Here is a 144179-nt window from a genome sequence, read left to right on the forward strand (position 1 = left end):
TGCTTATACAAAGGCTTAATAAATATATAAAAACAAAACAAAAATTACACAAGATAACTGGAGTAGTTAGAATTTACTCTATATGATGTGTGTATATATGTAGGTTTATATGACATAAATACACACACATACACAGAACTTACGATGATTAATATTAGGTATCAACTGGATTGGATGGAAGGATGCTCAGATAGCTGGTAAAGTGTTGTTTCTGACTGTATCTGTGGTGGTGTTGGCAGAGGAGACTGACATTTGAGTCAGTGGACTGGGCGAAGACGACCCATCCTCAATGTGGGTGGGCACCATCCAATGGCTGCCAGAGTGAGTAGAACAAAGCAGCTAGAAGAAGATGGGGTAAGCTGGCTTGCTGAGTCTTCTGGCTTTCATTGTTCTCCCATGCTGGATGCGTCGCTTCTGTTCCTCCTGCCTTTGGACATCAGACTCCAGGTTCTTCAGCCTTTGGACTCTTGTACTTATCCCAGTGGTTTTAGAGGGGCTCCTGGGACTTCGGCCGCAGACTGAAGGCTGCACTTTTGGCTTCTCTGCTTTTGAGGCTTTTGACTCGGACTGAGCCACTACTGGCTTCTTTCTTCCCCAGCATGCAGATGGCCTGTTGTGGGACTTTGCCTTGTGATTGTGTGAGCCAATTCTCCATAATAAACCCCCTTTCATAGATACATGTGAAAACCAGGATACGTGTATCCTATTAGTTCTGTCCCTCCAGAGAACCCTAACACAAACCTACAAATGTATTACTGTGACTATAGCAAAAAATGACAATATGTGGTTTCATATAATTTATGGGTAAGTTGGAAGTCAACAAGAAGTGAAAATATACTTTTAATGTAACATGAAATAAAATAATTTTCAAGTAATTTTAAAAATTGGAGTGAATTAGTTATTACAAACTCTAAAGAATATAAAATTTAAATATCTTCAATAGATTAAACATAGATTCCCAATGAAAACTTGGATATTCAAAAAGAAGACTTAAAGTAAGGGAATTGTGTGGATATACTTAATTGGATATTGGATACTGAATAGTGTATTAATGATAAAGTTTCCAACATTGAGATAAATATTTGTATTAGAATTTGGGGAGCAGATACAGGCTAATTGGTAAATAAAATAGAGAGTAATCTCACTTTGTTTGTACTGGTATAATAAAATATCGCAAACCAAGCAATTTATTAACCATATAGATATATTACGCACAGTTCAGAGAGCAGGGAGGTCCAAGATCAAAGTGCCAGCAGGTTTGTTGTAAATTGTATTAAATTAACAAGTTTCTGTGTGGAAAGTAAACAATGAAAATGTCTATTATGAAAACACAAGGGAACAACAGAGTTTAAACACTTGGTAGTGTTCAATCAGAATGTAATAAAAATTAAGTTATAATTAATACCTGTGCTTATATATTTCCATACAAATAAAATACATAAGGATAATATTTTAGATATTCATCATTATATTAAGTATAAAGTATTTGAATATAAAAGCAAAGCATGTATATATTCAGTAATAGCTGTTGTCTTTATGAGACATTCCTTTCATGTAAGCATAAAGAAAAATGAATATAAAAGTAGAGCTACCATGTGATCCGGCAATCCCACTCCCAGGTATATACCCAAAAGAAAGAAAATCAGTATATCTGAGGGATAGCTGTAATCCCATGTTTGCCGCAGCACTGTTCACAATAGCGAAGATCTGGAAGCTACATGAGTGCCCATTTACAGATGAATGGAGAAAGAAAATGTGGTATATATAAACAATGGACTAATATTCAGCCATAAAAAGAATGAGACCCTGTCATTTGCTACAACATGAATGGAACCAGGGGTCATTATGTTCAGTAAAATAAGCCAGTCACAGAAAGACAATCATCACATGCTCTCACTTACTTGTGGGATTTAAACATCACAACAATTGAACTCATGGAGAGAGAGACTAGAAGGATGGTTACCAAAGATTGAGAAGGATAACAGAAGGGTAGGTAGTAGTAGGGAGGTGAAAACGCTTAATTAATGGCTATAAAAATATTTAGAAAAGATGAATAAGACCTAGTGTTTGATAGCACAACAGGGTCACTACAGTCAATAATAATTTAATTGTACATTTAAAAATAACTAAAGAGTATAATTAGATTGTAACATAAAGGATAAATCCTTAGGGAGATGGAAACACCATTTTTACATGATGTCATTATTATGCATTGCATGTCTGTCTCAAAGCAGCTCATGTGCCCAAGAAACATATACATCTACTATGTACTCACTGAAATTAAAATTGAAATATTTAAAAAAGAAAAGATGAAGATAAAATATTTACAAACATATACCATATCTCACAAACTGGTAGAACACTATTACAGTTAATGTGCTGTCTTAATATAAGGCAAGCCCTTTACTGGAATTGAAGAAGCATGCTTCATAATGTTAGATTAACTTTCTAAACCACTAGTAATATACATTTTTATCATTGCATGTACCTAATGATACAAGTTCAACATATAATTGAAGAAAGTGAATGAGTAAACAATCATAAATGGGATTTTTAAACACTTTTCTCTCAGTGCTTAACACATAAACAGACCAGGGAGCCTATAGAAAGATTAGAACTAGACAAGTAGTTATCACTCATAGGCACACACTCACACATATGTAGCATACTCACATATTTAATTTCACGTATTTTTCCCAAATACACTATAATCTCATAACTCTAAGCATATAAGTAAAAAATATAGGACTACGATTTCAACGTAGTACCACTAGCTAAGCTTGGCCAGTGGACAGTTAAAAAATAAATATTCTAGTTCAACGTTAATTAATACAAAATAAATATCATGTAAAACCAGTTTCTCAGCACACTAGCCACATCTTGGTATACAAAGATGAAGAATATTTCCAGCTTCACAGAAAATGTTCTAACTACAGTTTACCTACGATAGAAGTCAGTAAAAAATATCTGCCAACCTTACATGGTTTTAAATTCAGTAATACATGTCTAAATAACATATGGGTGGAAGAAATTCTCAAAATGAATGGTCACAATTTTTATATGAATTATAAGGAAAATAGAACAGAACTCTTTCTTGTAAAAACTGATTGTCCTCAATGTATATATATTACAAAAGATGACCTAAAAATTAAATTAACTGGAATGCACTAAAATAAAAATAGAAAAGCTAAAATTAAATACAAGTGATGTATAAGAAAAAAATGAATAAACATTAAAAAGTCACGATAAAGAATATTACAGTAGAGAGAACAGCAAGGCCAAAGGTATTTTCAATGAAAATGCTTTTAAAATTTGATGAAAGACTACCAGAAATATACACCTACTAATATATCCACAAAAATAACAAATTTAACATTTTAAAAAATTGATATGGGCCGGGCACAGTGATGCCTCCCAAAGTGCTGGGACTATAGGCTTGAGCCACCACAACGGGCCTATTTCTAGATTAAACGTGGAAATGCCATAATGTTATTTAAAGTTATTTAGAGGCAATAAAACTATATTTTCCTTACATTTTAATGCCTATATGAAATAGAAAATTCATAAATACTCTTTGCCAAATGCAGCACCTCAAATAGAATTCTGAGTATATTCCACATGTATCTAAGAAATTCAGTTTAGACATAAACTTTCCTACAAAAACAGTCTGCAAACTCAGATGACATTACTAGTGAATTATAACATTTAAAAATAAAGCAGTACTCTCACCAAATGCTTCCAGGTTACAGAAAAATGGAAATTCTTCCCGAGATAGCCTTGATACCAAAACTTTTCAAGTTTATAGCTATGAACAAAAACATGGTCAAATATCCTTGTGAACATGGATGAAGAAATAAATCTTACCCTACATAAAATAGATATCCACTTTTTTTTTTTTTTGAGACAGAGACTCCCTCTGTGGCCAGGTTGGAGTGCAGTTGTGTGCTCTCGGCTCACTGCAACCTCGGACCCCCAGTTTAAAGTGATTCTCCTGCCTCAGCCTATAGGTGCTATAGGTGTGCACCACCACGCCCAGCTAATTTTTGTATTTTTAGTACAGATGGGGTTTCAGCATGTTGGCCAGGATGGTCTCGATCGTTTGACCTCGTGATCGGCCCACCTCAGCCTCCCAAAGTGAAGGATTCCAGACGTGATCCACCGCACCCAGCCAGCACTGATATTTTATGAGGCAAATATGCAATGATCATCATAGATTTATTTCAGAAACAAAGGCTGGTTTAACATTTGAAAAAATAAAAGTAGTTTATAAAATGTTATATAAACAAAACACATATCATTCCAACTGATACAAATTAGTAAAATGGTACAATTGATAAAATCTATTAGAAAATGAGAATATTATAAAACTGCTTTGCAATGAGATAGGAAGAAGAAAACTATCAAGATTTGTAAATATGAATAACATGTTGAAGTATTTTTTGCCAAAACCAGGAAACGATACATATGATACACACAGAACTTTGATTGCACTTTCTATTCAACTATGGGTATAAAACCCTACCCAGTGAAAATAAATGAAAATAAAACTAAGTTATAGCACATGGATTTAAAAAAATAAAAGTGTGATGATTTGCAGATAAAATGTTCTTTATATAGAACACCCAGAAAAAAATCAATAGTTGACATAATAGATTCAAATATATAAAATCAGTGTAATAAGTAAATATAAAATAAAAATGCAGATATCAGTTGTATTTCTATTTGTAACAACAAAAATTACTAAAGGGAATTTTAGAATCAGGATGCCATTTACAAAAGCATGAATATAAAATACCTACATTTCTGTATGACTTCAATCGCACAAAATACAAAATACGATAGAGAGAAATTAAAGATAACACAGTACATTGAAGGAAACACTTTATGTTGATTAGAAAAGTCAATATTATAAAGAAGCTCATCTTTGAAAATTAGAGAATAAATGCAGTCACAAACGATCCCATGAGAGGCTCTTTTTTTTCCTGATAGCTTTATTGAAGTGTCATGTACAAAGCATAAATTTCATCCACTTAAAATGATTAAAAATCAATGATGTTTAGTATATTCACAGAGTTACAACCATCACCACTATTGGAATTTAGAAAGTTTTCATCACGACACAAAGAACGTTCTATCAATTAGTGGTCACCTCCTATTTCCACCTCCCTTAGGCATTGGCAACCACTATTCTACTTTCTGTCTCCATGGGTTTGACTGTTCTTGATACTTCATAGAAACTGACTCATATAACATGCAACTTTTAGAAAGGCTGAATACCACAAATATCATGTTGTGCAAAATGAGCCCGACACAAATGCTGGGATATCTGTACTTTAGTAATTGTGTGTATCCTACTTCAATAATTGACTTAGAATTTTCTTATTAGAGCAAATAACATAATTCATTTCAAGATTTATGCAATCATAATATTATTCCTATTTTGAGAAATATAAAATTTATCTGATGCACTGCAAATGCAAATGCTTTACTTCTAAAGCTTATGCTTACAATGATATATTACTGTAGATCCACACTGGTTTGATTTGAGTCCACGTGCATGTAGCATTGCACAGTTGTGTTCAGCATGATCTGACTCTTTTATCCTGCAATGGAAAGAAATCCATATTCTGTTACATTTTAGGCAAATGATTCATGAGACAAAAGCATTTTCTATGTACTGTAAGAAAAGAACTTTATGGAAAATGGTAATTAAATTTCTCATAATATTAGTAAGAGTCATTATTCTGAACACTCAATAGCATGGTTCCCCTTCATCCACGAGGGATATGTTTTCAGACCCCAGTGGATGCCTGAAACAGCAGGTAGTACAGAACCTATAGAGAGATTATGTTTTCTCTACACGTTCATAACTATGATAAAGTTTAATTTCTAAATTAGGCACAATAAGAGATTGACAACAATAACTACTAATAAAAAAATTATAGCAATATGCCAACAGCACTACTATTGTGCTTTGAGGATATTCTTAAGGAAAATAGTAAGAGTGCCTTTTTAATAAAAACAAGCTCTGCAATTCCCTGATAGTCCATCTCAAGCTTGTCCAACTGGCTGCCCACGGGCTGCATGTGACCCAGGACAGCTTTGAATGTGGCCCAACTTAAATACATAAACTTTCTTAAAACATTCTGTGATTTTTTTTTTTTTTTTTAGCTCGTCAGCTATCATTAGTGTTAGTGTATTTTATGTGTGGCCCAATACTATTCTTCTTCCCATGTGGCCCACAGAAGGCAAAGATTGGACGCCCCTGGTCCATCTCATAACCAAGAGGGTTACTAGCTGACCGACGAGCAATTGACATATAGGGACTACTATGGTCTATTGTAAAATAATTATGTCAACATTTCACTAACTTTCCACATCTTTCTTCATGTATATGATTCCACATAAATTTATTCATATTAGTCTTCTGAATTTATCCTTTATATATTTTTTATATAGCACCATACAAAACAACTTACTCATGTTTGAAAGTCAGACCGTTTATTGTCACCCATGGATGATGACTGCTGTTACGAAACACACCAATCCATGAGGAAGGTAAAATGGCAGTCAGAAATTTCTAAAAGAAAAGAATTTTCACTTAAATAATAATTATGAAAACATTATAAAGACAATATATTAAAGTTGAAAATCACTATTTGCAGTACCAAAAACTTTCATAAATGTTTATGATTTTGATATAAATGAACTCTTCAATGTTTATACTTAGTACTTTCATTCTTATTCTCATGTTAATAAAGACATCTTAATTCTTGCATTATAATAGTTACCCCAATTGACTGAAAAAACACAGGAAGGATTTAAATAAGTTTCCTGATACTGTGCATTCATTCCTCCAGATACTGTGACAAAATCAATCTATATTTGCACTATATGTCCCAGAGTTGGAGATTTAGAAGAGAAATGAGAGGTTGTCATTCAGAAATAAATGACATAGAAGCTACAGATTGTGTTTTCTGGGCACCACACCATTCTTTAACTAGATAAGCCCTCACTTTTTTATCTGATTTGGTTTTGGTGGAATAACAGTGGTCCTGACCACGTGGTGTAGACTCATCTCTCTCTGCTACTCTCTACTAAAAATAACTATTAAACTCTAGGATTAATGAAAGACAAAAGCAATGGAGAACTCTGAAAAATGGAAAGAGGAAAATGACATTGTCTGGGACCCTAGCATCAGGATTCAACAAAGTATCTGAGCGAGCATGTTAAGTTTCCCACCCGACAGAAGAAGGTGACCTAGGCCTGCTGTTTCCCCGCACCCAACCTGGCAACAGGAGGAGGCCCAGCAAAGCTCACTCCTGCTCTGTATTTAAGGGGAGTCCCATCCATACCACCAGGCGAGGCTGGTACCACTGGCGAGGATGATCTACCAGGAGACCTGCTATCAATACAGCCAGAGGAAGTGCTTCCTTCTCATTCCAAGAGACACCAGGGTGGATGTGGGTGAGGGGGATCAGCAAAGCCACCCCATGACTACCAGTGCACCACCCAGGGTCCTCTTTGTCCCTGAGGGCAGGAGACCCACTTCCCCATCCAGAGACAAGGACTCAATGGATTCTTAGTGCTCTTTGTACATAGTACAGCAGTGAACAGTAACATACTACTGATAACTGCAATAATATGGAGGAATTGCACAAATATCAGATAGGAGTGAAAAACACAGACATGAAATTCACACTGTATGATTCCCTTTATATAAATTCAAGAACAGGCAAATGTTATTTATAATATTAAAAGTCAAGACAGTGTTTTGGAGAGGAGTCAGGGTAAGTGATGAGTGTACACACAGGGGTGGAACTGCTAGAGCTGGAAACTTTTATTTCATGATCTGTCTTATATCACATGAGTTCATGCACTTTGCAATCAATCTGCATGATCAGATCATATCATTCCTGATAAAATTAGATGCAACATTTATTGTGTATTCAAAGTATTTATAGAAGCATGGTTTTCCTTGAAAACAAAAACTGAAAATAAAAGTACATTAGCAGTATATAACTTTAGAAACATTAAGTCAATCAATTGAATATTACATAAACTTGAAAATATATAAGATAATTATATGTACACACACATGGATGTTTCCTACAAATGTATTATTCACTGAAAGAAGCTTTTCATAAAATCTTTGAAACATTTATATCTTACCATTTCTTCTTCATTATCTATAGAAAGCAGACTAGAGTTCTTTGAAGCACAGGCCAGCAAACTCTCTGCCCAAGTTCTTTTTTCCTTGCCAATGTAATAACAACTGTTGGAATATGTAATCCACTCCTCAGGACAATGGCCACAATGACGTACTAAATAAAGATATGAATTACTATGCAGAACAATATGAACGTTTACAAATGAAAATTCATTTACATATTTGCAACAGTATAAACCTGTATGTGCTTAACATATTTATGCATCCTTACAGGCTTATGAATATATGTTTTAAATAACCGAGTCAGTCATACACACATGCACAGACAAGGGTTAGCCTCTCATCCCTAACTGTGTTCCCATATAAAGCAAACCACCAAAAAAAATACACTCTCCACATGTCTTGAACGTCACTGATACACAACTGCTTTTTTAGGATAGTAAAATTATTCATTTCATATCATCTCATAGCAGTAGGAAACTTCTGTTAATTGGGAGAAAGAGGGTAGAATGATTTTAAGTGAGTATTTCTACTTATCGGAGAAAAGGAAATGCTGCCTTATAATCTTTGTTTATAAATATTTATGGCTGAATTTTATGGCTTATTTTCTGCAAAAATGCCATCATTCTTTTATATGCCTTAAAACAGACACAAAATATAAATTGTACTAATATCAGAACGTTGAAAATAAAAGTGTACCTTTCTGAGTTCTTGTATTCGGGAAAGAATTGTTCTGTTCCAGGATTGTAATAGAAAAATTAAAATGAGTTTTATAAAAACTAGTATCTAGATAAACCATAATGAGTTTAGTTTCTTACTTTGAAACTTTGTGTGTTATTTAAAATGGGGACAATCTTTAATAAAATTCACTTTTTCTATAAAAATAAATGACTAGATCTTCGAAAGAAATATTTTTAAAGACTTTAGCACAAAACTTCACCATCTCTTGTAGTATTTGACGTAACCACTTTCAAAAATTAATTCGTTTTTCTAAATACTTTTCTCCTATAGCATGCATTTGAATTATGAATTCAGAAAATACATCGTATGTGTATGTGTGTGTATATATATACAGATAGGTTACACACACACAAAAATAAACACATATTCTCTACAATGATTTTGTTATTTATGTTGTGAAAAGTTCAGAATAACCATATTACTTCTGGGTCCAAATTATACTAATATCTGAACGTTGAAAATAAAAATGTACCTTTCTGGGTTCTTGTATTCAGGGAAGAATTGCTCTGCTCCGGGACTGTAATAGAAAAATTAAAATGATTTTTGTAAAAACTAATATCTAGATAAACCATAACAAGTTTAGTTTCTTACTTTGAAACTTTGTGTGTTATTTAAAATGGGGACAATCTTTAATGAAATTAACTTTTTCTGTAAAAAATAAATGAAGTAATAGATCTCTGAAATAAACATTACAATGAGAGTTCTATTCTTCAACAGTATGAAATATTTTGAGGCACTTCCAAGCATTAAAGTAAAATGTTCCCGTCTAATCTTTCAAGAATGTGCTTACAAGGAATAAGAACTATTGTTTTTAACACAGTGGCCATCAGGACAATGCAAATGATTCCCAGGACCTCAGCAGTGAGCTTCTCTGGAGGTGGCAGTAAACCTGCAGGGAGAGAAACAGAGGCACTGAGAGAGGGGAGATAGAGAGTTGATTAGGATTCCATACTAGAGAACCCACATGCACAGGGAAACATAATGATAACCTCTGGCCTCTAAATCTACATCTACTCTGGTAATCTTTCTCTCAGAATATACCAGTTCATTTTCAGGAAACATAATGTTCCATGAGTGGATCGCCGATTACGGTTGAACAATGCCCTAATAAAATTAGTCTTCTGATGTCATATTAGAATATTAGATCCCAATTATGAACTCTGATTCTCACAAGTGCAAAATATTCCCAAATCTTTCCCCACCCTTCTGCACTCAACTGCACGTCCTAGAACAATAATATCGAAGATCTATTTAATGTGTTACCTTGGCAGTCATATATTTGATCAATCCCTTGATGGTTCACAGAAGGATTTTGAAAGTTTAATTCTACTTGGAATATTTCCTGTTCGGTTCCTGAAATGGAGCTTTTATTGCCTTTAGGTTTCCTTTGCTGCCTCTTTGGCTCCTGGGCCAGACTCACTTCTGAGAAGGTTCCTCTTTGTTTATTCATCTCTGCAGCTGTGTGATGTTAGGGACTGTGCTCTATGATAACTGTACTTAAGAAGCTATAAACGGTGTATATTTTGATAGGATCCCTGGTATAGGCAATTTGCATATGTTGGGACTGAGCAGTAATGTTTACTTTGCTGTTAACAAATGTAAAATGCTGGTACTAATTCCCTAAAGCTTTAAGCAAAAATCACATGATACAATTGGTATTTTTTTAGAGATATTCTGTATTTGACATAATATATCTAGTGGAAACAATAAAAACATTAAACCTGTGAGAAATAGGAAGTTCATGAAAAAAATTTGTATTAAATTAAGTTTAAATTCTTCAAAAATATTTAGCACCAATAGAATGCATATGTTAACAATTAAAATACTGTATTTAGAAATACAAATACACTATTTCTTATGATAGGTTTAAGATTCCCTGATGGTTAAGCATATTGTGCCATAAGATAAAATAGTTCTGTTAGCATATAGAGTAACTTCTTATACTAAAAATTCATTTTTTAAAAGGACATGAGGTATTGTCAAATGATTTTTTTTCTAAATTAGGAAATTGGAAAATTCATTAAGATTTTAAAAATATATCTTATATCTTGTAAAACAGTACATTACTCTATGCATAAAGTAAATACTATTGAAAACAAAATGCATTTTTAAATTGCTTCTTTTACACAAGAAATTGGTAATTGATTTAAGGACTTAAATTGGAAAACTTAAAATGATGAATAAACGTGTGGGCCATCTGTGGAAGAACAGTGTCCAATCAAACTTTCAGAAAGCTCCTATGGTTGTATAAGTCAGTGAGGGTCGCTTTGGTTGTATAAGTAATTGTAATAGTTCAGATAATGTAATTTAATAATCTAGTCAATGAGCTCTGTAGTCAGTGAGACTACAATTAATTCTAGCTTTGCAAGTTATAATGGGTGACCTTTACTAAATTACTGCGTGTCTACTAACCTAGTTTACTAATCTACATTGGGAAAAATAATTTATAAAGTATACTACATGCAAAACTAAACACACAACCTGGGACATGTTAGCACTGAATATATAATATATATTTTGCCTATTTTTAACACAATTGCCATTTTATTATTTCTGATTGGCATTAGAGTGTGTAAAATAACTCATTAATTAGGCATCTCATGTCAGTGTGGTACATCTGTTTTGCAATGTTCGGTTCAATTGTTTCAGGTCTTCCAATTGTTTATAATTCAGGTCAGATGCATTTTATGGAAATGACTTCATCCTTGCTTTTATTAAAAATTAAAACTACTTTCATTAAATCCAGGTATGAGATTGAGAATTAATGTTTGACATTCACAATTTGAGGTATCCATTTTAAAAAAAATTTTTAGAGGTTGCTCTAAATGTAATATACAATTAAGCCAGTAAGGATTACAAAATCCAAAATGAATTGTTCATTGTCATGATGGTTATGGGTTTCACTCTGAATTACATTGATTGGCAAACCTATTATTATGTGTGCATCTACTTGAGTGATTCTCCACAGGCAATAACTCTAAGAAATTCTCAAACGTATTTTATATTTTGGCTCGTTTTTCACCTTGAATTATTCACATGAAGAGAGTTCTACCTTGATTTTACTCTATATAAACTTTATCTCAGGTGCATCACAGCCAGTATTTACAAACTTCTACTAAATGAGATGAGCAAGTAGAGAAACAGGGAGAGTAGCAACACATACCTTCTGTCACCAGAAAGCCACACGCCCTTCAGTGGAGAGGTCAGGTTACCTCCTAAAGACACAAACCTTATCTGTGATCTTCACAGACTGCCCTTTGAAGGGTCAGAGTGAGGCAAGAGTGGAAAAAGTAGATTCCTCGCCAATGTGTCACTTCAGATTTGAACAGGAAATTCTCACCCTAGGGCTATTTTGAATCAGTTTATCTCATCACACACTCTATAATATAGGAGACTTTGGGTGGCTAGGGTGGCATTTAGTTCGTCCATTTTCAGTGCCTCTTAGAAATTATTTTAATAGTCGACAGGGTCGGGGGAGAGCAGAGATTTGACCCATGGAGTTGATTGTTTCCTTCTCAGTCACAAACACCAAAATCTTGTAACTTTTTAAAAGTATCTTATATGTTTACTTTCCACCTTTAGACAAGCTGCCTAAAAGTTGGCATTATATACTTCTTTATCATACACCTCTATCTCTGTTATCATACTAAAATATTTGAATAATCTTATCAATCGGAATTTAATGTACTTGTCACTGTTTTCAGAAAATGCTACGTTTTCAACTTTACTGTAACTGACATGAATTTTCAAACTTATCTTCTTGATTTCTTTGCCGTAGTTCTTAAAATTCCCTCATTCATTTTTCTTCTTTATGTAAGTTAACCAGATTCCTCTGATTAAAATAAATGTCTCTTGAAAGAATAAAATATTAAACAATACTGAACTATATCTTTATGCCAGAGACTGATCTAATAAAAAACTACCTACAATATTGTTCACCGATTCCTTCTCTAATCATGACTTATTGTCTCAATTTTAATAGAAATATTTGTTTTAATGATTAAAGCTTAAGTTAAACTAAGTAGGGAGGTAAAAGCAATTTTTAAGATATCACCTACTTAAAAATGGGGAGGACAGAAAACAGATATTTTTTAAAACATAAGTAAAATGATACATGAGTGCCGGGGTGTGGTAGCTCATGTCAGTGATCCCAGCATCCAGAATCACTTGAGCTCAGGAGTTTGAGGTCAGCATGATACACAGGATGAAACCCCATCTCTTCAAAACAAACAAACAAAAAAAATTAGCCGAGGATGCTGGTGTTTGCTTGTAGTCCCAGCTGCACTGGAGGCTGAGACTGGAGATCGCTTGAGCCCTGGAGGTCAAGGCTGTAGTGAACTGAGTTAGTGTCACTGCACTGCAGCCTGGCTGACAGAGCCAGACCTTGTCTCAAAAATAAGTAAACAAAAATTTTAAAAAAATGGTATACGAATATCAGGAAAAAAACTATAAATTATCTAGTCATATTAAATAAAATCTTTTCATCATTTATTTTCTATCAAGAAAAGGGTGAATGTTTATGCATAATTCTATTGCCCAGGCTGGAGTACAGTGGTGCCATCTCAGCTCACTGCAACCTCCACCTCCTGGGCTCAAGTGATTCTCCTGCCTCAGCCTCCCGAGTAGCTGGGATTACAGGCGTGCACTAGCATGCCTAGCTAATTTTTTGTATTTTTAGTAGACGAGGTTTCACCGTGTTAGCCAGGATGGTCTCAATCTCCTGACCTCGTTATCCATCTGCCTCAGCCTTCCAAAGTGCTGGGATTACAGGCATGAGCCACTGTGCCTGGCCATTCTCTGAAATCTAAAAAGTTGAAATTTAAATCTATATTTATTTCTTTGCACTGAGAATTATTATTTGCCCTTCCATCAGAATGGCTAATGTTGGTAGGTGTATATGTTTTTCTGTAAAATATATTGTAATATATTTTCACAAAATAAATTAATAATGTTATATGCATATATGCTTGTGTTTATATTGTATCTATTTCTACTACAAGTACATTTTTTATATGTACATTTTATTACATTTTCATTAACTAGGTTTTTTCTGTTAGTCATATTATGGAATTAAAACAGTGAAATCATTCACTAAGGATGCCACATAACATAACATATCATTCACTAATGTTTTTTGTTTCAGTTTGAAATACTGATGTCTACTACTGCTACAAACATCCACTTGGAGTTTGCCATTAAATAGTGTTATACTGTAATTGTTTGCTTAATGACAGGGATACTTCTGAGGGATGTGTCTTTAGGCAATTTCATCCCTGAGTCAACACCATAGAGTGTATTTACATAAACCTAGATGGTACAGCTACTACACACCTATGTTATATGGGATAGACTATTGCTCCAAGGATACAAACCTGTACAACATGTTACTGTAGTGAATAATGTAAGCAATAAACAGAATGATAATTTTTGTTTATCTAATCATATATAAACATAAAAAAACAGTAAAATATCGTTTTAAAAAAAGGGGGAAAAAATGGCATGCTTTTATAGGGCACTGACTATGAATGAAGCCTGTGGAAATGGCATTTTCCCTGGGTAAGTCAGTGAGTAAGTAGCAAGTGAAAGTCACGGTCTAGGATATTACAGCACACTACTGCAGGATTCATAAACTCTACACTAGGGTACACTATAGTTATGCAGCACGTTTTTTCTTTAGCTAATAATAAATTAGCTTACTGCAATTTTGCTGGTTTCTAAATTTTTCAATTTTTGAAAACTTTCTGCCTCTTTTTAAATATCCTTTATTTAAAAACAGAAATTGCACGGCCTTAAAAACTATTTTCTTTATATTCTTATTCTACAAGCTTTTTTCTATTTTTCATTTTAATTTTTCTTTTTAACCTTCTAAAAAAACTAACACAAACACACGCATTAGCCTAAGCCTACACAGTGTCATCCAGATCAATATCACTGTCATCCCCTCCACATCTTGTCCCACTGGGAGGTTCAGGGGCAATAACACATGTGCAGCCGTCCTCTCCTATGGTAACAAGGCCTTCTTCTGGAATTCCTCCTGCAGGACCTGCCCAAAGTTGATTTTCAGGTAACTGATTTTGCAGAAGTAAAAGGAGTACACTCTAAAATAATAATTAAAAGTACACTACGTTAAATACATAAACCAGTAACACTGTTTATGTATTATCATTATCAAATGTTATGTAGTATATGTAATTGTGTGTGCTATACTCTATTCCACTGGCAGCATGGTAATTTGTTTACATCAGCATCACCACAGACATGTGAATAATACACTGTACTGCAACTATTGCTATGACATCACTAAGTCACAGGAATTTTTCAGCTCCGTAATAATCTAATGGGACCACTATCTATGTGCAGTCTGTCATTGACCAAAACATTTTGTGCCATGTGACAGTATATCATGTTCTTTGTTAATCGAAATACAGGTTCCTACTGTTTGAGCATTTAATGTGAATGAAATTTATGCTTATACAAAGGCACAATAAATATACAAAAAGAAAACAAAAATTACACAAGATAACTGGAGTAATTAGAATTTACTGTATATGATGTGTACATATATATATGTTTATATGACCTAAATACACACACACACACAGAACTTACAATGATTAATATTAGGTGTCAACTGGATTGGATGGAAGGATGCCTAGATAGCTGCTAAAGTGTTGTTTCTGGCTGTATCTGTGACGGTGTTGGCAGAGGAGATTGATATTTGAGTCAGCGGACTGGGCGTAGACGACCCATCCTCAATGTGGGTGGGCACCATCCAATGGCTGCCAGAGCGAGTAGAACAAAGCAGCTAGAAGAAGGTGGGGTAAGCTGCCTTGCTGAGTGCTCGACTTTAATTTTTCTCCCGTGCTGGATGCTTCCTTCCAACCCTCCTGCCCTTGGACATCAGACTCCAAGTTCTTCAGCCTTTGGACTCTTGTAATTACACCAGTGGTTTTACAGGGGCTCCTGGGACTTCGGCCACAGACTGAAGGCTGCACTTTAGGCTTCTCTGACTTTAAGGCTTCTAACTCAGACTGAGCCACTACTGGCTTCGTTCTTCCCCAGCTTGCAGATGGCCTATTGTGGGACTTTGCCTTGTGATTGTGTGAGCCAATTCTCCCTAATAAACCCCCTTTCATATATACACGTATCCTCTTAGTTCCGTCAGTCAGGAGAACCCTAATGCCGAACGTACATATGTATTACTGTGACTATTGCAAATAATGGCAATATCTGGTTTCCTATGGGTTATGGGTAAGTTGGAATTCAATAAGAACTGAAAATGTACTTTAAATGTAACATGAAATAATTTTCAATGAATTTAAGAAATTAGAGTGAATTAGTTATTAATGAAAATAAAATTTAAATATCTTCACTAGATTAAACACAGATTCCCAATGAAAACTTGGATATTCAAAAAGAAGACTTAAAGGAATTATGTGGATATACCGAATTGGATATTGAATAGTGTATTAATGACAAAGTTTCCAACACTGAAATAAATATTTATATTAGAATTTGGGGAGCAGATACAGGCTAATTGGTAAACAAAATAGAGAGTAATCTTACTTTGTTTGTACTGGTATAATAAAATATCACAAACCAAGCAATGTATTAACCATACAGATATATTACTCACAGTTCAGAGAGCAGGGAGGCCCAAGATCAAAGTGCCAGCAGGTTTGGTGTAAATTGTATTAAATTAACAAGTTTGCATGTGGAAAGTAAACAATGAAAATATTTATTATGAAAACATAAGTGAAAAACAGAGTTTAAACACTTGGTAGTGTTCAATCAGAATGTAATAAAATTAAGTTATAATTAACACCTGTGGTTCTATATTTCAATACAAATAAAATACATAAGGATTATCTTTTAGAGATTGATAATTATATTAAGTATAGAGTAATTTGAAGGTAAAAGCAAAGAATGTATATATTCAGTAATAACTGTTGTCTTTATGAGACATTCCTTTCATGTAAGCATAAAGAAAAATGAATATGAAAGTAGAGCTACCATATGATCTGGCAATCCCACTCCCAAGTATATACGCAAAAGAAAGAAAATCAGTATATCTGAGGGATAGCTGTAATCCCATGTTTGTTGCAGCACTGTTCACGATAGGCAAGATGTGGAAGCTACCTGAGTGCCCATCCACAGAGGAATGGACAAAGAAAATGCAGTATATATAAACAATGGAGTAATATTCAGTCATAAAAAGAATGAGACCCTGTCATCTGCTACAACATGAATGGAACCAGGGGTCATTATGTTCAGTAAAATAAGCCAGTCACAGAAAGACAATCATCACAGGCTCTCACTTACTTGTGGGATTTAAACATCACAACAATTGAACTCATGGAGAGACAGAGTAGAAGGATGGTTACCAGAGATTGAGAAGCATAGTGGAAGGGTAGTAGTATGGAGGTGAAAATGTTTAATTAATTTCTATAAAAATATTTAGAAAGGATGAATGAGACCTAGTGTTTGATAGCACAACAGAATCACTACAGTCGATAATAATTTAATTGTACATTTTAAAATAATTAAAGAGTATAATTAGATTGTAACACAAAGGATAAATCCTTAGGGAGATGGAAACACCATTTGTACATGATGACATTATTATGCATTGCACGTCTGTCTCAAAACAACTCATGTACCCAATAAACATATACACCTACTATGTACCCACTGAAATTAAAATTGAAATATTTAAAAAAGAAAAGATGAAGATAAAATATTTAAAAACATACCTTGCCCCACGAACTGGTAGAACACTATTACAGTTAATGTGCTGTCTTAATATAAGGCAAGCCCTTTACTGGAATTGAAGAAGCATGCTTCATAATGTTAGATTAACTTTCCAAACCACTAGTAATATACATTTTTATCGTTGCATGTACCTAATGATACAAGTTCAACATATAATTGAAGAAAGTGAATGAGTAAACAATCATAAATGGGATTTTTAAACACTTTTCTCTCAGTGCTTAACACATAAACAGGCCAGGGAGCCTATAGAAAGATTAGAACTAGACAAGTAGTTATCACTCATATGCACACACTCACACATATGTAGAATACTCACATATTTAATTTCACATATTTTTCTCAAATACACTATAAGCTCATAATTCTAAGCATATTAGTAAAAAATATAGGACTACGATTTCAATGTAGTGCCACTAGCCAAGCTTGGCCAGTGGACAGTTAAAAAATAGCTATTCTAACACAGCATTAATTAATACAAAATAAAGAACATGTAAAACCAGTTTCTCAGCACACTAGCCACATCTTTGTGTACAAAGATGAAGAATATTTCCAGCTTCATAGAAAATGTTCTAACTACAGTTTACCTACCACAGAAGTCAATAAAAAAATCTGCCAACCTTACATGGTTTTAAATTCAATAACACATGTCTAAATAACATATGGGTGAACGAAATTATCAAAGTGAATGGTCACAAATTTTATATGAATTATACGGAAAAAAGAAAGTCTTTCTTGTAAAAACTGATTGCCCTCAATGTACATATATTACAAAAGATGGCCTAAAAATTAAATTACCTGTGAATGCACTGAAATAAATTAAAAATAGAAAAGCTAAAATTAAATACAAGTAATGTATAAGAAAAAAATGAATAAACAGTAAACAATCACAATAAAGAATAATGTTACAATAGAGAGAAGAGAAAGGCCAAAGGTATTTTCATTGAAAATGTCTTTAAAGTTTGATGAAAGACTACTAAGAATATACACCTATTAACACATCCACAAAAATAATAAATTTAACATTTTAAAAAATTGATAACGGCTGGGCACAGTGATGCCTCCCAAAGTACTGGGATTATAGACTTGAGCCACCAGAACTGGCGTATTTCTAGATTAAACATGGAAATACCATTATGGTCTGTACAGTTATTTAGAGGCAACAAAAGTATATTTTTATTACATTTTAATGTCTATATGAAATAGAAAATTCATGAATACTCATTACCAAATGCAGTACCTCAAATAGAAATCTGAGTATATCCTACATGTATTAAAGAAACTCAGTTTAGACATAAACTTTCCTACAAAAATAGTCTACAAACAGATGGCATAACAGGGAATGATAACATTTAAAAATAAAGCAGTACTCTCAACAAATGCTTCCAGGTTATAGAAAAACAGAAATTCTTCCCGAGATAGCCTGGATACCGAACCTTTCAAGAATATAGTTATGAATAAAAACATGGTCAAATATCCTTGCGAACACGGATGAAGAAACAAATCTTACCCTACATAAAATACATATGCACTGATTTTTTTTTTTTTAAGACAGAGTCTCCTGTTGCCAGGTTGGAGTGCAGTTGTGCGCTCTCGGCTCACTGCAACCTCCCACCCCTGGTTTAAAGTGATTCTCCTGCCTCAGCCTCTCCAGCAGCTGGGACTATAGGTGTGAACCACCATGTCCAGCTAATTTTTGTATTTTTAGTACAGATGGGGTTTCAGCACGTTGGCCAGGATGGACTCGATTTCTTGACCTTGTGATCCCCTTGCCTCAGCCTCCCAAATGGGTTGGATTACAGGCCTGAGCCACCACACCCAGCCAGCACTGATACTTTGATATTTTATGAGGGAAATATACAATGATCATCATGGATTTATTTCAGAAACAAAGGCGGGTTTAACATTTGAAAAAATAAAAGTAGTTTATAAAAAGTTATATAAACAAAACATATATCACTCCAACTGACACAAATTAATAAAAAATGTTACAATTGATAAAAATCTATTAGAAAATAGGAATATTACAAAACTGCTTCAATACGAGAAAAATAGAATGAAAAAGACACCAAGCTTTGTAAATATGAATAACATGTTGAAGTATTTTTTGCCAAAACCAGAAAACGATACATATGATACACACAGAACTTTGATTGTACCTTCTGTTCAACTATGGGTATAAAACCCTAGCCAGTGAAAATAAATGAAAATAAAACTAAGTTATAGCACAGGGATTAAAAAAATAAAAGTGTGATGATTTGCAGATAAATGCTCTTTATATAGAACATCCAGAAAAAATCAATAGTTGACATAATAGATTCAAATATATAAAATCAGTGGAATAAGTAGATATAAAATAAAAATGCAGACATCAATTGTATTTCTGACAACAAACATTACTAAAGAGAATTTTAGAATCAGGATGCCACTTACAAAAGCATGAATATAAAATACCTACATTTCTGTATGACTTCAATCCCCCAAAATACAAAATACAATAGAAGTTAAAGATAACACAGTATATTGAAGGAAACACTATGTCGATTAGAAAAGTGAATATTATAAACAAGCTAATCTTTGAAAATTAGAGAATAAATGCAGTCACAAACAATCCCATGAGAGGCTCTTTTTTTGCTGGTGGCTTTATTGAAGGGTCATGTACAAAGTATAAATTTCATCCACTTAAAATGATTAAAAATCAATGATGTTTAGTATATTCACAGAGTTACAACCATCACCACTACTGAAATTTAGAAAGTTTTCATCATGACACAAAGAAACTTTCTATCAATTAGTGGTCATCTCCTATTTCCACCTCCCTTAGGCATTGGCAACCACTATTCTACTTTGTGTCTCCATGGGTTTGACTGTTCTTGATACTTCACAGAAACTGACTCATAAAACATGCAACTTTTAGAAAGGCTGAATACCACAAATATCATGTTGCGCAAAACGAGCCCGACACGAATGCTGGGATATCTGTACTTTAGTAATTGTGTGTATCCTACTTCAATAATTGATTTAGAATTTTCTTATTAGAGCAAATAACATAATTCATTTCAAGATTTATGCAATCATAATATTATTTCTATTTTGAGAAATATAAAATTTATCTGACGCACTGCAAATGCAAACGCTTTACTTCTAAAGCTTATGCTTACAATGATATATTTTTGAAGATCCACACTCGTCTGAAAAAAGTCCACGTACATGTAGCATTGCACAGTTACGTTCAGCATGATCTGACTCTTTTATCCTGTAATGGAAAGAAATCCATATTCTGTTACATTTTAGGCAAATGATTCATGAGACAAAAACATTTTCCATGTACTGTAAGAAAAGAACTTTATGGAAAAGGGCAATTAAATTTCTCATAATATTAGTAAGAGTCATTATTCTGAACACTCAATATCGTGGTTCCCCTTCATCCACGGGTGATATGTTTCAAGACCCCAGTGGATGCCTGAAACGGCAGATAGTACAGAACCTATAGAGAGATTATGTTTTCTCTACACATTCGTAACTATGATAAAGTATAATTTCTAAATTAGGCACAGTAAAAGATTGACAACAATAACTACCAATAAAAATTATAGCGATATGCCAACAGCACTACTACTGTGCTTTGAGGATATTCTTAAGAAAAAAGTAAGCATGGCTTTTTAATAAAAACAAGCACTGCCACTGCAATTCCCTGAGAGTCCATCTCAAGCTTGTCCAACTCGCTGCCCATGGGCCGCACGTGACCCAGGACAGCTTTGAATGCGGCCCAACACAAATACATAAACTTTCTGAAAACATTCTGAGATCTATATATATACATTTTTAGCTCGTCAGCTATCATTAGTGTTAGTGTATTTTATGTGTGGGCCAAGACTATTCTTCTTCTTCCAATGTGGCCCACAGAAGCCAAAGATTGGACACCCCTGGTCCATCTCATAACCAAGAGGGTTACTAGGTGACTAATCAGTGGGTAGACATTATGGACTACTATGATCTTTTGTAAAATATTTATGTCAACATTTCACTAACTTTCCACATCTTTCTTCATGTCAATGAGTCCACATATATTTATTCATATTATTCTTCTGAATTTACCATTTATATATATTTTTATATAGCACCATACAAAACAACTTACTCATGTTTGAAAGTCAAACCGTTGATTGTCACCCATGGATGATGACTGCTGTCACGAAACACATCAATCCACGAGGAAGATAAAATGGAGGTCAGAAATTTCTAAAAGAAAAGGAAGAATTTTCACATAAATAATAATTATGAAAACATTATAAAAGCAATATATTAAAGTTGAAAACCACTATTTGCAGTACCAAAATTTTTCATAAATGTTTATAATTTTGATATAAATGAACTCTTCAACATTTATACTTAGTACTTTCATTCTTATTGTCATGTTAATAAGGACCTTTTAATTCTTGCATTATAATAGTGACCACAATTGACCAAATAAACCCAGGAAGGATTTAAATAAGTTTAGTGATACTGCGCATTCATTCCTCCAGATACTGTGACTAAATCAATCTATTTTTGTACTATATTTCCCAGAGTTGGAGATTTAGAAGCGGAATGAGAGGTTGTCATTTGGAAATAAATGACATAGAAGCTACAGATTGGGTTTTCTGGGCACCACACCATTCTTTAACTAGATAAGCCCTCACTTTTAACTGATTTGGTTTTGGTGGAAAAACAGTGGTCCTGACCGGGTGGTGTAGACTCATCTCTCTCTGGTACTCCCAGCTAAAAACAATTATAACCCTGTGATTAATGAAAGATAAAAACAATGGAGAACTCTGAAAGGCGGAAAGAGATAGATGACATTGTCTGGGACCCTAGCATCAGGGATCAACAAAGTGTCCAAGCGAGCATGTGAAGTCCCCCACACGACAGAAGAAGGTGACCTAGGCCTGCTGTTTCCCCGCACCCAACCTGGCAACAGGAGGAGGCCCAGCAAAGCTCACTCCTGCTCTGTATTGAAGGGGAGTCCCCTCCACACCACCAGGCGAGGCTGGTACCACTGGCGAGGATGAGCTACCAGGAGACCTGCTATCAGTACAGCCAGAGGAAGTGCTTCCTTCTCATTCCAAGAGACACCAGGGTGGATGTGGGTGAGGGGGATCAGCAAAGCGACCCCATGACTACCAGTGCACCACCCAGGGTCCTCTTTGTCCCTGAGGGCAGGAGACCCACTTCCCCATCCAGAGACAAGGACTCAATGGATTCTTAGTGTTGTTTGTACATAGTACAGCAGTGAACAGTAACATACTACTGATAACTGCAATAATATGGAAGAATTGCACAAATATCAGATAGGAGTGAAAAACACAGACATGAAATTCACATTGTATGATTCCCTTTATATAAATTCAAGAAGAGGCAAATGCTATTTATAATATTAAAAGTCAAGACAGTGTTTTGGAGAGGAGTCAGGGTAAGTGATGAGTGTATACACAGGGGTGGAACTGCTAGAGCTGGAAACTTTTATTTCATGATCTGTCTTATATCACATGAGTTCATGCACTTTGCAATCGATCTGCATGACCAGATCATATCATACCCGATAAAATTAGATGCAACATTTATTGTGTATTCAAAGTATTTATAGAAGTATGGTTTTCCTTGAAAACAAAAACTGATAATGAAAGTACATTAGCAGTATATAACTTTAAACACATTATTAAGTCAATCAATTGAATAATACATAAACTTGAAATTATATAAGATAAATACATGTACACACATATAGATGTTTACTACAAATGTATTATTCACTGAAAGAAGCTTTTCATAAAATCTTTGAAACATTTATATCTTACCATTTCTTCTTCATTATCTATAGAAAGCAGACTAGAGTTCTTTGAAGTACAGGCCAGCAAACTCTCTGCCCAAGTTCTTTTTTCCTTGCCAATGTAATAACAACTGTTGGAATATGTAATCCACTCCTCAGGACAATGGCCACAGTGACGTACTAAATAAAGATATGAATTACTATGCAGAACAATATGAATGTTTACAAATGAAAATTCATTTACATATTTGCAACAGTATAAACCTATATGTGCTTAACATATTTATGCATCCTTACCGGCTTATAAATATATATTTTTAAATAACCGAGTCCGTCATACACACATGCACAGACAAGGGTTAGCCTGTCATCCCTAATCGTGTTCCCATATAAAGCAAACCACCAAAAAAAATACACTCTACACATGTCTTGAACGTCACTGATACACAACTGCTTTTTTAGGATAGTAAAATTATTCATTTCATATCATCTCATAGCAGTAGGAAACTTCTGTTAATTGGGAGAAAGAGGATAGAATGATTTTAAGTGAATATTTCTACTTATTGGAGAAAAGGAAATGCTGCCTTATAATCTTTGTTTATAAATATTTATGGCTGAATTTTATGGCTTATTTTCTGCAAAAATGCCATCATTCTTTTATATGCCTTAAAACAGACACAAAATATAAATTGTACTAATATCAGAACATTTAAAATAAATATGTACCTTTCTGGGTTCTTGTATTCGGGAAAGAATTGTTCTGCTCCAGGACTGTAATAGAAAAATTAAAATGAGTTTTATAAAAACTAGTATCTAGATAAACCATAATGAGTTTAGTTTCTTACTTTGAAACTTTGTGTGTTATTTAAATTGGGGACAGTCTTTAATAAAATTCACTTTTTCTATAAAAATAAATGAATAGATCTTCGAAAGAAATATTTTTAAAGACTTTAGCACAAAACATCACCATCTCTTGTAGTATTTGACGTAACCACTTTCAAAAATTAATTTGTTTTTCTAAATACTTTTCTCCTATAGCATGCATTTGAATTATGAATTCAGAAAATACATTGTATGTGTATGTGTGTGTATATATAGACACACAAAAAAACAAACACATATTCTCTACAATGATTTTGTTATTTATGTTGTGAAAAATTCAGAATAACCATATTACTTTTGGGTCCAAATTATACTAATATCTGAACGTTGAAAATAAAAATGTACCTTTCTGGGTTCTTGTATTCAGGGAAGAATTGCTCTGCTCCGGTTTATCTACCGGAGAATTGCTTTGCTATGGTTTATCTACTAATACCTAGATAAACCATAACAAGTTTAGTTTCTTACTTTGAAACTTTGTGTGTTATTTAAAATGGGGACAATCTTTAATAAAATTAACTTTTTCTATAAAAATAAATGAAGTAATAGATCTCTGAAATTAACGTTACAATGAGAGTTCTATTCTTCAACAGTATGAAATATTTTGAGGCACTTCCAAGCATTAAAGTAAAACTTTCCCATCTAATCTTTCAAAAATACGCTTACGAGGAATAAGAACTATTGTTTTTAACACAGCGGCCATCAGGACAATGCAAATGATTCCCAGGACCTCAGCAGTGAGCTTCTCTGGAGGTGGCAGTAAACCTGCAGGGAGAGAAATAGAGGCAATGAGAGAGGGGAGATAGAGAGTTGATTAGGATTCCATACTAGAGAACCCACATGCACAGGGAAACATAATGATAATCTCTGGCCTCTAAATCTACATCTACTATGGTAATCTTTCTCTCAGAATATACCAGTTCATTTTCAGGAAACATAATGTTCCATGAGCGGATCGCCGATTACGGTTGAACAATGCCCTAATAAAATTAGTCTTCTGATGTCATATTAGAATATTAGATCCCAATTATGAACTCTGATTCTCACAAGTGCAAAATATTCCCTAATCTTTCCCCACCCTTCTGCATTCAACTGCACGTCCTAGAACAATAATATCGAAGATCTATTTAATGTGTTACCTTGGCAGTCATATATTTGATCAATCCCTTGATGATTCAGAGAAGGATTTTGAAGGTTTAATTCTACTTGGAATATTTCCTGTTCGGTTCCTGAAATGGAGCTTTTATTGCCTTTAGGTTTCCTTTGCTGCCTCTTTGGATCCTGGGCCAGACTCACTTCTGAGAAGGTTCCTCTTTGTTTATTCATCTCTGCAGCTGTGTGATGTCAGGGACTGTGCTCTATGATAACTGCATTTAAGAAGCTATGAGTGGTGTATATTTTGACAGGATCCCTGGTATAGGCAAACTGCATGTGTTGGGGCTGAGCAGTAATGTTTACTTTGCTGTTGACCAGTGTAAAATGCTGGTACTAATTTCCTAAAGCTTTAAACAAAAATCACATGATATAATTGGTAATTTTTTAGATGTATTCTGTATTTGACATAATATTACTAGTGGGAACAATAAAAACATTAAACTTGTGAGATAGGAAGTTCATAAAAAAAATATTTGTGTTAAATTAAGGTTAGATTCTTCAAAAACACACCACCAACAGACTGCACGTGTTAACAATTAAAATACTGTATTTAATAATACACAAATTTTATTATAGTTTTAGGATTCATTGATGGTTAAGGATTGTGTGCCATAAGATAAAATAATTCTGCTAGCATATAGAGTAACTTCTTATACTAAATTTCTAAATTAGGAAATCAGAAAAACCATTAAAATTGTAAAAATACATCTCATATCTTGTAAAACATTACATTACCCTATGCATAAACTAAATACTATTGAAAACAAAATATATTTTGAATTGCTTCTTTTACACAAGAAATTGATAATTGATTTAATGATTGAAATAGGAAAACCTAAATGATAAATAAACGTGTGGGCCATCTATGGAAGAACAGTGTCCAATCAAACTTTCAGAAAGCTCCTATGGTTGTAGAAGTCAGTGAGGGTCGCTTTGGATGTATAAGTAATTGTAATAGTTCAGATAATGTAATTTAATAATCTAGTCAATGATCTCTAGTCAGTGAGACTACAGTTAATTCTAGCTTTGCAAGTTTTAATGTGTGACATTTAGTAAATTACTTAGTGTCTATTAACGTACTTTACAGTGGGAAAAATACTTTATAAAGTGTAATGTATGTAAAAAACAAAACACACAATCTGGCACATATTAGCACTGAATACCTAATAGACATTTTAACTATTTGTAACACAACTGCCATTTTATTATTTCTGATTAGAATTAGAGTGTGTAAAATCACTCATTAATTAGGCATCTCATGTCAGTGTGGTACATCTTTTTTGCCATGTTTGGTTCAATTGTTTTAAGTCTTTCAATTGTTTATAATTCAGGTCAGATTTGCATTTTATGGAAATGATTTCAACCTTGCTTTTATTAAAAATTAAAATTGCTTTCATTAATTCTAGGTATGTGATTGAAAATTAGTGTTTGACATTCACAATTTGAGGTATCCATTTCAAAAATTTATTTTTAAAGGCTGGTCTAAATGTAATATACAGTTAAATCAGTAATGATTATAAAATCCAAAATGAATTGTTCATTGTCATGATGGTTATGGGTTTCACTCTGAATTACATGGATTGACAAACGTATTATTATGTATGCATCTACTTGAGTGATTCTCCACAGGCTATAATGTGGATACTCTAAGAAATCCTCAAACATATTTTATATTTTGGCTCGTTTTTCACCTTGAATCATTCACATGAAAAGAGTTCTACCTTGATTTTACTCTATATAAACTTTACCTCAGGTGCATCACAGCCAGTATTTACAAACTTCTACTAAATCAGAGGAGCAAGGAGAGAAACTGGGAGAGTAGCAACACATACCTTCTGTCACCAGAAAGCCACACGCCCTTCAGTGGAGAGGTCAGGTTACCTCCTAAAGACACAAACCTTATCTGTGATCTTCACAGACTGCCCTTTGAAGGGTCAGAGTGAGGCAAGAGTGGAAAAAGTAGATTCCTCGCCAATGTGTCACTTCAGATTTGAACAGGAAATTCTCACCCTAGGGCTATTTTGAATGAGTTTATCTCATCACACACTTTATAATACATGAGGCTTTGGGTGGCTAGTGTGGCATTTAGTCTGTCCATTTTCAAGTGCCTCTTAGAGAAATTATTTTAATGATCGACAGGGTGGGGGGAGAGCAGAGATTTAACCCATGGAGTTGATTGTTTCCATCTCAGTCACATTCACCAAAATCTTGTAACTTTTTAAAAGTATCTTAGATGGTTACTTTCTACATTTAGACAAGGTGGCTAAAACTTGGCATTGTATACTTCTTTATCATATACCCCTATAATATCACTGCTATCATAATAACAAAATTTAAATAATAATCTTATCAATCGGAATTTAATGTACTTGTCACTGTTTTGAGAAAATGTTACATTTTCAACTTAATTGTAACTGACATGAATTCTCAAACTTATCTTCTTGATTTCTTTGCCGTAGTTGTTAAAATTCCCTCATTCATTTTTCTTCTTTATGTAAGTTAACCAGATTCCTCTGACTAAAATAAATGTCTCTTGAAGGAATAAAAATTAAACAATACTGAGCTATATCTCTATGCCAGAGACTGCAATAATAAAAAACTACTCACTGTATTGTTCACTGATTCCCTCTCTAATAATGACTTATTGTCTGCATTTTAATAGAAATATGTGTTGTAAATGATTAAAACTTAAGTTAAACTAAGTAGGGAGGTAAAAGCAATTTTAAAGACATCAACTACATAAAAATGGGGAGGCCAGAAAACGGAGATTTTTAAAGCATAAGTAAAATTGTACGAGTGCCAGGGCGCGGTAGCTCATGTCAGTGATCGCAGCATCCAGAATCACTTGAACACAGGAGTTCGAGGCCAGCATGATACACAGGATGAAACCCCTTCTCTCAAAACAAATACAAAAATTAGCCGAGGATGCCGGTGCTTGCTTGTAGTCCCAGCTGCTCTGGAGGCTGAGGCAGGAGGATCGCTTGAGCCCTGGAGGTCGAGGCTACAGTGAACTGAGTTAGTGTTGCTGCACTGCTGCCTGGGCGACAGAGCCAGATCTTGTCTCAAAAATAAACAAACAAAATTGAAAAAATAAATGATACATGAACATCAGGAAAAATACTATAAATTATCTCATCATATTAAATAAAAATCTTTCATCATTTATTTTCTGTCAAGAAAATGGGGAATGTTTATGCATGATTCTATTGCCCAGGCTGGAGTGCAGTGGTGCCATCTCGGCTCACTGCAACCTCTGCCTCCTGGGCTCAAGCGATTCTCCTGCCTCAGCCTCCTGAGTAGCTGGGATTACAGACATGTGCCAAAACGCCCAGCTAATTTTTTTTGTATTTTTAGTAGAGATGAGGTTTCACCCTGTTGGTGAGGATGGTCTCGATCTCCTGACTTCGTTATCCATATGCCTTGGCCTCCCAAAGTACTGGTATTACAGGCATGAGCCACTGTGCTCTGCCATTCTCTAAAATCTAAAAAGTTGGAATTTAAATCCATATTTATTTCTTTGCAATCAGAAGTATTATTTGCCCTTCCATCAGAATGGCTAATGTTGGCTAGGTATAGATGTTTCTCTGTGAAATATATTGGAATATATTTTCATAAAATAAATCAATGTTATATGCATATATGCTTGTGTTTATATTGTATCTATTTCTCCTACAAGTAAATTTATTTATATTTACATTTTATTATATTTCATAAACTAGGTTAATTTTTTCTATTAGTCACATTATGGAATTAAAACAATAAAATCATTCACTAAGGATGCCACATAACGTATCATTCACTAATGTTTTCTGTTTCAGTTTGAAATACTGATGTCTACCATTGCTACAAACATCCACTTGGAGTTTTCCATTAAATAGTGTTATACTGTAATTGTTTGCTTAATGACAGGGATACTTCTGAGGGATGTGTCTTTAGGCAATTTTATCCTTGTGTCAACATCATAGAGTGTATTTACATAAACTTAGATGGTACAGCTACTACACAGCTATGTTATACGGAATAGCCTATTGCTCCAAGGATACAAACCCATCCAACATGTTATTGTAGTGAATAATGTAAGCAATGAAGGGAATGGTAATTTTTGTTTATCTAATCATATGTAAACACAAAAAACAGTAAAATATGGTTTAAAAAAGGTTAAAATGGCATCCTTTTATAGGGCACTGACTATGAATGAAGCCTGTGGAAATGGCATTTTCCCTGGGTGAGTCAGTGAGTAAGTAGCAGTGAAAGTCACGGTCTAGGATATGACAGCATGCTACTGCAGGATTCATAAACTCTACACTAGGGTACACTATATTTATGCAGCACTTTTTTCTTTTGCTAATAATAAATTTACTTTAGCTTACTGCAACTTTGTTGGTTTCTAAATTTTCCATTTTTTAAAAAACCTTCTGCCTCTTTTTAAATACCCTATATTTAAAAACACAAATTGCACAGTCTTAAAATCTATTTTCTTTATATTCTTATTCTACAAGCTTTTTTTCTATTGCTCATTTTAATTTTTTCTTTTTAACCTTTTAAAAACACTAACACACAAACACACGCATTAGCCTAAGCCTACACAATGTCAGCAAGATCAGTATCACTGTCATCCCCTCCACATCTTGCCCCACTGGGAGGTTCAGGGGCAATAACACATGTGCAGCCGTCCTCTCCTATGGTAACAAGGCCTTCTTCTGGAATTCCTCCGCAGGACCTGCCCAAGGTGATTTTCAGGTAACCGTTTTTGTAGAAGTAGAAGGAGTACACTCTAAAGCAATAATTAAAAGTACACTACAGCAAATACATAAACCAATAACATTGTCATGTATTATCACTATCAAATATTATGTAGTGCATGTAATTGTGGGTCCTATACTTTTATTTCACTGGCAGCATAGTAATTTGTTTACACCAGCATCACCACAGACATGTGAATAATACACCGTACTGCAACGATTGCTATGACCTCACTAAGTCATAGGAAATTTTCAGCTCCGTGATAATCTAGTGGGACCACTAACTATGTGCAGTCTGTCATGGACCAAAACATCATTTTATGGCACATGACTGTGTATCATGTCCTTTGTTAATCGAAATAAGACAAGTTTCTACTGTTTGAACATTTAATGTGAATGAAGTTTATGCTTATACAAAGGCATAATAAATATATAAAAACAAAACAAAAATTACACAAGATAACTGGAGTAGTTAGAATTTATATGATGTGTGTATACATGTAGGTTTATATGACGTAAATACACACACATACACAGAACTTACGATGATTAATATTAGGTATCAACTGGATTGGATGGAAGGATGCTCAGATAGCTGGTAAAGTGTTGTTTCTGACTGTATCTGTGGTGGTGTTGGCAGAGGAGACTGACATTTGAGTCAGTGGACTGGGCGAAGACGACCCATCCTCAATGTGGGTGGGCACCATCCAATGGCTGCCAGAGTGAGTAGAACAAAGCAGCTAGAAGAAGGTGGGGTAAGCTGGCTTGCTGAGTCTTCTGGCTTTCATTGTTCTCCCATGCTGGATGCGTCGCTTCTGTTCCTCCTGCCTTTGGACATCAGACTCCAGGTTCTTCAGCCTTTGGACTCTTGTACTTATCCCAGTGGTTTTAGAGGGGCTCCTGGGACTTCGGCCGCAGACTGAAGGCTGCACTTTTGGCTTCTCTGCTTTTGAGGCTTTTGACTCGGACTGAGCCACTACTGGCTTCTTTCTTCCCCAGCATGCAGATGGCCTGTTGTGGGACTTTGCCTTGTGATTGTGTGAGCCAATTCTCCATAATAAACCCCCTTTCATAGATACATGTGAAAACCAGGATACGTGTATCCTATTAGTTCTGTACCTCCAGAGAACCCTAACACAAACCTACAAATGTATTACTGTGACTATAGCAAAAAATGACAATATGTGGTTTCATATAATTTATGGGTAAGTTGGAAGTCAACAAGAAGTGAAAATATACTTTTAATGTAATATGAAATAAAATAATTTTCAAGTAATTATAAAAATTGGAGTGAATTAGTTATTACAAACTCTAAAGAATATAAAATTTAAATATCTTCAATAGATTAAACATAGATTCCCAATGAAAACTTGGATATTCAAAAAGAAGACTTAAAGTAAGGGAATTGTGTGGATATACTTAATTGGATATTGGATACTGAATAGTGTATTAATGATAAAGTTTCCAACATTGAGATAAATATTTGTATTAGAATTTGGGGAGCAGATACAGGCTAATTGGTAAATAAAATAGAGAGTAATCTCACTTTGTTTGTACTGGTATAATAAAATATCGCAAACCAAGCAATTTATTAACCATGTAGATATATTACGCACAGTTCAGAGAGCAGGGAGGTCCAAGATCAAAGTGCCAGCAGGTTTGTTGTAAATTATATTAAATTAACAAGTTTCTGTGTGGAAAGTAAACAATGAAAATGTCTATTATGAAAACACAAGGGAACAACAGAGTTTAAACACTTGGTAGTGTTCAATCAGAATGTAATAAAAATTAAGTTATAATTAATACCTGTGCTTATATATTTCCATACAAATAAAATACATAAGGATAATATTTTAGATATTCATCATTATATTAAGTATAAAGTATTTGAATATAAAAGCAAAGCATGTATATATTCAGTAATAGCTGTTGTCTTTATGAGACATTCCTTTCATGTAAGCATAAAGAAAAATGAATATAAAAGTAGAGCTACCATGTGATCCGGCAATCCCACTCCCAGGTATATACCCAAAAGAAAGAAAATCAGTATATCTGAGGGATAGCTGTAATCCCATGTTTGCCGCAGCACTGTTCACAATAGCGAAGATCTGGAAGCTACATGAGTGCCCATTAACAGATGAATGGAGAAAGAAAATGTGGTATATATAAACAATGGACTAATATTCAGCCATAAAAAGAATGAGACCCTGTCATTTGCTACAACATGAATGGAACCAGGGGTCATTATGTTCAGTAAAATAAGCCAGTCACAGAAAGACAATCATCACATGCTCTCACTTACTTGTGGGATTTAAACATCACAACAATTGAACTCATGGAGAGAGAGACTAGAAGGATGGTTACCAAAGATTGAGAAGGATAACAGAAGGGTAGGTAGTAGTAGGGAGGTGAAAACGCTTAATTAATGGCTATAAAAATATTTAGAAAAGATGAATAAGACCTAGTGTTTGATAGCACAACAGGGTCACTACAGTCAATAATAATTTAATTGTACATTTAAAAATAACTAAAGAGTATAATTAGATTGTAACATAAAGGATAAATCCTTAGGGAGATGGAAACACCATTTTTACATGATGTCATTATTATGCATTGCATGTCTGTCTCAAAGCAGCTCATGTGCCCAAGAAACATATACACCTACTATGTACTCACTGAAATTAAAACTGAAATATTTAAAAAAGAAAAGATGAAGATAAAATATTTACAAACATATACCATATCTCACAAACTGGTAGAACACTATTACAGTTAATGTGCTGTCTTAATATAAGGCAAGCCCTTTACTGGAATTGAAGAAGCATGCTTCATAATGTTAGATTAACTTTCTAAACCACTAGTAATATACATTTTTATCATTGCATGTACCTAATGATACAAGTTCAACATATAATTGAAGAAAGTGAATGAGTAAACAATCATAAATGGGATTTTTAAACACTTTTCTCTCAGTGCTTAACACATAAACAGACCAGGGAGCCTATAGAAAGATTAGAACTAGACAAGTAGTTATCACTCATAGGCACACACTCACACATATGTAGCATACTCACATATTTAATTTCACGTATTTTTCCCAAATACACTATAATCTCATAACTCTAAGCATATAAGTAAAAAATATAGGACTACGATTTCAACGTAGTACCACTAGCTAAGCTTGGCCAGTGGACAGTTAAAAAATAAATATTCTAGTTCAACGTTAATTAATACAAAATAAATATCATGTAAAACCAGTTTCTCAGCACACTAGCCACATCTTGGTATACAAAGATGAAGAATATTTCCAGCTTCATAGAAAATGTTCTAACTACAGTTTACCTACGATAGAAGTCAGTAAAAAATATCTGCCAACCTTACATGGTTTTAAATTCAGTAATACATGTCTAAATAACATATGGGTGGAAGAAATTCTCAAAATGAATGGTCACAATTTTTATATGAATTATAAGGAAAATAGAAGAGAACTCTTTCTTGTAAAAACTGATTGTCCTCAATGTATATATATTACAAAAGATGACCTAAAAATTAAATTAACTGGAATGCACTAAAATAAAAATAGAAAAGCTAAAATTAAATACAAGTGATGTATAAGAAAAAAATGAATAAACAGTAAAAAGTCATGATAAAGAATATTACAGTAGAGAGAACAGCAAGGCCAAAGGTATTTTCAATGAAAATGCTTTTAAAATTTGATGAAAGACTACCAGAAATATACACCTACTAATATATCCACAAAAATAACAAATTTAACATTTTAAAAAATTGATATGGGCCGGGCACAGTGATGCCTCCCAAAGTGCTGGGACTATAGGCTTGAGCCACCACAACTGGCCTATTTCTAGATTAAACGTGGAAATGCCATAATGTTATTTAAAGTTATTTAGAGGCAATAAAACTATATTTTCCTTACATTTTAATGTCTATATGAAATAGAAAATTCATAAATACTCTTTGCCAAATGCAGCACCTCAAATAGAATTCTGAGTATATCCCACATGTATCTAAGAAATTCAGTTTAGACATAAACTTTCCTACAAAAACAGTCTGCAAACTCAGATGACATTACTAGTGAATTATAACATTTAAAAATAAAGCAGTACTCTCACCAAATGCTTCCAGGTTACAGAAAAATGGAAATTCTTCCCGAGATAGCCTTGATACCAAAACTTTTCAAGTTTATAGCTATGAACAAAAACATGGTCAAATATCCTTGTGAACATGGATGAAGAAATAAATCTTACCCTACATAAAATAGATATCCACTTTTTTTTTTTTTTTTGAGACAGAGACTCCCTCTGTGGCCAGGTTGGAGTGCAGTTGTGTGCTCTCGGCTCACTGCAACCTCGGACCCCCAGTTTAAAGTGATTCTCCTGCCTCAGCCTATAGGTGCTATAGGTGTGCACCACCACGCCCAGCTAATTTTTGTATTTTTAGTACAGATGGGGTTTCAGCATGTTGGCCAGGATGGTCTCGATCGTTTGACCTCGTGATCGGCCCACCTCAGCCTCCCAAAGTGAAGGATTCCAGACGTGATCCACCGCACCCAGCCAGCACTGATATTTTATGAGGCAAATATGCAATGATCATCATAGATTTATTTCAGAAACAAAGGCTGGTTTAACATTTGAAAAAATAAAAGTAGTTTATAAAATGTTATATAAACAAAACATATATCATTCCAACTGATACAAATTAGTAAAATGGTACAATTGATAAAATCTATTAGAAAATGAGAATATTATAAAACTGCTTTGCAATGAGATAGGATGAAGAAAACTATCAAGATTTGTAAATATGAATAACATGTTGAGGTATTTTTTGCCAAAACCAGAAAACGATACATATGATACACACAGAACTTTGATTGCACTTTCTATTCAACTATGGGTATAAAACCCTAGCCAGTGAAAATAAATGAAAATAAAACTAAGTTATAGCACATGGATTTAAAAAAATAAAAGTGTGATGATTTGCAGATAAAATGTTCTTTATATAGAACACCCAGAAAAAAATCAATAGTTGACATAATAGATTTAAATATATAAAATCAGTGTAATAAGTAAATATAAAATAAAAATGCAGATATCAGTTGTATTTCTATTTGTAACAACAAAAATTACTAAAGGGAATTTTAGAATCAGGATGCCATTTACAAAAGCATGAATATAAAATACCTACATTTCTGTATGACTTCAATCGCACAAAATACAAAATACGATAGAGAGAAATTAAAGATAACACAGTACATTGAAGGAAACACTTTATATTGATTAGAAAAGTCAATATTATAAAGAAGCTCATCTTTGAAAATTAGAGAATAAATGCAGTCACAAACGATCCCATGAGAGGCTCTTTTTTTTCCTGATAGCTTTATTGAAGTGTCATGTACAAAGCATAAATTTCATCCACTTAAAATGATTAAAAATCAATGATGTTTAGTATATTCACAGAGTTACAACCATCACCACTATTGGAATTTAGAAAGTTTTCATCACGACACAAAGAACGTTCTATCAATTAGTGGTCACCTCCTATTTCCACCTCCCTTAGGCATTGGCAACCACTATTCTACTTTGTGTCTCCATGGGTTTGACTGTTCTTGATACTTCATAGAAACTGACTCATATAACATGCAACTTTTAGAAAGGCTGAATACCACAAATATCATGTTGTGCAAAATGAGCCCGACACAAATGCTGGGATATCTGTACTTTAGTAATTGTGTGTATCCTACTTCAATAATTGACTTAGAATTTTCTTATTAGAGCAAATAATATAATTCATTTCAAGATTTATGCAATCATAATATTATTCCTATTTTGAGAAATATAAAATTTATCTGATGCACTGCAAATGCAAATGCTTTACTTCTAAAGCTTATGCTTACAATGATATATTACTGTAGATCCACACTGGTTTGATTTGAGTCCATGTGCATGTAGCATTGCACAGTTGTGTTCAGCATGATCTGACTCTTTTATCCTGTAATGGAAAGAAATCCATATTCTGTTACATTTTAGGCAAATGATTCATGAGACAAAAGCATTTTCTATGTACTGTAAGAAAAGAACTTTATGGAAAATGGTAATTAAATTTCTCATAATATTAGTAAGAGTCATTATTCTGAACACTCAATAGCATGGTTCCCCTTCATCCACGGGGGATATGTTTTCAGACCCCAGTGGATGCCTGAAACAGCAGGTAGTACAGAACCTATAGAGAGATTATGTTTTCTCTACACGTTCATAACTACGATAAAGTTTAATTTCTAAATTAGGCACAATAAGAGATTGACAACAATAACTACTAATAAAAAAATTATAGCAATATGCCAACAGCACTACTATTGTGCTTTGAGGATATTCTTAAGGAAAATAGTAAGAGTGGCTTTTTAATAAAAACAAGCTCTGCAATTCCCTGATAGTCCATCTCAAGCTTGTCCAACTGGCTGCCCACGGGCTGCATGTGACCCAGGACAGCTTTGAATGTGGCCCAACTTAAATACATAAACTTTCTTAAAACATTCTGTGATTTTTTTTTTTTTTTTTTAGCTCGTCAGCTATCATTAGTGTTAGTGTATTTTATGTGTGGCCCAATACTATTCTTCTTCCCATGTGGCCCACAGAAGCCAAAGATTGGACGCCCCTGGTCCATCTCATAACCAAGAGGGTTACTAGCTGACCGACGAGCAATTGACATATAGGGACTACTATGGTCTATTGTAAAATAATTATGTCAACATTTCACTAACTTTCCACATCTTTCTTCATGTATATGATTCCACATAAATTTATTCATATTAGTCTTCTGAATTTATCCTTTATATATTTTTTATATAGCACCATACAAAACAACTTACTCATGTTTGAAAGTCAGACCGTTTATTGTCACCCATGGATGATGACTGCTGTCACGAAACACACCAATCCATGAGGAAGGTAAAATGGCAGTCAGAAATTTCTAAAAAAAAAGAAAGAATTTTCACTTAAATAATAATTATGAAAACATTATAAAGACAATATATTAAAGTTGAAAATCACTATTTGCAGTACCAAAAACTTTCATAAATGTTTATGATTTTGATATAAATGAACTCTTCAATGTTTATACTTAGTACTTTCATTCTTATTCTCATGTTAATAAAGACATCTTAATTCTTGCATTATAATAGTTACCCCAATTGACTGAAAAAACACAGGAAGGATTTAAATAAGTTTCCTGATACTGTGCATTCATTCCTCCAGATACTGTGACAAAATCAATCTATATTTGCACTATATGTCCCAGAGTTGGAGATTTAGAAGAGAAATGAGAGGTTGTCATTCAGAAATAAATGACATAGAAGCTACAGATTGTGTTTTCTGGGCACCACACCATTCTTTAACTAGATAAGCCCTCACTTTTTTATCTGATTTGGTTTTGGTGGAGTAACAATGGTCCTGACCAGGTGGTGTAGACTCATCTCTCTCTGCTACTCCCTACTAAAAATAACTATTAAACTCTAGGATTAATGAAAGACAAAAGCAATGGAGAACTCTGAAAGGTGGAAAGAGGAAAATGACATTGTCTGGGACCCTAGCATCAGGATTCAACAAAGTATCTGAGCGAGCATGTTAAGTTTCCCACCCGAGAGAAGAAGGTGACCTAGGCCTGCTGTTTCCCCGCACCCAACCTGGCAACAGGAGGAGGCCCAGCAAAGCTCACTCCTGCTCTGTATTGAAGGGGAGTCCCCTCCACACCACCAGGCGAGGCTGGTACCACTGGCGAGGATGATCTACCAGGAGACCTGCTATCAATACAGCCAGAGGAAGTGCTTCCTTCTCATTCCAAGAGACACCAGGGTGGATGTGGGTGAGGGGGATTGGCAAAGCCACCCCATGACTACCAGTGCACCACCCAGGGTCCTCTTTGTCCCTGAGGGCAGGAGACCCACTTCCCCATCCAGAGACAAGGACTCAATGGATTCTTAGTGTTGTTTGTACATAGTACAGCAGTGAACAGTAACATACTACTGATAACTGCAATAATATGGAAGAATTGCACAAATATCAGATAGGAGTGAAAAACACAGACATGAAATTCACACTGTATGATTCCCTTTATATAAATTCAAGAACAGGCAAATGTTATTTATAATATTAAAAGTCAAGACAGTGTTTTGGAGAGGAGTCAGGGTAAGTGATAAGTGTACACACAGGGGTGGAACTGCTAGAGCTGGAAACTTTTATTTCATGATCTGTCTTATATCACATGAGTTCATGCACTTTGCAATCAATCTGCATGATCAGATCATATCATTCCTGATAAAATTAGATGCAACATTTATTGTGTATTCAAAGTATTTATAGAAGCATGGTTTTCCTTGAAAACAAAAACTGAAAATAAAAGTACATTAGCAGTATATAACTTTAGAAACATTAAGTCAATCAATTGAATATTACATAAACTTGAAAATATATAAGATAATTATATGTACACACACATGGATGTTTCCTACAAATGTATTATTCACTGAAAGAAGCTTTTCATAAAATCTTTGAAACATTTATATCTTACCATTTCTTCTTCATTATCTATAGAAAGCAGACTAGAGTTCTTTGAAGCACAGGCCAGCAAACTCTCTGCCCAAGTTCTTTTTTCCTTGCCAATGTAATAACAACTGTTGGAATATGTAATCCACTCCTCAGGACAATGGCCACAATGACGTACTAAATAAAGATATGAATTACTATGCAGAACAATATGAACGTTTACAAATGAAAATTCATTTACATATTTGCAACAGTATAAACCTGTATGTGCTTAACATATTTATGCATCCTTACCGGCTTATAAATATATGTTTTTAAATAACCGAGTCCGTCATACACACATGCACAGACAAGGGTTAGCCTGTCATCCCTAATCGTGTTCCCATATAAAGCAAACCACCAAAAAAAATACACTCTCCACATGTCTTGAACGTCACTGATACACAACTGCTTTTTTAGGATAGTAAAATTATTCATTCCATATCATCTCATAGCAGTAGGAAACTTCTGTTAATTGGGAGAAAGAGGGTAGAATGATTTTAAGTGAGTATTTCTACTTATCGGAGAAAAGGAAATGCTGCCTTATAATCTTTGTTTATAAATATTTATGGCTGAATTTTAAGGCTTATTTTCTGCAAAAATGCCATCATTCTTTTATATGCCTTAAAACAGACACAAAATATAAATTGTACTAATATCAGAACGTTGAAAATAAAAGTGTACCTTTCTGAGTTCTTGTATTCGGGAAAGAATTGTTCTGTTCCAGGATTGTAATAGAAAAATTAAAATGAGTTTTATAAAAACTAGTATCTAGATAAACCATAATGAGTTTAGTTTCTTACTTTGAAACTTTGTGTGTTATTTAAAATGGGGACAATCTTTAATAAAATTCACTTTTTCTATAAAAATAAATGACTAGATCTTCGAAAGAAATATTTTTAAAGACTTTAGCACAAAACTTCACCATCTCTTGTAGTATTTGACGTAACCACTTTCAAAAATTAATTCGTTTTTCTAAATACTTTTCTCCTATAGCATGCATTTGAATTATGAATTCAGAAAATACATCGTATGTGTATGTGTGTGTATATATATACAGATAGGTTACACACACACAAAAATAAACACATATTCTCTACAATGATTTTGTTATTTATGTTGTGAAAAGTTCAGAATAACCATATTACTTCTGGGTCCAAATTATACTAATATCTGAACGTTGAAAATAAAAATGTACCTTTCTGGGTTCTTGTATTCAGGGAAGAATTGCTCTGCCCCGGGACTGTAATAGAAAAATTAAAATGATTTTTGTAAAAACTAATATCTAGATAAACCATAACAAGTTTAGTTTCTTACTTTGAAACTTTGTGTGTTATTTAAAATGGGGACAATCTTTAATGAAATTAACTTTTTCTGTAAAAAATAAATGAAGTAATAGATCTCTGAAATAAACATTACAATGAGAGTTCTATTCTTCAACAGTATGAAATATTTTGAGGCACTTCCAAGCATTAAAGTAAAATGTTCCCGTCTAATCTTTCAAGAATGTGCTTACAAGGAATAAGAACTATTGTTTTTAACACAGTGGCCATCAGGACAATGCAAATGATTCCCAGGACCTCAGCAGTGAGCTTCTCTGGAGGTGGCAGTAAACCTGCAGGGAGAGAAATAGAGGCACTGAGAGAGGGGAGATAGAGAGTTGATTAGGATTCCATACCAGAGAACCCACATGCACAGGGAAACATAATGATAACCTCTGGCCTCTAAATCTACATCTACTCTGGTAATCTTTCTCTCAGAATATACCAGTTCATTTTCAGGAAACATAATGTTCCATGAGTGGATCGCCGAGTATGGTTGAACAATGCCCTAATAAAATTAGTCTTCTGATGTCATATTAGAATATTAGATCCCAATTATGAACTCTGATTCTCACAAGTGCAAAATATTCGCTAATCTTTCCCCACCCTTCTGCACTCAACTGTACGTCCTAGAACAATAATATCGAAGATCTATTTAATGTGTTACCTTGGCAGTCATATATTTGATCAATCCCTTGATGATTCACAGAAGGATTTTGAAGGTTTAATTCTACTTGGAATATTTCCTGTTCGGTTCCTGAAATGGAGCTTTTATTGCCTTTAGGTTTCCTTTGCTGCCTCTTTGGATCCTGGGCCAGACTCATTTCTGAGAAGGTTCCTCTTTGTTTATTCATCTCTGCAGCTGTGTGATGTCAGGGACTGTGCTCTACGATAACTGTACTTAAGAAGCTATAAACGGTGTATATTTTGATAGGATCCCTGGTATAGGCAATTTGCATATGTTGGGACTGAGCAGTAATGTTTACTTTGCTGTTAACCAATGTAAAATGCTGGTACTAATTCCCTAAAGCTTTAAGCAAAAATCACATGATACAATTGGTATTTTTTTAGAGATATTCTGTATTTGACATAATATATCTAATGGAAACAATAAAAACATTAAACCTGTGAGAAATAGGAAGTTCATGAAAAAAATTTGTATTAAATTAAGTTTAAATTCTTCAAAAATATATAGCACCAATAGAATGCATATGTTAACAATTAAAATACTGTATTTAGAAATACAAATACACTATTTCTTATGATAGGTTTAAGATTCCCTGATGGTTAAGCATATTGTGCCATAAGATAAAATAGTTCTGTTAGCATATAGAGTAACTTCTTTTTTTTTTTTTTTTTTTTTTTTTTTTGAGACGGAGTCTTGCTCTGTCACCCAGGCTGGAGTGCAATGGCCGGATCTCAGCTCACTGCAAGCTCCGCCTCCCGGGTTCACGCCATTCTCCTGCCTCAGCCTCCCGAGTAGCTGGGACTACAGGCGCCCGCCACCTCGCCCGGCTAGTTTTCTTGTATTTTTTTTTTAGTAGAGACGGGGTTTCACCGTGTTAGCCGGGATGGTCTCTCGATCTCCTGACCTCGTGATCCGCCCGTCTCAGCCTCCCAAAGTGCTGGGATTACAGGCTTGAGCCACCGCGCCCGGCCATAGAGTAACTTCTTATACTAAAAATTCATTTTTTAAAAGGACATGAGGTATTGTCAAATGATTTTTTTTCTAAATTAGGAAATTGGAAAATTCATTAAGATTTTAAAAATATATCTTATATCTTGTAAAACAGTACATTACTCTATGCATAAAGTAAATACTATTGAAAACAAAATGCATTTTTAAATTGCTTCTTTTACACAAGAAATTGGTAATTGATTTAAGGACTTAAATTGGAAAACTTAAAATGATGAATAAACGTGTGGGCCATCTGTGGAAGAACAGTGTCCAATCAAACTTTCAGAAAGCTCCTATGGTTGTAGAAGTCAGTGAGGGTCGCTTTGGTTGTATAAGTAATTGTAATAGTTCAGATAATGTAATTTAATAATCTAGTCAATGAGCTCTGTAGTCAGTGAGACTACAATTAATTCTAGCTTTGCAAGTTATAATGGGTGACCTTTACTAAATTACTGCGTGTCTACTAACCTAGTTTACTAATCTACATTGGGAAAAATAATTTATAAAGTATACTACATGCAAAACTAAACACACAACCTGGGACATGTTAACACTGAATATATAATATATATTTTGCCTATTTTTAACGCAATTACCATTTTATTATTTCTGATTGGCATTAGAGTGTGTAAAATAACTCATTAATTAGGCATCTCATGTCAGTGTGGTACATCTGTTTTGCAATGTTCGGTTCAATTGTTTCAGGTCTTCCAATTGTTTATAATTCAGGTCAGATGCATTTTATGGAAATGACTTCATCCTTGCTTTTATTAAAAATTAAAACTACTTTCATTAAATCCAGGTATGAGATTGAGAATTAATGTTTGACATTCACAATTTGAGGTATCCATTTTAAAAAAAATTTTTAGAGGTTGCTCTAAATGTAATATACAATTAAGCCAGTAAGGATTACAAAATCCAAAATGAATTGTTCATTGTCATGATGGTTATGGGTTTCACTCTGAATTACATTGATTGGCAAACCTATTATTATGTGTGCATCTACTTGAGTGATTCTCCACAGGCAATAACTCTAAGAAATTCTCAAACGTATTTTATATTTTGGCTCGTTTTTCACCTTGAATTATTCACATGAAGAGAGTTCTACCTTGATTTTACTCTATATAAACTTTATCTCAGGTGCATCACAGTCAGTATTTACAATCTTCTACTAAATGAGATGAGCAAGTAGAGAAACAGGGAGAGTAGCAACACATACCTTCTGTCACCAGAAAGCCACACGCCCTTCAGTGGAGAGGTCAGGTTACCTCCTAAAGACACAAACCTTATCTGTGATCTTCACAGACTGCCCTTTGAAGGGTCAGAGTGAGGCAAGAGTGGAAAAAGTAGATTCCTCGCCAATGTGTCACTTCAGATTTGAACAGGAAATTCTCACCCTAGGGCTATTTTGAATCAGTTTATCTCATCACACACTCTATAATATAGGAGACTTTGGGTGGCTAGGGTGGCATTTAGTTCGTCCATTTTCAGTGCCTCTTAGAAATTATTTTAATAGTCGACAGGGTGGGGGGAGAGCAGAGATTTGACCCATGGAGTTGATTGTTTCCTTCTCAGTCACAAACACCAAAATCTTGTAACTTTTTAAAAGTATCTTAGATGTTTACTTTCCACCTTTAGACAAGCTGCCTAAAAGTTGGCATTATATACTTCTTTATCATACACCTCTATCACTGTTATCATACTAAAAAATTTAAATAATCTTATCAATCAGAATTTAATGTACTTGTCACTGTTTTCAGAAAATGCTACGTTTTCAACTTTACTGTAACTGACATGAATTTTCAAACTTATCTTCTTGATTTCTTTGCCGTAGTTCTTAAAATTCCCTCATTCATTTTTCTTCTTTATGTAAGTTAACCAGATTCCTCTGATTAAAATAAATGTCTCTTGAAAGAATAAAATATTAAACAATACTGAACTATATCTTTATGCCAGAGACTGATCTAATAAAAAACTACCTACAATATTGTTCACCGATTCCTTCTCTAATCATGACTTATTGTCTCAATTTTAATAGAAATATTTGTTTTAATGATTAAAGCTTAAGTTAAACTAAGTAGGGAGGTAAAAGCAATTTTTAAGATATCACCTACTTAAAAATGGGGAGGACAGAAAACAGATATTTTTTAAAACATAAGTAAAATGATACATGAGTGCCGGGGTGTGGTAGCTCATGTCAGTGATCCCAGCATCCAGAATCACTTGAGCTCAGGAGTTTGAGGTCAGCATGATACACAGGATGAAACCCCATCTCTTCAAAACAAACAAACAAAAAAAATTAGCCGAGGATGCTGGTGTTTGCTTGTAGTCCCAGCTGCACTGGAGGCTGAGACTGGAGATCGCTTGAGCCCTGGAGGTCAAGGCTGTAGTGAACTGAGTTAGTGTCACTGCACTGCAGCCTGGCTGACAGAGCCAGACCTTGTCTCAAAAATAAGTAAACAAAAATTTTTAAAAAATGGTATACGAATATCAGGAAAAAAACTATAAATTATCTAGTCATATTAAATAAAATCTTTTCATCATTTATTTTCTATCAAGAAAAGGGTGAATGTTTATGCATAATTCTATTGCCCAGGCTGGAGTACAGTGGTGCCATCTCAGCTCACTGCAACCTCCACCTCCTGGGCTCAAGTGATTCTCCTGCCTCAGCCTCCCGAGTAGCTGGGATTACAGGCGTGCACTAGCATGCCTAGCTAATTTTTTGTATTTTTAGTAGACGAGGTTTCACCGTATTAGCCAGGATGGTCTCAATCTCCTGACCTCGTTATCCATCTGCCTCAGCCTTCCAAAGTGCTGGGATTACAGGCATGAGCCACTGTGCCTGGCCATTCTCTGAAATCTAAAAAGTTGAAATTTAAATCTATATTTATTTCTTTGCACTGAGAATTATTATTTGCCCTTCCATCAGAATGGCTAATGTTGGTAGGTGTATATGTTTTTCTGTAAAATATATTGTAATATATTTTCACAAAATAAATTAATAATGTTATATGCATATATGCTTGTGTTTATATTGTATCTATTTCTATTACAAGTACATTTTTTTATATGTACATTTTATTACATTTTCATTAACTAGGTTTTTTCTCTTAGTCATATTATGGAATTAAAACAGTAAAATCATTCACTAAAGATGCCACATAACATAACATATCATTCACTAATGTTTTCTGTTTAAGTTTGAAATACTGATGTCTACTACTGCTACAAACATCCACTTGGAGTTTTCCATTAAATAGTGTTATACTGTTATTGTTTGCTTAATGACAGGGATACTTCTGAGGAATGTGCCTTTAGGCAATTTCATCCCTGAGTCAACATTATAGAGTGTAAATACACAAACCTAGATGGTACAGCTACTACACACCTATGTTATATGGGATAGCCTATTGCTCCAAGGATACAAACCTGTACAACATGTTACTGTAGTGAATAACGTAAGCAATAAACAGAATGATAATTTTTGTTTATCTAATCATATATAAACATAAAAAAACAGTATAATATGGTTTTAAAAAAAGGGGAAAAAATGGCATGCTTTTATAGGGCACTGACTATGAATGAAGCCTGCGGAAATGGCATTTTCCCTGGGTAAGTCAGTGAGTAAGGAGCAAGTGAAAGTCACGGCCTAGGATATTACAGCACACTACTGCAGGATTCATAAACTCTACACTAGGGTACACTATAGTTATGCAGCACGTTTTTTCTTTAGCTAATAATAAATTAACTTTAGCTTACTGCAACTTTGCTGTTTTTTAAATTTTTAAATTTTTAAAAACTTTCTGCCTCTTTTTAAATATCCTTTATTTAAAAACAGAAATTGCACAGCCTTAAAAACTATTTTCTTTATATTCTTATTCTACAAGCTTTTTTCTATTTTTCATTTTAATTTTTCTTTTTAACCTTTTAAAAAAACTAACACAAACACACGCATTAGCCTAAGCCTACACAGTGTCATCCAGATCAATATCACTGTCAACCCCTCCACATCTTGTCCCACTGGGAGGTTCAGGGACAATAACACATGTGCAGCCGTCCTCTCCTATGGTAACAAGGCCTTCTTCTGGAATTCCTCCTGCAGGACCTGTCCAAGGTTGTTTCTCAGGTAACTGATTTTGCAGAAGTAAAAGGAGTACACTCTAAAATAATAATTAAAAGTACACTACGTTAAATACATAAACCAGTAACACTGTTTATGTATTATCATTATCAAATGTTATGTAGTATATGTAATTGTGTATGCTATACTCTATTCCACTGGCAGCATGGTAATTTGTTTACATCAGCATCACCACAGACATGTGAATAATACACTGTACTGCAACTATTGCTATGACATCACTAAGTCATAGGAATTTTTCAGCTCCGTAATAATCTAATGGGACCACTATCTATGTGCAGTCTGTCATTGACTAAAACATTTTGTGCCATGTGACAGTATATCATGTTCTTTGTTAATCGAAATACAGGTTTCTACTGTTTGAGCATTTAATGTGAATGAAATTTATGCTTATACAAAGGCACAATAAATATATAAAAAGAAAACAAAAATTACACAAGATAACTGGAGTAATTAGAATTTACTGTATATGATGTGTACATATATATATGTTTATATGACCTAAATACACACACACACACAGAACTTACAATGATTAATATTAGGTGTCAACTGGATTGGATGGAAGGATGCCTAGATAGCTGCTAAAGTGTTGTTTCTGGCTGTATCTGTGACGGTGTTGGCAGAGGAGATTGATATTTGAGTCAGCGGACTGGGCGTAGACGACCCATCCTCAATGTGGGTGGGCACCATCCAATGGCTGCCAGAGCGAGTAGAACAAAGCAGCTAGAAGAAGGTGGGGTAAGCTGCCTTGCTGAGTGCTCGACTTTAATTTTTCTCCCGTGCTGGATGCTTCCTTCCAACCCTCCTGCCCTTGGACATCAGACTCCAAGTTCTCCAGCCTTTGGACTCTTGCAATTACACCAGTGGTTTTACAGGGGCTCCTGGGACTTCGGCCGCAGACTGAAGGCTGCACTTTTGGCTTCTCTGACTTTAAGGCTTCTAACTCAGACTGAGCCACTACTGGCTTCGTTCTTCCCCAGCTTGCAGATGGCCTATTGTGGGACTTTGCCTTGTGATTGTGTGAGCCAATTCTCCCTAATAAACCCCCTTTCATATATACACATATCCTCTTAGTTCTGTCAGTCAGGAGAACCCTAATGCCGAACGTACATATGTATTACTGTGACTATTGCAAATAATGGCAATATCTGGTTTCCTATGGGTTATGGGTAAGTTGGAATTCAATAAGAACTGAAAATGTACTTTTAATGTAACATGAAATAATTTTCAATGAATTTAAGATATTAGAGTGAATTAGTTATTAATGAAAATAAAATTTAAATATCTTCAATAGATTAAACACAGATTCCCAATGAAAACTTGGATATTCAAAAAGAAGACTTAAAGGATTTACGTGGATATACCGAATTGGATATTGAATAGTGTATTAATGACAAAGTTTCCAACACTGAAATAAATATTTACATTAGAATTTGGGGAGCAGATACAGGCTAATTGGTAAACAAAATAGAGAGTAATCTTACTTTGTTTGTACTGGTATAATAAAATATCACAAACCAAGCAATGTATTAACCATACAGATATATTACTCACAGTTCAGAGAGCAGGGAGGCCCAAGATCAAAGTGTCAGCAGGTTTGGTGTAAATTGTATTAAATTAACAAGTTTGCATGTGGAAAGTAAACAATGAAAATATTTATTATGAAAACATAAGTGAACAACAGAGTTTAAACACTTGGTAATGTTCAATCAGAATGTAATAAAATTAAGTTATAATTAACACCTGTGGTTCTATATTTCAATACAAATAAAATACATAAGGATTATCTTTTAGAGATTGATAATTATATTAAGTATAGAGTAATTTGAAGGTAAAAGCAAAGAATGTATATATTCAGTAATAACTGTTGTCTTTATGAGACATTCCTTTCATGTAAGCATAAAGAAAAATGAATATGAAAGTAGAGCTACCATATGATCTGGCAATCCCACTCCCAAGTATATACGCAAAAGAAAGAAAATCAGTATATCTGAGGGATAGCTGTAATCCCATGTTTGTTGCAGCACTGTTCACGATAGGCAAGATGTGGAAGCTACCTGAGTGCCCATCCACAGAGGAATGGACAAAGAAAATGCAGTATATATAAACAATGGAGTAATATTCAGTCATAAAAAGAATGAGACCCTGTCATCTGCTACAACATGAATGGAACCAGGGGTCATTATGTTCAGTAAAATAAGCCAGTCACAGAAAGACAATCATCACAGGCTCTCACTTACTTGTGGGATTTAAACATCACAACAATTGAACTCATGGAGAGACAGAGTAGAAGGATGGTTACCAGAGATTGAGATGGATAGTGGAAGGGTAGTAGTATGGAGGTGAAAATGTTTAATTAATTTCTATAAAAATATTTAGAAAGGATGAATGAGACCTAGTGTTTGATAGCACAACAGGGTCACTACAGTCGATAATAATTTAATTGTACATTTTAAAATAATTAAAGAGTATAATTAGATTGTAACACAAAGGATAAATCCTTAGGGAGATGGAAACACCATTTTTACATGATGACATTATTATGCATTGCACGTCTGTCTCAAAACAACTCATGTACCCAATAAACATATACACCTACTATGTACCCACTGAAATTAAAATTGAAATATTTAAAAAAGAAAAGATGAAGATAAAATATTTAAAAACATACCTTGCCCCACGAACTGGTAGAACACTATTACAGTTAATGTGCTGTCTTAATATAAGGCAAGCCCTTTACTGGAATTGAAGAAGCATGCTTCATAATGTTAGATTAACTTTCCAAACCACTAATAATATACATTTTTATCGTTGCATGTACCTAATGATACAAGTTCAACATATAATTGAAGAAAGTGAATGAGTAAACAATCATAAATGGGATTTTTAAACACTTTTCTCTCAGTGCTTAACACATAAACAGGCCAGGGAGCCTATAGAAAGATTAGAACTAGACAAGTAGTTATCACTCATATGCACACACTCACACATATGTAGAATACTCACATATTTAATTTCACATATTTTTCTCAAATACACTATAAGCTCATAATTCTAAGCATATTAGTAAAAAATATAGGACTACGATTTCAATGTAGTGCCACTAGCCAAGCTTGGCCAGTGGACAGTTAAAAAATAGCTATTCTAACACAGCATTAATTAATACAAAATAAAGAACATGTAAAACCAGTTTCTCAGCACACTAGCCACATCTTTGTGTACAAAGATGAAGAATATTTCCAGCTTCATAGAAAATGTTCTAACTACAGTTTACCTACCACAGAAGTCAATAAAAAAATCTGCCAACCTTACATGGTTTTAAATTCAATAACACATGTCTAAATAACATATGGGTGAACGAAATTATCAAAGTGAATGGTCACAAATTTTATATGAATTATACGGAAAAAAGAAAGTCTTTCTTGTAAAAACTGATTGCCCTCAATGTACATATATTACAAAAGATGGCCTAAAAATTAAATTACCTGTGAATGCACTGAAATAAATTAAAAATAGAAAAGCTAAAATTAAATACAAGTAATGTATAAGAAAAAAATGAATAAACAGTAAACAATCACAATAAAGAATAATGTTACAATAGAGAGAAGAGAAAGGCCAAAGGTATTTTCATTGAAAATGTCTTTAAAGTTTGATGAAAGACTACTAAGAATATACACCTATTAACACATCCACAAAAATAATAAATTTAACATTTTAAAAAATTGATAAGGGCTGGGCACAGTGATGCCTCCCAAAGTACTGGGATTATAGACTTGAGCCACCAGAACTGGCGTATTTCTAGATTAAACATGGAAATACCATTATGGTCTGTACAGTTATTTAGAGGCAATAAAAGTATATTTTTATTACATTTTAATGTCTATATGAAATAGAAAATTCATGAATACTCATTACCAAATGCAGTACCTCAAATAGAAATCTGAGTATATCCTACATGTATTAAAGAAATTCAGTTTAGACATAAACTTTCCTAAAAAATAGTCTACAAACAGATGGCATAACAGGGAATGATAACATTTAAAAATAAAGCAGTACTCTCAACAAATGCTTCCAGGTTATAGAAAAACAGAAATTCTTCCCAAGATAGCCTGGATACCGAACCTTTCAAGAATATAGTTATGAATAAAAACATGGTCAAATATCCTTGCGAACACGGATGAAAAAACAAATCTTACCCTACATAAAATACATATGCATCGATTTTTTTTTTTGAGACAGAGTCTCCTGTTGCCAGGTTGGAGTGCAGTTGTGCGCTCTCGGCTCACTGCAACCTCCCACCCCTGGTTTAAAGTGATTCTCCTGCCTCAGCCTCTCCAGCAGCTGGGACTATAGGTGTGAACCACCATGTCCAGCTAATTTTTGTATTTTTAGTACAGATGGGGTTTCAGCACGTTGGCCAGGATGGTCTCAATTTCTTGACCTTGTGATCCCCTTGCCTCAGCCTCCCAAATGGGTTGGATTACAGGCCTGAGCCACCACACCCAGCCAGCACTGATACTTTGATATTTTATGAGGGAAATATACAATGATCATCATGGATTTATTTCAGAAACAAAGGCGGGTTTAACATTTGAAAAAATAAAAGAAGTTTATAAAAAGTTATATAAACAAAACATATATCACTCCAACTGACACAAATTAATAAAAAATGTTACAATTGATAAAAATCTATTAGAAAATAGTAATATTACAAAACTGCTTCAATACGAGAAAAATAGAATGAAAAAGACAAAAGCTTTGTAAATATGAATAACATGTTGAAGTATTTTTTGCCAAAACCAGAAAACGATACATATGATACACACAGAACTTTGATTGTACCTTCTGTTCAACTATGGGTATAAAACCCTAGCCAGTGAAAATAAACGAAAATAAAACTAAGTTATAGCACATGGATTAAAAAAAATAAAAGTGTGATGATTTGCAGATAAAATGCTCTTTATATAGAACACCCAGAAAAAAATCAATAGTTGATATAATAGATTTAAATATATTAAATCAGTGGAATAAGTAGATATAAAATAAAAATGCAGACATCAATTGTATTTCTAACAACAAAAATTACTAAAGAGAATTTTAGAATCAGGATGCCACTTACAAAAGCATGAATATAAAATACCTACATTTCTGTATGACTTCAATCCCCCAAATACAAAATACAATAGAAGTTAAAGATAACACAGTATATTGAAGGAAACACTATGTTGATTAGAAAAGTGAATATTATAAACAAGCTAATCTTTGAAAATTAGAGAATAAATGCAGTCACAAACAATCCCAGGAGACGCTTTTTTTTTTTCTGGATAGCTTTATTGAAGTGTCATGTACAAAGCATAAATTTCATCCACTTAAAATGATTAAAAATCAATGATGTTTAGTATATTCACAGAGTTACAACCATCACCACTACTGAAATTTAGGAAGTTTTCATCACCACACAAATAAACGTTCTATCAATTAGTGGTCATCTCCTATTTCAACTTCCCTTAGGCATTGACAACCACTATTCAACTTTGTGTCTCCATGGGTTTGACTGTTCTTGATACTTCATAGAAACTGACTCATATAACATGCAACTTTTAGAAAGGCTGAATACCACAAATATCATGTTGCGAAAAACGAGCCCGACACGAATGCTGGGATATCTGTACTTTAGTAATTGTATGTATCCTACTTCAATAATTGACTTAGAATTTTCTTATTAGAGCAAATAACGTAATTCATTTTAAGATTTATGCAATCATAATATTATTTCTATTTTAAGAAATATAAAATTTATCTGATGCACTGCAAACGCAAACGCTTTACTTCTAAAGCTTATGCTTACAATGATATATTTTTGAAGATCCACACTCGTCTGAAGAAAGTCCATGTGCATGTAGCATTGCACAGTTATGTTCAGCATGATCTGACTCTTTTATCCTGTAATGGAAAGAAATCCATATTCTGTTACATTTTAGGCAAATGATTCATGAGACAAAAACATTTTCCATGTACTGTAAGAAAAGAACTTTATGGAAAAGGGCAATTAAATTTCTCATAATATTAGTAAGAGTCATTATTCTGAACACTCAATATCGTGGTTCCCCTTCATCCACGGGTGATATGTTTCAAGACCCCAGTGGATGCCTGAAACGGCAGATAGTACAGAACCTATAGAGAGATTATGTTTTCTCTACACATTCATAACTATGATAAAGTATAATTTCTAAATTAGGCACAGTAAAAGATTGACAACAATAACTACCAATAAAAATTATAGCGATATGCCAACAGCACTACTACTGTGCTTTGAGGATATTCTTAAGAAAAAAGTAAGCATGGCTTTTTAATAAAAACAAGCTCTGCAATTCCCTGAGAGTCCATCTCAAGCTTGTCCAACTCGCTGCCCATGGGCCGCACGTGACCCAGGACAGCTTTGAATGCGGCCCAACACAAATACATAAACTTTCTGAAAACATTCTGAGATCTATATATATACATTTTTAGCTCGTCAGCTATCATTAGTGTTAGTGTATTTTATGTGTGGGCCAAGACTATTCTTCTTCTTCCAATGTGGCCCACAGAAGCCAAAGATTGGACACCCCTGGTCCATCTGATAACCAAGAGGGTTACTAGGTGACTAATCAGTGGGTAGACATTATGGACTACTATGATCTTTTGTAAAATATTTATGTCAACATTTCACTAACTTTCCACATCTTTCTTCATGTCAATGAGTCCACATATATTTATTCATATTATTCTTCTGAATTTACCATTTATATATATTTTTATATAGCACCATAAAAAACAACTTACTCATGTTTGAAAGTCAAACCGTTGATTGTCACCCATGGATGATGACTGCTGTCACGAAACACATCAATCCACGAGGAAGATAAAATGGAGGTCAGAAATTTCTAAAAGAAAAGGAAGAATTTTCACTTAAATAATAATTATGAAAACATTATAAAAGCAATATATTAAAGTTGAAAACCACTATTTGCAGTACCAAAATTTTTCATAAATGTTTATAATTTTGATATAAATGAACTCTTCAACATTTATACTTAGTACTTTCATTCTTATTGTCATGTTAATAAGGACCTTTTAATTCTTGCATTATAATAGTGACCACAATTGACGGAATAAACCCAGGAAGGATTTAAATAAGTTTAGTGATACTGTGCATTCATTCCTCCAGATACTGTGACGAAATCAATCTATTTTTGTACTATATTTCCCAGAGTTGGAGATTTAGAAGCGGAATGAGAGGTTGTCATTTGGAAATAAATGACATAGAAGCTACAGATTGGGTTTTCTGGGCACCACACCATTCTTTAACTAGATAAGCCCTCACTTTTAACTGATTTGGTTTTGGTGGAATAACAGTGGTCCTGACCGGGTGGTGTAGACTCATCTCTCTCTGGTACTCCCGGCTAAACACAATTATAACCCTGTGATTAATGAAAGATAAAAACAATGGAGAACTCTGAAAGGCGAAAAGAGATAGATGACATTGTCTGGGACCCTAGCATCAGGGATCAACAAAGTGTCCAAGCGAGCATGTGAAGTCCCCCACACGACAGAAGAAGGTGACCTAGGCCTGCTGTTTCCCCGCACCCAACCTGGCAACAGGAGGAGGCCCAGCAAAGCTCACTCCTGCTCTGTATTGAAGGGGAGTCACCTCCACACCACCAGGCGAGGCTGGTACCACTGGCGAGGATGAGCTACCAGGAGACCTGCTATCAATACAGCCAGAGGAAGTGCTTCCTTCTCATTCCAAGAGAAAGCAGGGTGGATGTGGGTGAGGGGGATCAGCAAAGCGACCCCATGACTACCAGTGCACAACCCAGGGTCCTCTTTGTCCCTGAGGGCAGGAGACCCACTTCCCCATCCAGAGACAAGGACTCAATGGATTCTTAGTGTTGTTTGTACATAGTACAGCAGTGAACAGTAACATACTACTGATAACTGCAATAATATGGAAGAATTGCACAAATATCAGATAGGAGTGAAAAACACAGACATGAAATTCACACTGTATGATTCCCTTTATATAAATTCAAGAACAGGCAAATGCTATTTATAATTTTAAAAGTCAAGACAGTGTTTTGGAGAGGAGTCAGGGTAAGTGATAAGTGTACACACAGGGGTGGAACTGCTAGAGCTGGAAACTTTTATTTCATGATCTGTCTTATATCACATGAGTTCATGCACTTTGCAATCAATCTGCATGATCAGATCATATCATTCCTGATAAAATTAGATGCAACATTTATTGTGTATTCAAAGTATTTATAGAAGCATGGTTTTCCTTGAAAACAAAAACTGAAAATAAAAGTACATTAGCAGTATATAACTTTAGAAACATTAAGTCAATCAATTGAATATTACATAAACTTGAAAATATATAAGATAATTATATGTACACACACATGGATGTTTCCTACAAATGTATTATTCACTGAAAGAAGCTTTTCATAAAATCTTTGAAACATTTATATCTTACCATTTCTTCTTCATTATCTATAGAAAGCAGACTAGAGTTCTTTGAAGCACAGGCCAGCAAACTCTCTGCCCAAGTTCTTTTTTCCTTGCCAATGTAATAACAACTGTTGGAATATGTAATCCACTCCTCAGGACAATGGCCACAATGACGTACTAAATAAAGATATGAATTACTATGCAGAACAATATGAACGTTTACAAATGAAAATTCATTTACATATTTGCAACAGTATAAACCTGTATGTGCTTAACATATTTATGCATCCTTACAGGCTTATAAATATATGTTTTTAAATAACCGAGTCAGTCATACACACATGCACAGACAAGGGTTAGCCTGTCATCCCTAATCGTGTTCCCATATAAAGCAAACCACCAAAAAAAATACACTCTACACATGTCTTGAACGTCACTGATACACAACTGCTTTTTTAGGATAGTAAAATTATTCATTTCATATCATCTCATAGCAGTAGGAAACTTCTGTTAATTGAGAGAAAGAGGGTAGAATGATTTTAAGTGAGTATTTCTACTTATCGGAGAAAAGGAAATGCTGCCTTATAATCTTTGTTTATAAATATTTATGGCTGAATTTTATGGCTTATTTTCTGCAAAAATGCCATCATTCTTTTATATGCCTTAAAACAGACACAAAATATAAATTGTACTAATATCAGAACGTTGAAAATAAAAGTGTACCTTTCTGAGTTCTTGTATTCGGGAAAGAATTGTTCTGTTCCAGGATTGTAATAGAAAAATTAAAATGAGTTTTATAAAAACTAGTATCTAGATAAACCATAATGAGTTTAGTTTCTTACTTTGAAACTTTGTGTGTTATTTAAAATGGGGACAATCTTTAATAAAATTCACTTTTTCTATAAAAATAAATGACTAGATCTTCGAAAGAAATATTTTTAAAGACTTTAGCACAAAACTTCACCATCTCTTGTAGTATTTGACGTAACCACTTTCAAAAATTAATTCGTTTTTCTAAATACTTTTCTCCTATAGCATGCATTTGAATTATGAATTCAGAAAATACATCGTATGTGTATGTGTGTGTATATATATACAGATAGGTTACACACACACAAAAATAAACACATATTCTCTACAATGATTTTGTTATTTATGTTGTGAAAAGTTCAGAATAACCATATTACTTCTGGGTCCAAATTATACTAATATCTGAACGTTGAAAATAAAAATGTACCTTTCTGGGTTCTTGTATTCAGGGAAGAATTGCTCTGCTCCGGGACTGTAATAGAAAAATTAAAATGATTTTTGTAAAAACTAATATCTAGATAAACCATAACAAGTTTAGTTTCTTACTTTGAAACTTTGTGTGTTATTTAAAATGGGGACAATCTTTAATGAAATTAACTTTTTCTGTAAAAAATAAATGAAGTAATAGATCTCTGAAATAAACATTACAATGAGAGTTCTATTCTTCAACAGTATGAAATATTTTGAGGCACTTCCAAGCATTAAAGTAAAATGTTCCCGTCTAATCTTTCAAGAATGTGCTTACAAGGAATAAGAACTATTGTTTTTAACACAGTGGCCATCAGGACAATGCAAATGATTCCCAGGACCTCAGCAGTGAGCTTCTCTGGAGGTGGCAGTAAACCTGCAGGGAGAGAAATAGAGGCACTGAGAGAGGGGAGATAGAGAGTTGATTAGGATTCCATACTAGAGAACCCACATGCACAGGGAAACATAATGATAACCTCTGGCCTCTAAATCTACATCTACTCTGGTAATCTTTCTCTCAGAATATACCAGTTCATTTTCAGGAAACATAATGTTCCATGAGTGGATCGCCGAGTACGGTTGAACAATGCCCTAATAAAATTAGTCTTCTGATGTCATATTAGAATATTAGATCCCAATTATGAACTCTGATTCTCACAAGTGCAAAATATTCGCTAATCTTTCCCCACCCTTCTGCACTCAACTGTACGTCCTAGAACAATAATATCGAAGATCTATTTAATGTGTTACCTTGGCAGTCATGTATTTCATCAATCCCTTGATGATTCACAGAAGGATTTTGAAGGTTTAATTCTACTTGGAATATTTCCTGTTCGGTTCCTGAAATGGAGCTTTTATTGCCTTTAGGTTTCCTTTGCTGCCTCTTTGGATCCTGGGCCAGACTCACTTCTGAGAAGGTTCCTCTTTGTTTATTCATCTCTGCAGCTGTGTGATGTCAGGGACTGTGCTCTACGATAACTGTACTTAAGAAGCTATAAACGGTGTATATTTTGATAGGATCCCTGGTATAGGCAATTTGCATATGTTGGGACTGAGCAGTAATGTTTACTTTGCTGTTAACCAATGTAAAATGCTGGTACTAATTCCCTAAAGCTTTAAGCAAAAATCACATGATACAATTGGTATTTTTTTAGACATATTCTGTATTTGACATAATATATCTAGTGGAAACAATAAAAACATTAAACCTGTGAGAAATAGGAAGTTCATGAAAAAAATTTGTATTAAATTAAGTTTAAATTCTTCAAAAATATTTAGCACCAATAGAATGCATATGTTAACAATGAAAATACTGTATTTAGAAATACAAATACACTATTTCTTATGATAGGTTTAAGATTCCCTGATGGTTAAGCATATTGTGCCATAAGATAAAATAGTTCTGTTAGCATATAGAGTAACTTCTTATACTAAAAATTCATTTTTTAAAAGGACATGAGGTATTGTCAAATGATTTTTTTTCTAAATTAGGAAATTGGAAAATTCATTAAGATTTTAAAAATATATCTTATATCTTGTAAAACAGTACATTACTCTATGCATAAAGTAAATACTATTGAAAACAAAATGCATTTTTAAATTGCTTCTTTTACACAAGAAATTGGTAATTGATTTAAGGACTTAAATTGGAAAACTTAAAATGATGAATAAACGTGTGGGCCATCTGTGGAAGAACAGTGTCCAATCAAACTTTCAGAAAGCTCCTATGGTTGTAGAAGTCAGTGAAGGTCGCTTTGGTTGTATAAGTAATTGTAATAGTTCAGATAATGTAATTTAATAATCTAGTCAATGAGCTCTGTAGTCAGTGAGACTACAATTAATTCTAGCTTTGCAAGTTATAATGGGTGACCTTTACTAAATTACTGCGTGTCTACTAACCTAGTTTACTAATCTACATTGGGAAAAATAATTTATAAAGTATACTACATGCAAAACTAAACACACAACCTGGGACATGTTAACACTGAATATATAATATATATTTTGCCTATTTTTAACGCAATTACCATTTTATTATTTCTGATTGGCATTAGAGTGTGTAAAATAACTCATTAATTAGGCATCTCATGTCAGTGTGGTACATCTGTTTTGCAATGTTCGGTTCAATTGTTTCAGGTCTTCCAATTGTTTATAATTCAGGTCAGATGCATTTTATGGAAATGACTTCATCCTTGCTTTTATTAAAAATTAAAACTACTTTCATTAAATCCAGGTATGAGATTGAGAATTAATGTTTGACATTCACAATTTGAGGTATCCATTTTAAAAAAAATTTTTAGAGGTTGCTCTAAATGTAATATACAATTAAGCCAGTAAGGATTACAAAATCCAAAATGAATTGTTCATTGTCATGATGGTTATGGGTTTCACTCTGAATTACATTGATTGGCAAACCTATTATTATGTGTGCATCTACTTGAGTGATTCTCCACAGGCAATAACTCTAAGAAATTCTCAAACGTATTTTATATTTTGGCTCGTTTTTCACCTTGAATTATTCACATGAAGAGAGTTCTACCTTGATTTTACTCTATATAAACTTTATCTCAGGTGCATCACAGTCAGTATTTACAATCTTCTACTAAATGAGATGAGCAAGTAGAGAAACAGGGAGAGTAGCAACACATACCTTCTGTCACCAGAAAGCCACACGCCCTTCAGTGGAGAGGTCAGGTTACCTCCTAAAGACACAAACCTTATCTGTGATCTTCACAGACTGCCCTTTGAAGGGTCAGAGTGAGGCAAGAGTGGAAAAAGTAGATTCCTCGCCAATGTGTCACTTCAGATTTGAACAGGAAATTCTCACCCTAGGGCTATTTTGAATCAGTTTATCTCATCACACACTCTATAATATAGGAGACTTTGGGTGGCTAGGGTGGCATTTAGTTCGTCCATTTTCAGTGCCTCTTAGAAATTATTTTAATAGTCGACAGGGTGGGGGGAGAGCAGAGATTTGACCCATGGAGTTGATTGTTTCCTTCTCAGTCACAAACACCAAAATCTTGTAACTTTTTAAAAGTATCTTATATGTTTACTTTCCACCTTTAGACAAGCTGCCTAAAAGTTGGCATTATATACTTCTTTATCATACACCTCTATCTCTGTTATCATACTAAAATATTTGAATAATCTTATCAATCGGAATTTAATGTACTTGTCACTGTTTTCAGAAAATGCTACGTTTTCAACTTTACTGTAACTGACATGAATTTTCAAACTTATCTTCTTGATTTCTTTGCCGTAGTTCTTAAAATTCCCTCATTCATTTTTCTTCTTTATGTAAGTTAACCAGATTCCTCTGATTAAAATAAATGTCTCTTGAAAGAATAAAATATTAAACAATACTGAACTATATCTCTATGCCAGAGACTGATCTAATAAAAAACTACCTACAATATTGTTCACCGATTCCTTCTCTAATCATGACTTATTGTCTCAATTTTAATAGAAATATTTGTTTTAATGATTAAAGCTTAAGTTAAACTAAGTAGGGAGGTAAAAGCAATTTTTAAGATATCACCTACTTAAAAATGGGGAGGACAGAAAACAGATATTTTTTAAAACATAAGTAAAATGATACATGAGTGCCGGGGTGTGGTAGCTCATGTCAGTGATCCCAGCATCCAGAATCACTTGAGCTCAGGAGTTTGAGGTCAGCATGATACACAGGATGAAACCCCATCTCTTCAAAACAAACAAACAAAAAAAATTAGCCGAGGATGCTGGTGTTTGCTTGTAGTCCCAGCTGCACTGGAGGCTGAGACTGGAGATCGCTTGAGCCCTGGAGGTCAAGGCTGTAGTGAACTGAGTTAGTGTCACTGCACTGCAGCCTGGCTGACAGAGCCAGACCTTGTCTCAAAAATAAGTAAACAAAAATTTTAAAAAAATGGTATACGAATATCAGGAAAAAAACTATAAATTATCTAGTCATATTAAATAAAATCTTTTCATCATTTATTTTCTATCAAGAAAAGGGTGAATGTTTATGCATAATTCTATTGCCCAGGCTGGAGTACAGTGGTGCCATCTCAGCTCACTGCAACCTCCACCTCCTGGGCTCAAGTGATTCTCCTGCCTCAGCCTCCCGAGTAGCTGGGATTACAGGCGTGCACTAGCATGCCTAGCTAATTTTTTGTATTTTTAGTAGACGAGGTTTCACCGTGTTAGCCAGGATGGTCTCAATCTCCTGACCTCGTTATCCATCTGCCTCAGCCTTCCAAAGTGCTGGGATTACAGGCATGAGCCACTGTGCCTGGCCATTCTCTGAAATCTAAAAAGTTGAAATTTAAATCTATATTTATTTCTTTGCACTGAGAATTATTATTTGCCCTTCCATCAGAATGGCTAATGTTGGTAGGTGTATATGTTTTTCTGTAAAATATATTGTAATATATTTTCACAAAATAAATTAATAATGTTATATGCATATATGCTTGTGTTTATATTGTATCTATTTCTACTACAAGTACATTTTTTATATGTACATTTTATTACATTTTCATTAACTAGGTTTTTTCTGTTAGTCATATTATGGAATTAAAACAGTGAAATCATTCACTAAGGATGCCACATAACATAACATATCATTCACTAATGTTTTTTGTTTCAGTTTGAAATACTGATGTCTACTACTGCTACAAACATCCACTTGGAGTTTGCCATTAAATAGTGTTATACTGTAATTGTTTGCTTAATGACAGGGATACTTCTGAGGGATGTGTCTTTAGGCAATTTCATCCCTGAGTCAACACCATAGAGTGTATTTACATAAACCTAGATGGTACAGCTACTACACACCTATGTTATATGGGATAGACTATTGCTCCAAGGATACAAACCTGTACAACATGTTACTGTAGTGAATAATGTAAGCAATAAACAGAATGATAATTTTTGTTTATCTAATCATATATAAACATAAAAAACAGTAAAATATCATTTTAAAAAAAGGGGGAAAAAATGGCATGCTTTTATAGGGCACTGACTATGAATGAAGCCTGTGGAAATGGCATTTTCCCTGGGTAAGTCAGTGAGTAAGTAGCAAGTGAAAGTCACGGTCTAGGATATTACAGCACACTACTGCAGGATTCATAAACTCTATACTAGGGTACACTATAGTTATGCAGCACGTTTTTTCTTTAGCTAATAATAAATTAGCTTACTGCAATTTTGCTGGTTTCTAAATTTTTCAATTTTTGAAAACTTTCTGCCTCTTTTTAAATATCCTTTATTTAAAAACAGAAATTGCACGGCCTTAAAAACTATTTTCTTTATATTCTTATTCTACAAGCTTTTTTCTATTTTTCATTTTAATTTTTCTTTTTAACCTTCTAAAAAAACTAACACAAACACACGCATTAGCCTAAGCCTACACAGTGTCATCCAGATCAATATCACTGTCATCCCCTCCACATCTTGTCCCACTGGGAGGTTCAGGGGCAATAACACATGTGCAGCCGTCCTCTCCTATGGTAACAAGGCCTTCTTCTGGAATTCCTCCTGCAGGACCTGTCCAAGGTTGTTTCTCAGGTAACTGATTTTGCAGAAGTAAAAGGAGTACACTCTAAAATAATAATTAAAAGTACACTACGTTAAATACATAAACCAGTAACACTGTTTATGTATTATCATTATCAAATGTTATGTAGTATATGTAATTGTGTGTGCTATACTCTATTCCACTGGCAGCATGGTAATTTGTTTACATCAGCATCACCACAGACATGTGAATAATACACTGTACTGCAACTATTGCTATGACATCACTAAGTCACAGGAATTTTTCAGCTCCGTAATAATCTAATGGGACCACTATCTATGTGCAGTCTGTCATTGACCAAAACATTTTGTGCCATGTGACAGTATATCATGTTCTTTGTTAATCGAAATACAGGTTCCTACTGTTTGAGCATTTAATGTGAATGAAATTTATGCTTATACAAAGGCACAATAAATATACAAAAAGAAAACAAAAATTACACAAGATAACTGGAGTAATTAGAATTTACTGTATATGATGTGTACATATATATATGTTTATATGACCTAAATACACACACACACACAGAACTTACAATGATTAATATTAGGTGTCAACTGGATTGGATGGAAGGATGCCTAGATAGCTGCTAAAGTGTTGTTTCTGGCTGTATCTGTGACGGTGTTGGCAGAGGAGATTGATATTTGAGTCAGCGGACTGGGCGTAGACGACCCATCCTCAATGTGGGTGGGCACCATCCAATGGCTGCCAGAGCGAGTAGAACAAAGCAGCTAGAAGAAGGTGGGGTAAGCTGCCTTGCTGAGTGCTCGACTTTAATTTTTCTCCCGTGCTGGATGCTTCCTTCCAACCCTCCTGCCCTTGGACATCAGACTCCAAGTTCTTCAGCCTTTGGACTCTTGTAATTACACCAGTGGTTTTACAGGGGCTCCTGGGACTTCGGCCACAGACTGAAGGCTGCACTTTAGGCTTCTCTGACTTTAAGGCTTCTAACTCAGACTGAGCCACTACTGGCTTCGTTCTTCCCCAGCTTGCAGATGGCCTATTGTGGGACTTTGCCTTGTGATTGTGTGAGCCAATTCTCCCTAATAAACCCCCTTTCATATATACACGTATCCTCTTAGTTCCGTCAGTCAGGAGAACCCTAATGCCGAACGTACATATGTATTACTGTGACTATTGCAAATAATGGCAATATCTGGTTTCCTATGGGTTATGGGTAAGTTGGAATTCAATAAGAACTGAAAATGTACTTTAAATGTAACATGAAATAATTTTCAATGAATTTAAGAAATTAGAGTGAATTAGTTATTAATGAAAATAAAATTTAAATATCTTCAATAGATTAAACACAGATTCCCAATGAAAACTTGGATATTCAAAAAGAAGACTTAAAGGAATTATGTGGATATACCGAATTGGATATTGAATAGTGTATTAATGACAAAGTTTCCAACACTGAAATAAATATTTATATTAGAATTTGGGGAGCAGATACAAGCTAATTGGTAAACAAAATAGAGAGTAATCTTACTTTGTTTGTACTGGTATAATAAAATATCACAAACCAAGCAATGTATTAACCATACAGATATATTACTCACAGTTCAGAGAGCAGGGAGGCCCAAGATCAAAGTGCCAGCAGGTTTGGTGTAAATTGTATTAAATTAACAAGTTTGCATGTGGAAAGTAAACAATGAAAATATTTATTATGAAAACATAAGTGAAAAACAGAGTTTAAACACTTGGTAGTGTTCAATCAGAATGTAATAAAATTAAGTTATAATTAACACCTGTGGTTCTATATTTCAATACAAACAAAATACATAAGGTTTATCTTTTAGAGATTGATAATTATATTAAGTATAGAGTAATTTGAAGGTAAAAGCAAAGAATGTATATATTCAGTAATAACTGTTGTCTTTATGAGACATTCCTTTCATGTAAGCATAAAGAAAAATGAATATGAAAGTAGAGCTACCATATGATCTGGCAATCCCACTCCCAAGTATATACGCAAAAGAAAGAAAATCAGTATATCTGAGGGATAGCTGTAATCCCATGTTTGTTGCAGCACTGTTCACGATAGCCAAGATGTGGAAGCTACCTGAGTGCCCATCCACAGAGGAATGGACAAAGAAAATGCAGTATATATAAACAATGGAGTAATATTCAGTCATAAAAAGAATGAGACCCTGTCATCTGCTACAACATGAATGGAACCAGGGGTCATTATGTTCAGTAAAATAAGCCAGTCACAGAAAGGCAATCATCACAGGCTCTCACTTACTTGTGGGATTTAAACATCACAACAATTGAACTCATGGAGAGACAGAGTAGAAGGATGGTTACCAGAGATTGAGATGGATAGTGGAAGGGTAGTAGTATGGAGGTGAAAATGTTTAATTAATTTCTATAAAAATATTTAGAAAGGATGAATGAGACCTAGTGTTTGATAGCACAACAGGGTCACTACAGTTGATAATAATTTAATTGTACATTTTAAAATAATTAAACAGTATAATTAGATTGTAACACAAAGGATAAATCCTTAGGGAGATGGATACAACATTTTTACATGGTGTCATTATTATGCATTGCACGTCTGTCTCAAAACAACTCATGTACCCAATAAACATATACACCTGCTATGTACCCACTGAAATTAAAATTGAAATATTTAAAAAAGAAAAGATGAAGATAAAATATTTAAAAACATACCTTGCCCCACGAACTGGTAGAACACTATTACAGTTAATGTGCTGTCTTAATATAAGGCAAGCCCTTTACTGGAATTGAAAAAGCATGCTTCATAATGTTAGATTAACTTTCGAAACCACTAGTAATATACATTTTTATCATTGCATGTACCTAATGATACAAGTTCAACATATAATTGAAGAACGTGAATGAGTAAACAATCATAAATGGGAGTTTTAAACACTTTTCTCTCAGTGCTTAACACATAAACAGGCCAGGGAGCCTATAGAAAGATTAGAACTAGACAAGTAGTTATCACTCATATGCACACACTCACGTATGTAGAATACTCACATATTTAATTTCACATATTTTTCTCAAATACACTATAAGCTCATAATTCTAAGCATATTAGTAAAAAATATAGGACTACAATTTCAATGTAGTGCCACTAGCCAAGCTTGGCCAGTGGACAGTTAAAAAATAGCTATTCTAACACAGCATTAATTAATACAAAATAAAGAACATGTAAAACCAGTTTCTCAGCACACTAGCCACATCTTTGTGTACAAAGATGAAGAATATTTCCAGCTTCATAGAAAATGTTCTAACTACAGTTTACCTACCACAGAAGTCAATAAAAAAATCTGCCAACCTTACATGGTTTTAAATTCAATAACACATGTCTAAATAACATATGGGTGAACGAAATTATCAAAGTGAATGGTCACAAATTTTATATGAATTATACGGAAAAAAGAAAGTCTTTCTTGTAAAAACTGATTGCCCTCAATGTACATATATTACAAAAGATGGCCTAAAAATTAAATTACCTGTGAATGCACTGAAATAAATTAAAAATAGAAAAGCTAAAATTAAATACAAGTAATGTATAAGAAAAAAATGAATAAACAGTAAACAATCACAATAAAGAATAATGTTACAATAGAGAGAAGAGAAAGGCCAAAGGTATTTTCATTGAAAATGTCTTTAAAGTTTGATGAAAGACTACTAAGAATATACACCTATTAACACATCCACAAAAATAATAAATTTAACATTTTAAAAAATTGATAAGGGCTGGGCACAGTGATGCCTCCCAAAGTACTGGGATTATAGACTTGAGCCACCAGAACTGGCGTATTTCTAGATTAAACATGGAAATACCATTATGGTCTGTACAGTTATTTAGAGGCAATAAAAGTATATTTTTATTACATTTTAATGTCTATATGAAATAGAAAATTCATGAATACTCATTACCAAATGCAGTACCTCAAATAGAAATCTGAGTATATCCTACATGTATTAAATAAATTCAGTTTAGACATAAACTTTCCTACAAAAATAGTCTACAAACAGATGGCATAACAGGGAATGATAACATTTAAAAATAAAGCAGTACTCTCAACAAATGCTTCCAGGTTATAGAAAAACAGAAATTCTTCCCGAGATAGCCTGGATACCGAACCTTTCAAGAATATAGTTATGAATAAAAACATGGTCAAATATCCTTGCGAACACAGATGAAGAAACAAATCTTACCCTACATAAAATACATATGCACCGATTTTTTTTTTTGAGACAGAGTCTCCTGTTGCCAGGTTGGAGTGCAGTTGTGCGCTCTCGGCTCACTGCAACCTCCCACCCCTGGTTTAAAGTGATTCTCCTGCCTCAGCCTCTCCAGCAGCTGGGACTATAGGTGTGAACCACCATGTCCAGCTAATTTTTGTATTTTTAGTACAGATGGGGTTTCAGCACGTTGGCCAGGATGGTCTCAATTTCTTGACCTTGTGATCCCCTTGCCTCAGCCTCCCAAATGGGTTGGATTACAGGCCTGAGCCACCACACCCAGCCAGCACTGATACTTTGATATTTTATGAGGGAAATATACAATGATCATCATGGATTTATTTCAGAAACAAAGGCGGGTTTAACATTTGAAAAAATAAAAGAAGTTTATAAAAAGTTATATAAACAAAACATATATCACTCCAACTGACACAAATTAATAAAAAATGTTACAATTGATAAAAATCTATTAGAAAATAGGAATATTACAAAACTGCTTCAATACGAGAAAAATAGAATGAAAAAGACAAAAGCTTTGTAAATATGAATAACATGTTGAAGTATTTTTTGCCAAAACCAGAAAACGATACATATGATACACACAGAACTTTGATTGTACCTTCTGTTCAACTATGGGTATAAAACCCTAGCCAGTGAAAATAAACGAAAATAAAACTAAGTTATAGCACATGGATTAAAAAAAATAAAAGTGTGATGATTTGCAGATAAAATGCTCTTTATATAGAACACCCAGAAAAAAATCAATAGTTGATATAATAGATTTAAATATATTAAATCAGTGGAATAAGTAGATATAAAATAAAAATGCAGACATCAATTGTATTTCTAACAACAAACATTACTAAAGAGAATTTTAGAATCAGGATGCCACTTACAAAAGCATGAATATAAAATACCTACATTTCTGTATGACTTCAATCCCCCAAATACAAAATACAATAGAAGTTAAAGATAACACAGTATATTGAAGGAAACACTATGTTGATTAGAAAAGTGAATATTATAAACAAGCTAATCTTTGAAAATTAGAGAATAAATGCAGTCACAAACAATCCCAGGAGAGGCTTTTTTTTTTTTTTTCTGGATAGCTTTATTGAAGTGTCATGCACAAAGCATAAATTTCACCCACTTAAAATGATTAAAAATCAATGATGTTTAGTATGTTCACAGAGTTACAACCATCACCACTACTGAAATTTAGAAAGTTTTCATCATGACACAAAGAAACTTTCTAGCAATTAGTGGTCATCTCCTATTTCCACCTCCCTTAGGCATTGGCAACCACTATTCTACTTTCTGTCTCCATGGGTTTGACTGTTCTTGATACTTCATAGAAACTGACTCATATAACATACAACTTTTAGAAAGGCTGAATACCACAAATATCATGTTGCGAAAAACGAGCCCGACACGAATGCTGGGATATCTGTACTTTAGTAATTGTGTGTATCCTACTTCAATAATTGATTTAGAATTTTCTTATTAGAGCAAATAACATAATTCATTTCAAGATTTATGCAATCATAATATTATTTCTATTTTAAGAAATATAAAATTTATCTGATGCACTGCAAACGCAAACGCTTTACTTCTAAAGCTTATGCTTACAATGATATATTTTTGAAGATCCACACTCGTCTGATTTGAGTCCACGTACATGTAGCATTGCACAGTTATGTTCAGCATGATCTGACTCTTTTATCCTGTAATGGAAAGAAATCCATATTCTGTTACATTTTAGGCAAATGATTCATGAGACAAAAACATTTTCCATGTACTGTAAGAAAAGAACTTTATGGAAAAGGGTAATTAAATTTTTCATAATATTAGTAAGAGTCATTATTCTGAACACTCAATAGCGTGGTTCCCCTTCATCCATGGGTGATATGTTTCAAGACCCCAGTGGATGCCTGAAACGGCAGATAGTACAGAACCTATAGAGAGATTATGTTTTCTCTACACATTCGTAACTATGCTAAAGTTTAATTTCTAAATTAGGCACAATAAGAGATTGACAACAATAACTACTAATAAAAATTATAGCAATATGCCAACAGCACTACTACTGTGCTTTGAGGATATTCTTAAGGAAAAATGTAAGCGTGGCTTTTTAATAAAAACAAGCACTGCAATTCCCTGATAGTCCGTCTCAAGCTTGTCCAACTCGGTGCCCATGGGCCGCATGTGACCCAGGACAGCTTTGAATGCGGCCCAACACAAATACGTGAACTTTCTGAAAACATTCTGAGATATATATATATATACATTTTAGTGTTAGTGTATTTTATGTGTGGGTCAAGACTATTCTTCTTCTTCCAATGTGGCCCACAGAAGCCAAAGACTGGACACCCCTGGTCCATCTGATAACCAAGAGGGTTACTAGGTGACTAATGAGTGGGTAGACATTATGGACTACTATGATCTTTTGTAAAATATTTATGTCAACATTTCACTAACTTTCCACATCTTTCTTCATGTCAAGGAGTCCACATACATTTATTCATATTATTCTTCTGAATTTATCATTTATATATATTTTTATATAGCACCATACAAAACAACTTACTCATGTTTGAAAGTCAAACCGTTGATTGTCACCCATGGATGATGACTGCTGTCACGAAACACATCAATCCACGAGGAAGATAAAATGGAGGTCAGAAATTTCTAAAAGAAAAGGAAGAATTTTCACTTAAGTAATAATTATGAAAACATTATAAAAGCAATATATTAAAGTTGAAAACCACTATTTGCAGTACCAAAAACTTTCATAAATGTTTATAATTTTGATATAAATAAACTCTTCAACATTTATACTTAGTACTTTCATTCTTATTCTCATGTTAATAAGTACCTGTTAATTCTTGCATTATAATAGTGACCACAATTGACGGAATAAACCCAGGAAGGATTTAAATAAGTTTAGTGATACTGTGCATTCATTCCTCCAGATACTGTGACTAAATCAATCTATTTTTGTACTATATTTCCCAGAGTTGGAGATTTAGAAGCGGAATGAGAAGTTGTCATTCGGAAATAAATGACATAGAAGCTACAGATTGGGTTTTCTGGGCACCACACCATTCTTTAACTAGATAAACCCTCACTTTTAACTGATTTGGTTTTGGTGGAATAACAGTGGTCCTGACCGGGTGGTGTAGACTCGTCTCTCTCTGGTACTCCCGGCTAAACACAATTATAACCCTGTGATTAATGAAAGACGAAAACAACGGAGAACTCTGAAAGGCGGAAAGAGATAGACGAAATTGTCTGGGACACTAGCATCAGGGATCAACAAAGTGTCCAAGCGAGCATGTGAAGTCCCCCACCCGACAGAAGAAGGTGACCTAGGCCTGCTGTTTCCCCGCACCCAACCTGGCAACAGGAGGAGGCCCAGCAAAGCTCACTCCTGCTCTGTATTGAAGGGGAGTCACCTCCACACCACCAGGCGAGGCTGGTACCACTGGCGAGGATGATCTACCAGGAGACCTGCTATCAATACAGCCAGAGGAAGTGCTTCCTTCTCATTCCAAGAGACACCAGGGTGGATGTGGGTGAGGAGGATCAGCAAAGCGACCCCATGACTACCAGTGCACCACCCAGGGTCCTCTTTGTCCCTGAGGGCAGGAGACCCACTTCCCCATCCAGAGACAAGGACTCAATGGATTCTTAGTGTTGTTTGCACATAGTACAGCAGTGAACAGTAACATACTACTGATAACTGCAATAATATGGAAGAATTGCACAAATATCAGATAGGAGTGAAAAATACAGACATGAAATTTACACTGTATGATTCCCTTTATATAAATTCAAGAACAGGCAAATGCTATTTATAATTTTAAAAGTCAAGGCAGTGTTTTGGAGAGGAGTCAGGGTAAGTGATGAGTGTATACACAGGGGTGGAACTGCTAGAGCTGGAAACTTTTATTTCATCATCTGACTTATATCACAAGAGTTCATGCACTTTGTGATCAATCTGCATGACCAGATCATATCATGCCCGATAAAATTAGATGCAACATTTATTGTGTATTGAAAGTATTTATAGAAGCATGGTTTTCTTTGAAAAGCAAAAACTGAAAATAAAAGTACATTAGCAGTATATAACTTTAAATACATTATTGAGTCAATTAAGTCAATCAATTGAATAATACATAAACTTGAAAATATATAAGATAAATACATGTACACACATATAGATGCTTACTACAAATGTATTATTCACTGAAAGAAGCTTTTCATAAAATCTTTGAAACATTTATATCTTACCGTTTCTTCTTCATTATCTATAGAAAGCAGACTGGAGTTCTTTGAAGCACAGGCCAGCAAACTCTCTGCCCAAGTTCTTTTTTCCTTGCCAATGTAATAACAACTGTTGGAATATGTAATCCACTCCTCAGGACAATGGCCACAATGACGTACTAAATAAAGATATGAATTACTATGCAGAACAATATGAATGTTTACAGATGAAAATTAGTTTACATATTTGCAACAGTATAAACCTGTATGTGCTTAACATATTTATGCATCCTTACAGGCTTATAAATATATATTTTTTAATAACCGAGTCCGTCATACACACATGCACAGACAAGGGTTAGCCTGTCATCTCTAATCGTGTTCCCATATAAAGCAAACCACCAAAAAAAATACACTCTACACATGTCTTGAACGTCACTGATACACAACTGCTTTTTTAGGATAGTAAAATTATTCATTTCATATCATCTCATAGCAGTAGGAAACTTCTGTTAATTGGGAGAAAGAGGGTAGAATGATTTTAAGTGAGTATTTCTACTTATCGGAGAAAAGGAAATGCTGCCTTATAATCTTTGTTTATAAATATTTATGGCTGAATTTTATGGCTTATTTTCTGCAAAAATGCCATCATTCTTTTACATGCCTTAAAACAGACACAAAATATAAATTGTACTAATATCAGAACGTTGAAAATAAAAGTGTACCTTTCTGAGTTCTTGTATTCGGGAAAGAATTGTTCTGTTCCAGGATTGTAATAGAAAAATTAAAATGAGTTTTATAAAACTAATATCTAGATAAACCATAACAAGTTTACTTTCTTACTTTGAAACTTTGTGTGTTATTTAAAATGGGAACAATCTTTAATAAAATTAATTTTTCCTATAAAACTAAATGAATAGATCTTTGAAAGAAGTATTTTTAAAGACTTTAGCACAAAACTTCACCATCACTTATAGTATTTGATGTAACCACTTTCAAAAATTAATTTGTTTTTCTAAATACTTTTCTCCAAAGCATGCCTTTGAATTATGAAATCAGAAAATACATTGTGTGTGTATGTGTGTATATCTATATAGATAGATAGATAGATAGATAGATAGATAGATAGATAGATAGATAGATTACAAACACACAAAAAAAATACATGTTCTCTACAATGATTTTGTTATTTGTGTTCTGAAAAGTTCAGAATAACCATATCACTTTTGGGTCCAAATTATACTAATATCTGAACGTTGAAAATAAAAATGTACCTTTCTGAGTTCTTGTATTCAGGGAAGAATTGCTCTGCTGCAGGACTGTAATAGAAAAATTAAAATGATTTTTGTAAAAACTAATATCTAGATAAACCATAACGGGTTTAGTTTCTTACTTTGAAACTTTGTGTGTTATTTAAAATGGGGACAATCTTTAATGAAATTAACTTTTTCTATAAAAATAAATGAAGTAATAGATCTCTGAAATAAACATTACAATGAGAGTTCTATTCTTCAACAGTATGAAATATTTTGAGGCACTTCCAAGCATTAAAGTAAAACTTTCCCATCTAATCTTTCAAGAATGTGCTTACAAGGAATAACAACCACTGTTTTTAACACAGTGGCCATCAGGACAATGCAAATGATTCCCAGGACCTCAGCAGTGAGCTTCTCTGGAGGTGGCAGTAAACCTGCAGGGAGAAAAATAGAGGCACTGAGAGAGGGGAGATAGAGAGTTGATTAGGATTCCATACTAGAGAACCCACATGCACAGGGAAATATAATGATAACCTCTGGCCTCTAAATCTACATCTACTCTGGTAATCTTTCTCTCAGAATATACCAGTTCATTTTCAGGAAACATAATGTTCCATGAGTGGATCGCCGATTACGGTTGAACAATGCCCTAATAAAATTAGTCTTCTGATGTCATATTAGAATATTAGATCCCAATTATGAACTCTGATTCTCACAAGTGCAAAATATTCGCTAATCTTTCCCCACCCTTCTGCACTCAACTGCACGTCCTGTAACGATAATATTGAAGATCTATTTAATGTGTTACCTTGGCAGTCATATATTTGATCAATCCCTTGATGATTCAGAGAAGGATTTTGAAGGTTTAATTCTACTTGGAATATTTCCTGTTCGGTTCCTGAAATGGAGCTTTTATTGCCTTTAGGTTTCCTTTGCTGCCTCTTTGGATCCTGGGCCAGACTCACTTCTGAGAAGGTTCCTCTTTGTTTATTCATCTCTGCAGCTGTGTGATGTCAGGGACTGTGCTCTATGATAACTGCATTTAAGAAGCTATGAGTGGTGTATATTTTGACAGGATCCCTGGTATAGGCAAACTGCATGTGTTGGGGCTGAGCAGTAATGTTTACTTTGCTGTTGACCAATGTAAAATGCTGGTACTAATTTCCTAAAGCTTTAAACAAAAATCTCATGATATAATTGGTAATTTTTTAGATGTATTCTGTATTTGACATAATATTACTAGTGGGAACTATAAAAACATTAAACTTGTGAGAACTAAGAAATTCATGAAAAAAATACTTGTATTAAATTAGGGTTAGATTCTTCAAAAACAACACCAATAGACTGCACGTGTTAACAATTAAAATACTGTATTTAGTAATACACGAATTTTATTATAGTTTTAGGATTCATTGATGGTTAAGGATTGTGTGCCTTAAGATAAAGTAATTTGCTAGCATATAGAGTAACTTCTTATACTAAATTTCTAAATTAGGAAATCAGAAAAACCATTAAAATTTTAAAAATACATCTCATATCTTGTAAAACATTACATTACTGTATGCATAAACTAAATACTACTGAAAACAAAACATATTTTGAATTGCTTCTTTTACACAAGAAATTGGTAATTGATTTAATAATTAAAATAAGAAAACCTAAAATGATAAATAAACGTGTGGGCCATTTTTGGAAGAACAGTGTCCAATCAAACTTTCAGAAAGCTCCTATGGTTGTAGAAGTCAGTGAGGGTCGCTTTGGTTGTATAAGTAATTGTAATAGTTCAGATAATGTAATTTAATAATCTAGTCAATGAGCTCTGTAGTCAGTGAGACTACAATTAATTCTAGCTTTGCAAGTTATAATGGGTGACCTTTACTAAATTACTGCGTGTCTACTAACCTAGTTTACTAATCTACATTGGGAAAAATAATTTATAAAGTATACTACATGCAAAACTAAACACACAACCTGGGACATGTTAACACTGAATATATAATATATATTTTGCCTATTTTTAACGCAATTACCATTTTATTATTTCTGATTGGCATTAGAGTGTGTAAAATAACTCATTAATTAGGCATCTCATGTCAGTGTGGTACATCTTTTTTGCAATATTTAATTGTTTTAACTCTTCCAATTGTTTATAATGCAGGTCAGATTTGCATTTTATGGAAATGATTTCATCCTTGCTTTTATTAAAAATTAAAACTGCTTTCATTAAATCTATGTATGAGATTGAGAATTAATGTTTGACATTCATAATTTGATGTATCCATTTCAAAAATTTATTTTTAAAGCTTGGTCTAAATGTAAAAAACAGTTAAACCAGTAATGATGACAGAATCCAAAATGAATTGTTCATTGTCATGATGGTTGTGGGTTTCACTCTGGATTACACTGATTGGCAAACCTATTATTATGTGTGCATCTACTTGAGTGATTCTCCACAGGCTATAATGTGGATACTCTAAGAAATCCTCAAACATGTTTTATATTTTGGCTCGTTTTTCACCTTGAATTATTCACATGAAAAGAGTTCTACCTTGATTTTACTCTATATAAACTTTACCTCAGGTGCATCACAGCCAGTATTTACAAACTTCCACTAAATCAGAGGAGCAAGTAGAGAAACAGGGAGAGTAGCACCACATACCTTCTGTCACCAGAAAGCCACACGCCCTTCAGTGGAGAGGTCAGGTTACCTCCTAAAGACACAAACCTTATCTGTGATCTTCACAGACTGCCCTTTGAAGGGTCAGAGTGAGGCAAGAGTGGAAAAAGTAGATTCCTCGCCAATGTGTCACTTCAGATTTGAACAGGAAATTCTCACCCTAGGGCTATTTTGAATCAGTTTATCTCATCACACACTCTATAATATAGGAGACTTTGGGTGGCTAGGGTGGCATTTGTTTGTCCATTTTCAGTGCCTCTTAGAAATTATTTTAATAGTCGACAGGGTGGGGGGAGAGCAGAGATTTGACCCATGGAGTTGATTGTTTCCTTCTCAGTCACAAACACCAAAACCTTGTAACTTTTTAAAAGTATCTTAGATGTTTACTTTCTACATTTAGACAAGGTACCTAAAACTTGACATTATATACTTCTTTATCATATACCCCTATAATATCACTGCTATCATAATAAAAACATTTAATAATATTACCAATAAGAATTTAATGTACTTGTCACTGTTTTGAGAAAATGCTACATTGTCAACTTAATCGTAACTGACATCAATTCTCCAACTTATCTTCTTGATTTCTTTGCCGTAGTTCTTAAAATTCCCTCATTTGTTTTTCTTATGTAAGCTAACCAGATTCCTCTGATTAAAATAAATGTCTCTTGAAAGAATAAAATATTAAACAATACTGAGCTATATCTCTATGCCAGAGACTGAAATAATAAAAAACTACTCACTATATTTTTCACTGATTCCCTCTCTAATAATGACTTATTGTCTGCATTTTAATAGAAATATTTGTTGTAAGTGATTAAAGCTTAAGTTAAACTATGTAGGGAGGTAAAAGCAATTTTTAAGACCTCAACTACTTAAAAATGGGGAGGCCAGAAAATGGAAATTTTTAAAACATAAGTAAAATGGAACATGAGTGTCTGGGTGTGGTAGCTCATGTCAGTGATCCCAGCATCCAGAATCACTTGAACTCGGGAGTTTGCGGCCAGCATGATACACAGGATGAAACCCCATCTCCTCAAAACAAATACAAAAATTAGCCGAGGATGCTGGTGTTTGCTTGTAGTCCCAGCTGCTCTGGAGGCTGAGGTGGGAGGATCGCTTGCACCCTGGAGGTCGAGGTTGCAGTGAACTGAGTTAGTGTCTCTGCACTGCAGCCTAGGCGACAGAGCCAGACCTTGTCTCAAAAATAAATAAACAAAAATTTAAAGAAACAAATGGTATACAAACATCAGGAAAAATACTAAAAATTATCTCGTCGTATTAAATAAAAATCTTTCATCATTTTCTGTCAAGAAAAGGGGGAATGTTTATGCATGATTCTATTGCCCAGGCTGGAGTGCAGTGCTGCATCTCGGCTCACTGCGACCTCTGCCTCCTGGGCTCAAGTGATTCTCCTGCCTCAGCCTCCTGAGTGGCTGGGATTACAGACACACGCCACCATGCCCAGCTAATTTTTTTTGTATTTTTGTAGAGACGAGGTTTCATCCTGTTAGCGAGGATGGTCTCCATCTCCTGACCTTGTTATCCATCTGCTTCGGCCTCCCAAAGTGCTGGGATTACAGGCATGAGCCACCGTGTCCAGTCATTATCTAAAATCTAAAATGTTGGATTTAAATCCATATTTATTTCTTTGCAATCAGAATTACTATTTGCCCTTCCATCAGAATGGCTAATGTTGGCTATGCATAGATGTTTTTCTGTAAAATATATTGTAATATATTTTCATAAAATAAATTAATGCTATATGCATATATGCTTGTGTTTATATTGTATCTATTTCTATTATAAGTAAATTTATTTATATTTACATTTTATTATATTTCATAAACTAGGTTAATTTTTTCTGTTAGTCACATTATGGAATTAAAACAATAAAATCATTCACTAAGGATGCCACATAACGTATCATTCACTAATGTTTTCTGTTTCAGTTTGAAATACTGATGTCTACCATTGCTACAAACATCCACTTGGAGTTTTCCATTAAATAGTGTTATACTGTAATTGTTTGCTTAATGACAGGGATAGTTCCCAGGAATGTGCCTTTAGGCAATTTCATCCCTGAGTCAACACTATAGAGTGTATTTACATAAACCTAGATGGTACAGCTACTACACACCTATGTTATATGGGATAGACTATTGCTCCAAGGATATGAACCCATACAACATGTTATTGTAGTGAATAATGTAAGCAGTGACCAGAATGGTAATTTTTATCTAATCATATATAAACATAAAAAAAACAGTAAAATATGGTTTAAAAAAGGTTAAAATGGCATCCTTTTATAGGTATATTTTACTATGAATGAAGCCTGCGGAAATGGCATTTTCCCTGGGTGAGTCAGTGAGTAAGTAGCAGTGAAAGTCAAGGCCTAGGATATTACAGCATGCTACTGCAGGATTCATAAACTCTACACTAGGGTACACTATATTTATGCAGCAGTTTTATCTTTTGCTAATAATAAATTAACTTTAGTTTACTGCAACTTTGTTGGTTTCTAAATTTTTTATTTTATAGAAACCTTCTGCCTCTTTTTAAATACCCTATATTTAAAAACACAAATTGCACAGTCTTAAAATCTATTTTCTTTATATTCTTATTCTACAAGCTTTTTTCTGTTTTACATTTTAATTTTTTTCTTTTTAACCTTTCTTTTAAAAAAACTAAGACACAAACACACGCATTAGCCTAAGCCTACACAGTGTCAGCAAGATCAGTATCACTGTCATCCCCTCCACATCTTGCCCCACTGGAAGGTTCAGGGGCAATAACACATGTGCAGCCATCCTCTCCTATGGTAACAAGGCCTTCTTCTGGAATTCCTCCTGCAGGACCTGCCCAAGGTTGTTTTTCAGGTAATTGTTTTTGTAGAAGTAGAAGGAGTACACTCTAAAATAATAATTAAAAGTATACTACAGCAAATACATAAACCAATAATATTGTCATGTATTATCATTATCAAATATTATGTAGTGCATGTATTTGTGTGTGATACACATTATTCCACTGGCAGCACAGTAATTTGTTTACAACAGCATCACCACAGACACGTGAATAATACACTGTACTGCAACTATTGCTATGACATCACTAAGTCATAGGAATTTTTCAGCTCTGTAATAATCTAGTGGGACCACTATCTATCTACTATAGTAGTAGCGATATATAATATATAATTTATTATTTGGTCTGTCATTGACCAAAACATCATTTTGTGGCACGTGACTATATATCATGTCCTTTGTTAATCGAAATAATACAGGTTTCTAGCCGGGCGCGGTGGCTCAAGCCTGTAATCCCAGCACTTTGGGAGGCTGAGACGGGCGGATCACAAGGTCAGGAGATCGAGACCATCCTGGCAAACACGGTGAAACCCCGTCTCTACTGAAAAATACAAAAAACTAGCCGGGCGAGGTGGCGGGCGCCTGTGGTCCCAGCTACTCCGGAGGCTGAGGCAGGAGAATGGCGTAAACCCGGGAGGCGGAGCTTGCAGTGAGCTGAGATCCGGCCACTGCACTCCAGCCTGGGCGGCAGAGCCAGACTCCGTCTCTAAAAAAAAAAAAAAAAAAAAAAAGAAAAGAAAAAGAAATAATACAGGTTTCTACTGTTTGAGCATTTAACGTGAATGAAGTTTATGCTTATACAAAGGCACAATAAATATATAAAAACAAAAAAATAGAGAAGTAGAGTAGAATTTACTCTATTTGATGTGTATATATATGTGTATATATATGTTTATATGATGCAAATACACACACACACACAGAGCTTACGGTAATTAATATTAGGTGTCAACTGGACTGGATGGAAGGAAGCCTAGATAGCTGGTAAGTGTTGTTTCTGACTGTATCTGTGACGGTGTTGACAGAGGAGATTGACATGTGAGTCACTGGACTGTGCAAAGATGACTCATCCTCAGTGTGGGTGGGCACCATCCAATGGCTGCCAGGCGAGTAGAACAAAGCAGCTAGAAGAAGATGGGGTAAGCTGGCTTGCTGAGTCTTCTGGCTTTCATTGTTCTCCCATGCTGGATGCTTCGCTTCTGTTCCTCCTGCCTTTGGACATCAGACTCCAGGCTCTTCAGCCTTTGGACTCTTGTACTTACACCAGTGGTTTTACAGGGGCTCCTGGGACTTTGACCACAGACTGAAGGCTGAACTTTTGGCTTCTCTGCTTTTGAGGCTTTTGACTCGGACTGAGCCACTACTGGCTTCTTTCTTCCCCAACTTGCAGATGGCCTATTGTGGGACTTTGTCTTGTGATTATGTGAGCCAATTCTCCCTAATAAACCTCCTTTCATATATACGTGTATCCTATTAGTTCTGTCCCTCTGGAGAACCCTAACACCGAACGTACATATGTATTACTATGACTATTGCAAATAATGACAATATCTGGTTTCCTATGAGTTATGGGTAAGTTGGAAGTCAATAACAAGTGAAAATATACTTTTAATGTAACATGAAATAAAATAATTTTCAATGAATTTAAAAAATTAAGTGAATTAGTTATTACAAACTCTAAATAAAATAAAATTTAAATATCTTCAATAGATTAAACACAGATTCCCAATGAAAACTTGGATATTCAAAAAGAAGACTTAAAGTAAAGGAATTACATGGATATACTTAATTGGATATTGAACAGTGTATTAACAATAAAGTTTCCAACACTGAAATAAGTATTTATATTAGAATTTGGGGAGCAGATACAGGCTAATTGGTAAACAAAATAGAGAGTAATCTTACTTTGTTTGTACTGGTATAATAAAATGTCACAAACCAAGCAATGTATTAACCATACAGATATATTACTCACAGTTCAGAGAGCAGGGAGGCCCAAGATCAAAGTGCCAGCAGGTTTACTGTAAGTTGTATTAAATTAACAAGTTTCTATGTGGAAAGTAAAAATGAAAATGTCTATTATGAAAACATAAGGGAACAAAGAATTTAAATACTTGGTAGTGTTCAATCAGAATGTAATAAAAATTAAGTTATAATTAATAACTGTGCTTACGTATTTCCATACAATTAAAATACATAAGAATAATATTTTAGATATTCATCATTATATTAAGTGTAAAGTATTTGAATGTAAAATCAAAGAATGCATATATTCAGTAATAACTGTTTGTTGTCTTTATGAGGCATTCCTTTCATGTAAGCATAAAGAAAAATGAATATAAAAGTAGAGCTACCATGTGATCCGGCAATCCCACTCCCAGGTATATACCCAAAAGAAAGAAAATCAGTATATCTCAGGGATAGCTGTAATCCCATGTTTGCCGCAGCACTGTTCACGATAGCCAAGATCTGGAAGCTACATGAGTGCCCATTAACACATGAATGGAGAAAGAAAATGTGGCATATATAAACAATGGAGTAATATTCAGTCATAAAAAGAATGAGACCCTGTCATCTGCTACAACATGAATGGAACCAGGGGTCATTATGTTCAGTAAAATAAGCCAGTCACAGAAACACAATCATCACATGCTCTCACTTACTTGTGGGATTTAAACATCACAACAATTGAACTCATGGAGAGAGAGAGTAGAAGGATGGTTATCAAAGATTGAGAAGGATAGTGGAAGGACAGTAGTAGGGAGGTAAAAATGCTTAATTAATGGTTATAAAAATATTTAGAAAAGATGAATAAGACCTAGTGTTTGATAGCACAACAGGGTCACTACAGTCAATAATAATTTAATTGTACATTTAAAAATCACTAAAGAGTATAATTAGATTGTAACATAAAGGATAAATCCTTAGGGAGATGGAAACACCATTTTTACATGATGTCATTATTATGCATTGCATGTTTGTCTCAAAGCAGCTCATGTGCCCAAGAAACATATACACCTACTATGTACTCACTGAAATTAAAATTGAAATATTTAAAAAAGAAAAGATGAAGATAAAATATTCAAAAACATATACCATATCTCACAAACTGGTAGAACACTATTACAGTTAATGTGCTGTCTTAATATAAGGCAAGCCCTTTACTGGAATTGAAGAAGCATGCTTCATAATGTTAGATTAACTTTCGAAACCACTAGTAATATACATTTTTATCATTGCATGTACCTAATGATACAAGTTCAACATATGATTGAAGAAAGTGAATAAGTAAACAATCATAAATGGGATTTTAAACACTTTTCTCTCAGTGCTTAACACATAAACAGACCAGGGAGCCTATAGAAAGATTAGAACTAGACAAGTAGTTATCACTCATAGGCACACACTCACACATATGTAGCATACTCACATATTTAATTTTACATATTTTTCCCAAATACACTATAATCTCATAACTCTAAGCATATTATTAAAAAATATAGGACTACGATTTCAATGCAGTACCACTAGCCAAGCTTGGCCAGTGGACAGTTAAAAAATAGATATTCTAGTTCAACTTTAATTAATATAAAATAAATACCATGTAAAACAAGTTTCTCAGCACACTAGCCACATCTTTGTACACAAAGATGAAGAATATTTCCAGCTTCACAGAAAATGTTCTAACTACAGTTTACCTACGATAGAAGTCAATAAAAAAAATCTGCCAACCTTACATGGTTTTAGATTCAGTAATACATGTCTAAATACCATATGGGTGAAAGAAATTCTCAAAATGAATGGTCACAATTTTTATATGAATTATAAGGAAAATAGAACAGAACTCTTTCTTGTAAAAACCGATTGTCCTCAATGTATATATATTACAAAAGATGACCTAAAAATTAAATTAACTGGAATGCACTAAAATACAAATAGAAAAGCTGAAATTAAATACAAGTGATATATAAGAAAAAAATGAATAAACAGTAAAAAGCCATGATAAAGAATGTTACAATAGAGAGAACAGCAAGGCCAAAGGTATTTTCAATGAAAATGCTTTTACAATTTGATGAGACTACTAAAAATATATGCCTACTAATGTATCCACAAAAATAACAAATTTAACATTTTTAAAAATTGATAAGGGCCGGGCACTGTGATGCCTCCCAAAGTGCTGGGACTATAGGCTTCAGCCACCACAACTGGCTTATTTAACATGGAAATACCATAGTGGTATTTAAAGTTATTTAGAGGCAATAAAACTATATTTTCATTACATTTTAATGTCTGTATGAAATAGAAAATTCATACTCTTTACCAAATGCAGCACCTCAAATAGAATTCTGAGTACATCCCATATGTATCAAAGAAATTCAGTTTAGACATAAACTTTCCTACAAAAATAGTCTACAAACTCAGATGACATTACTAGTGAATTATAACATTTAAAAATAAAGCAGTACTCTCACCAAATGCTTTCAGGTTACAGAAAAACAGAAATTCTTCCCAAGATAGCCTTGATACCAAAACTTTTCAAGTTTATAGCTATGAACAAAAACATGGTCAAATATCCTTGTGAACATGGATGAAGAAATAAATCTTACCCTACATAAAATATATATCCACTCTTTTTTTTTTTTTTTTTTTTTTTTTTTTTTTGAGACAGAGACTCCCTCTGTCGCCAGGTTGGAGTGCAGTTGTGCGCGCTCGGCTCACTGCAACCTCGGACCCCCGGTTTAAAGTGATTCTCCTGCCTCAGCCTATAGGTGCCTATAGGTGTGCACCACCATGTCCAGCTAATTTTTGTATTTTTAGTACAGATGGGGTTTCAGCATGTTGACCAGGATGGTCTCGATCTCCTGAGCCCGTGATCCGCCCGCCTGAGCCTCCCAAAGTGCTGGGATTCCAGACGTGAGCCACCGCACCCAGCCAGCAATGATATTTTATGAGGGAAATATACAACGATTGTCCTGGATTTATTTCAGAAACAAAAGCTGGTTTAACATTTGAAACAATAAAAGTAGTCTATAAAAACGTTATATAAAGAAAACATATATGATTCCAACTGATACAAATAAAAATGTTACAACAATTGATAAAATCTATTAGAAAATAGGAATATTATAAAACTGCTTCAATATGAGAAATATAGGATGAAAAAAACCAGCAAGCTTTGCAAATATGAATAACATGTTGAAGTATTTTTTGCCAAAACCAGGAAACGATACACATGATACACACAGAACTTTGATTGCACTTTCTATTCAACTATGGGTATAAAACCCTAGCCAGTGAAAATAAATGAAAATAAAACTAAGTTATAGCACATGGATTTAAAAAAATAAAAGTGTGATGATTTGCAGATAAAATGTTCTTTATATAGAACACCCAGAAAAAAATCAATAGTTGACATAATAGATTTAAATATATAAAATCAATGGAATAAGTAGATATAAAATCAAAATGCAGACATCAATTGTATTTCTATTTATAACAACAAAAACTATTAAAGGGAATTTTAGAATCAGGATGCCATTAACAAAAGCATAAATGTAAAATACTACAATTCTGTATGACTTCAATCCCCCAAAACACAAAATACAATAGATATTAAAGATAGCACAGTACATTGAAAGAAACACTTTATGTTGATTAGAAAAGTCAATATTATAAAGAAGCTCATCTTTAAAAATTACTTTAGAGAATAAATGCAGTCACAAACAATCCCAGGAGACGCTTTTTTTTTTTTCTGGATAGCTTTATTGAAGTGTCATGTACAAAGCATAAATTTCATCCACTTAAAATGATTAAAAATCAATGATGTTTAGTATATTCACAGAGTTACAACCATCACCACTACTGAAATTTAGGAAGTTTTCATCACCACACAAATAAACGTTCTATCAATTAGTGGTCATCTCCTATTTCAACTTCCCTTAGGCATTGACAACCACTATTCAACTTTGTGTCTCCATGGGTTTGACTGTTCTTGATACTTCATAGAAACTGACTCATATAACATGCAACTTTTACAAAGGCTGAATACCACAAATATCATGTTGCGCAAAACGAGCCCGACACGAATGCTGGGATATCTGTACTTTAGTAATTGTGTGTATCCTACTTCAATAATTGACTTAGAATTTTCTTATTAGAGCAAATAACGTAATTCATTTTAAGATTTATGCAATCATAATATTATTTCTATTTTAAGAAATATAAAATTTATCTGATGCACTGCAAACGCAAACGCTTTACTTCTAAAGCTTATGCTTACAATGATATATTTTTGAAGATCCACACTCGTCTGAAAAAAGTCCACGTACATGTAGCATTGCACAGTTACGTTCAGCATGACCTGACTCTTTTATCCTGTAATGGAAAGAAATCCATATTCTGTTACATTTTAGGCAAATGATTCATGAGACAAAAACATTTTCCATGTACTGTAAGAAAAGAACTTTATGGAAAAGGGTAATTAAATTTTTCATAATATTAGTAAGAGTCATTATTCTGAACACTCAATAGCGTGGTCCCCCTTCATCCACGGGGGATATGTTTCAACCCCAGTGGATGCCTGAAACGGCAGATAGTACAGAACCTATAGAGAGATTATGTTTTCTCTACACATTCATAACTATGATAAAGTTTAATTTCTAAATTAGGCACAATAAGAGATTGACAACAATAACTACTACTAATAAAAATTATAGCAATATGCCAACAGCACTACCATTGTGCTCTGAGGATATTCTTAAGGAAAAATGTAAGCGTGGCTTTTTAATAAAAACAAGCACTGCAATTCCCTGATAGTCCGTCTCAAGCTCGTCCAACTCGCTGCCCATGGGCCGCATGTGACCCAGGACAGCTTTGAATGCGTTCCAACACAAATACGTAAACTTTCTGAAAACATTCTGAGATCTATATATATTTTAGCTCGTCAGCTATCATTAGTGTTAACGGATTTTATGTGTGGGCCAAGACTATTCTTCTTCTTCCAATATGGACCACAGAAGCCAAAGATTGGACACCCCTGGTCCATCTGATAACCAAGAAGGTTACTAGCTGCCTAATGAGTGGGTAGACATTATGGACTACTATAGTCTATTGTAAAATATTTATGTCAACATTTCACTAACTTTCCACATCTTTCTTCATGTCAAGGAGTCCACATACATTTATTCATATTGTTATTCTGAATTTCTCACTTATATAGATATTTTTATATAGCACTGTACAAAACAACTTACTCATGTTTGAAAGTCAAACCGTTGATTGTCACCCATGGATGATGACTGCTGTCACGAAACACATCAATCCATGAGGAAGATAAAATGGCGGTCAGAAATTTCTAAAAGAAAAGAAAGAATTTTCACATAAATAATAATTATGACAACATTTAAAAACAATATATTAAAGTTGAAAACTACTATTTGCAGTACCAAAAACTTTCATATATGTTTATAATTTTGATATAAAGGAACTCTTCAACATTTATACTTAGTACTTTCATTCTTATTCTCATGTTAATAAGGACATTTTAATTCTTGCATTATTATAGTTACCCCAATTGACTGAATAAACACAAGAAAGATTTAAATAAGTTTCCTGATACTGTGCATTCATTCCTCCAGATACTGTGATGAAATCAATCAATTTTTGTACTATATTTCCCAGAGTAGGAGATTTAGAAGAGAAATGAGAGGTTGTTATTTGGAAATAAATGACATAGAAGCTACAGATTGAGTTTTCTGGGCACCACACCATTCTTTAACTAGATAAGCCCTCACTTTTAACTGATTTAGTTTTGGTGGAATAACAGTGGTCCTGACCAGGTGGTGTAGACTTGTCTCTCTCTGGTACTCCCGGCTAAAAGCAACTGTGATTAATGAAAGACAAAAGCAATGGAGAACTCTGAAAGGTGGAAAGAGATAGATGACATCGTCTGGGACCCTAGCATCAGGGATCAACAAAGTGTCCAAGCGAGCATGTGAAGTCCCCCACCCGACAGAAGACGGTGACCTAGGCCTGCTGTTTCCCTGCACCCAACCTGGCAACAGGAGGAGGGTAATGATGGGAAGTCCCCTCCACACCACCAGGCGAGGCTGGTACCACTGGCGAGGATGATCTACCAGGAGACCTGCTATCAATACAGCCAGAGGAAGTGCTTCCTTCTCATTCCAAGAGACACCAGGGTGGATGTGGGTGAGGAGGATCAGCAAAGCGACCCCATGACTACCAGTGCACCACCCAGGGTCCTCTTTGTCCCTGAGGGCAGGAGACCCACTTCCCCACCCAGAAACAAGGACTCAATGGATTCTTAGTGTTCTTTGTATATAGTACAGCAGTGAACAGTAACAAATGACAGATAACTGCAATAATATGGAGGAATTGCACAAATATCAAATAGGAGTGAAAAACACAGACATGAAATTTACACTGTATGATTCCCTTTATATAAATTCAAAAACAGGCAAATGTTATTTATAACATTAAAAGTCAAGACAATGTTTTGGAGAGGAGTCAGGATAAGTGATGAGGGCACACAGGGGTGGAACTGCTAGAGTTGGAAACTGTTATTTCATGATCCGACTTGTATCACAGGAGTTCATTCACTTTGTGACCAATCTGCACGACCAGATCATATAATGCCCGATAAAATTAGATAGCAACATTTATTGTGGATTCAAAGCATTTATAGAAGCATGGTTTTCCATGTAAAGCAAAAACTGAAAATAATCAAAAGCACGTTAGTAGTATATGAATTTTTAAACATTATTAAGTCAATCAATTAACTATTACATAAACTTGAAAACATATAAGCTACTCCCTACTAAAAACATAAGCTAAATATATATATCCACACATATGGATGATTTCTACAAATATATTATTGACCGAAATAAGTTTTTCATAAAGTGCTTATAACATTTACATCTTACCATTTCTTCTTCATTATCTATAGAAAGCAGACTGGAGTTCTTCGAAGTACAGGCCAGCAAACTCTCTGCCCAAGTTCTTTTCTCCTTACCAATATAATAACAACTGTTGGAATATGTAATCCACTCCTTAGGACAATGGCCACAGTGACGTGCTAAATAAAGATATGAATTACTGTCTAGACCAATATGAATTTTTTAAAATGAAAATTTTTTTACATATTTGCAAAGGTATAAACCTTTATGTATGCAACATATCTATGCATCTTCAGAGGCTGGTAAATATGTAGTTTTAAAATACCCAGTCACTTATATACATATGCGCAATAAAAGGTCAACCTCTCATCTCCTAATTGTGTTCCCATATAAAGCAAACCAGCAAACAAAAATCTACTCTATACATGTCTTGAAAATCAATGAACTAATCTGATTTTTAAGGAGCAATAAATAACTTGTATCTCATAGCAATAAGAATTTGAACACAACAGATAAAAACAAAGCATAGTGATTTTACTTACAGTTGATGACAAGGGAATGCCTTACTCTAATCCTTATTTATGAACATTTATTGCCAAATTTTATAATTTTTCACCCCCAATTTTTTTTGTACAGCCTAAGATCAAGAAAAAATAAACTGTACAATATTAAAACTTTAAAAATTATTATATACCTTTCTGAGATCTTGTATTCAGGGAAGAATTGTTGTGCTTCTGTGTTAATGTAGCTAGAAAAATTAAAGTAATCTTTGTAAAAAATTAGCACCTAAATCAATCATAATAATTTTAAGTTTTTGTTTGAATTTTTTTGTGTTAGAGTTAGAATAATATCGAATAAAAATGATTTTAAGAAAAATTTGATAAAGTAATAATAGTTTTTTGGAAAAGTATTTCATAGATCTAAAGAACCAAATTTCACCATCTCATATAGTTTTTATAATTCTTGATTTAACTACTTTCAAAAATTAATTTCTATTTCTCAGTAAGGTTTTTCAGACTCCTAGAACATATTTTTGAGTTATGAAATCAAAATATATACATGCAATTGCATCAGAAGCGAATACTTTCAACAATTATTCTTTCATTTATTCTTTGACAAATTCTGAATGACCATTCCACATTCAGTCCAAAGATATACATTACAATGAGAATTCTATTCCCTGAAAATATGAAATGTATAGAGGCACATTCAATCATTAACATGAAAATTCCCCTTGTAATCTTCTAAAATAGACTTACAGGGAATAACAACTATTGTTACCACAGAGGCCATTAAGACAAGAAAGATGATTCCCAGTATCCCAGCAATGAGCTTCTCTGGAGCTGAGGGTAAATCTGCAGGGAGTGAAATGGGAACAGTGCGAAAGGAGAGGTGGACATAGTTGTTTAGAAGATTCAAAAACAAAAGAACCTGAATGCACAGGAATCATATGGAGAAACTTGGACCCCAAACCCTCATCTCCCATTGTAATCTTTTTCTCAGAATAATATACCATTGCATTTTCAGTAAAAATAATGCTCCATGAATTCTTTGACGAAGACTACACATTTCAACAATGAGTTAAATCAGTCTTCATATTTTATATTGAAATAGCATATCTCAACTTGAAATTCTGATCTTTGCAAATAGAAAATATGTGAGCACTCCCTGCTCTTTCCCCACATCCCTGTACCCCAAGCTGCACATCCTAGACTGTTATAGTGAGGATCTTTTAAACGCTTTACCTTTGCAGTGATTGGTTTTGTCATTCCCTTGAAAATCCTGAGAAGTTTTTTGAAGGTTTAATTCCGCATAGGTTATTTCCTGTTCAGTTACTAAAGTGGATCTTGAATTGCCCTTAGGTTTTTGCTGCTGCCTCTTTTGGTTTGGGGGCAGATTCAAGTCTGAGTAGATTACTCCTTGGTTATCCATCTCTGCAGTGTGTGATGTCAGGGACTGTACTCTACAATAACCATAGTTAAGAAGTTAATAAATGGTTTATATACAATATTCCCTAGTGCAGTTAAAAGGGTGAGGTGGAGAATGAGTATTGGAGCTCATTTTGCATTAAAGAATCTAAAGTTGTTTCTTTAATTTTCTTCAAGCCTAAACAAGTTTCTTATGGTAAAATATTTGTTTTAAAAAAAATATTTTTGGGTCCGGCGCGGTGGCTCATGCCTGTAATCCCAGCACTTTGGGAAGCCGAGGCGTGCCGATTACAAGGTCAGGTGATCCATACCATCCTGGCTAACACGGTGAAACCCCGTCTCTACTAAAAATACAAAAATTAGCCAGACACGATGTCAGGCGCCTGTAGTCCCAACTCTCAGGAGGCTGAGGCAGGAGAATCGCTTGAACACGGGTGGCAGAGGTTGCAGTGAGCCGAGATCGTGCCACCGCACTCCAGCCTGGGCGACAGAGTGAGACTCTGACTCAAAAAAAAAAAAGAGAGAAATTTCTACGTTTGACAAAATATTATTGCTGGGGCAATAAGAAGCAATAAATTACTAAGGAATAAAGAAGTTCAGGAATAAAAATACATTTCTTAAAGTCTGATGCTTTACCTGTATTAAAAATTAAAATGTATTAGAAAAAGTTCTGCACTCATTTTTTATGTTAATTTTGAAATCCAGTAATGGTTAAGACGATGTGGTCTGCACATGAGTAATAGTAAAGTTGAGATATATACACACACACACATATATATAAATTTCTTGCACTAAATTACTTTTATTTAGTAATTTATATACATTAATGAAAATCAATAGGGGTAATTAAATGGTCTTTTCTTAATGGTTGAAATGTTCTAAGAAATTATTAAAAATTATTTAAATTACTAAAAATGATTACAAATGTGAATATTTGTACATGTCAGGAAATGCTATATGACACTGTTTGAATAACCTAAATAGTATTAGGAACACCACATAAATTGTTAATACTTATAGAAGTATTGGTAATTTAATAAGTAATTGGTAATTTATTTCCTGGCTAAATTATGAACCAAAAAATGATAAATAAAAGTATAGGTAATTCATGTTAAAGCACATTTCATTTAAACTTATAGAAAGATTTTACAGTTGTCAAGGTGAGTAAAGGCCACTTTTGTTGTGTAAGTACTTGTAAAATTTCAGATAATGTAATTAAATCATTTAGTCAATGGGCTCTGGAGTGAGTGAGATCTAGAATGAATTCTAGCTTTGACACTTACAATGTGTGACCTTTAAAAAGTTATTCTATGTTTAATAACCCAGTTTGTTAATCTAAGACGGGAATAAGAACATATAAAACGTTGCATGTAAAACATTTGCCACTCAACCTGGTACTTAAAGTTCTCAATAAGCATTAGCTATTTTAATTATTATTTTAGTCACAATTGTTATGTTACTGTTTCTGATTCGTGTCAGTTAAAGAATGGAAAATGAATCTTCAGATAAGTCTCCTATATCCGTGTGCTACATCTTTTTTTGCAATATTTTGATAAACTTTAAAAAAGTATTTTGATTGTTTTGTATTACCTTTAGCATTTTATGTACTCTACCTGATTGTGATTTTTATTAAAAATAAAAACGCTTTTATTTAATCTACATGTCTGAGGAACTGTATTTGGCTTTCATCAATTGATTCATTTATTTTAATAATTTTTAATGGCTAAGCTAAATATAAATTATTATTCAAAGATACATGATGTACTGATTACAAAATACAAAATTAATTGTTCATTATTGTGATGTTAATAGGTTTCACTTAAATTATATTGATCAACAAACCCACTAGGTTTCCACAAACAAGAATTTGAAAACTTTAAGAAATCCTTCAACATATTTCATATGGTTTTTACCCTGAGTTATTCAAATGAAGACAGCAATATTCTACTTTGATTTTACTGTATATTAATTATACCTCGTTTGTACCATATTGAGCACTTGTAATCACCCACTAAATGAGGTAGGCTAGTAGAGAGTTGGAGAGTAGCAACACATACCTTCTGTCCCCAGAAAGTCACACATCCTTTAGTGGAGAGGCCAGGTTAGTCTCAAAAAAAGGCCTGCTATAGCTGGGTAATAAAAGGTGAAATTTAAAGGCATAAATCCAGGACAAGAACAAACAATGCCTACAATCTTCGCAGACTGCCCTGTGAAGGCTCAGAGTGAGTCAAGAGTGGAAAAAGTAGATTTCTCATCAACGTGTTACTAAGGTTTGAACAGGAAATTCTACACATGGGCTATTGTGAAATCAGTTTAATCTCATCACACACCTCCAAAATATAGGATACTCTGGTCTGTTAAAAGTACAAGGTTGACTTTGAAAGTGGGTCATTTAGTTGGTCCATTTTTCAAGCGCCTATGAGAATTTTTTTTTCTGTTTTGATCACAAACATTGCCAACCCCCACCTTGTTAAGAGTGCCTTTTAGACTAGATTGCTAAATCTTAACATTGCATACTTCTTTTCTTTATATTATTTTATTATGTCACTTCCATTATAATAGAAAACATTCTAAAACTCATAGTAACATTATCAACTGATAGCTACTGATTTTTTCCTTAATTATTCTGAAAAATTACTGCAGTAATTACTCAGTTGACTGTAGCTGACACAAAAACCATCATTGCCAAAGTTATGTTATTAACTTAGTTCTTAAATTTTTGCATTTAATTTTTAAAAAATAGATTATTTAATCTTCAGATTACCATTGATGAAAATAAATGTATCTTGGAAAGGTAAAATATTAATCAATTTTGAAATATATTAGCATACCAGAGATTGAAATATTAAATAGCTATTCATCATATTCTTCATTTATCCATTCTCCACCATAACAAATTATCTCAACTTCGATAGAAATATTTAGTTGTAAATGACAAAAACTGAAGGCAAGCTCTGTATTGGGAAAAAGTAATTTTAAAATCTCACTAGGAGAAAAGTCAGCAAATTGGCAGAATAGGTGGTCCCCCCCACATATGCCCCAACAGCAACAATAATGTTTCAGCCATCCACAGACAAAAGTGGAGGAAACTCCCTTTGAGGGAGTTTTGGAATTCAAGTAGGAGTTTGTAAAATGCCAGTGGAACCCAAGACCTAGGTTGCTTTAGAGAATAGATTTGCATTCAAGTGGCAGACTTACCAACAGTGATTCCATCTCCAGACCTGAAAAGAGACCCATCCTCCTGTGGACTTGCCTTCAGCCGCATTAGGACTTCGTCATGCTGCCAAAACCATCTGTCCAGGGGCCCAGGAGGAGACTCAAACACTAGTGTCTCAGGAGGTAGGCATATCAACTGTAGTCTCAATGTAGACCCTGAAACAGCCCTCTAACTTGGCTTTAGCTACTCTCAGCCACAACTTTTGAGATCAGTCTTTCACCCACAGAGACTTCCTGGGAGACATATACATCTGTTCCCCTGGGGCATGCTTGCTGACCTCTGTCCTCTAGAAGATACTAAAACGGCCCTGAATCTCCACTCAAACTCCTCTCAACTGTGGCCTGAGTTAATCACAGGAAATTGCTGTGAGACTCACTTATCTTTGTCAGCAGTACAGGCTTGCTGACTTCAGTTCCATGGTAGTTTCTGAAACAGCCTTGAATCATGACCCTCATCCTTCTCAGCTGTGGGCTGTGAGCAGTCTTGCCAGCTCAGGGATACAGAGGGAGGGCATGTGCATCCATGTCCCGACTGGGAGACCGTTGACCTAGGTTTCACAGCACATCCTGAAATGGGCCAGAAAAGGGGGTTCAACCCTTCTCAGCTATGCTAGAGAGCAGTTTGCCCACACAGGGACCTGGAGAGAGACATCATAAGTGCCCCTAAAGGTACAGACCTTAGTTTTATTTCAGATCTTCAAACAATCCTGTGATCCAGCTCCAGCCCATCTTAACTACAGTCTGAAGCAAGTTTGCCTGCCCAGATACCTGCCAGAAAACACACTCATCCATGACCCCAGAGACAGACATGAAGACACTGGTTTCAGCTATAGACTCCGAGGAAACCTTGTGACTTAGCACTAACTCCTCTCAGCCACAGGTTGAGGAACCCACTCAGAGACCCATGAGCAGCCTTCCCAGAAAAACAGATAAACTCTCCCCCAACTACACACCTAATAATAGACCCACCATCTACAGACCCTGAAGTGGACCCTCATTCCCTCCCCAGCCCTATAGAGTATGATGCTAGAGCCAGTTTGGTCCTCTGAGGGACTAAGGAGGATACAAGCCTGCTAGAAGCCCTAGTAACAGGATCATGAACCAAAGATCCCACTCTGGACCCATAAGCAACCATGTGATCCGGCTGTAACCCCATTCAACCATGACACTGAAGGCAATCTCATCAGCCCAGGACCCTAATAGGAGAAGGTCTTAACCTACCGAAACCAGTCTGTAAAGACTGAAAGAGATGTCTGCTCTTTCAAGTGCACAGACACCAGTACAAGGATAAACAAATAACAAAGCATCAGACATATATGACACCACCAAAGGAAATGAATAAAGCTTTAGCAACTGATTCAAATAAATGGAGATCTATAAGTTTTCTTTAAGATAATTCAAAACAATCATCTTTAAAAATCTCAGTGAGATGCAAAAGAAGAGAGTACTAAAAACTCTAAAACAAAAGTACATGAACAAAATAAGAATTTAATAAAGAAATATAAACCACTAAAAACAACCAAACAAAAATTCTGGAGCTGAAGAACACAATGAAAGAAAGAAATAAGTCAATAAAGAGTTTCAATACCTGACTCAAACACACAAAAGAATTAGTGAACTCAAAAAAGAGTCATTTAAAATTAACAAATTAGAGTAAAAAAAGAAAAAAGAATAAAAAGTGGCAAATAAAGCATAAGAGACCTTTGAGACACCACCAAGAATATGGTATAGAAAGTATAGAAACTTCAGAAGGAGAAGAGAGAGATAAAAGGTCAAAAATATTTTTTCTTTAAAGACATACTGTCTGGAAACCTTCCTCACTTGGGAAGGATATGGAAATCCAGATTCATGAAGCTCAATGAATCATAAGCAAGATCAGCCCAAAAAACACTATTATGAAGCACAATATAATCACATTGTCAAAAGTCTAAGATAAGAGAATCTTGTGGGGGGTTTTGTTTATTTTTTAGCTTAACGTGATCCCATTTGTCCATCTTTGCTTTGGTTTCCTCTGCTTGTGGCGTATTACTCAAAAAATCTTTGGCCAGTCAATTGTCCTTGATAATTTTTCCAATTTTTTTTTCTTTCAACTTTTATTTTTAGATACAGGGAGTACATGTGCTGGTTTGTTACATGAATTTTTCCAATTTTTTTTCTTTCAACTTTTATTTTCAGATACAAGGAGAACATGTGCTGGTTTGTTACATGGGTATATTACACCAGGATAGTGAGTATAATCCAAAGTAGGTAGTTTTCTGAACCATTCTTCCCTACTGTCCTCTCCCCTCTAGTAGTCTGCGGTACCTGTTGTTCCCATATTTTTGTCTAAGTGTGCTCAGTGCTTGATTTCCACTCATAAGTAAGAACCTTCAGTAGTTGGTTTTCTGTTCCTGCATTGATTTGCTTAGGATTATGGCCTCCAGCTCTGTCCATGTTGCTGTAAAGAACATGGTTTTATTCTTTTTTATGGCTGTGTACTAGTCCATGGAGTATATATGCCACATTTTCTTTATGCAATTTATCACTGATGAGCACGTAAGTTGATTCCATATCTTTGCTGTTGTGAATAGTGCTGTGATAAAATGTGTGTGTGCATCTTTTTGATATAATGATCTATTTTCATTTGGATATATTCCCAGTAGTGCAATTGAGGGTCAAATCATAGCTCTGTTTGAAGTATTATGAGAAACCTCCAAACTGCTTTCCACAGTGGTTAGTCTAGTTTACATTCCCACCAATAGTGTATTAGCATTTTCTTTTTTCTACAGCCTCACCAGCATCTGTTGTTTTTGGACTTTTAAATAGTGGTCATTCTGACTAGTGTGAGACGGTATCTTATTGTGGTTTTGATTTGCATTTCTCTGATGATTAGTGATGATAAGTGTTTTTTAATACGCTTGTTGGATACTTGTATGTCTTCTTTTAAGGAGTGTCTGTTCATGTCCTGTGCCCATTTTTAAATGAGGTTATTGTTTTTCCTTGTTGTTCTGTTTAAATTCCTTACAGATTCCGGATATTAGACCTTTGTCAGATGCATAGTTTGCAAATAAATTTTCCCATTCTGCAGGCTGTCTGTATATTTCATTAACAGTTTATTTTGCTGTGCAGAAGCTTCTTAGTTTAATTAGGTCTCATTTGTCAATTTTTGTTTTTATTGCCATTGATTTTAAGGACATAACCAAAAAATTGTTTGCCAAGGATGATGTTGAGAAGGGTATTTCCTAGGTTTTCTTCTAAAATTTTTAGATTGAGGTATCACATTTAAAATTTTAATTATCTTGAGTTAATTATTCTATATGGTGAAAGGTAAGGGTCCATTTTAACTCTTCTGCACATGGCTAGCCAGTTATACCAGTGATACAGAAACTAGAAAGAAATTATTTAGGCAGATAGTGAGGGTAAAGGAATCCTCAGCAAGGCTTCCCTTTTAACAAAAAGCAGCCCCAAATAACTTCTTTTCTAACAAAGAGTAGCCTGAAAAATCGAGCAGCAGACATAGATAAGCAGCCTGGAAGGTTGCATGCATGAATGATGGCAGCTGTGCCAATAGAAAAGGGACTGACTGGAAGTCAGGTATTTTCAACATGGAGGCTCCATCTTCCCTTTTCTTTGTCACTAGTAAAGAACCAGGGAACATGGCACAGGCCAGGTAGACAACCATCTGCATAATAAAAGATTAGGGTTGAGTGGCCAGCTTCTTTAAGCGCTATGCAAATGGCATGCCTGGTCTGACCAATCTTTCATGCCCTATGTAAATCAGACCCTGCCCCCTCAAGCTCATCTATAAAACCCACATTTCACTGCAGAAGCAGCAACCCATTTTCTCCAGTATACCTCCCTGTGCAGAGATCTCTTCTCTTTCTTTTGTCCATTAAACCTCCTCTCTTAACCTCACTCTGGTGGGTTCACGTCCTGGTTTTCTGTGGTCATGGGACAACAAACCTCAGAAATTACCCCAGACAACAAGGCGATTTCATCAGCATCATTTATTGAATAGGGCGTCCATTTATATCCCTTTTTTTTTTTTTTGTCTTTTTCAAAATCAGATGGCTGTTAAGTGTGCAGCTTTATTTCTGAGTTTTCTATTCTGCTCCATTAGGATAGATGTCTACTATGTACCATACCATGCTGTTCTGATTACTGTAGTCTTATTGTAAAATTTGAAATTGGACAATGTAATGCCTCCAGCTTTCTTCTTTTTGCTTAAAATTGCTTTAGCTATTCAGGCTCTTTTTTGGTTCCATATGAATTTTAGAACAGTTTTTTCTAATTCTCTGAAGAATGGCATTGGTAGTTTGACAGGAATTGCACTGAATCTGTAAATTGCCTTAAGCAGTATGGCCATTTTAACAATATTGATCCTTTAAATACATAAGCTTGGAAAGTTTTTCCATTAATTTGTGTTATCTTTGATTTCTTTCAGTAGAATTGTGTAGTTCTCCTTGTAGAGATCTTTCACCTCCTTGGTAGGCTGTATTCCTATGTATTTAATTTTCTTTGTGGCTTACATAAATGGGATTGTGTTTTATATTTTACTCTCAGCCTAGACATTATTAGTGTATGGGAATGCTATGCTTTTGGTACATTGATTTTATTGATAACAAAAGTCTCTATCCTGAGACCTTAGACTAAGATCATTTACCAGTTCTAGTAGCCTTTTGGCAGTCTTTTTTCATCTTTTAATTTTAGGTTTAGAATACATGTGAGGGTTTATTACATAAGTAAACTCATGTCGTAAGGGTTTATTTACAAATTATTTCATCGCCCAAGTATTAAGCCCAGTACCCAATAGTTATCTTTTCTGCTCCTCTCCCTCCTCCTACCACTCTCCACTCTCAAGTAGACCCCAGTGTCTGTTGTTTCTTTCCTTGTGTTCATAAGTTCTCATCATTTAACTTGTACTTATAAGTGAGACCATGCAGTATTTGGTTTTCTGTTCCTGTTAGTTTTCTGAGGATAATAGCGTTTATCTCCATCCACATTCCCACTGAATATATAATCTTGTTCTTTTTTATGGCTGCATAGTATTCCATGATGTATATGTAGCACATTTTCTTCATCCAGTCTGTCACTGATGGGCATTTAGATTGATTCCTTGTCTTTGCTATCATAAATAGTGCTGCAGTGAACATTGACATACATGTGTCATTAAGGTGAAATGATTTATATTCCTCTGGATATATACCCAGTAATGGGATGGCTGGGTCAAATGGTAGTTCCTCTTTTAGCTTTCTGAGGAATCACCATACTGCTTTCCATAAAGGTTGAACTAATTTACACTCTCATCAATGGTGTATAAGTGTTCCCTCTTCTCCACAACCTTGCCAGCCTTTTTTTTTTTTTTTAACTTTTATATAGTCATTTTTACTAGTATAAAGTGATATCTCATTGTGCCTTTGATTGCATTTCTGTAATGATTTGTGACATTGAGCTTTTCTTCATATGCATGTTGGCTGCATGTATGTCTTCTTTTGGAAAGCGTCTGTTCATGTTCTTCGCCCACTTTTTAATGGAGTTTGTTTTTCTCTTGTAAATTTATTTATGTTCCTTATATATTCTGGTTATCAAACCCTTATCAGATACATAGTTTGCAAATATTTTCTCCCATTCTGTAGGTCGACTGTTGACTCTGTTGATAGTTTAAGAAACTCTTAAGTTTAATTAGATCGCACTTGTCAATTTTTGCTTTTGTTGCAATTGTTTTTAGTGTCTTTGTCGTGAAATCTTTGCTCATTCCTATGTCCAGGATGGTATTGCCTAGGTTGCCTTTCAGGGCTTTTATGGTTTTGAATTTTACGTTTAAGTCTTTAATCCATTTGGAGTTAACTTTTGTATATAGTGTAGGGAAGGGGTTCAGCTTCATTCTTCTGCATATAGCTAGACAGTTATCCAAGCACTATTTATTGAATAAGGAGTCTTTTCCCCATTTCTTGTTTTTGCCAGCTTTCTTGAAGATCAGATGATCATAAGTGTGCAATCTTATTTCTGGGCTCTCTATTCTGTTCCATTGGTCTATGTGCCTGTTTTTGTGCCAGTGCCATGTTGTTTTGGTTACTATAGCTCTCTATTATAGTTTTAAGTCAGATAATGTGATGCTTCTAGCTTTGTTCCTTTTGCTTAGGATTGCCTTAGCCACTGAGACTCTTTTTTGGTTCCATATGAATTTTAAAATAGTTTTATTTATCTAGTTCTGTGAAGAATATCTTGGTAGTCTGATTAGATATGGCACTGAATTTGCAAATTGCTTTGGGTAGTATGGCCATTTTAACAATAATGATTCTTCCTATCCATGACCATGGGATGCTTTCCCATTTGTTTGTGTCTTCTCCGATTACTTTGAGCAGTGTTTTGTAATTCTCACTGTAGACATCCTTTAACTCCCTGGTTAGCTTTATTCCTAGGTATTTTATTCATTCTGTGGCAATTGTGAACAGGATTGCTTTCTGATTTGGCTCTCAGATTGACTGTTTTTCATGTACAGGAATGTTAGTAATTTTTGTATGTCAATTTTGTATCCTGAAACTTTACTGAAGTTGTTTATCAGCTGAAGAAGATTTTGGGGTGAGACTATGGGGTTTTCTAGATATAAAATTACGTTGCCTGCAAAGACAGAGAGTTTGACTTCCTCTCTTCCTATTTGGATGTCCTTTATTTCTTTCTCTTGCCTGATTGCTCTGGCTAGGACTTGTAATACCATGTTGAATAGGAGGGGTGAGAGAGGTCATTCTTGCCTTGAACTGATTTTCAAGGGAAATGCTTTCAGCTTTTGCTCATTCAGTATGATGTTGACTGTGTGTCTGTCATAGACAGCTCTCATTATTTTGAGGTGTGTTACTTCAATACCTAGTTTGTTAAGAGTTTTAAAATGAAGGGGTTTTGAATTTATTGAAAGCCTTTTCTGTATCTATTAAAATAATAATTTAGCTTTTGTCTTTAGTTCTGTTTATGTGATGAATCACATTTATTGATTTGCATATGTTGAACCAGCCTTGCATCCTGGGGATGAAGCCTGCTCAATCATGGTGAATTAGCTTTTTGATGTGCTGCTGAATTTTTTTGCAAGTGTTTCATTGAAGATTTTTGCATTGATGTTCATCAAGGATATTGGCTTGAAGTTTTTTTGCTTTTTGTTTTGTTTGTTTTTTTGATGGAGTCTTGCTCTGTCGCCAGGTTGGAGTACAGTGGCGCCATTTTGGCTCACTGCAACTTCTGCCTCCTAGGTTCAAGTGATTCCCCTGCCTCAGCCTCCCGAGTAACTAGGGCTACAGGTGCACACCATCATGCCCAGTTAATATTTTGTATTTTAGTAGATATGGGGTTTCACCGTGTTGACCAGGATGGTGTCAATCTCCTAACCTCGTGATCCACCTGCCTCGGCCTCCCAAAGTGCTGGGATTACAGGCATGAGCCACCATGGCCAGTCTGAAGTTTTCTTTTTTTGTTGTGTCTCTGCCAGGTTTGGTATCAAGATGATGCTAGCCTCACAGAATAACTTAGGGAGGAGTCCCCCCTCTTCTATTTTTGGAATACTTTGTATAGGAATGGTAACAGCTCTTCTTTGTAGAACTGGTAGAATTTGGCTGTGAATCTATCAGGTCCTGGGCTTTTATTAATTGGTAGGCTATTTATTACAGATTCAATTTCAGAGCTTGCTATTGGTCTCTTCCTGGTAGTCTTGGAAGGGTGTATCTGTCCAGGTGTTTATCCATCTCTTCTAGGTTTTCCAGTTTGTGTGCATAGAGGTGTTTGTGGTAGTTTTGGTGGTTGTTTTTATTTCTGGGGGATCAGTGGTAACATTCTATTCATCATTTATAATTGTGTTTATTTGGGTCTTCTCTATTATTCTAGCAAGTGGTCTATCTATTGTATTAATTTTTTCAAAAAACAACTCTTGGACACATTGGTCTTTTCAGTGGCTTTTGGTGTCTTGATTTCCTTCAGTTCAGCTCCAATTTTGGTCATTTGTTGTCTTCTGCTAGCTTTGGGGCTGGTTTTTTCTCGCTTCTCTAATTCTTTCAGTTGTGATGGTAGGGTGGTTAATTTGAGACCTAACTTTTGATGTGGGTATTTAGTGTTATGAATTTCTCTCTTAATGCTGCCTTAGCTGTGTCCCAGAAATTCTGCTATGTTGTAACTTCTTTCTCATTATATTCAAAGAACTTTTTTACTTTTGCCTTAATTTTGTTATTTACCCAAAAGTCATTCAAGAGCATGTTGTTTAGTCTCCATGTAATTGCATGGTTTTGAGCAATTTTTATAGATTTGACTTCTATTTTTTATTGTGCTATTGTCTGACAGTGTGCTTGGTATGGTTTTCATTCTTTTGCTGAGGATGGTTTTATGTTTAATTATGTGGTTGACTCTAGAGTATGTGCCATGTGATGATGAGAAGAATGTATATTCTGTTGTTTTGGGGTGGAGAGTTCTGTTAAGGTCTATCAGATCCACTTGGTCCATTGTTCAGTTCAGGTCCTGAATCTCTTTGTTAATTTTCTGCCTCAATGATCTGTCTAATAGTGAAGTGTTGGAGTCTCCCACTATTATTGTGTGAGAGTCTATGTCTCTTTGTAGGTCTCTAAACTTGTTTTATAAATCTGGATGCTCCTTTTTTGGGTGCGTATATACTCAGGATAGTTAGGACTTCTTGCCTAATTGAACCTTTACCATTATGTAATGTCCTTTGTCTTTTTTTGATCTTTGTTGGTTTAAAGTCTGTTTTCTCTGAAATTAGGATTGAAACCCCTGCTTTTTTCTGTTTTTCATTTGCTTGGTAGACTTCCCTCTATCCCTTCATTTTGAGCCTGTGAGTGTCATTACATGTGAGATGGGTCTTTTAAAGACAGCATGCCATTGAGTCTTGCTTTTTTATCCATCTTGCCACTCCTCTGCCTTTTAAGTGGGGATACTTAGCCCATTTACATTCAAGGTTAGTATTGATATGTGTGTTAGCTGGTTATGTTTGCTTGTTTTATAGTGACACTGGTCTGTGTGTTTATGTGTGTTTTTGTTTTAGCGGGTAGTGGTCTTTCCTTTCTATATGTAATGCTCCTTTCAAATTTTCTTGTAAGGAAATCTAGTGACAACAAACTCCCTCAAGATTTGTATCAGAAAAGAATCTTATTTCCCCTTCACTCAGGAAGCTTAGTTTGGTCAGATGAGAAATTCTTGGCTGAAGATTTTTTTCTTTAAGAATGTTGAATATAGGCCCCCAGTCTCTTCTGGCCATTGAGTTTCAGCTGAGAAGTTTGCTGTTAGCCTGATGGGGTTTCCTTGAAGGTGACCTGCCCTTTCTCTTGAACTGACTTTAACATTATTTCTTTCATTTCTACCTTGGAAAATCTGACGATTATATGTCTTGGGGGATAATCTTTTTGTGCAGAATCTTGCAGGAGTTCCCTGTATTTCCTGAATTTAACTGTCGACCTCTCTAGCAAGGTTGGGGAAGTTTTCATAGATGATATCCTGGAATATGTTTTCCAAGTTATTTGCTTTCTCCCCCTCCCTTTCAAGGATGCTAATAATTCATAGATTTGGCCTCTTTATATGGAATCCCATACTCCTCAGAGGTTTTGTTCATTTCTTTTTATTTTTGTCTGACTGTCTTATTTCAGAGAACCAGTCTTCAACCTCTGAGATTATTTACTCAGCTTGGTTTACTCTGTTGTTAATTCTTGTGATTGCACTGCGAACTTCTTGTATTGCGTTATTCAGCTCTGTCAGAGCTGTTAAATTCTTTTTTACACTGGCTATTTCATCCTTCAGCTCCTATAGCACTTTACTGTGATTTTTAGTTTCCTCAAATTGGGTTTTATTATCCTCTTGAATCTCAATGATCTTCATTCGTATCCATATTCTGAATTCCATTTCTGTCATTTCAGCCAGCTCAGCCTGGTTAAGAACTCTTGTTGGATAACTGGGGCAGTTGTCTGGAGACATTCTGGCCTTTTGAGTTATTGGAGTTCTTGCTTTGGTTCTTTCTCATCTCTGAGTGTGGATGGTCCCACAATGAGATACCATCTCATTGCATTTTGATTTGCATTTCTCTAATGACCAGTGATGAGCTTTTTTTCACATTTGTTGGTCGCATCAATGTCTTCTTTTGAGAAATGTCTCTCCATATCCTTTCCCACTTTTCAATGGGGTTGTTTGCTTTTTTCTTAAGTTCTTTGTAGATTCTGGATATTAGACCTTTGTCAGATGGATGGATTCCAAAAATTTTCTCCCATTCTGTAGCTTGCCTGTTTACTCTGATGATAGTTTCTTCTGCTGTGCAGGAGATCTTCAGCTTAATCAGATCCCATTAGTCAATTTTGGCTTTTCCTGCAATTGTTTTTGGTGTTTTAGTCATGAAGTCTTTGCCCATGCCTATGTCCTGGATGGTATTGCCTAGGTTTTCTTCTAGGGTTTTTATGGTTTTAGGTCTTACATTTAGGTGTCGAATCCATCTTGAGTTAATTTTTGTATAAGGTGTATGGAAGGGGTCCAGATTCTGTTTTCTGCATATGGCAAGCTAGTTTTCCCAGCACCATTTATTAAATAGGGAATCCTTTCCCCATTGCTTGTTTTTGTCAGGTTTGTCAAAGATCAGATGGTTGTAGATGTATGGGGTTCTTTCTGAGGCCTCTGTTCTGTTCCATTAGTATATATAACTGTTTACCCACTGAGCAATACCACTGGGCTCCCTGGTTTCAGTCCCCTTTCCAGCGAAGTGAACAGTTCTGTCTTGCTGAGGTTCCAGGTGCCACTGGGGTATGAAAAAAAACTCCTACAGCTAGCTCAGTGTCTGCACAAACAGCCACCCAGTTTTGTGCTTAAAACTCTGGGCCCAGGTGGCGTAAGCACACAAGGGAATCTCCTGATCTGCAGATTGCAAAAGCTGTGGCAAAAGCATAGGAAAATGTGTAGTATATGGGCCAGGTAGCACAGTCCCTCATGGCTTCCTTTGGCTGGGGGAGGGAGGTCCCCCCAGCTCCTTGCATTTCCAAGGTGAAGTGACACCCCACCCTGCTTCTGCTTACCCTCCATGGGTTTCACCCAGTGCCTAGCCAGTACCAATGAGATAAACTGGGTATCTCAGTTGGAAATGCAGAAATCACCTGCCTTCTGCATTGGTGTCAATAGGAACTGCAGACTGGAGCTGGCCCAAAATCCTGTAATGTCATTCTTTGTCCTTTTTTGTTGGTTTAAATATTTTTTTCTGATGTGATAATATGACTCCTGTTCTTTTTTTTTCTTTCCCAGTTGCATGGCAGTCCTTATTCTACCCCTTCAAGACTGTGTGTGTTGCTACTGGTGAGATGAGTCTCTTGAAGACAGCAGATGGTTATTTTGTTTTTATCCAGCTTGCCACTCTACGTCTTTTAAGTTGGGTGTTTAGCCTGTTTTCATTCATGGTTGGTATTGATATGTGTGATTTTGAAACTGTCATCATGTGGTCAGCAGGTTGTTATGTAGATTTGATTGTGAACTTGCTTTATGGTACCTGTGGGCCATCCGTTTAAGTGTGTTTTTGTGTTAGCAGGTGTCAATCTTTTAGTTCCATGTTTAGCTCTCCCTTAATAACCTCTTGTAAGGCTGATTTATTGACACAAATTCCCTCAAAATTTGCTTGTTTGAAAAGGATTCCTTTTCTCCACTTACGAAGCTTAGTTTGGTGGAATAGGAAATTCTTGGTAGGATTTTTTTTCCTTATGGATGCTGAAAATAGGCCCCCAATATCTTCTGACTTCTAAGGTTTTTGCTGAGATGTCTGCCGGTAGCCTAATGGCATTCCCTCTGTCTGTGACTTCACCCTTCAATCTAGCTGCCTTTAAGATATTTTTCTTTTGTATTGACATTGTTAATTTGATGACTATGTGCCCTCAGTCTGGTCATCTTGTATAGTATCTCATTGGGATTCCCTATATTTATTAGATTTGTGTGTCAACCTCTTTAGTGAGATTAGGGAAATTTTCTTGGACTATGTCCTCAAATATATTTTCGAAGTTGTTTATTCTCTCTCCTCCTCTCAAAGATGCCAAGGAGTTGCAGATTTTGTCTCTTTACATAATCCCACATTTCTTGAAGGATTTGTTCATTTTTTAAAATTCTTTTTTCTGTATTTTTGTCTGACTGAGTTGATCTGATGATCTGGTCTTCGAGCTCAGAGATTATTTCTTCAGTTTGGTCCATTCTGCTGTTAGTACTTCTGATTGTATTATAAAATACTGTAGTAAAATTTTTAGCTCCAGAAGTTCAGTTTAGTTATTTCTTAAAATGACTATTTCATCTTTCAGGTCATTTATTGTCTTACTCTATTTGTTGGATTCCTTGGATTAGGTTTCAACTTTCTTGTGAATCTTGATGAGTTTTCTTGCCACCCAGATTCTGAATTCTATGTTTGTCCAGTCATTTCTGACAGGTGAAGAACTATTGCTGGGGAGCTAGTGGACTAGTCTGGAGGAAAGAGAGAACTCTGGCTGCTTGAATTGCCAGAGTTCGTGCATTAGTGTTTTTCTTATCTAGGAGGACTGATGTTCTTTTAACTGTGGGGTAAGTTTAGTTAGTTGGCTTCATTTCTGGAAACCTTCAATGGGACTCATGGGGAAGACAGTTTGGCTGTCTCTCCACAGGGTGTCTGTGATGTATTGGAGGCATGAACAAAGAAGCAAAGCAATCAAGTCTTTGTTCCCTCCCCAGCCCAGGAACAGCAAGGGTGGGTACCATAGTAGGCAGTCATAGAGGGGCTGTCAGTTGCCTCTGGGAGAATCACAGATCCACTGCCAATCAGAGTAATCATCCAGGGGTAGGGTGGTTGCACTACAGGCCCAAGCCAGAGGGCTATGCCTGGCAAAACCAGAAGGGTCAGAGACTATGGGGGAAGACAAGCTGTCCTCTTTGTAGGATGGCCACTGGCACTTTAATTGCCGGAAATTAGTCACACTCTTTGTATCCTCCATATCCTAGGGGGAGAAGGGACTGGAATCATTGTGGAGGCAATGACAGTCTCATGGTTGCCTCTGGAAGCTCCACTTTAGAGAAATAGAGGACTGCCATTGCCATTGAATAAAGTGATCAGGCAAGGGAAGGGCAGCTGCACTGGGCCCCAGGCCAGGAGATCCTGCCCAGTGAGATGTAGCAGGGGCAAGAAGCCATGTGGCCTGGCCACTTTTCCATATGGCAGTGCAGCACACTAGAGTCCAATGACAATTCTTGGGCTATTCACTCCCTCCCCAGTCTGAGGGCAGCAGTGGCAGGAAGCATGACAGCAGCATTCACAGCAAGCCTGTCAGTTACATGTGGGAGCTCCATTACAGAGAAATAAAGAGCTACAACCAGCTGTAGTGCTCAGGCAGGAATGGAGTGGCTGCATCATGGTAACAGGCCAGTTGGCTTTGCTTGGAGAGATACAGCAGAGGCAAGGCCTGAAGTCCATCTGTTCCTCAGCACTGTGGATGTGGCCAATATCATGAGGGTGTTTAAGATACCTGACAACCCTTGTTGGGAGGCCTATGGGATCTGTTGCTGAGGCAAGACCTGTGTGACTACACATGGGCCTGAGCAGTCTCTCTACCCAGATAGCCGGCAGCTCTTCATGTTGGTCTGAAGTCTAGGGGAGAGAAAGAAGTTAGGAGAGATCTCCCATGCCCAGGATTGTGAAGTTCTGTCACAGAAGTGTTGGTATCCTGGGATTCTTGCTCACTCACCCTTTCTCCATGGTAGAAAGGTCCCCTTGGCTCTGTGCCTATCCCAGGCCAGGAGAGAGAGAGTTGAAATCAGTAAGAAATGACATAATCAAATACAGGGTACACTACAGGGGAAACTACATAAGACTATCAGCAAACATTTTAACAGAAATTTTAACAGAAGAGAGTGGGCTGATATATTCAAAGTGCAGAAAAAGAAAAAAATCTTCCAACCAAAATACTAAATCTGGAAAAACTATTCTTCAGGGACGAAAGGAAAATAAAGACATTTCCAGATAAACAAAAGCTGAGGGAGTTCACCACCACTAGACTTGTCTTACAAGAAATGCTCAAGAGAATTTCCACAGTTGCAATGAAATAACGCTAATTAATAACATTAAAAACAAAAATAAAAAATACTCACTTGTAAAGGTAAATACGTAGTCAAATTCAGGATACTCTAATACCATAATGGTCATGTGTAAATCATTTATATTACTAGTATAAACTTAAAAGACAAAACTATCAAAAAGACTTATACCTACAATAATTTGTTAAAGGACAGATAATATTTAAAAATGTAAATTGTGTATCGAAAACATTGAATGAGGGAAAGAGTAAAAGTGCAGAGCTGTGATATGCAATCAAACCTGAGTTGTTATTAGTTTAAAATAAATTGGCATGACTGCAAGATGTTCTATGTTAGCTTCATTGTAATCACAAATCAAAAATCTATAGTAGACACACAAAAGAAAAAGAGAAAGAAATCAAAACATACTGATATGGTTTGGCTCTGTGTCCCCACCCAAATCTCATCTCAAATTGTAATCCCCATAATCCCTACATGTGGAGGGCAGGATCTGGTGGGAGGTGATTGGATCATGAGGTCAGTTGCCCCCATGCTGTTCTCGTGATAGTGAGTGAGTTTTCACTTGAGATCTGATGGTTTTATAAGGGGCTCTTCCCCCTTCAGTTCCTTCACATGTTCTCTCACTTGTCACCATGTAAGACATGCCTGCTTACCCTTCTGCTGTAATTGTAAGTTTCCTGAAGTCTCCCCAGCCATGCAGAATGGTGAGTCAATTAAACCTCTTTCTTTTATAAATCACCCAGTCTCAGGTAGTATTTTCATAGCAGTGTAAGAATGAACTAATATATATACCATTACAGAAAATAATAAAATCACAAAAGTATAAAACAAGAGAAAAAGAAAGGAGCAAAAGATCTCCAAAAACCCAGAAACAATAAAATGGTAGTAGCAAATTTTTTATCTATCAATGATTACCTTGAATTGAAAAAGATTGAACTATTCAATCAAAAGACACAGATTGGCTGAATGGGAAAAGAAAACACCCAGCTATATAGTGCCTACAAGAGACCCACTTCAGCTTTAAGTACACATGTAGACTGAAAGGGAAGGAATAAAGAAAGATAATTCATGCAAATAGAAACCAAGAGACTGCAGGAATAGCTATATTTCTATCAGACAAAATAAACTATAACTTAAAAACTGTAATATATACACTTAGCAAGAGATCGCCTAAATATATAGGGCAAATATTAATAGATCTAATGAGGAAGATAGCAATATTTTTTATTATTAATATATATTTTTAATTTTGTACTAAGGTGAAATTCATATAACATTAAATTAATGCCTTTAAGGTGTACAATTCAGTAGCATTTAATACATTCACAATTTTGTATAACCATTCATGTCTAATTAGTTCCAAAATATATGAATTTATTTTAGTCCTTGTGCAGGGGGTTGAATTTTAGTGACACACCTTAGTTCAAGGCATATCAATATCTTCATCAGGGCAGGGCCCTTGCTTCAAGTCACTTATTTATGCCTCCCCTTCATCTTTCATCTCAGGAGTTATGGCCCCAACCACACTAACATGTCTAATGCCTACCTTCTTGTTTACCTGTGCTTTGTTTTATAAAACCCTCATGACTTTCCAACTTTGATCTTTCATTTTCTCTTAAAATTAAGAAAATAACACGACTTTACAATTTATCTGTGTTAAGGAGGCAGCTTAGATAGCAATACATTAATAGTAGAGGATTCCAATATATCAATTTAATAACAAATTATTCAGACAGAAGTTCAATAATACACAGGACTTGAAATAAACTTTAAACTAGATAAGTCTATCAGACATATATAGAACATTTCATCCCAAAGCAGAAGAATAAACATTCTTCTGAAGTGCACGTAAATCATTCTCCAGGATAGATCATATTTCAGGCCACAAACAAGTCTTCAAAAAATTTAAAAAGATAGAAATCATATTAAGCACTTTTTCTGACCACAAAGGTATGAGATTAAAAACTATTAACAGGGTGAAATTTTAAAAATACCCAAATATGCAGAAAGTAAACAACATGCTCCTGAATAACAATGGATCAGAGAAGAAATCAAGAAGGAAATGAAAAAAATCTTGAGACAGACAAATGAAAATGGAAATAGTGAAACTTATGGTATGCAGAAAAAACAGTTCTAAGAGAAAGTTTATAGCAATAAACACCTACATAAAAAAGAAGAAAGATCTGAAATAAAGAATTCAATTTTACAACTCAAGGAACTAGATAAAGAAGAACAAAGCACAAATTTTGTAGAAGAAAGAAAATAATAAAGAACAAATTAGAAATAAATGAAATAACCTATAAAACAATAGAAAAGTTAATGAGCTTAAGAGTTAGTTTTTTGAGAAGATAAACAAAATTGACAAACATTTAGCTAGACTAAGAAAAAAAGGAAGAATAATCAAGTAAATAAAATCAGACATGAAAGAAGCAGCATTATTACACTATATAAATGTACAGTGTCATAAAAGACTATTATGAACAATTATACATCAAATAGTTGGATTAACTTGGAAGAAACTGATATAGTCCTTGAAACATACAATCTATCAAGAATAAATCATTAAGAAATAGAAAATATCAACTGATCAATAATTAGTAAGGGCATTGAAAAAGTAATCAGAATTTGTCAAGGACTGCAGGGCTTCACAACTTTGTAACAAACATTTAAATAAAAGCTAATACCATTGGCCTACATGCCTACTTTTTTTTCCAGTACCATGTTGTTTGGGTAACTATAACCTGGTAGTATAGTTTGAAGTAAGGTAATGTGATGCTCTAGATGCAGTTTTTATTTTTATTTATTTATTTATTTTTGCTTAGTCTTGCTTGGGCTTTGTGGGCTCTCTTTTGGATTCAAGAATTTGGTGTCAATGTGATGAAAAGGGAACACTTTTACACTTCTGATGGGAATATAAACTTATACAACCACTATGGAAAACTGTATGGAGATTCCTTAAAGAACTAAAAGTAGAAGTGCCACATGATCCAGCAATCCCACTACTGGGTATCTACCCAGAGGAAAAGAAGTCATTACATGAAAAAGATAGTTCTACATGCATAGAACTAGCCTAAATGCCCATCAACCAAGGAGATGATAAAGAAAATGTGATATATATATGTGTGTATATATATCTATGTATATACACACATCTATATATATACACACATATATATGTATATACATATATGTGTATATATATGACTCAGTAGTATTCCAGAGTGTGTGTATATATACATACACATTCTGTATATATATGTATATATACACACACACATTCTGTATATATATATGTGTATATATATATACACACACATTCTGTAATATATGTGTGTGTATATATATATACACACACACACACTCTGGACTACTACTCAAGTCATAACAACAACAAAAAATAGCATCCGCAGCAACCTGGATGGAGCTGGAGACCATTATTCTAAGTGAAGTAACTCAGAAATGGAAAATCAAATATTTTACGTTCTCATTTATAATTGGGAGCTAAGCTACGAGGACACAAAGGCATATGAATGATATAATGGACTTTGGGGATTCAGGGAAAGGGTGGGAGGGGGATGAGGAATAAAACACTATATACTGTGTACAGTGTACACTGCTTGAGTGATGGGTGCACCAAAATCTCCAAAATCACCACTAAAGAACTTATCCATATAATCAAAAACCACCTGTTCCCCCAAAACTATTGAAATTTAATTTAATTTAAAAAGAAAAATGAATACTAGTCCTTCACAAACTCTTGTAAAAATTCAAAGAGGAGGGAATACTTTCAAACTCATTTTATGAGTTCAGCATTACCCTGATACTAAAGCAAGACAAGCATACTACAAAAAGAAAACAACAAGACAATATCCCCAATGAACATAGGTTAAAGGGTATATATGACAAGCCCACAGCTAACATCATACTCCATGGTGAAAAACTAACAGATATTTCTAATTTCAGGATTAAAACAAGGATATTCACTCTCACCATTTTTATTCAACATAGTACTGAAAGTTCTAGCCATAGCAATTAGGCTAAAAAAAATTAAAGGTACCCAAATTTGAAAGAAAAAGGATAAACTGTCTCTGCAGACAACTTGATTTTATATACAGAAAACCATAAAGTTTTAACCAAAAAAACTGTTATAAATAATAAATTAATTCAGTAAAGTTACAGGATACCAAAACAACATACAAAAATTAACAATGTTTCAATGCACTAATGGTAAGCCATTTGAAAACAAATTGAGAAAACAATCTCACTTTACAAAAGCATGAAAAAATGCTTAGGAATATAGTTGATCAAAAAAATAAAAGATCTGTACACTGAAAACTACATAACAATGATGAAAAAACTGAAGAAGACAAAAATAAATGGAAAGATATCTTGTTTTCATGAACTGGAATAATCAATGTTATTAAAATGTTCGTAACACCCAACACAACCTACAAATTCAATGCAATCTTCATCAGTATCCCAGGGGCATTTTTACTGAAATAGGAAAAAAATAGTCTTAAAATTCATATAAAATCACAGAAGACCTCAAATAGCCGACAAATTCAGCAGAAAGGGCAAAGCTGAAAACATCACTATTTTAGTTCAAATGTACTACAAAGGTGAATAATCCAAACAGCTTGGCATTGGCACAATAGAGATATGTGGACCAACTAAACATTCGGAGAGCCTAGAAGTAAATCCACATATTTATGGTCAACTGGCTTTCAACAAGTGCCAAGTAAACACAATAGACAAAAGACAATCTTTTCAATAAATAGTGTAAGGGAAACTGGATATTCACAAGCATAAAAAAGAAGTGGGACCCTTTTCTTACCATATATATATATATATATATATATATATATATATATATATATATATATATATATATATATATGTATATATAACACAAAGTAAAGAACTAACTGTAAGACATGAAACTGTAAAACTACTAAAGGAAAACACAATGAAAAGTCTTCTTGACATTGATCTGGGCAAAGACATTTTGACATTACCTCAAAACAAAAGCAAGAGGGTAGCTGGCAAGATGGCCAAATAGGAACAGCTCCTGTCTGCAGCTCCCAGCAAGATCAACGCAGAAGGTGGGTGATTTCTGCATTTCCAGCTGAGGTACCTGGCTCATCTCACTGGGACTGGTTAGACAGTGAGTGAATCCCACAAAGAGTGAGCTGAAGCAGGGTGGGGTGTTGCCTCACCTGGGAAGTGCAAGGGGTTGAAAAACTCCCTCCCCTAGCCAAGGGAAGCCACGAGGGACTGTGCCATGAGGAATGATGCATTCCGCCCTATATACTACGATTTTCCCATGGTCTTCACAACCCGCAGACCAGGAGATTCTCTCAGGTGCCTACACCACCAGAGCCCTGGGTTTCAAGCGCACAAAACTGGGTGGCCATTTGGGCAGACACCAAGCTAGCTGCAGGAGTTTTTTTCACACCCCAGTGGTTCCTTGAACACCAGCAAGACAAAACCATTCACTCCCCTGGAAAGGGGGCTGAAGTCAGGAAGCCAAGTAGTCTAGCTCAGCAGATCCTACTCCCACGGAGCCCAGCAAGCCAAGATCCACTGGCTTGAAATTCTCACTGCCAGCACAGCAGTGTGAAGTTGACCTGTGATGCTGGAGTGGGCTGGGGCGTCCACCATTACTGAGGCTTGAGTAGGTGGTTTTCCCCTTACAGTGTAAAAAAAGCCACCAGGAAGTTTGAGCGGAGCCCACTACAGCTCAGCAAAACTGCTGTGGCCAGACTGCCTCTCTCGATACCTCCTCTCTGGGCAGGGCATCTCTGAAAGGCAGCAGCCCCTGTCAGGAACTTACAGATAAAACTCCTATCTCCCTGGGACAGAGCACCTGGGGAAAGGGTGGCTGTGGGTGCAGCTTCAGCAGACTTAAACATTCCTGCCTGGCGGCACTAAAGAGAATGGCAGGTTTCCCAGCACAGCACTCAAGCTCTGATAAGGGACAGACTGCCTCCTCAAGTGGGTCCCTGACCCCCAAGCCTCCTGACTGGGAGACACCTCCCAGTAGGAGTGACAAACACTTCATATAGGAGAGCTTCTAGTGGGTGCTCTTCTGGGGCGAAGCTTCCATAGGAAGGAACAGGCAACAATCTTTGCTGTTCTGCAACCTCCACTGGTGATACCCAGGCAAACTGGGTCTAGAGTGGACCTTCAGCAAACTGCAGCAGACCTGCAGCAGAGGGGCCAGACTGTTAGAAGAAAACTAACAAACAGAAAGGAATAGCATCAACATCAACAAAAAAGAAGTCCACACCAAAACCCCATCCAAAGGTCACCAACATCAAAGACCAAAGGTAGATAAATCCACGAAGATGAGGAAAAACCAGTGCAAAAAGGCTGAAAATTCCAAAAATTCCAAAAACCAGAAGGTCTCTTCACCTCCAAAGGATCACAACTCCTCACCAGCAAGGGAACAAAATGATGGAGAATGAGTTTGACAAATTGACAGAAGTAGGCTTCAGAGGGTGGGTAATAACAAATTTTGAGCTAAGGGAGCATGTTCTAACCCAATGCAAGGAAGCTAAAAACCTTGAAAAAAAGCTAGAGGAATTGCTAACTAGTATAACTAGTTTAGAGAGGAACATAAATGACCTCATGGAGGTGAAAAACACAGCAAGAGAATTTCGTGAAGCATTTACAAGTATCAATAGCTGAATCAATCAAGTGGAAGAAAGGATATCAGAGATTGAAGACAAACTTAATGAAATAAAGTATGAAGACAAAATTAGAGAAAAAAGAATGAAAAGGAACAAACAAATCCTCCAAGAAATACGGGACTATGTGAAAAGACCAAACTTCTGTTTCTTTGGTGTACCTGAACGTGATGGAGAGAATGGAACCAAGTTGTAAAACACTCTTCAGGATATTATCCAGGAGAATTTCCTGAACCTAGCAAGACAGGCCAACATTCAAATTCAGGAAATATAGAGAATACCACAAAGATACTCCTCAAGAAGAGCAACCCCAAGACACATAATCATCAGATTCACCAAGGTTGAAATGAAGGAAAAAATGTTAAGGGCAGCCAGAGAGAAAGGTCAGGTTATCCACAAAGGGAATCCATCAGACTAATAGCAGATCTCTCTGCAGAGACCCTACAAGCCAGAAGAGAGTGGGGGCCAATACTCAACATTCATAAAGAAAAGAATTTTCAACCCAGAATTTCACATCCAGCCAAACTAAGTTTCATAAGTGAAGGAGAAAAAAATCCTTTACATACAAGCAAATGCTGAGAAATTTTGTCACCACTAGGCCTGTCTTACAAGAGCTTCTGAAGGAAGCACTAAACATGGAAAGGAAAAACCAGTACCAGTCACTGCAAAAACATACCAAATTGTAAAGACCATTGACACTATGAAGAAACTGTATCAACTAATGTGCAAAATAATCAGCTAGCATCATAATGACAGGATTAAATTCACACATAACAACATTAACCTTAAATGTAAATGGGCTAAATGCCCCAATTAAAAGTCACAGACTGTCAAATGGATAAAGAGGCAAGACACATTGGTGTGTTGTATTCAGGAGACCCATCTCACATGCAAAGACACACATAGGTTCAAAATAAAGGGATGGAGGAAGGTTCATCAAGCAAACAGAAAGAAAAAAAAAAAAAAGAAAAAAAGCAGGAGTTGCAATCCTAGTCTCTGGTAAAACAGACTTTAAACCAATAAAGATCAAAAGAGACAAAGAAGGGCATTACATAATGGTAAAGGGATCAATTCAACAAGAAGAGCTAACTATCCTAAATATATATTTACCCACACAGGAGCATCCAGATTCATAAAGCAATTTCTCAGAGACCTACAAAGAGGATCAGACTCCCACACAATAATAGTGGGAGACTTTAACACCCCAATGTCAAAATTAGATAGGTCAATGAGACAGAAAAATTAACAAGGATATTCAGGACTTGAACTCAGCTGTGGAACAAGTGAACCTAATAGACATCTACAGAACTCTCCACCCCAAATCAACAGAATATACATTCTACTCAGCACCACATCACACTTATTCTAAAATTGACTACATAATTGGAAGTAAAACACTCCTCAGCACATTCAAAAGAACAGAAAAAATAACAAACAGTCTCTCAGATCACAGTACAATCAAATTAGAACTCAGGATTTAAAAACTCACTCAAAACTGCACAGCTACATGGAAAGCGAACAACCTTCTCCTGAATGACTACTGGGTAAATAACAATATTAAGGCAGAAATAAATAAGTTCTTTGAATCCAATGAGAACAAAGACACAACATAACAGAATCTCTCGGATACAGCTAAAGCAGTGTTTAGAGGGAAATTTATAGCACCAAATGCCCACAGGAGAAAGCGGGAAAGATCTAAAATTGACACCCTAATATCACAATGAAAAGAACTAGAGAAAAGCAAGAGCACACAAATTCAAAAGCTAGCAGATGACATGAAATAATATCAGAGCAGAACCAAACGAGATAGAGAGAAAAAATACTTCAAAAAATCAATGAATCCAGGAGGTGGTTTTTTGAAAAGATGAACAAAATAGAACAGACCACTACCCAGATAAATAAAGAAGAAAAGAGAGAAGAGTCAAATAGACACAATAAAAATGATAATGGGAATATCACCACTGATCCCACAGAAATATAAATTACCATCAGAGAATACTATAAACACGTCTATACAAATAAACTAGAAAACCTAGAAGAAATGGATAAATTCCTGGACATATACACCCTCCCAAGACTAAATCAGGAAGAAGTAAAATCCCTGAATAGACCAATAACAAGTTGTGAAATTGAGGCAGTAATTAATAGCATACCAACCAACAAAAGCCCAGGACCAAACAGGTTCACAGCCAAATTCTACCAGAGGTACAAAGTGGAGATGTACCATTCTTTCTGAAACTATTCCAAACAATAAAAAAAGAGGAACTTCTCCCTAACTAATTTTATGAGGCCAGCATCATCCTAACACTCAAATTTGGCAAAGACACAACAGAAAAAGAAAGTTTCATGAAAATATCCCTGATGAACATCAATGTGAAAGTTCTCAATAAAATACTGGCAAACCAAATCCAGCAGCACGTCAAAAAGTTAATCAACCACGATCAAGTTGGCTTCATCCCTGAGATGCCAGGCTAGAGTAACATATGCAAATCAATAAATGTAATCCATTACATAAACAGAACCAATGACAAAAAACACGATTATCTCAATAGATGCAAAAAAAAGGCCTTCAATAAAATTTAACACACCTTGATATTCAATAAACTGGGTATTGATGGAATGTATCTCAAAATAATAGGAGCCCTTATGACAAACCCACAGCCAGTATCATACTGAATGGGCAAAAACTGGAAGCACTCCCTTTGAAAACTGACACAAGACAAGGATGACCTCTCTCACCACTCCTATTCAACATAGTATTGGAAGTTCTGGCCAGGGAAATCAGGCAAGAGAAAGAAATAAAAAGTATTCAAACAGGAAGAGAGAAAGTCAAATTGTCTCTGTTTGCAGATGACATGATTGTATATTTAGAAAACCCCATCGTCTCAGCCCAAAATCTTAAGCTAATAAACAACTTCAGCAAAGTCTCAGGATACAAAATCAATGTGCAAAAATCACAAGCAATCTCGTACACCAATAATAGACAAACAGAGAGCCAAATCATGAGTAAACTCCCATTCACAATTGCTACAAAAGAATAAAATACCTAGGAATCCAACTTACAAAGGATGTGAAGGACCTCTTCAAGGAGAACTACAAACCACTGCTCAAGGAAACAAGAGAGGACACAAACAAATGGAAAAATATTCCATGCTCGTGGATAGGAAGAATGAATATCACAAAAATGGCCATACTGCCCAAAGTAATTTATAGATTCAATGCTATTCCCATCAAGTTACCATTGACTTTTTTAGAAAAAACTACTTTAAAAAAGCACAGCAACATGGCACAAGTATACATATGTAACAAACCTGCATGTTATGCACATGTACCCTAGAACTTAAAGTATAATAATAATAAAAAATAAATAAATAAATAAATAAATAAATAAAAAACTACTTTAAATTTCACATGGAACCAAAGAAGAGCCTGTATAGCCAAGACAATCCTAAGCAAAAAGAACAAAGTTGGAGGCATCATGCTACCTGACTTCAAACTATACCACAGGCTACAGGAATCAAAACAGCATGGAACTGGTATCAAAACAGAAATATAGACCAATGGAATAGAACAGAGGCCTCAGAAATAACGCCACACATCTACAACCATCTGATATTTGACAAACCCAACAAAAACAAGCAATAGGGAAAGGATTCCCTATTTAATAAATGGTGCTGGGATAACTGGCTAACCATATGCAGAACACTGAAACTAGACCCCTGTCTTACACTTTATTCAAAAATTAACTCAAGATGGATTAAAGACTTAAATGTAAGACCTAAAACCATAAAAACCCTAGAAGAAAACCTAGGCAATACCATTCAGGACACAGTCATGGGCAAAGACTTCACGACTAAAACACCAAAAGCAGTGGTAACAAAAGCCAAAATTGGCAAATGGAATCTAATTAAATTAAAGACTTTCTGCATAGTCAAAGAAACTATCATCAGAGTGAACAGGCAACCTACAGAATGGGAGAAAATTTTTGCAATCTATCCATCTGACAAAGGGTTAATATCCAGAATCTATAAGGAACTTAAACAAACTTACAAGAAAAAAAAAACCAATCCCATCAAAAAGTGGGCAAAGGATATGAAAAGACACTTCTCAAAAGAAGACATTTATGCAGCCAACAAACATATGGAAAAAAGCTCATCATCACTGGTTATCAGAGAAATACAAATCAAAACCACAATGAGATACCGTCTCACGCCAGTTAGAATGGCGATCATTAAAAAGTCAGGAAACAACAGATGATGGAGAGGATGTGGAGAAGTAGGAATGCTTTGACACTGTTGGTGGGAGTGTAAATTAGTTCAACCATTGTGGAAGACAGTGTGGCGATTCCTCAAGGATGTAGAACCAGAAATGTCATTTGACCCAGCAATCGCCTTACTGGGTACATACCCAATGGATTATGAATCATTCTACTATAAAGAACATGCACATGTATGTTTATGGCAGCACTGTTCACAATAGCAAAGACTTGGAACCAACCCAAATGCTCACCAATGATAGACTGGATAAAGAAAATGTGGCACATATACACCATGGAATACTCTGCTGCCATAAAAAAGGATGAGTTCATGTCCTTTGTAGGGACATGGATGAAGCTGGAAACCATCATTCTCAGCAAACTACCAAGGAACAGAAAACCAAACACTGCATGTTCTCACTCATAAGTGGAAATTGAACAATGGGAACACATGGACACAGGGAGGCAAATATCACACACCAGGGCCGGTTGGGGAGTGGGGGGCTAGGGAAAGGATAGCATTTGGAGAAATACCTAATGTAGATGACGGGTTGATTGGTACAGCAAACCACCATGGCACGTGTATACCTATGTAACAAATCTGCACGTCTTGCACATGTATCCCCAGAACTTAAAAGTATAACTAAAAAAAAAAAAAAAAGCCAGGGACAAACAGAATTACATGAAACTTAAAAAGCTACTGCACTGAAAAAGAAAAAAAAAAAAAAAAAAAACAGAGTAAAGAGGCAATCTAAAAAATCAGGAAAAATATTTTCAAAACATATGTCTGACAAAAGGTTAATATTCAAAGTATATAAGGAACTAAACTCAATAGAAAAAAATATTTAAAATGGACAAAGAACCTGAAAATATATTTCTTAAAAGAATATATACAAATGGCTAACAGATATATAAAAACATGCTCAATATCACTAATCATCAGGAAAATGCAAATTAAAAACATGATGACTAAACATTTGACATCTGTTAGGAAGGCTGTTGTAAAAAAAAAAATATGTCAAATGTTCATCAGGATATGAAAAAAGGGAACCCATGCACATTCTTAGTGGGAATGTAAATTAGTACAGTAGTCATGAATAACAGTGTGGAGATTCCTCACAAAGTTAAAAAATAAAACTACCATATGATCCAACAATTCAACTATTGATTATATTTCCAAAGGGAAGCACATTAATATATCAACAATCTATCTCCATGTCCATGTATATTGCAGCATTATTTAAGATAGCCATGAAATGTAATCAAGCTACACGTTTATCAGTGGATCAATGGATAAAGAAAACGTAGTATGTACACACAAAAGAAATATGACTCAGCCTTAAGAGAGAAGGAAACTGTCATTTGTGACAACATAGATGAATCTAGAGGACATCAAGCTAAGTGAAAAATGCCAGTCACATAAAGACATATACCATGTGATCTAACATAGATGTATATTCCAAAAACAGTTGACCTCATAGAAATAGCGGCAGGAATAGTGTTAAATCTATAGATTACTTTGGGTCATATGACCATTTTAACATTACTGATTCTTCCTATCCATGAACATGGAATTTCTTTTTATTAGTTTGTGTCATCTTTGACTTCTTTAGCAGTGTTTTCTATTTCTCTTTGTATTTTTCACCACCTTGGTTAGATGTATTCCTAGGTATTGTGTGTGTGTGTGGGTGTGCATGTGTGTGTGTGTCTATTATAAATGGGATTATGTTCTTGCTTTGACTCTCAGCTTGAATATTATTGGTATATAGAAATGCTGATTTTTGTATATTTACTTTGTTTCCTGAAAATTTATTTAAAACCACTTATCAGTACAAGGATTCTTTTGGAGCAGTCTTTAGGGATTTCTGGGTATCAAATCACATAATCTGCAAAGAGAGGTGGCTTGACTTATTTTATTTGGATGTGTTTTATTTCTTTCTCTTCCCTGATTGCTCTGGCTAGGACTTCCAGTCCTGTGTTGAATAGGAGTGATGAGAATGGGCATCTTTGTCTTTTTCTAGTTTTCAAGGGAAATGCTTCTATTGCTTATTCAGTATGATATTGCCTGTGTTTTGTCATAGATAGCTCTTTTCATTTTGAGATACGTTCCTTCAATGCCTAATTTGTTGTAAGGTTTTTATCAAGAAGGCATGTTAGATTTCATCAAAAAATTTTTCTGCATCTGTTGAGATATGATTTTGTTTTGGATGGTTTATGTGGTAAATCACATGTACAGATTTGCAAATGTTGAGTCAAACTTGCATTCCAAGAATAAAGCCCACGTGATTGTGGTGAATTTTTTTTTTTTTTTTTTTGAGGTACTGCTGAATTCAGTTTGCTAGTATTTTCTTGAGGATTTCAGTATCTATGTTCATGAGGGATATTGGCCTGTAGATTTCTTTTTCTGATGTGTCTTTGTCTGGTTTGGTGCCAGGGTAATATTGGCCCATAGAATGAGTTGGAGCTTATTCCTTCCTCCTCTGTTTTTTCAGAATAGTGTGAGTAGGATTGGTATTAGTTCTTTAAATGTTTGGTACAATTTATCAGTGAAACCATAGGGTCTCAGGCTATTCTTTGCTGGAAGACTTTATTTCAGCTTTGATTTCATTATTTGTTATTGGTCTATTCAGGTTTTGAATTTCTTTATGGTTCAATCTTGGTAGGTTATATGTGTTTATGAGTTTATCTAATTTTAGGTTTTCAAATTCATTGGCATATAGCTGCTCATAGCAGTCTCTAATGTTTCTTTAAATTTCTGCAGTATCAGTTGTATTGTCTTCTTGTCCATCTCTGATTTCTTTATGTGGGTCTTATTTTTTTCTTAGCCTGGCTAAAAGTTTGTCAGTTTTGTTTATCTTTTTGAAAAATAAATTTTTTGCTTAATCTTTTGTATTTTTAAAAATTTCAATTTCACTTTTTACATGTCTGATTTTTATTATTTTTTTCTTCTACTAATTTTGGATTTGGTTTGCTTTCACTTTTCTACTTCAAGATCCATTGTTAGGTTATTTATTTGAAATTTTTCTACATTTTTCATGAAGTTGTTTATTACTCTAAATGTTCCTCTTAGTACTACTTTTGTTGTATCCCATAGTTTTGTTATTGTATATTTACACTTTCATTTGTTTCAAAATATTTTGTGTTTCCTTCTTAATTTCTTCATTGACTTAGTGGTCATTCAGGAGCATATTGCTTAATTTTTATGTATTTGTATAATTTCCAAAGTTCCTCTTGTTATCAATTTCTAGTTTATTCCAATGTAGTCAGAAAACTTACTTGGTATGAGTTCAATGTTTTTGAATGTTTTAAAGTCTTGTTTTGTGGTCTAACATTTGAAAGAAACAGAAATATAACCTTTTCCAATTCTACTTTTTTAAATTTCATATAGAACTTCTAGAAATTAAAACTCAATACTGGGCGGCCAGGCACGGTGGCTCACGCATGTAATTCCAGCACTGTGGGAGGCCAAGACAGGCAGATCACCTGAGGTCAGAAGTTCAAGACCAGCCTGACCAGCATGGAGAAACCCCATCTCTACTAAAAATACTAAATTAGCCTGGTGTGGTGGTGCATGCCTGTAATCCCAGCTACTCAGGAGGCTGAGGCAGGAGAATCGCTTGAACCCAGGAGGAAGGGGTTGAGGTGATCTGAGATCATGCCATTGCACTCCAGCCTGGGCAACAAGAGTGAAACTCCATCTCAAAAAAAAAAAAAAAAAGCAATACTGGAAATAAAAACATAATAAACAAGATAAATACTATATTCAATTACACAATGCAAAAGAATAAATCAGGGATAAGAACTATCCAAAATGAAAACAGAAGAAAGTTTCAAAAATATGAAAAAGGACCAAAGAGTAAAGAATTAGTGGTTAGACAATACAAGAAAATACACCACATATATAATTGGTGTCACAAAAGAACATGAGAGACAATATGGAACACAAAAAATATATAAGGATACATATTAAAAGTATTTCTCACTCAAAAAGAATCAGGAACATTCAGCATACTATTATAAAGTTTTATACTACACAGGAAGTGATATAATACTATTTAAAGATAGACTGTGTAGGGAAGTTTGAATAACTTTTAATATAGAACAACCAATAAAATCAAAGGAAAGGCTATTGTCAATAAGCCAGCATTGGAAAAAAAAGTGAAGTAATTTTAAAAGCTCAATTAATTCAATTGAAGGTAGTAATTATGGGACAAAGCAGAAATAAAGAGAAAGATTATAGATGTAAATTCAACCATTTGAACAATTACATTAAATATAAATGGTCTGACTACACTTAATAGACATATAACATCAAATTGGATAAAGCAACATTATTCAATTATGTGCTGTATTTGTAAAACCATTTATGTTAATATGAATAAATAATACACTAACAGTTAAAATATGGAAATTATGTACCATTCAAACATTAATCTAAAGAAACCAGGAGTGGTTATATTTATGCCAGACAAAATGTAATTCAGAAGAAGAAATATTACCATGAATACAAAGCAGTATCACATAATGATAAATTAATCAAACATTCAAGAAGACATAAAAACACTAAATGTGTGTGCATCTATGAAGTGGGATTCAAAATGCTTAATGATTAAAAACAAAATGGAATTAGAAAAAATACAAAATTATATTTGGTTATTTTAACTCTCTTTTCTTTTTAAAAACATTTTTTGATGTATATTTGTACATATTTATGGGGTTCATGTGATATTTTGTGTCATGCATAGAATGTGCAATGATTAAATTAGGGTATTTACGATATCCATAACTCAAGCACTTGTCATTTCTTGCGTTGGAAACATTTCAAGTTCTTTATTCTAGTTGTTTTGAAATATGCAATACATTGTCGTTAACTGTAGTCACTACTGTGCTAGCTAACATTAGAAGTCGTTTATTTTATCTATGTTTGTACTCAATCTCTCTTCATCCCCTCCCCTCCATAAATGCTTCCCAGCCTTTGGTAACTATTATTCTACTCTCTACCTCTATGAGATTGACTTTTCAAGCCCCCACCTTTAATTGATAAAACAAAAAGAGGGAAAATTAGTAAGGTTACAGAATAATTTATTACCAATATCAACCAGCTTAACTTTGTTTGCATGTTTAGAGCAAACACTACCACTAACAGCGGCAGAATGAAGATTCTTCACAAGTGCATAGGAAACATTCACCAAGTTCGTTCATACACTGGACATAAAACCCGCCTCAATAAGTCTTGGAGGACAGAAATTATGCATAGTATGTTCCCTCATACAATAAAAATAAATTAGAAATTGTTAGCAAAATGACACTAGAAAATCCACTAATATTTAGAAAATTAAAAGCACGCCTCTACATAAATCCATGAGACATAAAATTACAAAATATTTTAATAAATAAAAATTAAACACCTATCAAAATTTGGGAGATGTGTTAGTAATGAGTAGAAAGAAAATTATTTCATTAAGTGAAAAATAAAGGATCTCATATAATTGACTTAAGCTTTACCCTAACATACTAGCAAGTGAAAAACAAGTTAACCCCAAATAAGCAAAAGGAAGGAAATAATAATATAGCAGAAAAGTATGAAATAAGAACTTAGTAGATAAAATTGATTACTGTGAAAGCCAGTCTTTGAATAGGTCAGTACGTTTGAAATAACTAGAGTTAACAGAAAAAAAAGAGACAAGACAAAAATTATCATTATCTGAATGAAAAGGTGTGGGGAACATTTGCAAAATCTTACAGATATTAAATGGAGAATGAGTGACTTATGAACAAATGCCAATAAATGTATTGACTTAGATTAAAATACAATTAAAGATGCCTATACAGAAATTAGAAGCCCTACGTTGAACTGCATCAATTAAAGTTGTTAAATTTTTGTTAATTATTTTGCAACAAAGAAAGCTGTAGGTTCAAATGATTTTACTGGTTAACTCTTCCAAATCTTTCAAGAACACAGTTCTTTAAAACACAGTTTGATTTTTTAAAACAAACTCTTCCAGAGAGGTTATTCAAAGAATAATATGATAAAACTTTCAAAATCTGAGTAATTGGACATTAAACTCTAGAAACACAAAGGGCTCCAGCTAGGATGAACAATAAAGGTTGACAGTGAGATTCATTTTACCCAAACTGTCAAAAGTCAAAGACAAAGAATCTTGAAAACAGCAAGGGAAAAGCAACTAATCATGTATAAGAAAGTTTCCATAAGATTATCAGCAGATTTATTAGCAGGAACATAACACACCAGATTTAAGTGGAATAAGATATTCAAAGTGCTGGGGGAAAAAATGCTAACCAGGAATACTGTACCTGCCTTTCCTACTGGTAGTTCTGAGGAAATGAGGCAGCCCAGCTGAACTCTCTCATCTGGACTGCGGGGTTTCCCCTCAGCGAAGCACACCCCTCCACTAAGGGACAAAGTGCGTCGTTAAACGGGTCCTGTTCCCTGTGCCATGCAACTGGGTGAGACTCTCCAGCAGGGGTTGTCAGACAGATGATACAGGAGCAATCCTACTGGCTTCAGGTTGGTGCCCCTTGAGGTCAGAGATCCCAGAGGAAGGTGCAGGCACTCATCTTTGCTGTTCTCCAGCCACCTTGAGTGACATCTCCAGGCAAGGGAGTGAACTAGATGAATAGGCCCTGAAGTGAACCCCCAGCAAACTGCAGCAGCCCTACAGAAAAGGGACCTGACCATTGAAAGAAAAACAGAAAGCAACAATAGCATCAACAACAACAACAAAATCTCCACAAAAACCCCAACCAAGGGTCAGCAGCTTCAAAGATCAAAACTAGACAAACTCGTGAAAATGAGAAAGAAATCAAGAACAAAAACAAAAAACGCTGGAAATCAAAAATGCCAGAGTTCCTCTTCTCCAGATGATTGCAATCCTTCTCCAGCAAGGACGCAGAACTGGATAGAGGATGAGATGGACAAACTGACAGAAGTAGGCTTCAGAAGATGGGTAATAAAAAACTCTGCTGAGCTAAAGGAGCATGTTCTAACCAAATGCAAAAAAGCTAAGAACATTGATAAAAGGTTAGAGGAGCTGCTAACTAGAATAACCAGTTTAGAGAGGAACATGAATGACCTGATGGAGCTGAAAAACACAGCACGAGAACTTCGTGAAGCATACAAAAGTATCCATAGCCAAATTGACCAAGCAGAAGAAAGGATATCAGAGTTTAAAGACCACCTTGCTGAAATAAGGCATACAGACAAGATTAAAGAAAAAAGAATGAAAAGAAATAAAGCCTCCAAGAAAAATGGGACTATGTAAAAAGACCAAACCTACGATTGACTGGAGTACCTGAAGGAGACGGGGAGAATGGAAACAAGCAGGAGAACACGCTTCAGGATATTATCCAGGAGAACTTCCCCAACCTAGCAGGACAGGCCAGTATTTAAATGCAGGAAATACAGAGAATGTCTCAAAGATATTCCATAAGAAGGTCAACCCAAGACACATAAACATCAGATTCTCCAAGGTCGAAATGCAGGAAAAAATGTTAACGGCAGCCAAAGAGAAAGGCCAGGTCATCTACAAAGGGAAGCCCATCAGATTGACAGCAGATCTCTCTGCAGAAACTCCATAAGCCAGAAGAGACTGGGGGGTCAATATTCAGCATTCTTAAAAAAAAGAATTTTCAACCCAGAATTGCCCTAGAGCCTGGGTGACAGAGTGAGACCCTGTCCCCAGCACTCCCACAAAAAAAGGGAAACAAAGAGGAAAAAGGAAACAAAATGATTACAAGAAATACAAAAAGTGGTGAAGTAGATGGCAATAGTAAATCCTTTCATATAATTAAGTATAAGTGGATTAAATTATTCAGTAAAAAGACCCAGCATGGCTGAATGAGTAAAAAGGCAGATCTAACTGTATTCTGTCTACAACAGAAACACTTTGATGTAAGGGCACACAGTCTGAAAATGAAAGGATTGAAAAAGAAATTCCACGCAAATGGGAACCAAAAGAAAAAGGGATGGCCATATTTACATCAGATAAAATAAATGTTAAGTTATAATGATAAAGGATTAGATGACCAGGAGGACATAACAATTATAAGCATACATTACAGCACCCAAATATATGAAGGGATTATTAAAATAACTGAAGGGAGAAATATACAGTATCACAATAATAGGAAATTTTAATATATCACTTTCAATAATTGGTAGAAAAACCACATGGGAGATCAATAAGAAAACAGAAGACTCCAACAACACTATAGTCCAACTGAACCTAACGGATATATACAGAACACAATCAACAAGAGCAAAATACTCATTCCTCTCAATTGCACACAGAACATTCTCCAGGATATATCACATATTAGGTGACAAAAGTGTTAACACATTTTAAAAGTTGTAATTCATATCAAGTATGTTTTCTAACCACAGTGGAACAAAACTAGAAATTAATAGCAAAATAAATTGGAAAATTCACAATATGTGGAATTCAAACAACAGTCTTGAACCACTAGTGAGTCAAAGAGAATCACAAGAGAAATTAGAAAATACCTTGAGATAAGTGCAAATGAGTTAAATCATATCAACAAGTATGGGATGCAGCAAAACCAGTAACTAGGAGGGAAGTTTAAAATGATAAATTCCTAAATTAAAAAAAGAAAAAGTATCTCAAATCAACACCCTAACTTTATACCTTAAGGAATGAGAAAAGAAAGAACAAATAAACTCAAATTAGAAGGAAGAAAATGACAAAGATTATAGCAGAAATAAATAAAATGATTAACATAAGAAAATTAGAAAAAAGTCAACGAAATTCAGATTTAAAAGAACAATAGAACTAATAAACTCTCATTTAAAGTAACTAGGAAACAAAAGAGAAGACTCAAGCAATAATCAGAAGTAAAAAAGGAGTTATTACAATTGATGCCACAAAAATAAAAAAGGTTTTAAGATGGTAAAATGAACAATTATACGCCAACAAATCCGATAATCTCAAAGAAGTTGAAAAATTCATAGAAACATGTGACTAGCCAAGTCTGAGTCATGAATAAATTAAACTAAACAGACCTATAACTAGTAAGGTGACTAATTGTGTAGTTAAAAGCCTCCGAACAAAGAAAAGTCCAGCACCAGATGGTTTCATTGAAGAACTCTCTGAAAGGCTTAAGAAGAATTATTATTATTAAATTTTTTTTTTTTTTTTTTTTTTTTTTTTTTTTTTTTGAGACGGAGTCTCGCTCTGTCGCCCAGGCTGGAGTACAGTGGCCGGATCTCAGCTCACTGCAAGCTCCGCCTCCCGGGTTTACACCATTCTCCTGCCTCAGCCTCCCGAGTAGCTGGGACTACAGGCGCCCGACACCTCGCCCGGCTAGTTTTTTGTATTTTTAGTAGAGACGGGGTTTCACCGTGTTAGCCCGGATGGTCTTGATCTCCTGACCTCGTGATCCGCCCGTCTCGGCCTCCCAAAGTGCTGGGATTACAGGCTTGAGCCACCGCGCCTGGCCAGAAGAATTATTTTTATTTGTATCAAATTATGTGGTACAAGTGAATTTTGTTACATGCATAGATTATGCAGTAGTAAAATCAGGGCTTTTATGCTACTTACCACCCAAATAATATACATTGTTCCCATTAAGTAATTTTGCATCATTCGCTCCCTCCCACCCCTTCACCTTTCCAAGTTTCCACTGTCTATCATCAATCCTTCACAAACCTCCAAATAATTGATGAGTGGGAAACATTTGCCAACTCATTTTAAGAGGCTGGCTTTACCCGGATCCCCAAATCCAACAACAATACAGGAAAGAAAACTACCCATGATGAATATTAATGTAAACATCTGCGACACAATATTATAAAACAGCATTCAATAGCATATTTAAAGAATTGGACACTGTTACCAGGAGGTATTAATTTCTGGAATACAATAATGGTACAACATACGAAAATCAATTCATGTAATCAACCAGATTAACAGAATGAAAGAAACAAATCACATGATTTTCTCAGTACAGATACAGAAAAGCACTGATAAAAATTTAACACCCTTTCATGATAAAAGAGCTCAGTAAACTAGGAAATTACCTCAACATGTTAAAAGTCATGTATGATAAGCCCACAACTAACATCATATTCAATGGTAACATATTGAAGGCCTTTCCTCTAAAATTAAGGAACAAGGCAAAGATGTAAGTCACATAATGATCTTAAAATGGGTTCTTTCATTTTATGGGTTCTAATCTTACTCTGGATTATCCAAACAGGAGGCATAGGGAAGTTTTACACTGATACACAGAGCAGAAAATGCAAAGATGGAATAGAGAGTGATTTGAAGATGTTGGCCTTGAAAATTAAAGCAATGTATCCACAAGTCGGAGAATACCAACAGCCACCATAAGCTGAAATAAGCAAGAAGTGTGAGTTAATCCTTTAGTGTTGCTATAAAGGAATACCTGAGACTGGATAATTTACAAAGAAAAGAGGTTTACTTTGGCTCATGGTTCGTTCTGCAGCTGGACAGGAAGCAAGACATCAGTATCTGCTTCTGTTGTGGGCCTCAGGGAGCTTTCGCTTATGGGCGGAAGTGAAGGAGGAGCAGGCACATCACATGGCAATAGAGAGAGAAGAGGGAGGTGCCACATTCTGAAACAAGCATTATCTGGCATAAACTCAGAGTGACAACCAAGTCATTACCGAGAGGAGGGCACCAAGAAGTTCACGAGGGATCTGCCACCATGACCCAACAAACACCTCCCATTAGGCTGTCACCGGCAGCCTTGGGGATCACATTTCAACATGAGATTTGGAGGGGACACACATCCAAACCATATCCAAATGAATTCTCCCCTAGAGCTTCTGGAAGGATCATGGACCTGAAGACACCTTTATTTCAGTCCAGTGATACTTGCTTTGTACATGTGGCCTCCAAAATTGTGAAACAATCAATTTATATTACTTAAAGCTACCAAGTTTGTTGCAGCAGCCATGGGAAATTAATGTAGTCCCATTTTCTCGTTTATCAACAAGCCTTTCTAGTAATTTCTATTCAAATTTTAGACCTTGTGAATGATACATTATGGATACATTTGATTCTTTTATATTCCCAATGTGTCATGGACCACGGGATAACCCTTCAAAGAAAGAGACTGTCCACTGCCTACAGTATCCCATTATGGATAATTCTCAACATCCAATATTCAACACTTAATGCTGGGGTACGGACAGTAACATCTCACCATTGAATTTTGATAGCAGAAGGAATTGAATAATAGCTTTCTTATTTTATACCTTCTAGAAAGGAAAAAGATTTGACAATTTCAACTGCCTGAAAGATAGTCATGGGCCCACTCTGCCATTAATATAAAACACGTTAGTAGGCTGAGTCTGACAAAAACAGAGTTAATCTTCAAGTCTCTGGGTACACATTTGAAAATTGTATTGAATTTAGTCTGGGATCTATTCTTTTCAGAAGCTGTGCTTTTAAAGAAGACAGACTTGTTTCCTAGATCTGTCTCAGAATAAAAAAAAAATCTGAGTGAGAATCTTTACTAAATACATAATTATAAAATTAAATATGTATATCAATGTTCACATTATTTTCACAGATATAGTAATTTAAACCTGGCTAGGATTCCTGAAATAGTTCCTGAAGGAAAATAGCAAACAGAAAATTCCCCACAAACTCTTTGGAATACCAGCATGCAGATTAATATAATTTGTATTATGTCTATACACTGTAAGTCCTATAATAAAATGTATTTCCATAAATAGAATTTTCCCCATTCAAATAAGCATCATCAAGTAAATATCCTAACAACGAGACTAAATCTAATTGAAATATTAATAGAGCTCAAATTGAATGGTGTTTCCAGAACTAAATTTTTCACTTTACTAGGTTCTGACAATATAATTCAAAGCTAAGCAAAAATTTACCTTTTATCTAGGGGAGAAAAGTATGCTTTGTGTTGGGCATGGTGGCTCACGCCTGTAATCCCAGCACATTGGGAGGCCAAGGCAGGCACATAACGAGGTCAAGAGATTGAGACCATCCTGGCTGACACAGTGAAACCCCATCTCTACTTAAAAAAAATACAAAAAAATTAGCCGGGAGTGCTGGCACACACTTGTAGTACCAGCTATCAGGGAGGCTAAGGCAGGAGAATCGCTTGAACCTGGGAGGTGGAGGTTGCAGTGATCCGAGATCACATCGTTGCACTCCAGCCTGGGCAACAGAGACTCTGTCTCAAAAAAAAAAAAAAAAGAAAAGAAAAAAGGATGCTTTGCAATTTTATTCTGAATTTATAAAACATACCCACGCTTTTATGATGTTTTTACATCTTCGCAAAATTCACTGTATCACTGACACAATCAAAGATTTAAAATTATTAAATTATTATTCTTTTAAAATTATTATTCTTTTAAAATTCCAAGGGTTTTCTTCAAACTTATCAAGTTTGTGCACACCTCAGGATCGAAATGTCAATTTCTGCAATCCTGACTCAGGGTTTTCTAGAATTTTAAGCCACATATTTAAGAACACCTTACCAGCCATGGCTTTTCTAAATTTAACCTGGTATCTCTCCTTTTCTTTCTCAATGAGTGGGTAGTTGATTTTGTGACTGATACACCAAAGATACTCACTTCTCTCAGGCTGGAGGAATTTTCACAAATCCACTTATCGAAAATGGAACGCAAAGACACCCAACTAAACACTAAACATGTTATTTCATACAATGTCTAATCAGTTGCCCAGAAATCTTACCACTGTGTAGAGGAAATTTTAAGTTTGTAAAGCATAATTCTTTGGTTCTATAACTGAAATATTAAGATAAATTACTTTTAAAACAGATCACTTTCAAGGAGAAAAAAAAGATGAAAAACAAATTATTCTTTCAATTAAAAAAATATATAATATTATTTCCTAAACCAGTGTGGAAACATAAAATTTTGTACACATGAAACTCCACAATGTATATATAATCAGATCTCATATATTTAATGAAATACTTTTCTAGGAAACATATTTCTTCAGTATAATAAAATATTTAATATTTGTAATAGATTTGTAAAGTTATTTCCAGTCATTGACTCACAATTATAGATTTAAATTTTTTGCTAGCAAATTTATTTTATATCAACAAATTCTATGTTTGTATTATTGTTCTTATAAATGTAATCAATAGTGAGCTATGAACTTATGTGTGTTAATATCATTTCTAATAAAAAGCTGATTGTAATTTTAGTAAGCTGTATCAATACAATTCCTAAACCTTCAGATTTCCCTTCACATAATATGTGAATGATCAAATTTTGTATGCTGGCAAGTATGAGAACTTAATCTTCTCCCTTCCTCATTTCTAATGTATTTGTCAATATCTTTAGGTCAGTCTCATTTTCTCTACCAGTGTTTTATTCACCTCACTGCCCAGAAAAGTTCCACACTTTATCCTTTTCGTATTATTTATCTTGTCAAGAAATACATTTACAGGTATTGCTTGATTTTAAAACTTTCCACTAAGCAGTTCACATAAAATTCAGGAGATTGTTCCAGCCAAATAGTCAGTAAATAGCACCCTGAACCATATTGATGTCATGGGCTGAGCTACACACCACCCCTAGAAGCCACAGAGTTTCCACCACAGCCTTGGCAGCACTGGGGCTTGCTGTTTCTCTACAGGGGTGAGCAGAAACATCCATCGCACACACTCAACCACTCATACACACTCATTTTTCTACTTACTATTGTTATACTAAGTTTTTATATACCTTCTACTTTATCACTCATATTTAATTTGTAAGTGCTTTCTAAGCAGAGAGTTACACCACCTCCTTTTGAAATTCTTCACAGCCCCTGGGAGCCGAGAAATATTTGTTGTTGTAGCTTGCTGGAGCAAAAGAAAAATATTGACTAGAAAATAGTATATCTTTGAACGTGCTGTCTTGTACAAAATCTTCTTTTCATTTTTTATTTGATTCAATATTAAATATCCCAGAAAATGATTTTCAAATGTGCAAACACTGGGCAGCCTAAAATTTTGAATAAGGTCCATCTTACATACTCCTATCACATAGTCCAGGCTTACCTAGCTTTGTGTTGGAACTCTGACTTCTGTGACTTGCTCCCCTATGTATTGTAACTACCTTAACGGACCATGCTTACTTAACCTTTGTAATCCTGGGGCTAACACAGCAACTGGCCACATATGTTAACCCAATACATGTGAGTTCACCGAATAAATAAATGATATAGAATTGATGTCATTTCCCAGAGCATCTATTCATTCTGCACCACAGATAGAAAAGCACAAAATGATATTTAAGATACAATACAGGTATTTCTTTTTTTTTTTCTTACAGCCATAACTTGTAAGCAGTGTGAAGAAAAATAGAAGTCTTTGTGAAAGGCATGTAATATATAAAAATTAAAATCTAATGTTTGATTTTGTTAATTCATTTTTTTCAACTTTTATTTTGGATTCAGAGGGCACATGACAATGTGTGACATGGGTATATGTGTAATACTAAGGTCTGGGATAAAGATGATCCCATCACCCAGGAAGTAAGCATAGTATCCAATAAGTAGTTTTGGGTGCCATGCCAGCCTCTCTCCCACCCCCTAACAGTCCCCAATGTCTATTGTTTCCAGGTTTATATATTTATGTACCAAATGTCTAACTCCCACTTATAAGTGAGAATATGCAGTGTTTGATACACTGTTTCTGCATTAATTCACTTAGGATTTTGGCCTCCAGCTGCATCCATACTGGATTCCTATCTTTTGTAATCAATATTATAGGAAAATAAAACAAAAATAAATTAAAATTATTTTTTGCATTTCTAAACTTGGTTATATACAGAAAATTCTCCTAAGAAGTGATTTTCTTGTGACAGAAACCACAGATATATACAACTGTCATCTCTTTCGAATAAGCTGTGATTAAATTGAGAGAATTAATTTTTTTAAGCAAAGTCAGAGAATTACAGTCATATAAAAAAATGGAAATTCCATGATTAATTATCAAAGCTATAGGAACAGAACACTTATTAGCTGAAACTTTATTCTTTCAGGACTTAAACACTAGGAATTTAGTTCCTCAATGCTTATGGCCACAGTCTTAGTTCCTGCTTTTATTTTCCAAGTCATAGATGATTTTGACCATCTGATTTGGGACATTTTCTGTTTCACTGATACATTTTTTTCTGAGTCTTGGCTTATAATTGTCAGACAAATAGTACTTAAAACACTTTATAGAAGGTTATTCTAGCATAAATTACACAATAAGTTATCCAGATTCCAGGGTTTCTGTGAAAATGTATAGAAAGAAAATAAACTAGAAAGGATTTAGTGGTTATAGGACTCTGATACGTCATTTCATATGACAGAAATAATTAAAATCCAGGACGTAAAAATTTATTGTGGCAGGAAGTAATTTATCATTGTATGATTCCAGAGAAAAGTTAGCTTGATAAGTGAATTTGATAAAGATTTATATAAGGAAAATCGATACTGAAAGTTTCTAAAATATGGGATCTTCCTAGGAAGAAGCTTTTAGCTATAAAGTCTGTAATTTAGATGAAAAAGTCCCAATAACAATAGGTGAGTGAAAATGGGAAAACAAAAGAACTGTTGCATTTCTTCCTGCTTTATACAGTTTGTTTTTTAACTTGTGAATTTTTGGTATACTAGTTCAACTTTTATTTGTTGTTAGGATATTTAAATCAGTTTGAAGTGTTGCATCATATTTGTCTGTGTTTCATGATGGTTCTTCATGAGGCATTTAAAAAATCAGTTTGAATGTTTTAATTCTCATTTTCTGTGTTCTTTCCATAGTATCTTTGTATATTAATAGACAAAAAATGCTTTTTGTGGACTGGAATGATAGTTGGAGCGCTGTACTGGATTCCTAAGTCAAGAGTGTCCTCTTCTGTCAAAATATTGCAATGCATTCTCGTCAATGAATGATTTGGGGGAAAGAAGTTTCTTTTGTTTTGTTTTTTGGATGTCATTTTGTCTAGGATTATTCTAATACCTCTCTTCAACGCATACACACATTTGCTTTTTTCCCTCATTTACTGAGCAGGTTTTAAATGTGCTTTTTCCTTTCTTATGTTTTACGCTCTTCTCCTCAGAAGTCTGGTTTTCCAAGACTAACTCTTCAAGTCCAGAACACACTTTGCTTCTACCCAGCAATCTGACCCTTTTGGAACTCCTTTTTACATTTTCACAATTAGTGTGGTCTTGCTCTTTCTGAGGTAGTTGTCAGTTTAACTGAAACCCCTAGCGCACCATGAAAGGATAGAGATGGGATCTAGGAATAACTCCACTGTAAGTTTTTTTTTTTTTTTTAATTTACAATAATTTGAAGTTTTGGTATTTTCTGACCCCTAGTCATGCTAAAGGCACAAATTCGTCTGTTTTCATTTTTATTTTTGCATGTAATCTATATATGTTTTAAGGCTATTACAGGAGATTTAAATTTAAGCAACTACCATTAGCTTTTTTTAAATAGTTTTATTTCAATGGGTACCTAGGTTTCAGCAGAATTCTCTGCTGTCTACTTGTTTGTGAAATTATAAAGGGAATAACTTTCCCTGCCTTGATTTTTCTTATTCTTGGCGTAGTTTTCATTAAGAAACCACAAGAAAAAAGACATAATGTTAACAATATTTTGTATTTCTACAACCTAGTGAACCAGTACACTTAAAAAATTTCTTAGATCAGAAGGTACAGCCCCATCAATTTATAATGCAATTCATTAGTAATTATATTGTCAAGAAGCCATGTTATAACAGCAAATAAAGAGAATTTCAGTTATCAAAGAGAATATGAGATTTTATTTTATTTTATTTTGAGACAAAGTCTCACTCTGTCACCCAGGGTGGAGTGCAGTGATGCCATCTAGGCTCACTGCAACCTCCGTCTCTTCAAGCGATTCTCCTGCCTCAGCCTCCCGAGTAACTGGGATTACAGGTGTCCGCCACCACTCCTGGCTAATTTTTGTATTTTTAGTAGAGACAGATTTCACCATGTTAGCCAGGCTGGTCTCAAACTCTTGGCCTCAAGTAACCTTCCCACCTCGGCCTCCCAAAGTGTTGGGAATACAGGCATTGAGCCACCATGCCCAGCAGAGAAAGTGAGATTTTAGATTATTTGATTACCAAAGCAGAACTGGAAAGAAACACGGATCAGCCAAGGCTTTCCTGACTAGTTTATTTAAACATGCCATTTGACACTGCAAAACATCCTTTCCTGCTTTGTTATGATTATTTATAGTCAAGGACTATGTATGTAATTTACTCATTCACTATGTGTCTTTCTACTAAAGGTCATTCATGTGAACAGTGACTTTTCTTTGTTTTTTCTTCTTTTGTATTCTCAGAACCTAGATGCATGTTTGGCATGAAAAAGATTCTTAATAAATATTTGTTTACATAATTAATGAAAAATTTGTTTTAGAAACTTAATGTAAATATAGTCTTAAATTTTGTTACATATGTATTACATATAGTTCTGATAAAAAGATTTAGATAAAGAGACAATTAGAATTCCACTTTTCCTGGTGGAAGTCTGTTATTTCTTTATCTTGCCTGATTACTCTGGCTAGGACTTATAGAACTGTGTTGAGTAGTAATGGTAGCAGTGGGCATACTTGTCTTATTCCAGTTCTTGGGAGAAATGCTTCCAACTTCTACCTGTTCAATAAGATATTGGCTGTGCCAACAGACACATGAAAAAATGCTCATCATCACTGGCCATCAGAGAAATGAAAATCAAAACCACAATGAGATACCATCTCACACCAGTTAGAATGGCAATCATTAAAAAGTCAGGAAACAACAGGTGCTGGAGAGGATGGGGAGAAATAGGAACACTTTTACACTGTTGGTGGGATTATAAACTAGTTCAACCATTATGGAAAACAGTATGGAGATTCCTCAAGGATCTAGAACTAGAAGTACCATATGATCCAGTCATCCCATTACTGCGTGTATACCCAAAGGATTATAAATCATGCTGCTATAAAGACACATGCACACGTATGTTCATTGCGGCACTATTCACAATAGCAAAGACTTGGAATCAACCCAAATGTCCATCAGTGACAGACTGGATTAAGAAAATGTGGCACATATACACCATGGAATACTATGTAGCCATAAAAAGGGATGAGTTTGTGTCCTTCGTAGGCACATGGATGCAGCTGGAAACCATCATTCTCAGCAAACTATCGCAAGAACAGAAAACGAAACACCGCATGTTCTCACTCATAGGTGGGAACTGAACAATGAGATCACTTGGACTCGGGAAGGGGAACATCACACACTGGGGCCTATTATGGGGAGGGAAGACGGGGGAGGGATTGCATTGGGAGTTATACCTGATGTAAATGATGAGTTGATGGGTGCTGACGAGTTGATGGGTGCAGCACACCAATATGGCACAAGTATACATATGTAACAAACCTGCACGTTATGCACATGTACCCTAGAACTTAAGGTATAATAATAAATTTAAAAATTTAAAAAAAAAGATATTGGCTGTGGGTTTATTAGAGATGGTACTTATTATTTTGAGATACGTTCCTTCAATGCCTAGTTTGCTTAACGTTTTTATCATAAAGTGATATTACAGTTTATCAAGTCCCTTTTCTGCATCTATTTAGATGATTATATTGTTTTTGTTTTTAATTCCATTTATGTGGTGAATTATGTTTATTGATTTGTATATGTTGAACCATGCCAGAATCCTAGGAATAAGGCTCACTTGATTGTGGTGGATTATATTTTTGATGTACTGCTGGACATGGTTTCCTAGTATTTTGTTGAGAATTTTTGCACCTCTGTTCATCATGAATATCGGCCTGTAGTTTTCTTTTTTGTTGTGTCTTTGCCAGATTTTAATATCAGAAACACTGGTTTCAGAACGGGTTAGGGAGAAATACCTCCTCAATTTTTTGGAAGAGTTTATGCAGGATTGGTACCGGCTCTTTTTTGTACGTCTGGTAGATTTGGGTTGTAAATTCGTGTGGCTGAGAGTATGATTCTACACTAGAAAATCCTAAAGATTCTTTCAAAAGACTCCTAAACCCAGTAAATGACTTAAGTAAAGTTTTCAGATACAAAAATTAGTGGCATTTCTATACACCAATAATGTTCAAGGTGACAACAAAACCCAGAATGCAATCTCATTTACAATAACCATAGAAATAATAAAATAACTTGAAATTCATCTAACCAAAGAGGTGAAAGATCCCTACAAGAAGAACTATAAAACATTGCCAAAATAAACAACAGATGACACAAACAAAAGTAAAAACATTCTATGCTCAAGGATTGGAAAAAGAAATACTGTTAAAATGTCTGTACTATTCAGAACAATCTACAGATTCAGTACAATTCCTATCAAATTAGTCATGTCATTCTTCACAGACCTGAAAAAAAGCTATTATAAAATTCATATGGAACCAAAAAAGATCCCAAATGTCAAACAAACAAACAAACAAAAAAGCTGGAGGCTTCACATTACCTAGCTTAAAACTATACTACAAGGTTACAATAATGAAAACAGCATGGTACTGATTAAAAAAGAAAAAAACAGACATATAGATCAATGGGACAGAATAGAAAACCCAAAAATAAACCCAGATGGTCACTAATTTTATATTAATAAAAGGATGTCATGAAATGACAGTCTCTTTGGCAAATTGGGTTAGGAAAACTGGATATCCATATGTAGAAGCTGGATTCATCATACACCAGGCACAATATCAAATCAAAATCAACTGAAGATTTATTTTTGTTTTTTGTGGGTTTTTTTGTTTTTTTTGTTTGTTTGTTTGAGACAGAGTCTCGCTCTGTCGCCCAGGCTGGAGTGCAGTGGCCGGATCTCAGCTCACTGCAAGCTCCACCTCCCGGGTTTACGCCATTCTCCTGCCTCAGCCTCCCGAGTAGCTGGGACTATAGGCGCCCGCCACCTCGCCCGGCTAGTTTTTTGTATTTTTTAGTAGAGACGGGGTTTCACCGTGTTAGCCAGGGTGGTCTCGATCTCCTGACCTCGTGATCCGCCTGTCTCAGCCTCCCAAAGTGCTGGGATTACAGGCTTGAGCCACCGCGCCCGGCCTCAACTGAAGATTTAAAAGTAAGAACTAAAACTTTTAAACTCCTAGAACAAAACATAGAGGAATAGCTTACATATTAGAAATATTATATAGAAACAATTTAAATCCAGGAATGTCCTAATAGACTGTACTAAATATACTTTATGTCTTTTTTATCTCAATCTTTCATTTTTATTTTAGAATCAAGAGGTACATGTGCAGATTTTTTACATAAATAACTTGTGTGATGCCAAGGTTTGGGTTTCAATTGACCCCATCACCAAATAGTGAGCATAGTACCCAATAGGTGGTGTTTCAACCCTTACACCTCTCCTTTCATCCCCCCTTTTGGAGTCCCAAGTGTCTATTGTTCTCATCTTTATGCCCCTGTGTACTCAATGTTCAGCTCCCACTCATAAGTGAGAATATGTAAGTATTTGGTGTTCTGTTCCTGTGTTAATTTGATTAGGATAATGGCCTCCAGCTGCATCCATGTTGCTGCAAAGGACATCTTTTTATTCTTTATTATGGCTTCATAGTATTCCATGAGTGTATATGTACCACATTTTCTTTATCCAATCCACTTTTGATGGGCACCTACATTGATTCCATATCTTTAATACTGTGAATAGTGCTGTGATAAACATACAAATTCCAGTGTATTTTGGTAGAATGACTTATTTTCCTTTGGGTATATATCCAGTAATGGGATTACTGGGCCAAATGGTAGTTGTGTTTTAAGTTCTTTGAGAAATCTCCAAACTGGTTTCCACAGTGTAAATTCCAAACTAATTTACATTTCCACCAGCAGTGTATCAGTGTCCCCTTTCTTAGCAACCTCACCAGCATCTCTTATTCTTTGACATTTTAATCAAAATGTCAAATTTGAATCACCATTGTGACTGGTGAGAGACAGTATTTCATTGTGGTTTTGATTTACATTTCTCAAAGATTCCTTGATCTGTATGTCTGTTATGCCAGTACCATACTGTTTTAACTACGGTAGCTTTGTAATATTTTTGAAATCAGGTTGTATGATGCCTTTAACCTTGTTCTTCTTCCTGGAGATTGCTTTGGCTATTCAGTGTCTTTTGTGGTTCCATATGAGTTTTAGGAATATTTTTCTATTGTTGTAAAAAATGCAATTGTGATTTTGAACAGAATTGCTTTGAATCTATAGATGTATTTGGATAGTATGCATATTTTAACAACATTAAATATTCATAAAAGCATAACTACCAAAGCAAAATTATATAAAGTGGGACTACATCAAACTAAAAATCTTCTGCATGGCAAAGGAAATGGCAGAGTGAAAGGCAACCTATAGATTCGAGAAAATATTTGCAAATAACATATCTGTTAAGGTAATAATGTCGAGAATATATAATGAACCTCTACAACTTAATACCAAAAACAAAAAATAGCCCAATTTTTAAAAATGGATGAAGGACTTGAATAGACATTTCTCCACAAAAGATGTGCATGTGGCCAGTGGGTGTACAAAAAAAATGCTCAACATCACTAATCATTAGGGAAATGTTCTAAGATGCTACCTAACACCTGTTAGGATGGTCATTTTACATATATATCCAGAAGGAGGAGAAGAGCCATCCTCTCACTTTCATTTATTACCCTCTTCCTTAAAATGAATATATCCATATATATCCATATATATATATGGATATGATATATCCATATATATCCATATATATATATGGATATGATATATCCATATATATCATATATATCCATATACATATCATATATATATCTATATATATGTTGGTGAGAATGTGAAGAAATTGGAACCCTAGCACATTGTTGATAAGAATGCACTATGAAAAAGCTGTATAGAGCTTCCTGAAAATTTAAGAGTAAAACTACCCATGTTACCCAATAATATCACTTCTAGGTATACAGTATATCCAAAAGAATTAAAATTAGTATCTTGAAGAGATATCTGCACTCCCACATCAATAGTAGGATTATTAAGAATAACCAGAATATGTAAACAACCTAAATGTACATTGACAGATGAATGGATAAAGAAAATGTAGTATGTACATATGATAGAATATTCTTCAGCCTTAAAGAAAGAATATTCTGCCATTCATGACAACATGAATGACCCTTGAGGACCTTAAGCTAAATGAGATAAGCCAGTCACAGAAGAATAAATGCTTTATGATTATACTTACATGAGTTATCTAAAGTAGTCAAATTCATAGGAACAGAGAATGGTGGTTACCAGGGACTCATTTTCAATTGGTTAAGTTTCAGTTATGAAAGATGAATAAGTTCTAGAGATATGCTGTACAACATAGTACCTATAGTTAGCAACAATACACTGATCACTTTAAAATCTGTTAGGAGGGTAGATCTCATGTCAAGTGTCTTACTTGCCCTCTGCTCCCAAAATAAAGGTCCTCAAGAAAACCTTCATAGATGATAAACATGCCTACTATTTTCATTGGGTGATGGTATTACGAAGGTATGCATATGTCCAAACTCATCAAATTGTATATATTAAAAATGTGCAGTTTTTTTGTACATAAACTATACCACAATAAAGCTATTGTAATAAATCTCCAATATAGCATCTATTAATGGTCATCACTCAAACATAATTTGAAGAAATGCAAATTATAATACAAATCACGACATAGCTATTTGTTTTGAACAAAAAATAAATATAACAACAATTAATCTTCTTAATTTAAAGAAGAAAAATATTTAGTGTAGAATTATTCTGTGTGTTGCTGGTTTTGTGTCTTCTTAGAAATGTAATAGCAGGCTGTATATTCAAGATCCATTTTCCTATAAATAGATTACAATGGTCCATTATTTTTTTAAGTATTTACCTGTAACTAATCGAAAATATACTTTCTGTCATGTTCTTCTGATAAAGTAATTCAAACTTTTTACCAGCCCTGAGGATGGCATTGTGATTATACATCCCTGGGTTCTACTGCTGACCTAAAATAATATTAATCTCCATATATAACATTAAAATATATTCCCTTATTAGCTTAAGGGAATAAATGTGAATAATCAAAATTTTTCTTTTGTTAGTGTAGAGCAAATTAAAATTTTTCTGCTTTTTAAAGTTATGAAACAATAGACTCAAAAAAAATTCTTCAAATACAGGATTTAAGTATAAAAAGTTGTGTGTACATATGTGTATATAAATTCTTGGAAATGTTGTTAAAATCTCTTATATGTTAAAGCACATGAGAATGGTCAGATAAAATCTGACCTCCTTCAAAAAATCTAATATTTATGTGAGGGTAATACGAATACAATACTTATCTTCTTTGTTTCTGCATTTTATGTTGAGTGTTGAAGAGCAAATGAATTGTCTTTTAGAAAGTGGCATTCTGGCAGTGGGCAGCCTGTCTGCTACTTAGTGCTCTATTATTTCTCTATATCTATTGTTATATTGTCCTGTTAAATGTTTAAAGAAACATTAACTATTGCTTTACTGTGAGATTTTTATCAAGATTCTTAACATTGTTAGAATATTATTCTTTAATTCTGCCTATTCCTCCACAATATTTTTCTAGCACTCTGTCTATATACCACCTTGAGGTCTTCCTTTTTTTAACTGAGGTATATGACACACGTAAATATTAAGAGTATTTTCTTACTGTCTGTCAGGTAGCTTGCGAATATATTTCCAACAATCTTACCTTTCTTCTGAAAAATCATCAGTTTTTGCCAGAGTTAGATTTTTAATTTTAAACCACCCAAATTTGAAAAATATTTACTATAATTTTAGCTTTAAAAAGACTTTCAGATCATGACTTCAGTTATTATATTTTATTCAAAAACTTTTACAGTTTCTAATTCTCATGCAATTTTTATGCTTTCTAGTATATTTGGTATATAGTATAAGAGGAATGTATACTGTGCCTCCATAACTATCCAAATTGCACAACCAATTTTCATGAAATAAATGGTCCTTTCCCACATTACTTGAAACATCATTTGAATAAGAACCACCATATTAGTAGTTATATATATTTATGGTTCATTTTGACAGCAATAAAAAACCTTAATCAGATAAATATCACTTATCACCATTAATTTCCAAAAAATTTTGATCATGCATGCATACATCCAAGAGAAGTATGTTAATTAATTAATTAATTAATTATGAATAAATTTATATTTAAGGCATGAAAGTCACACATAGATTTTATGGGCACATAAAATCCTTATTGTTTTCCTTCTGAGTAATGTAATAAAATAAGTATTTTACAGTTTTATTAACCACAAAATTAAGACAGTTTAGCTGGATCAGCAAAGGTTTATCTGCTCAATTATTAAACACATAATATATTCCTTTTCGAAATGTCAAAGGAATTAAAAAGTCTGAACTGTGTTAGAAAAAATATATTGCAGGCCGGGCGCAGTGGCTCACGCCTATAATCTTAGCACTTTGAGAGGCCGAGGCAGGCAGATTACCTGAGATCAGGAGTTTGAGACCAGCCTGGCTAACATGGTGAAATCCCAACTCTACTAAAAATAAAAAAAATAGCTGGGCATGGTGTTGGGCACCTGTAGTTCCAACTACTCAGGAGGCCGAGGCAGGAGAATCACTTGAACATGGGAGGGAGGCAGAGGTTGCAGTGTGCCGAGATCACACCACTGCACTCCAGCCTGGGCAACCAGAGCAAAACTCCATCTCAGAAAAAAAAGAAAAGAAAAAATATATTGCCAACATATTTGTATACATTTCCTATTAATTAATTCAGCATATTTATTGAGTGCTCTATGTGCCAAACATTGTACAAGGTTTGAAGTATAAAAGAACAATCAAATAACAACATTACAAAATTAAAATGATTATCATAAAAGCAAGAGTAGACTCACAGTTTGATGCAATAGTATGAGCAATTCCAGGAAAATATCCAAATATGTTTGCAGATAAAAATATTTGTGTAGATTATGAAATATTTAAATTGCCTATTAAATCACAAATTATTTAAATATTAATTTTTTACTGTATGATAAATATAACATTAAAATCAGTGATGAAAGAATAGTGAATCATCTAAACAGTATTCTGGCAGGTGAATGCTGAATTGAAATATATATAGAAAGAAATAATTCTGCCTATGTATGTATACACATGTATGTGCTTTAACTTTTTCCATCTCATCCTAAAATAAATTTCAAATGAATAAAGATAATTTCAGTCCACTTAAATGTCAAACATTTGTTCACTCAATAAAAGCAAATGAATTTTAAAGGCAAGTTGCTAAAGAAAAAAAAAAAAAAGGCAAGATGTCCAAGGAAGAATTGATAAGCTTAATATATAAGAAATTCATACTAAGCAATAAAATACAATCAAATGGGCAAAAGATTTTTATATAGGTTATAGGAATAACAGCCTCAGTAAACATCAAAAGAAAATAACTGAAAAGAACAAAGTAAAAATAATCAGCTATCCAAATTATCAAACGTTACCTAACATTGGCAAAGAGTGATAAAACAGCTTGCCATAGTTGTCTAATGCAGTGTTCTATAGAGCAATCTAACAATTTTACTTAAAACCACAAAAAAGGTACAAACTCTTTGGCCAAACAATAATAATTCTGTACTTCTTCCCAATAAAAATATCAGAGATGTTTCAAAATTCATATATAATGATGTTCTTCCCCATATTGTATTTATTGTAAAAATTATAATCAAATCATCTAATAACAGAGGCATATTTACACAAATTATAAAATAGCTAATTGCCTTTATTACTTATAAAATTTAAGCAAAACACATTGAAACATTGAGAAAGGAATAAGGAATTGTATTATATACTAGAAACTTACGGGCCAGGAGAAGAAGAGCCATTCTCCCACTTTCGTTCATTATCCTCTTCCTTAAAAGATACGCCAATTCAAGTCTGACTTGCTGAAAGTAACTTTATGATACTCTGCATGAAGATAAAACATACAAGATAGTTCCTTAATACTCAATGTGCATAAGGGATGAAAAGTATGCAACTTGTGTCAAGTGAGAGGTAAAGAATCTCAAAAATAATTCAGTCTCTTGTCTGCTGATAAATGAAATATCAAAAACATATATTTCAGTATTGCAGGGTCTGTCCATTTATCAAAGCACACTACCTGACTTCATAATATGATACAAAGCCATAGTAACCAAGACATGGGCTAGTATAAAAACAGACACACAGACTAATGAAACAGTGTAAAGAATCCCAAAGTCAATCCACGAATTAAGAGCCAACTCATTTTCAACAAAGATACCAAGAACATACATTGAAGAAAGGACAATCTCTTCAACAAACAGTGGTGAGAAAACTGGATATGCACATTCAGAAGAATGCAGCTAGACCTTTATGTCTCCCCAAATACAAAACCAAATCCAAAGGGATTAGAGACTTAACTGCAGGACTTGAAACTATGAAACTACCAGAAGAAAACACTGGAGAAATTCTTAAGAACATTGTTCTGGGCAAAGATTTTTTGGGGTGAGACCTCAAAAGCACAGGCAACGAAAGCAAAAATAGACAAACGGGATTATATCAAGGTATAAAGTTGCCGCACAGCAAAGGAAACAATCAACAAAGTGAAGAGACAACCTACAGAATGAGAGAAAATGTTTGCAAACTATCCATCTGATAAGGAATTAATAACGACAGTATATAAGAAAATTAAATAAGTCAGGGACAAAAAAGAAAACAACATGGTTTTTTTAATGGACAAATGATCTGGATAGACATTTCTCAAAAGAAGACGTACAATGGTCAATGAAATACTCAATATCACTAATCATCAGGGAAATGCAAATTGAAACCACAGTGAAATATCATCTCACCCCAGTTAAAATGGCTTTATGAAAAGGATTTAAAAAAGAAACAGATACTGGTGAGAATGCAGAGAAAGGGGAACCACAGTACACTATTGGTGGAATTAAGATAGCCATTATGAAAAACAGTATGGAGATTACTCAAAAAAAGTAAAAATAGAACTACCATATGATCCAGCAGTTTCACTACTGAGTATGTATCCAAGAGAAAGAAAGGTATATATCAAAGGGATGTCTGCACTCCCATGTCTATTGCAGCACTGTTGAAAATACAATATGGAATCAACCTAAGTCCATCAATGGATGAATGTATAAGCAAAATGTGGTATATAATACACACAATGAAATACTATTCAGCCATAAAAAGTGATGAAATCATGTCATTTGCAGCAACTCGGATGCAACTGGAGAACATTATGTAAAGCGAAATAAGCCAGGCACAGAAAGACAAATAATCCATGATCTCACTCATATGTGGGAGCTAAAAAAGTAGATATCTTAAAGATAGAGAGTAGACTGGCCGTCACCAGAGGCTCAGAGAAATTAAAGCGGACTGGGGTCAGGCAAACAGAGGTTGATTAATGGACACAAAAATATAGTTAGAAGAAATAAAATCTAGTCTTCAGTACCTCTGTAGGGTGACTATAGGAAACAATATTGTATTATATATTTCAAAATAGCTAGAAGAATTTGAATGTTCTTAGAATACAGAAAAATAAAAATTTGAGGTTATGGCACTTAACTATTCTGACTTGATCATTACACATTATTTTAAGGTGTCAAATTATCACACGTACTCCCCAAATACATACAACTACTATGTATCAATAAAAAAAAGAAAATATGCTAGAAAGGTAAATATAGTAAGTGTTCAATAAGCATTAGCAATGCTGCTGCTATTGCTTAAAATGATGATGATGATGATCATGATGATGATGGTGTTTTTTCCTTTGGTACATTCTAAGACATCTCCTGTAATCATTTTCTTTCTTTGTTATTATTAGATTAAATTTCTTACGTTTAGATTGTGAATTCTTAGAACTGCTTATTCCCTTCTACTCAAATATACAGAGTAACAGTTGTCTATAAAAAGATAGCATTATAATAAAATGCACATGCAAGAACTTAAAAAGGAAAATAATCTGAAATTATTCTGTATAGTTAAATTCTTACACACCTTATTACTCAACAATTCTACTCATAGGGCGATTTGTGATAAAGAGAGGACACATGAAGAAGTCTTTCACATAAGACATGTCGAAGAATGTTGCATGAAGAACTAGTCATAACAACAAAACTGAAAATAACCCAAATTCTCACCACCTAAAGAATTGATAAGGTACAGCTACACTATGGAATAATCAGACAAATAAGTAAAATTCCTGGAATAATCAGACAAATAAATTCCATTATCTAAAATATGAGAATCATACCATCTTTTTTGAAGATTTTGTGCATTGAAATAATGCATGCAAAGATCTGAAATATCATAAACATAAAATCACTGTTAATTATTTGTAATCATTACTCCAATTGGCGTATTTTATTCACTTTAAATATTTTTTATGTATTCAAACTTGAAGCAATAAAATATTTTCTTTCCTAAAG

At 34.6% G+C, this 144179-nt stretch overlaps 4 protein-coding genes and 1 pseudogene across 15 annotated transcripts; all 5 read right to left on the reverse strand.

Moving 5' to 3' along the window:
* Window positions 1–4984: 4984 nt before the first annotated feature.
* Window positions 4985–25840, reverse strand: LOC105463186 (NKG2-C type II integral membrane protein-like). Of its 2 annotated transcripts, XM_071072245.1 has the most exons (11): window positions 25508–25840; window positions 25035–25133; window positions 24216–24260; window positions 23518–23669; window positions 21822–21922; window positions 20842–20936; window positions 9702–9800; window positions 9384–9428; window positions 8173–8324; window positions 6480–6580; window positions 4985–5603 (listed from the first exon to the last, which is right to left on the reverse strand). In XM_071072245.1, exons 1-11 carry the CDS (start codon window positions 25692–25694, stop codon window positions 5492–5494), a joined length of 1188 nt encoding a protein of 395 aa, XP_070928346.1. In that variant the 5' UTR covers window positions 25695–25840; the 3' UTR covers window positions 4985–5491. The 2 variants fall into 2 exon arrangements, with proteins under 2 accessions (XP_070928346.1, XP_070928347.1); XM_071072246.1 differs by lacking the exons at window positions 20842–20936; window positions 21822–21922; window positions 23518–23669; ... (1 more) ...; window positions 25035–25133; window positions 25508–25840 and adding an exon at window positions 10175–10385.
* A 9047-nt stretch (window positions 25841–34887) lies between these two features.
* LOC139356889 (killer cell lectin like receptor C2) lies at window positions 34888–41264 on the reverse strand. Its single transcript, XM_071072244.1, has 6 exons — window positions 40849–41264; window positions 40376–40474; window positions 39544–39588; window positions 38846–38997; window positions 37149–37249; window positions 34888–36271 (listed from the first exon to the last, which is right to left on the reverse strand). Exons 1-6 carry the CDS (start codon window positions 41033–41035, stop codon window positions 36160–36162), a joined length of 696 nt encoding a protein of 231 aa, XP_070928345.1. The 5' UTR covers window positions 41036–41264; the 3' UTR covers window positions 34888–36159.
* A 10040-nt stretch (window positions 41265–51304) lies between these two features.
* LOC105463187 (NKG2-C type II integral membrane protein-like) lies at window positions 51305–78679 on the reverse strand. Of its 5 annotated transcripts, XM_071072255.1 has the most exons (12): window positions 71892–72340; window positions 71419–71517; window positions 71102–71146; window positions 69855–70006; window positions 68149–68249; window positions 67191–67285; window positions 56049–56147; window positions 55731–55775; window positions 55217–55261; window positions 54519–54670; window positions 52826–52926; window positions 51306–51946 (listed from the first exon to the last, which is right to left on the reverse strand). In XM_071072255.1, exons 1-12 carry the CDS (start codon window positions 72076–72078, stop codon window positions 51835–51837), a joined length of 1233 nt encoding a protein of 410 aa, XP_070928356.1. In that variant the 5' UTR covers window positions 72079–72340; the 3' UTR covers window positions 51306–51834. The 5 variants fall into 5 exon arrangements, with proteins under 5 accessions (XP_070928355.1, XP_070928356.1, XP_070928353.1 ...); XM_071072252.1 differs by lacking the exons at window positions 55217–55261; window positions 71892–72340 and adding an exon at window positions 78606–78679; XM_071072251.1 differs by lacking the exon at window positions 55217–55261 and having other exon boundaries at window positions 51307–51946; window positions 71892–72336.
* On the reverse strand, window positions 71480–92084 carry LOC105499932 (NKG2-A/NKG2-B type II integral membrane protein). Of its 7 annotated transcripts, none has more exons than XR_011609402.1 (8): window positions 87294–92084; window positions 86808–86903; window positions 86243–86296; window positions 85576–85727; window positions 83884–83984; window positions 82911–83005; window positions 78606–78679; window positions 71480–71517 (listed from the first exon to the last, which is right to left on the reverse strand). XR_011609402.1 is itself a non-coding variant. In XM_071072257.1 (8 exons), exons 3-8 carry the CDS (start codon window positions 87478–87480, stop codon window positions 82894–82896), a joined length of 702 nt encoding a protein of 233 aa, XP_070928358.1. In that variant the 5' UTR covers window positions 87481–87511; window positions 89534–89605; window positions 90675–92084; the 3' UTR covers window positions 82203–82893. The 7 variants fall into 7 exon arrangements, 6 of the variants coding, with proteins under 6 accessions (XP_070928361.1, XP_070928360.1, XP_070928359.1 ...); XM_071072257.1 differs by lacking the exons at window positions 71480–71517; window positions 78606–78679 and having other exon boundaries at window positions 82203–83005; window positions 87294–87511; window positions 89534–89605; window positions 90675–92084; XM_071072259.1 differs by lacking the exons at window positions 71480–71517; window positions 78606–78679; window positions 86243–86296 and having other exon boundaries at window positions 82202–83005; window positions 87294–87511; window positions 89534–89605; window positions 90675–92084.
* A 45390-nt stretch (window positions 92085–137474) lies between these two features.
* The window catches only part of LOC139356833 (mitochondrial glutathione transporter SLC25A39 pseudogene), an 11857-nt pseudogene continuing 5152 nt past the window's right edge, over window positions 137475–144179 (reverse strand).

This window comes from Macaca nemestrina, chromosome 10 (assembly GCF_043159975.1).
Source record: "Macaca nemestrina isolate mMacNem1 chromosome 10, mMacNem.hap1, whole genome shotgun sequence".
Classification (NCBI taxonomy): domain Eukaryota; kingdom Metazoa; phylum Chordata; class Mammalia; order Primates; family Cercopithecidae; genus Macaca; species Macaca nemestrina.

Excerpts from the sequence above, each read along its gene's own strand:
- LOC105463186 (XM_071072245.1), bottom strand. The coding sequence starts at position 25,694 with ATGAATAAACAAAGAGGAACCTTCTCAGAAGTGAGTCTGGCCCAGGAT. Across the intron at positions 24,261-25,034 it reads AACAATAGTTCTTATTCCTC|TCCTGGAGCAGAACAATTCT; the intron begins GTAAGCGTATTT and ends TTTCTATTACAG. Across the intron at positions 20,937-21,821 it reads GGTTTGACTTTCAAACATGA|GATAAAAGAGTCAGATCATG; the intron begins GTAAGTTGTTTT and ends TTTCCATTACAG.
- LOC105463187 (XM_071072255.1), bottom strand. The coding sequence starts at position 72,078 with ATGAATAAACAAAGAGGAACCTTCTCAGAAGTGAGTCTGGCCCAGGAT. Across the intron at positions 71,147-71,418 it reads AACAGTGGTTGTTATTCCTT|TCCTGCAGCAGAGCAATTCT; the intron begins GTAAGCACATTC and ends TTTCTATTACAG. Across the intron at positions 67,286-68,148 it reads GGTTTGACTTTCAAACATGA|GATAAAAGAGTCAGATCATG; the intron begins GTAAGTTGTTTT and ends TTTCCATTACAG.
- LOC139356889 (XM_071072244.1), bottom strand. The coding sequence starts at position 41,035 with ATGAATAAACAAAGAGGAACCTTCTCAGAAATGAGTCTGGCCCAGGAT. Across the intron at positions 39,589-40,375 it reads AACAATAGTTCTTATTCCTT|TCCTGGAACAGAACAATTCT; the intron begins GTAAGCACATTC and ends TTTCTATTACAA. Across the intron at positions 37,250-38,845 it reads TAGATAATGAAGAAGAAATG|AAATTTCTGACTGCCATTTT; the intron begins GTAAGATATAAA and ends CTTTTTTTTTAG.
- LOC105499932 (XM_071072257.1), bottom strand. The coding sequence starts at position 87,480 with ATGGATAACCAAGGAGTAATCTACTCAGACTTGAATCTGCCCCCAAAC. Across the intron at positions 86,904-87,293 it reads CAAAACCAATCACTGCAAAG|ATTTACCCTCAGCTCCAGAG; the intron begins GTAAAGCGTTTA and ends CACTCCCTGCAG. Across the intron at positions 83,985-85,575 it reads TAGATAATGAAGAAGAAATG|AAATTTCTGACCGCCATTTT; the intron begins GTAAGATGTAAA and ends CTTTTCTTTTAG.